Below are 113580 nucleotides of genomic sequence, written 5' to 3' on the forward strand. Positions count from 1 at the left end.
GTCAGGTCATGTACTTTCTCTTTTTTAAGCACTGCCGTATTAGTCATTCCAATCGGATCCTACTGCACACCACGTAGTCTATATGAAGCTCTGGTGATACTGGCAGCGGATGGCTTAATACGTTTAACGCTTGACCGCTTGCCATGTTCCCTCGAAAGCGCTTTCGTAGGGTAAGATGTATCTTGATCAACCACGGTGGCGCCACACCGCGTGTGCGCAGAGTTTAGAACCAGACACCATCTGTGCTGGGATCGTTCCCACAGCTACACCGCGCTGCCGAAACTGTATGTCACAAGCCAATCTCTGGAAAACCTTGTTTCAAAGCAATTGTATTTTCAGTGGTTGTACACCGCACTGTGTGCACTTGGACAGCGAGGAATGTGAAAAACTGTAAGGTGACGAGAAGAACAGCCCCGAAACATAATTACTATTAAAAGCACAAAACATTGCACAGAAAACATCCTTGAAAGTCACGCTACAAAGTGATTACAAGGCCAAAGTAGCGCGATCATTAGTGTTCCAAGCCCGTTCTTACGTAGTTAGAACATTTATTTCTAGTTTTAAGATTTTGCACTTTACTGCTTTATGAGGTGTACATAATGTTTTATGATAGAGACATACTAACGAAACGGACTGTCAACCGATCGACTGTACTGTATCTCATTGTAAATGATGGATTTCGACGATCTGTCGTCGGTTTTGCCAGTGTAACTGTAGTATAAAAAAGCATATCAAACGAATAGCTGTAACATAAATTATTCTAAAACGTATTGTAGAAAAGGGTTATAGAAAGTCCTCAGGATCGATTGAATAATAAACGACTATCAACACAATCAATGCAGATGGAAACTAACTTGCTGATAGTTCTGGTACACTCTGACTTTGTCTACAGCCCCGTGAGCTATTAAATTTTTATTCGAATACCAAGTTTCCGAATTATACCAGATGACCCAATAACCACTAAATGTAATTATTTGTCTAACCCAATCGAATGTAAGGTAATAAGGTCCATTGTATTCTGGTCATTGCTAAGCCATCTAACATTCGACTAGGCTTTAAACAGTTTTTATAGACCAAATAGATTGTGATGTGTGTGGCGTTAACCAACTGAAAGTAAGCTCGATACACGATGGAAAACTGTTCGGAATCCCTTGGAGTTTCACATCTTTTGGCAGATACTGCCCCTATGGGTTCCCCTCAAGCCAGCGAAAGTTCATCCAAATATTTAGCTCGGTAATTTCATTAAAGACTCTCGCTGCAAGAAAGCCCGTCAACACCCAAAACCAAATCCATTTTGTTTTATTCCAAACCACTACAATCCAGCGATGATTATTCCTAGATCATGCGGGGATGGACGCCCTAACAAAAAAAAAATGCAAATGGAAATTCTTTCGCGTAGTATCATGCAAAATGATCAGAATAACATTCCCGCATGGGTTGAGGAATGAAAACGAGCATGAGTTTAATCCGACCCAAGCCTCGCTTTCTCTTCTTGCGATAGATTAAGAGATGTTTATAACAAGTAGGTTCTGTTCCTTAAAATTACAAGCTGTGAATGAAGCCAGATTTTAACACAGGATCCTCAAGGTGGTGTCCGTTGCTTGTGCTAAGCGTCTCAAATGTCACTGGCCTATACCCCTGGTAAGAGCTCCAGTATCGCTGTCTAATTAAAGTAAACCTGAAAATAATCTTCACAGTCTTTTTTGGTGTCTTTCTCGTACATGGAGTGCATAAGCCTGGATAAGACGTCATTGATAAACTCAAGATTACCATATAATCTTCTGTATAATGCAGATCATTGATACTGTATCTGGCTTGTCTGGTATCAACCTTAGACCATCCTTTTTCAAAGGATTTTTTGCCGTATCGTCGCAGAACAAACTCCCTTGGCAGGAAGACTTCCACGGATATGATTCCGTCTCATCAACTCTCCCATGCAGAACACCTCTCTCCTGGAGGACAACTCTCGGATGACAACTCTCCCGGCATGCAGCATTCCCGAAAGATATCCCCAAAGCAACTTCCTCAGTATCCATGAGCTATCAAATTTGAACAATTTTAAGTATCGGTCTCCCTCCAGAGTTACCAATGAATCATGTACACATCTTGCTGTACAGCCATGAAGCTGTGGTTTCGTTATTGATTCAAAATCGTAATTGCATTATTACAACTAGTGTTTTTACTCCCAGATCATCTACACTGTGGATAACACCATTGTGATGCTAACCGAGAAAAAGGGGAAATGTTTTAGATTTTATAATGTTGCATTTAGTGTATATTTTCTGGTTTGGATTTTCGTGTTACCAACTTTCCTGCCACATCTATGACTAGGAACTTTTAATGGGTTACACTCGTTAAAGGGGTAAACTCCAAAAAGAGCGAGTGGAAATACATTAATTTGCAATCAAAATTAACGGAATAAATAAAGTTGTGTATTCAGCAATGTGCCACCCTACCAAGGCCGACTTGGTGAAATCAATATTTACACTCGATCACAGAACTGATATCTTTGATGAAAACAATTTATAAAAAATATCTACATATCTTTTTTATTACTTTTACAAACACAGTAATCAAAATTCATCAGTCATGCATATCCTGCATAAGCCTGTTCACGGTTGTGAACTGCGCACGAGCAGAAAAAGGTCATTTGAGATAAACCATGAAGGTGGCTTTCAAATTCACTGACATAGGCATTTGTGATATGAAGATTATTCAAGTATTCCTTTCAAAATATTCATTTTATCACATCCAAGCTGAAGAGTAATAAATAGAGCCTTCATAATCACTGGTATTTGACAGTAGCCTAAATGCCAAAGGAAGAGATTAAAACAGATTTTCAAACTTTATCCCTGATGTACTATTCTAGTCACCTGGTCTATACAAGCCTTTTGTTCTTAGAGTTTGAATACTCTATACCGGTAAAGATTACGCAACATCTACATTAGAAGTGCTTATCCTAATGAAAAATCACAAAGATCATTTGAGATAAGTTGATCATGAGCTAACTGTGAACTGGCTTATTGATAAAATGAGATCTCCATCGCTCAATATTTTCGAACCTAAATTAAAAAAAAAGTTATATTGATAAATGAATTGCCTTGGTCAAGGGATTGCTTCATACTATGAAGTAAAGAGGAACTCTAAACAAGCACAGCGGCATATACATAAAAGCTGCACTCTTTGTATAGATGTTAAGTATCATTGTTATCATGTTTATTATCAATATAAAGCGAGATGATACCTTTTGTTAAGGCAACAAGGGAAAAGGGATAATGAATGTGCTTTAAAATATTTTTGAAAAGAAACATTACCAGGGTAAGCAGATGGTTTTACCCCTATGAATGCACTGTATGTCATACAAAGTATTAAGTCAAGAATGTTACATTAAGATATAACACTATTCCGCCTTAGATACTGCGATATTGATGTTACTGATTTCATACAGTCATATTTACATGTATACTTCTTAGTCTATTGAATTGAGCAAATTTAAGAAATCATCATTTTCTTTCAATATTTCTTAAAGTTTTTATCGTAAATGCTATACCCTTTAAGCCATTGGGAGCGTCAGCGACATCTCTCATCTCGGAAGAAACGTACAGCTATTACCGATAACCATCTCGAACTGGGCATCTCTTAACAGCCATCTTTCTCTCTCTATTCGCTGTTATCACCCCGAGATCTTAAGTGCTGCTAAGGTCCTTGCCCATTTATCCTTCATGTTGAAAAAGCACATCCATTTTCGGGTAACAACAAAATGGATAAAACAAACCCCTTTGTGTTATTTAAGAAAGCACACTAAGAACGTGCTTTCGAACCACAAATGATTATTTGGAGAGAGTTAGCATTGTCGACAGAGGTAGTTGAGAGTAGTCGACAAAGCAAAGATATGGCTAACTTTGTTTGAAAGAGAATCAGCGTATGTAAGAGTAGAGTAATTGGTCAAGATCTGCAATTTGCAAAAGATAAATGCGCATTTAATTGGCGCTTTTTTTAAAACCAGAAATCCCAAACGATCATCCCTCAACCGGTCTTCATTTTCCGAGAAATATGAACCTAATTGGTTGAATCGCGTGCTTGAAAATGCATTCACGCACAAACCTGAATTCGTGCTTTTCTATCACGCGTGCAACCACTGTTAGAGACGGCACGTCCTAGCAGAAGAGGTAGCGTCAAGACTCCAGGCAAAATTATAGGGAAATATCTGCAGAAAACAGTCCGAAGTTTGCGGTCACGTGGACCTGATTAGCTTTGGTGTAAAGGCGCCAGGCCTCTGCTGCCCTGTTTCTTTCAAACATCATGACCCGGAGATAGGCCGGAGGTCAACGCTCTTTCAACCATCTCATGTATATTAGGCCTATATGTGGCCTGGGGAGTAGGGTGTGATCTAGAAACTAGCAAAATATTTTGACGATAATTTCATCAGTTTCCACAAAGTATTTATTATCATAATCATATGACGATCGTTTTCGTTAGTCACCCAAACCATACAGACATACGTATGCATGTTTAACCACTTAGCGTATTATCTGTTTATACTGTATATGTTTCTTTATGTGTTTGCTTCATAATTATCTATCTTAATAATATTATTTATTTGTCTGCTTAATCCTTTATCCTTTCTTTCCTTTTTTTGACTGGGATTGGTATCCTTGTTATTTCTTCATTACTTTAATCGATAATCATAATTTGTTTGAAAGTGATTAAGGGCAATGACTAACATTGATTTTTCAGGTATTGGCTGTAAGGTCATATTCGTTACCTGTGTGTGCGATAATTATGTTGTAAATATCAAACCCAGAAAAATTGCTACAGTGACCGTACAACACCTTCCAGCGTTATTTGATATACTACCTGTGTTGCAATTAGAATTCCCAGCTTCGAAACAAAATGATAAATTTTCTGTCACGGATATCTTGCAAGTGCCTGCACGAATGGGATTTACTTTTCTTTCCTGGTGTTTTTCATCCATATCAACAGTATTAACCATCTTTTTTTTCTCAATGCCATGAAAAAAATAATGCCATTAAAAAACCAAGACATTTGTAATGTTATCCAAAAGAAAATGTCTTTAATTTGAAAGATATCAATGAAAAGCTCAAAACCACTTTATGTGTGACTTTCTTTTCACCAATAGGACGGTGACATTCTATATAAGAAGATGAGAACATAATCTATCACAGTTCACATCATTGAAACCTTGATCAAACTCTTGGACATGCTCGAGCTGAAGAAGAGAATGGAAATATAAATAAGACAATCGGTGTTTTGATATGCCTGCTGCGCCCTGAATCTCTCGAAATACCTCTATCCATACCCCGCAAGCCTGGGCTTACGTCACCAACGCATTGAACCCCATTTTAAAAAGTTTATCTTCCAGTACGATCTTCCTTAACACTCTTTGTGACGTATTCGCGCCAATTTCAGCTGCTGGTATACACACTTATCCTTAACCAATATATTATGGTCTTATAAGACAGTGCACGGGCATGTTACTCCGACTTTTCTACGCATGATGCAAATGAGGGTAGAAGAATTTGACAATATTAACCACCTTTTTTTTATCTCAATGCCATATAAATGATCAAACTTGACATTTTTATTTTTCATGGTCTTTGTTCTTAAATGCAAAATGAAAAATATTGTTATACAGCTGTTTGTTTCTTCACGAAACATAATTCCCAATAATTTGTATTTCATTTACTTTGGAATTCTTTATCATTGACGTTGACAGCTGTGTTGACATGGGCAACAAGGGCATTTCTATCCTACTTTCTATCCTATAATTGTCTGATCGATTGCTTTCTACTATACCAATTGAAAACAAAATTATGGCAATGCCGGGGAAGAAAGGAATGTTTTGCTTTTTACGGTAAATATGAGAAACAATTTTCCTTATCAAAACATTTTAGCTATAAGTCAGATTGAAAGAATTTATGAAAAAATGAAATTATTTAGCATGTTTGAAAAATGATAAATATATTACCTATTGGTTTTCTCGACGTGTACTCGAAAGGAAAAACGCAATTGACTGTGGCTCACGGCAACAGTTAAGAACATTTCATTAAAAATGGGATCAAACTCAAATTTTAATCATTTTCTAACAATATTTAAAGACGAGTAAACATTTTGTTTCACTAGTATGGCTAATTAATACTGCGTATTAATATTCTCCGCAAAGAACAACAGTTATGTTTCCTGGTATTTCAGGCAGCAATTCAATCTGTTTGTTCAAACAACATGAGAACATGCTTACTATTCTTTTTTTTACAACGATAATTTTCCAACACATACTCCGTATCTATTTCTTGACTTTCCAGACGAAAGTCTTCGGATTTATGCATTTTAAAAAGTTAAAAGGTGATATTTTGGAGATGATTCTGTAATTTATTCTTCAACACAGTGGCTAAAACACCTACCACTAATTTTGGCGCGAAGTTCTAGTGAATTATGAATTTCCGATAACCCTGAGTCGTGTATTTGATTTCCTTCATATTATGGTTCACACGCATATTTCATTCCGTCACCTTTAAAAGGTAATGTTGGCTGCAAAGGCAAGATGAGTAACTTGAAACTAAGCTTTCACAGCGACTTGAGAGCAAAAATAATGTTGCCGTGCACTTTTACCGCAACACCTAAGCAAAAATGGCACTAAGTGGCTGTCGGGGATTGGTTTTAAGATGTGCAAAGAAAGTGGAAGGTGATATCAACGTGATTTTTCTGGCACTTGATGAAGTACAAGTGCATTTTGTAAAAAAAACAATATGAAATTAAAAGAGAGAAGATGGTTTGCGTTTCGGCCCCTTTGTCGTCTCAAACTGGTCTTGAGGTATATATTTCAAGAATAAATTTCAAGTGGGATATCCATTGTCGATGTTCTTGAAAGGATATAAACTTTGGATTATTATGACGAGAGAGCTCATGAACCCGACATTTTTTGGTATGGAAAGAGATTTACATTACAATGGTATACAGTCATCCCCATAAACAACATAAGGATAAAGATCCGTGGTACGATCCTTGGATCTCGTCTCTCGGATGGTGACCATAAAAGTAGATTCCCAGATCTAACAATCTGTCTTCATGATATAGATTGATAAACATCCATAGAACAAATGCCAGAACATAATAATGCTATTGGAATCCTACTGACAGTCCCTTTATATGAGACAAGGAGTATGAGCTAGACTTTCCATGTTTAGCTATACTATATAGTGTAATCGCCGGATTAGAAACCAACGAAGGAAGGATAAACCAACCAAAGAAGGATAAGATATCAGGCAGCCTTCCAACCGTCTCCGGGACACTTATCCCCCCAATCAACTCGGCGTCCTGCCGTTTCGATTGATAATAAAGGACAACTCGGATTCTCCAGACCTAGATCTTTCTTGCATCAACAAATCTTTGGTTGATGAGGAAAGGAAGTAAATGATGAAGAGGATCAAAAGTCCTCCTCCTGGCTAAGGCCATGAGAAGGAGGTAGAGTATTATCTCATTGCCATTTAATCTTCCTCGTCGTTTTCATTTTCAGCTACAGACAGAAAAACCTGTAGCCCTTCTGACAGATAGATTTCACTGAATGTCTTCGTACAAACAAGGCTCTCGCGCCCCATGGCAATCCTTCGGCTAATATTTCGTTTCGCTGATGCTGATTTTATGAAATTACTCTAACATGTTATCTATTATATATTCAATTCACACTTTTGCTTTTTGACTTAAAATTACCATTTGGTTTGTAAACGAAACACACAAACTTTATAGACTGGAAAATGGGTTTTTGCACGGAAATGTACACTGCAAACACTCCGATGTTAATTTATTCAACACCAGCCCGTAATCCACAATGTCCACACCAGAGAAGTATTGAAACAATACCAGTTTGGAATCAAACCGATGCTGTTCTAATACTAATAATACTAATTGGTGTTGTATAAACACCTATTTAGTGTTAGACTAATACCGAAACTGGTGTTGTTTAATACTTCTCTGGTGTAGACATATATAGATTCCGGGCTGGTGTTGAATCAACACCGGAGTTTTTGCAGTGTAAGTTTTAAGAATAGAAAGAAAAGTGTTCTAAAAACACGCAAGTTTGCACTGGCGTCAACTTTGAAGCCGAAGACTAATTCCCATTATTCAACAAAGATGATTTTCCTTCATAATCGCAAAACACGTTTCCTGCTTTATCATGTATATTGAAAAGGTAATGTTTGGGAAGGAAAAACTAAAGGCTTGGTCCCAGTTCACTTACAGATGCAGAGAGGATGTAAAACGGAAAAGAATCTTGCCGTCCGTTGGAAAACGTTATGTATCCGTTGTGTAGTCTTTGCATATGTGCTGGTAGCTCCTTGTTCATACGCTCTTTATCCATCAAGCATCCGTCCGCTGTCTTTTCATTGTTCGCCCATTTTGTCCATTTTCTAGAGCGGATGAAAACGGATGGAGCCACCCCAAAATCTTGATTGCCCGCGGTATCCGTTAAGAGTACTTTTTGGTCCGTCGGCCAGTGGGAGAAGGCCTTTAAATTGATTATCATCGCCGCTGAAAGACCGTAGTTTCATCCAGAGTATTCACATAATATGTGAAGATGCAATCATGCAATTCACACATTTGTTTAAATGTTCAAATATAATGGTATGACGATAATTTCACTCGGGGGGCATCTCGACAATGTGAGTGTACACAGTATGTTCACATTAAAATGGACTGTGTGAAGATGATTTCAAACTGTGTTTCACACTATGAGCACACTGTGGAACACTGCTCTTTCAGGTAGTGTTGTTACCCGGTGTTGACTACTTGGGTGTGTCGGTCAGACAAAAAAAAAGAAGACGAAAAGAAACAAAAGGTGAGAAGTATCGGAAATAAAATAATGAGTCGAATTCCTATATAACTTGATATCCTTTGTTTTGAATTGAGGATAATACAATTGATTTACCTTCAGAAAGCCTCGTCCTATCCTGATCCTGTCCCTATAACATTAACATTGTTGAAAAACGGGAGAACTCTCTCTTGTTTTTGTTTAACCATATTCGTCAGCACAACTGGTATGACTAAACTATATATATATATATATATAAAGTTTGTCACATAATCGTGACATTTAATTGTAAATCAGCATCATATGAAATGTAAGCGATACAAATGTATGATATGTTAAAACAGAGATCGTGACTTGGTGATGATTTTCACATTCACCATTTTGTTTTGGTGATGTGAATTGAAGATAAAAGGTAATCTCCTTTCATTTTACAATTTGATACAGCGATCTAATACTTCGAAGGAGGGTATATGGAACTTGTTTTCAAGCGTAGGTAAAGACAATCTCTTCACGGCTTTATTTTGTCATCCTGAGTTGCGGGCGAAACCTGTCCTCTCAGAATGCCCCTGGCGTTCGATATCATGTGTTAAACCAAATATCAATTGCGAAGAGATAACAAGTCGCGTGATTGATAAATCACGAATGTTCTATTGCTCTTGAGAGTGAGTGAGTGTCAAAACTTTTCTTCCAGGAACTGTTAAAGGTGGAGAAAAAGAGGTGAGAGAGGAAGAAAAAGACCAGAAGACAGATAGACTTTTTTTCAAATCATTTGATCACTGAATCAGTATAGGTGGGGTCACGTTTAAACAATCGCGCCACAGTCGAATTAAATACCAATAGCTAGAGTCCTTGGGCCCGTTGCAGAAAGAGTTGCGTTTAAACGCAAGTAAAAAAATCAATCGCAAGTCAAAAATGCGCGCTGTTGATTGGTTGAAAATCAAGTTGCGCGTGATTTTTTAGAGTTGCGTTTGATTGCAACTCTTTCTGCAACGGGCCCCTGGTGGGTGTTTCATAAAGCTGTTCGTAAGTTAAGAGCAACTTTAAGAACGACTGGTGATCCTTTCTTTTGGTAAATTGTATACACCATTGGCGATGGTTTAGTGCGTAAGAAAGGTTCACCAGTCATTTTTAAAGTCGCTCTTAACTTACGAACAGCTTTATGAAACGGCCCCCAGACATACTAAACAAGCTTCTGGTTTTCCACAGGATACAAGGTTTTTATCACGTAGTCTTAACTGAATACACAGTAGAATGATAACGTTTTATCCGGTAAGATAAGGATCAGAAGACACCGTAATACATGCAGACCAAGATCACAAGTGTTTTTGCTGGCACATTTGTATTTGTTTTAATCCGACCTTGATCACACACACAACATTCATTTTGTCATGGAGTGAAATATGCATACATAATCACTATCGAGATGGTAAAGCCCAAGGCACATCATTGAGTATGACTCGAAATATCAATCGAGAGAAGAGAATCGTAATAGTGACGAGGCCACACTATCTAGATTTAAATCGGAGTTATGGAGAGAAAAAAGGGGGAGGGAAAGGGGTGTGGGGTGGCAAGGACATGGATTCTAAGATAATATATTTTGAAGAAGAAACAGCAGCAGTATTTACAGTGAAAGGTTAGGAGAAGGAGAAGGAGGAATAGGAGGAAGAAGAAGAGAATTAGAACGATATAAGTAGCAACAGAACTACTACTACTACTACTAGTAGTAGTAGTAGTAGTAGTATAGTAGAAGTAGTAGTAGTAGTGCATTGTAAAAAAATATTGGGTAGAATTTTTACCACCACGAGGGTAATTGTTTCCAACCAGTTTTGGGCAGTATTTTACCCAATGCTGGAATCATATTGTCCAATAAGTTTAGAAAAATATGCAGCATTTATTTAAAATGGGCAAAACTTTCATCGCATTGGATAAGTAAAAATGCTCAAAAGAAATGCCCAATGTTGGATGGACGCAAAGTTACCCTCATGGAGCACTTTTAGCCGACATTGTTTAGAGTGTAGTAATATAATGATAATAATATAGGTATATTTACCCAGGGTAGCCACTTTAGCTCTCAAAACTGTTCTCCCAGCGTGCCCTGCTATTACTATTACCCCGGCTTTCAAGGAATTACTTCCTACCAGCATTCACATCACCTTGGTTGAGTGCAGCACAATGTGGATAAATTTCTTGCTGAAAGAAATTACGCCATGGCTGGGATTCGAACCCTCGGCCCTCTGTTTCAAAGTCAGAAAACTAATCCACTGAGCCACAACGCTCTACAAAAATAGTAGTAGTAGTTGTTGTTCTTGTTGTTGTAAAACATCAAATACCCCCTGTTTATCGTAGATTAGAGAGAAAAGATCTGACAATGTTCTTTATTTTGTTTTCTTCTTCCTCTATTTCGATAAAACATGGAACATAGTGTGGAGGAAGCAACATGGCTGAATAACACCTGCTTAATGGAATCGCCCAAGGCCGAGAGAAACAAAATCTTCATTCTAAAGATGGAAATCTGTCCAATTTTGGACATGAGGTGGACATTTGAAAATTCACAAATTACCAAGGATGTAAGTTACACCAGATTTCCATTCCCGGCAAATATTCCTGTCAAATCAATCTGATATATCTTTCCAGAATTACGGAAAACCAATATGACAAATCGTCCAGAGTTACAAATATTATATTCAAAAGATTACATGATAAATTAGCCTTGATATGTCGCATTAGAAAAATATATATGTATATTTTTGGTAATGTATACCAATTTCCTTTATTTTTTTGCAACTATTCGTACGAGTCGTCCTAAAATGCCCCAAATAATTTTAGAGACATAATTTTGCACAACTTTTGCCTTGAGATCAGAAGCGATGCTAAGAAAAATGTCTGGAAATCATATTTAAAAAGAGGTTAAGAAATCATAAAAATTGAATATAAGCTGTTAACTATTACTGCTGGCAGCATAAACGCGCATTATAATTCCGAACTGAAAGACTGATAAAATGAAAGATAAACAGCTATGGCGCCTTGTAACGAGTAGAGATAATGACATGAATTGCTACTTAAAACCCAAAACGTGTGAAGAGGTTTTTTTCTTTTCTCCAGTAAATACATGATTTGAAGGTTCACGACCCGTGGATTCGGGCGGAGATGTCAATCAGGCCCAGAGACACAGACGATTGAGAAAACAAATTTACAGATTCTTATCACAGAAATAAGGAGGTTTTTTCGACCAAAGATGGAACTGAAATCATATCACGAAGGAGGGTTAAACAGGAATATAAGAAATTTTCATGTTTAATCTGTATACTGATGACGGAGACGATGATGATAGTAAATTAGTAATCATATCAATAAATTGATAATGATGATAATAATAATATTGAAAATAATAATAGTAATTACATTAATAGTAATACTAATTCTACTACAAATATACAACTACTAAAATCAATAGCAAATAATATGAAGAAAATAAACAAAATCATTCATATTTGAAAAAAGTAATGACAATAATGATGATAATAATCAAAATAGAAATGATAATTATATTCCATAATGATAACAAAACAATTAAAAAAAGAGAAATGACAATGATTGTCAAGAACAATAACAACGATAAGGATAATAGTACTATTATAAAAACAATCATAACTAAAAGAAATATAGATAAGAATGGAAAAGATAATAATAAAATTGCTGTAACAGATTTCCTTTGATTCAGCACATACTAACCCATTAAACAACATCTTAGGAACAACAGATTTATGGAAAAGGTTTCTTTTGATGTAAAATCATGCATTTAGAAAACTGTGAATCCGAATTAAGTGTTTTTAATTTCGACTGGATATCACTTCATATTATTTTCCCATTTACATTAAATAAACCTAAATCAAAAAAAACTCCCACACACACGCACACCCTCACCCTCTCACACATACACCCGACATTGATTATTTCCACGCAATCATAATCTTGTGATATTGGAATTTCTCGTTGGATGCTTTTGTTGACAATTTTTTTTACCGCATTTGTTATTTTTGTTGATATATAGACTTCGTAGAGTATACCTAAAGAGCGACCCTTCCAAAAAAATGTTTGCAGAGAGGCATATTGTTAATAGTGGTGTGGCCACAAGCGAAAGCAAAAAAAATGTGTTAATGAATGATGATAAGATGAAAATCAGGAAATGAATGAAGGTCACACACGCTGGACATTAATTCTTTAAAAAAAGTAGCAGACATCTTAGGGCCTTGTAAGAAAATGGTTATTATACAGTTCTGCAGTTCTGGTAGTAAACTTTCCGTCATATAATGATTTCCATTTAGTTACGTTTTGGTGAAAGCCATTTTCATTTCTTGTAATTATCAAATGTTTAATTCCAAGTCGTTGACTTAAGCATTTCGTGCCTGAAATTCTAATTCGTTGACGTTTTAAACAGAAAATCGGGAATAACAAGATGGGATGTTTATTCTTAAAGCAAAGCACTATTCTTAGGAATGCGTCGATGTTTTTACATTCTTTTATTGATCGTGAAAGGAAATGATAGATTAAATAATGTTCCTTAGCCAATTTATGAAGCCGTACCATCGATAAGCGATGCAAAATTTTCTTCTTTTTTTATAAACAATCGACCGAACGTTACAACTTGACTGTATATCTTTTTGTAATTGCGGTTCATGCCGTGAATACTTCACTTTTGTAACTAAAAACACGAATATTCATCAGCGTTTCACGAAATTCATTCAAGATTTGCAGCCCAACAGCTATGAAAAAGTGAAGTACAGTCCATCTCGAGTATATTTATTTATGTTTTATTTACCGAGCTTATCGTGATGAATCTATGCCGCGAATTTTCACTGAAAATAAATGTAAATCAAGCACTAAATTGCGAAATAAAATTAATCGAGGGATTGAATTCAGTCTGTCTTTAAAAGGAACAGATAAAAAATACATTAATTTTGAAAGAGGTCTATATATAGAAACTATAAAAATTACATTATGTAAGACCTTAAATCGTCCATTTTGCGTTCGATGTTGGCTTTTTTTGCCTTCGTTGATAGAGCACAATGGCGCGTATTTATTATACACGGTAGATTGTAAATCACCGAATTAAAGTGATCGGAATACTACATTAAAACGTTGAAATGAGGATTAAAGAATAATATGTTTTACAATGAACTTCACGAGAATATAAATAATCTCACCTATTCTGATTACAGCGGGCGGTATCCTGTCTGTTAATGATAACACATTCCATAGTTCTCCCAGTAAAAGTACCAAATATAAGATATAGCTAGTTATATCCATGTCTGTCTCCTTTAAACGACCAAGTCAGGATACAAACGGTTTGTTGGCTTCGAAACAGAATTAGTAAACCAAGAAATCCAATCGTAGAAAAGTAAAACTGCTTCATAAACAGTTCAAATCTGGCATAATCACATTCTCCGTTCAATCACTTTCTAATCGATAAAAATTGAATTCTAAAAAATCAACTTCACCGTTTCCCTTATCAGTCATTATGAATAGCAAACGTTAAAAAGGATGATGACGAATGCATCGCAAACATTCTGCTACTGTCAAAAAGGTAATGAATGAGCTGGAACACTTTGAGCAAGAATTAGTCCACAAAATGCTGAGAGTTGCAAGAAATAGCTCATCAATCACCCATTCTCTGTCCGTCAAAAACTGTGCTAGCTAGAGTGTGCTCTGAAATCCTAGATTAGTTTCGCTGTTGACGATAATCTCGTTAAAAGAAAACAGCGGCTCATGAATTTCACATCTAGGACGACCCCGCAAAACAAACGTGGATAAAATCAGATTAATCCTTTACTCCTTCCAGGACAAAGAAAATCCACATTCGACGAGCGATAGAACCCAAATTAAGGATAAACTAAAACGAAGCTCGTTAGGCCAATCTGCGGAGAGATCCACGTTCTGAAGTTAAGCTCGGAGAAGTGTCGTCTGCGTGCGTTTTGGCGGGCTGGTCTGAAAACGCGCGAGAGTAATGAGCGGTTCTGCTTACGGAGGTAGATATGAACTTACTGCTCGGAAGAGGTTCACGCAATGAACAAAATGGACAGTGTGACCATGTCGGCTTTCGTTCGAACATGTTAACGCAATGATTATGGGACAAGAAATGGTGGCGCTTCAAGCTGGTGGCTTGGAAAAAACAGTGCTAATTGAAAAAAAGGCATTAACATTCAGAGGTTAATCAAAGAACATAGCGCTATGAGATCTAAAAACAAAGTGAGAAAATAAAGAAAGGGATCAGAGTAAAAAGGGAAACAATGCGGTAAGAATGATTTCAAATAACAAAAAAAGTGGAGGAAATCCCCAATTTAAAATAGTTAAGAGGGAGACAAAATGATACACCAACCCTTAAACACAAACCCACTTCTTGAAACCAAAGAAAGAGAAGGATAAGAAGAGTGAGGGAGAGAGAGGGAGAGGGAAGGGAGAGAGGAATGGGGGTGTATTTAGAAAATGAGTGGAGAGAGAAGGAGGGGAGAGCGCACACGCTAGAAAGATTGAAATTTCTATTAAAAGTGTAGTTTTATATTATATATCAAGACACACAAAAAAGGGTTACGCAAGCGCAGATCAGAACGGGACAAAAACCAGAAAGGGAAATAAAAGAGAATGAAGAATAAGATGATAGCGGACATAATGAATGATGCAATTACTACTGGCTAATTATGTTGCCACAGGTGTCCTTATCAAAAGACGAGATGTATCAACGGGCGTTGGCTAATTCTAATTAAACACCAGGGATTTTACAATCAATTCTCTAAATTGAGACACCACGAATCGTCTCCTTTACGTCTACCATTTCTTAATACAGGGTAGAAGGTCAAAGGAGTCATTGAGACCGTATAAATGACGCTCCGAGCTGAGAACGAAATATCAAGAAAGCAAATGCGAGTTGCAGATTTAATTCGTTTTATTCAGACATTAACCATACCACTGAGATGAAAATTCATAGCTTGATATAATTCACACTACCTTAGTTTAAACATTGTCAACCAATGCAACATGTCCATGATGTCACACTCACACAGCCCCTATATTGCGTATTTCCTTCTTTCCTATTTACTGTTGCATTATTTTTTAAATAAAGTTTTATAAAAAAAAAAGTAATTTCTTTCTGTATATTCTCAGGTGTCCTTTCAGTATAATTTTGCCATGCAATAGATAGTAGTTAACTTTTCTCTCTTCTATTCCTCATTCTGCAAAAGAATGCGAACGCTTGCCTTTACATTGTTCTCCTTTTTGTATAATCACGGCTGAAACACTTACGCTTCCAGACAGTCCAAATGTATTTTTGATGAGATTTCTGACACAGTGTGTTTGGGATGTCGTGTTGGATGTTTTCAATTCGCAACGAGCTTCATCAATCACCCTTTGAATTCCATTCATTGTTGGTCCGTCTCGAATCAAAGGCTTAGTGGTCACTTTATGAATGACGCATTGGTCAATGTTTTCTATCATGATATCTAAAAATGTATTCATCAATTATGTTTTTGTTTTCGGAGGCAGATCCAGGATTAAATCAAAGGAATGGTACAGACAATTTATCCGTTCTTTCAGAAAAATCATTTTGACAAGCAAAAAAAAAAAAATCAAAAACAGATTTTCACCCCCCAAAATGACATTTTTCTTTAAAAATCTGTCAAGCAGGAAAAAAAAGTACATTACAAAAGAACGATGACCAAATTTTCTTGTAATTTGAAACAATGGTGATATAGAGCCTTTTCACACGTGAATCTTGAATCATCATTGTAATGATGATTGTCATCGTTATCGTGACTGTGATTAGCGTTCGTGATTCTAATCATGTTCTAGTTTGGTTTCACACGTCATTATTTCACTGGAATCATCATTAAAATTACGATTTTTTTTTACCGTGTGAAAGGGCGGTTTGTATACTTGTTTTGAAAGGAAAAGGACTACAACTACAATTACTAATTTCTCTGCTTTTTTTCCGGCTGTGGTAGAACCAGAATTACAATGGTCTTTCTCCATACCAGCTATCCGTTTAAATGTTGGGCGGCAAACGTATCAATGAAATGTGACTAAAGACAATACAATCTGTGATAAAAGTTTTGATGTGTATATCACCAACCTACTTAATACCACAACCTTGTTCAATGTTGTCATGCCAATTATTGTAAGTGTCGTAACATTGTCACATTTCGATCAGTTTTTATCTGTTGATTACTTAATCTTACGAGACTGCATGGAATTCCCTTGGTAAAATTCATCCCCAAACGAGCTATTTTGAATAGCTGGAAAACAAAATCAGACGAACATAATGAGGTAACGATATATAAAACATCACTACGAAAGCTGTAAATTTCTAATTTCAATTAGTTTTACAATTATTTTTTCTTCAAAAATATGAATGAAAGGGTGGTGTGCAATAGAAGGAGTCAATGACGTTCCGCACTCACAGTTTATTTTAAAATCGTTATACACTTGCTTCCATTTGATATTAGAAAACAATTGACTAAATTCTCGTTCTCCAATTTGAATGAACAATTTCTTTGTCCTTTGTTTTCATTTCAAATTACAGAAAGTTAACTCCAATTATGTTGAGGCAGAAAAAATGGTGACTCATTTATGAAGGGCCACCAGTCGTTCTTAGAAACAAGCTTTGTGAAACGGGCCTATTTCGTTAAGAAAAGTGTATAGATTTTTTTTTTAACAAGTGCACAAGTTACCGATAATGCACATAGCATTTCCATTTATTTGAAAGCAGGATAAAAGAGCATTGTACACTAAATGCTCTGCTCACGGGCATAGGTGCCGCAGCCGGGGATCGAACCTCGGACTTTCTATGCAGTGGCGGATCCAGAGGGGGGCGCCCCCCTATTTTCGCCGGATTTTTTTTTTTTTTATGGTTATATTTACTGGATTGGTACAATGTAGTCAATTTCAAGGGCTAGATCTAGTCAAAACTATATTTTAACTTACGCTCATGGCCTTTGTGTTCGCACAAATGCACCTCTGTCATACTGTATTGCAATATGTAAATTCCGGAATTCCAGGGCGCGCAAGTCGATTGGTTGGAAAGTTGCACCACTTGTAATCGGGAGTTGCAGTGCAGTGACCAGTGTGAAGATGTTGGATTGGATATCATTTTTTCCCGAAATTTTGTGTTTTTTGTAACATGCGTTTGTCCGTCTTTATGGCAAATACATGTAAATTGTCAGTAACAGATCGCGAGAGAAAGTGTCAACGATGCGAATGATAAATGTCTATCCCCGAGATTATTCTTCACTAAAAGATGAAGCCCTATATCGGGCGCCACGTGCGCAGCATTATCATTCTGCCTTGGTCATGTACGTTTTCACTGAAATGTATAGGTCAGACATATTTGTATTTAATGTAAACTAACTTTTACACTTTCTGGTAGATTCAGAGGCATATTATCCAGGGCGCCCCAACTAAGTTTCGCCGAAGCAATCATTCCAACGAATTATCAAGGAGCAAAATTGTATATTCTCAATCACCAGTCGACCCCACTCCGCGTTTGCTGTGTATAGGCAGCTATATGTCAGCGTAAGGAGCGAAGATTTTATGTGACGGGGGGGGGGGGTGGGGGTTGGGGGGAGAATAAAAATACTTTCGTGCTGGGGAAAAACGTCCCGAGGACACATTGTGTATTGTTAAAAAGTTGAAATTGTGACATTAACCCCCCCCCCTTACCCCATTTTTAATGTTTGATAATCTATAGGTTTGCTGATTACAATCTTTAAAAAAAAATTGCCAGCAAAATCGAAAAAAAAAATAGTTTTAAAAATCTAGGGGGGGGCGACGACCTCCCCCGAAATATTTGAGGGAGAACACGTCCCCCGTCCCCCCCCCCCCGATCGCTGCCGATGATATGCGCGTAAACCCAAATCCATCTGACCAAGGAGGTTGGTGAAAGACAGATTTCCCCCTCCCTGATGTGTTCCTCCGCGCACCCGTCCGATTGACGTGACTTGAGGCAAGCTATACGCGTGCACGTGCTCATACTTTTTTGTACAACTCAATTCTGACGTCGGTATACTGGAAAGGATGCCGTACTGAGAGTTTTACTGTCATCAATCATCAGGCGCGTACGCAAGGGGGGGGGGGGGTTAGGGGGTTCAACCCCCCCACCTTTTTTTTTTTTTTTGCTTGTCTCCCCAGAGGTCGGTCTGGTCAAGGAGTTATCGGGCAAGCGCCTGATAACTCCTTGGGCTGGTTACGGACAGTTCCCCTACCCAATAAAGTATATGACAGCGATAATGAACAGAATCTCATGTTTCCGACGAAAAACACAGAAAATTTTCCGCTCGCTTCATTTTATTATATCTTTTATTTCCGCATGTCGCCGACATGATCACGGTATCGCCATTAACAAGGCCATACATGATTATCATGATGTATACTTATGAATACAAGTGAACCAAGACAAAGACAAAGACAAGTCGCAATCTCTGTGTTATGCAAGACAGACAAAGCTCCTTACATGTATTTTCTAGCATTTTATCATTGACCTTATTTAATTATTTGTGGTATAGTTTTACCAAGTGCTTCGTAAAAATTGATTATCTTATGTTAAAATAAATATAAATACAATTTCATCCTGGCTGGTCATAGGTTAAGATGGCAACGCGATGAGAGACTTTGAACGTAAACAATAAAAATGATGAGAATCCCCTTAAGCATTATATTACTTTGAGGTTGTGCAGAATGACTGGATTATTGATGATGATTTGAAAATAATACGAGGGAAAAGGTTGATTACCAGAAGATGATGTCGTTTTTTTCTGAGTTTGTAACAATTTACTGTGCATTTTGGGGAAAAAAGAACCAAATTTTATGCATGTTGCCATACGACTAAACAATTCTCGTTTGAAACACACAATGTAAATACACAAATGACAATAAACAGAATGGATTATTCGGAACTTATCGATTACAAGTCTCAGTTTCGTATCATTTAAATTTGACGTTTCAATCACACGATGCAAGCAAGTGAAGAGCCTTTGCCAAATGTATGTTTTGAATGACCGCTTATATGGTGTGTGACTGGAAACCAGCTCCTAAATGAGTCAGTATGTGTCTTTTATTCATGAAGTTACAGTGATTTAAGTGTGCATTTTTCTTCTAAAGGTGCTCTCAAAATACGACTTTTGGACATGATTTTTTGAAAAAGTCCTTGCCGTGGGAGGGGGGTATCCCCCTCCCACCGCTCGGTCGCTTCGCTCCCTCGCAGCTGGCGCCCCCCCTATTTCAAAATCCTGGATCCGCCCCTGCTATGTACAGCCAGGCGCCTTGGATCACTCAGCCACGGCACCTCCCTACCGTACCTCCGTATAGATCTGGAGCAGTACCACAGAAAGGGCGCCCCCATGATTTTCAAGGAAACAAAATATGACGAAGAATAGGAAATACAGAGGGAATGGTGAAAGCTTTAAGATGGGGCCAAGAGAAGTACAGAAAAAAAATGCAAGGTTGTGTAAACCCTAATGGAAATTTTGTTTTAAATAAAAACAAAATAAAGTAAAGTCGCATTGCCCCCCCCCCCCCAACCCTTCAGATTACCTTGGAAGTGCCCCTGTGTTAATTTGATTTGATTTGATTTGATTTTATTGATTGATTTGATTTTATTGATTTCCGTTTCACAACATAAGAATGATAAATATAACATGATAAGGTCGAAAATACTGCAAAACATAAAAGATATATATAACATAATCTTAGACTTAAGGAACATGATTTAACAAATAAAAAAAAAACCTAATATGACATTTGTATTTGAAAGTAAAACGGAGGGTCTTGCCGAAAAAAGCCAAGCTTGTACAAAAGGCAAGACCCTAAATAAACTTAGTTTCATTACACACAAAAAACACTGAGTCGTAATGATATGTAGAGCTTTTGTTTACAAATAAATACAAACAGCATTAAGGTGGAAGGGGGGGGGGTTAGGGGAAGAAGAGGGGAGGGATAGAGAAGTGCAGTGCACATGACGTAGAAAGAAATTATTTTAATGAGCGGCGTGGAATGAAGGAGGAACACGTCAAGTGTCTTGCTTGAATACCATATGTATCCTTGATGCACACTTACCAACTAACATAACTAATTGAATAGATAAACATGGAATAAGCATTAAATCTTAATTGAGTCACGTGAACTCAATATAATACGGTCTTTGGTTTGGGGCTGCTTTCGTTGTAGATGAAGTGCGAGCGAAATAATCAGAAAGCAACTGCGATTTGAAGGTTGGAGAAGGTTGTGTAGATTCATATAAAAATAATCATGTAAAAATAAGCAACATACATTTCATAAAAAAGGCACACACTGCAAAAACCACCAGCCCAGAATCTATGCCAACACCAGAGAAGTGTTAAACAACACCAGCATGACCAGTTTGGAATCAAACCGATGCAGTTTTAATACTAATTGGTGTTGTATATAAGCACATAACTGGTGTTGTTTATAGCACTTCTCTGATAGATTCCGGCCTGTTGTTGAATCGACTAACACCGGTGTTTTTGCAGTGCAGTTTTAAAGCATTAACTAAAAGAGCTTTGCAATTAAGATATAAGACATAATATGAGATATTGTTTGATGAACAATTATCAGCTGTAACGGCAGAGTGCAACTGATCTTCCGGGGGGGGGGAGAAAGTGACTTAAACGGTAATATATACCCTATACTGTTAGATCGTCGACGAAAATTCCTTCACTTTCTGATTTCACTGAGTGTGAAAGGGCAATGCGTCTCATGCCATTTCATTCTCATTATTTTTGTACTTTTCCACCACAGTAGCGTGGCGATTGAACTCGTATCCCATCCACTGAGAACATTCATGAGGTGCATAGCATGCAATTCAAGAGCCCCACAGTCCATTATCTAATTTGTCATAGACCATTTCGTATAGTCTCAGGTGGATTTTTCACAACCTATATCACTTAAGAAATCATCTCTCAAATTGTTCTGTCCCTAATCTCAAAGGTGGCGTTCAGAGTACTTCGCAGGGAGACCGAGAGTTGATGTTGGTATTTAGCCAACGAATTTATTGGCGTATTACTGTTTAAGTCACCCTTTTAAGTTTTTCCCTTTTTGAAATGCTTCATTTTTTCTTCCAAATTTTGTTTGTTGATAAATCATTTGGGCTTCCTCCACCACGTGTAACAACACTTCTGCTTTTCCTAAAGGCTTCACAAGTTTAGGGTGCACGGACTGCTATGTACGGTATAGAGTAAAATCAAGAAATGAAAGCATTGAAAATGAATTAATGGGACATGAGTCGTTCACACTTTAAGTTTAGAACAGGTATCTAAATATTATTTTTTCTTGCATGTTAAATGGAACTACAGGAACCGTTATTTCCAGGTCCATTTTCTTGTAGGCCTGCCAAAGTCCCAAAGAAAATCAAAATCTCAACACTTGAAGTGATTAACAGGAGGTATATACCTAAAAGGTGATACAGTGATCAAGTGAATTTCCTGTTAAACATAACCCAGTGCAGTTATGCGTTGAGACGTAGATTAAGTGGGTAGTGCAGGCGCGTACGCATGGAGGGAGGGGAGGGGTTAACATGGGTTCAAACCCCTCACCTCTGATTTTTTTAAAGCCTTTTTTTGCTTGTCAAATTTTCATCGGGTGAAAACCTTTTTTCTTCTTTTTTCCCCTTGCTTGTCAAATTTTCATTCAACTCGACCCCCCCCCCCCATTCAAAAATCCTGCTTACGGTACTAGGACAGTGTATAAGTTGAAATATATGCGGAGCTTCTATGCGAAACTTATACTTTCTTAATATAATAAAAGATATTTTTTGTTAATCAACCAGATATTTTCAATTCCTTTCCAAGGAGTTTTAACAGATTTAAGGGAGGAGTGTGGTGTCTGCATGCAGAACGAAAATCGGTCAGATAAGACTATTCTTTTTTTTTTATTACTCCAGTTGAGAATTTGAGAAATACAAAAATTATTTAACAGCAAAACCAATAAAAGGCCCAGCGGAAATTGAAGCTGTATCCCCTTTAACCAAAGGCAATGGGTCAAACCACCCTTAGGATCTCGGTCATGGCCAACTGCATAGATCTGGGGATAAATCTTACGAATAAATCATCACGTGACCTTGGGCTTTAACATTCCATTCTACTCCTTAGATGATTTTAAAATGAAATAAACCTTTCTAAAACTATTCACTTGACCAGACTCATAAATATAAAACGAAGGCTTTCCGTGATAATGTACTGTATCGTTTTCGTTGAATTATTCTTGAAGGCTGCATCTCCATAAAGTGGGAGCTATTTTTACGCCGTTTTACAGCGCCTGCCTGATAATGACAGCGCTGACAATATCGATAGGAAATTGCCAAATGAGAGTCCACTTCTTTTTTTTTCATGGGGACCCTGATGTCTCTCAATTTCAGGTGACTTTTACCATTTAACCAAATGAAGCAAACGGGGTGAACCTTTCGACTAAATTGGGTGAAAAGGATAAAAGATTTAGCACGATGAAACAGGAGTACTTTACCCTCTCTCGCGATTGATGGATAGCCTCGGATATCTTTATTGATATTATAGTTCTCCCACAAAGATAATGTTTTTTTTTCTTAGAATGTGCTTGACAAAATATTTACTCTCAAAGGGACAACTTCCATATCGGTTTATAATATATTTCGTTTTTCTTTTATCATTGAGATTTGTTAATTACATTGAAAGTATATTTTACGTACCCCCCCCCCGGCCCCACCATCCTTTCCTTTGGAGAGGAGAAATGTTCACTCTATCAAACATTAAGTTTGATATCTCAACGTAAATGATAACGAACATGGGAATAAAAATTATGTTATTAAACAGAAAAGTACAATAGGCCCACATTTCAAGACAGATTGTCATTTAAAATACAATCTTTATTATAAAGGATTTGGTCATTAGTGAATTCTGCCACAGTCACATAGGCGAAACCTATTCCTGAGTTCCATAACACAAAGACTAGCGATTGATCGTACGCTTGATTTTTACGATTGACTGTACATTGAAGTCAATGCAAATATGCAATCAATCGTCGAATTATTATTCTACAATGATTGTTAAGCTTTGTTTCACGGGCCTCATATAGCCAGGTTTACACCAAAACCAAATTCTCCCGCATGAATTCTGACCGAATTCGACCTAATTCGGATGGTTTCGGTCGATTCGAATGTTCCAGAATCGTTCCTTATCTTTTTGTTTTTGCATTAGCGGAGGGAGAATAGAATACTCCCGAGTACATGTATTCGGATGGATTCGCAGCTGATTCGGTTCCGGTGTAACGAGGCTTTAAAGGGATGCTCCGGGCTGAAAATAATACAATTTACACAGATAAAGAAAAATCAGGCGAACAAAATACTGAAAATTCGATCAAAATCAGACAAGGATTAACAAAGTTACGGCATTCTAAAGATTAATTGCTCTTTCGTATTTTGTTAAATGAAATTAGGTTAATTATCATTTTTTTCAACCAAGAATTAAAAAATTGGGATCGACAACTGATTTAATGCATTAGATATTCATTGCTGCAACTTATTTCATTATAAAGGAGACACATTGTTCACACATTTATGAAAAAGTGAAGCAATTATGATTTCATGTAATAACAAAGGAAAAAGGAAAGTGGGGATGTGACATCATCATCTCACCTACTGTTCATCATGATGTGCAAACAACTATTTATAAAAAAATATTGCTTAAGTTTAAAATTCAATAACATTGTTATCTTTCATCCGATTTTGATGAAATTTTCAGTATTTCCCCATGTGAATTTCGTTCATTTATCTAGATATAAATATTTTCAGCCTGGGGCATCCCTTTAACTGACAAATTTCCAATGACATGATTTTATACGTCGGTATATGGAAGCGTATTCGTTGATATGACCGTCATGTCTGCACTGTAACATCAGGAAAATGTTCATTAGTTTTATAACGCAGAGAAAGGAAGACGTGGTCAGAGTCTCGGTATTTCATGGATATCATCCCCAGAATTTATTTTTATTTGGGATAGGATTCATAGGAGTGTTATTACTGCTAAATTGGAAAGTTCAGTTCACAAATGATGTGCTGCGATACATTTGGGCCTAAATGCTACTGCTATTGCCACTGTCAATGTATGAAATGAAATTAAGTTAATGGATTAAATTTTGTTGAAATTCGTTTAGTCATGCAGCATAATGTATTTATAAGTTGACTTATACTTCCACACAAAATCAGTTGCACAAAATGAAACCGAATTGAAGCGAACATCATACTTTCCTTATTTTGCCATCTTGCACGAATGATCTGTGTATAAGGTCATACGCGAGATTGTGTTTCATGAATGATTATTTTTTTAATTCATTTATTCATATTTTTTTTTACTTACAATTATATTTGCAACATTTGTGCAAACCGCCTTTTTTATCACTTTACATTTCCCGACACTCCTAAGCCCCTTCCACTTACTGTTCACATAAATCTTGACGCCATAACGACGTCACTATCAGTGACGTGACACCCATAAGTTGAGATATCTCTATTTCAAAACAGTCATACATTTTCCCCGCGGTAAACTTTGATGGTATATAGGATCCGCTCTGTCACATTCATCACTGGTTTCTTTTATTCCATGACAAAGTATAAAAATGTCGGATGACCTCAACGCAACACTTTATAAAAAGGGCTAGCCTTGCTATTCATAAAGTGTGACGGACCGTTCGTAAAACCGGGGCATGGCGCTAAGGAATTTTGATTGGGGGAGGGGGGGGGGTCAAGTTATGGAACCCCTGAGGCGACATGGCATTTTTTAAAACTGTTGTATGACATACTTACTCGTTTCTTATACTTACAAAGTCATTTCCTCGACTAAATGACTCGTTCCATTGGCTTTACTTACAACACGTTCGTGGGAATATGCATACAAGTCGAGGAATCGAGTCGTGAGGAGTTGTGTTACTAAGCATGCTAAGTCGAGGGAAACATTAATTCGACTGAACGAGGAACCGAATAATAAAGTCGTTGAAACGAGTAATTAAGTCGTTGGAACTATATAGATTATGTAGTTGGAACGAGCTTAGAACAAGTTTCGAAAAAAAAAAACACACGTCATGTTACCTCATGCGTATGTCATTGGTTCCGTAGTGCAACGGCTCAGAAGTAAACATAATTTTGAACAAGATGAAGGAAATAGTGCATGGTAAAAGATTTACTCGACCAAGATCTCTATTTTCTTATGCTCCTTCCTTTGGTTTCTTATCTTTCCGCCTCTTCTTTTATTGTTTATTCTATTTGCCCATCTGAATAGTCATAGAAGGAACACCCCTGCCCCCTCTCCATCTCTCATGCCACCAAAAGGTAAAAAAAAGTGGAATGCCTCTGGCCGTCTCACCTGCATCACGCGATTCAACATAGCAGCAGTGCTGACTTTGAAAACTACTATAACTCGCACAAGATGTTCAGTGATACTTGGTTACTCTTATTTCCACGTTTTATGAACTAGACCAATACACTTACAGAGATAGGATGGTAATTCATCAAATACCCCCAATGTGGCCGAAGTTCATTGACCTAACATGACCTTTGACCTTGATCATGTGACCTGAAACTTGCACAGGGTATTCAGTGATACTTGATTACTCTTATGTCCAAGTTTCAAAAGTCAGATCAATAAACTTGCAAAGTTATGATGGTAATTCAACAGATACCCCAATTATGGCCAAAGTTCATTGACCTTTGACCTTGGTCATGTGACCTAAAATGCGCACAGGATGTTCAGTGATACTTGATAACTCTTATGTCCAAGTTTTATGAATTAGACCAAGATACTTTCAAAGTTACGATGGTAATTTCAAGAAATACCTCAAATTCGGCCACAGTTCATTGACCCTAAATGACCATTGACCTTGATCATGTGACCTGAAACTTGCACAGGATGTTCAGTGATACTTGATGTCCAAGTTTCATGAATCAGATCCAAAAACTTTTAAAGTTTTGATTGTAATTCAACAGATACCCCCAAATCGGCCAAAGTTCATTGACCCTAAATGACCTTTGACCTTGGTCATGCGACGTGAAACTCATGCAGGATCTGTGGTAATACTTGATTAATTTTATGTCCAAGTTTAATGAACTAGGTCCATATATTTTATAAGTTATGATGACATTTCAAAAACTTAACCTCAGGTTAAAATTTTCATTTTGATTCCCCTAACATGGTCTAAGTTCATTGACCCTAAATGACCTTTGACCTTGGTCATGTGACATGAAACTCTAATAGGATGTTTAATAATACTTGATTAAACTTATGGCCAAGTTTAATGAACTAGGTCCATATATTTTCTAAGTTATGATGACATTTCAAAAACTTAACCTCAGGTTAAGATTTTCATTTTGATTCCCCCAACATGGTCTAAGTTCATTGACCCTAAATGACCTTTGACCTTGGTCATGTGACGTGAAACTCTAATAGGATGTTTAATAATACTTGATTAAACTTATGGCCAAGTTTCATGAACTAGGTTTATATACTTTCTAAGTTATGATGTCATTTCAAAAACTTAACCTCAGGTTAAGATTTTCATTTTGATTCCCCCAACATGGTCTAAGTTCATTGACCCTAAATGACCTTTGACCTTGGTTATGTGACGTGAAACTCTAATAGGATGTTTAGTAATACTTGATTAAACTTATGGCCAAGTTTCATGAACTAGGTTTATATACTTTCTAAGTTATGATGTCATTTCAAAAACTTAACCTCAGGTTAAGATTTTCATTTTGATTCCCCCAACATGGTCTAAGTTCATTGACCCTAAATGACCTTTGACCTTGATCATGTGACGTAAAAATCTAATAGGATGTTTAGTAATACTTGATTAAGCTTATGGCCAAGTTTCATGAACTAGGTTCATATACTTTCTAAGTTATGATGTCATTAAAAAAAACTTAACCTCAGGTTAAGATTTGATGTTGTTGACGCCGCCGCCGCCGCCGTCGGAAAGCGGCGCCCATAGTCTCACTCTGCTATGCAGGTGAGACAAAAAACGCCATTAATGAAACAAAGACTAAACAAAGGAAGTCGAGGTATAAAAATCTGTATTAAAATAGTTAATTTCCAACAGCCCAAATTATGATTGCGCACCAATAAAGTGCAGTTCAAATGGAATAAAAATACATCGTTTTGGCTAATAATGGTGAATTATTTAATGTGAATGTTTTGATGTTGATCACCGATGGTTTTTGGTTTTAAAAAGAAACTACACAAATTACAGTTACTCGCTTGAATAGTTTGTTGCTGATTTTCATTGAATACAGATTTGATTACTTCATCAAATGCTATAGGTCCATGCCAATGACACTGATTTTAATTAAATAGAGGAAAACTCATAAAGGAATAATTTCGCCAAGATCAGATGTAAAATTAGAACGTTAAGAGAAAATCATAAATATCGCTTAATTTCGTTAAATAAAGGGCGTGCATACCCTTTCATTATATATATTTTGATGAAAAAACATGGTTTCATTCTTTTATGAGCATGCTCAATTTTCTTACTGTTAGATGCATACATGGGTATACATGGTATATATGCATGCATAGGACCACATCGAATTTTAATGCATTGACATACATGCAGTATTTCAATAACGTATCACTGGGTATGAATGTTCCCTATTATACAGTGCGTCCCAGAAAAAACGAAACCGAGATTTAGCGATGATTTATCATGACTTAATCATAAATAAAATAGACAAATGACCTATCAATGTAAAGCTTAGAATCTCCTCTTTCATCTGGTATTACTTAGATTATTTCTCATTCACGCATGAGTGAGCAAAAACAATTTGAAAAGGGGGTACCAAAAAGTCACTTGGCGGGCCGTATCTGTGTTTTAAAAAGAAAATCTCATTCTGAAAAAGTTCAATATCTGCTCTTTAATTTGATACCTCAATTACAGAAAATGGTCAAGAAATGACAAAGTTCTGGTTATTTGAAATAAGGCTTGAATTTCAATAATTTCAGAAAATTAAGAGGTTTTACAGGCTAGCGTTCAAACTAACTCGACACTCCGTTTTGTTGACGATCAGCCATGCATGAAGTCTTTTGTTACCGTGCGATAGCTTCTGTGGGAAACCGGTGAAAACAAGTTTATTTAATGAAATTAGGGAAATACAACCATTATTTCGAGGGATCATAACTTTTTTAATTCTTGTCCATTTTCTGTGATTGAGGTATCAAAGAAAGAGCAGATATTGAACTTTTTAGTCATGTGATTTTCTTTTTGAAATTCAGATACCCCCGCCAAGTGAGTTTTTGGCATCCTCTCTTCGAATTGTCTTTACTCACTCATGCGTGAATGAGGAATAATCTAAGTAATACCAGATGAAAGAGGAGTCTCTAAGCTTTACATTGATAGGTCATTTGTCTATTTTATTTATGATTAAGTTATGATAAATCATCGCTAAATCTCGGTTTCGTTTTTTCTGGGACGCACTGTATATATACACACACTTTTTTAACGAAAAATACAGCACGCTACTTGAGCACAGACTGTAGCCTATAACATGCCACGTGTACTTTAAGCATGCCTGGATTGTTTTTGGCGGAATTAATTAGCTGTCGCACTCTCTGAACTCGCTGCATGATAACTGATATGTATTTGTCTTCCCTAATAAAAAGAAGAATATCGAATAAGATGGATACGGGACAGAGCAGGGGGGAAATACAACGAAAGATCAAAAGAATTATGTGCACGGAGAAGTATTTGTATTAAAATGCTTATGGCAAACTATTGACCATGTTGACTATTTTGTAACTGAATAGCAGAAAAGACAATACGAGGAATTATTGGGGCGTATTCATAAAAATATATATTCTTGCAACCTTAAGCTACAAAAGATTAGTACACATGCTATTTCACAAGTAAGGAAGATCAATAGTTTTCTTTAGAAAATATCAAATCCAACTTTTGATTTTTGGTTCTGTTCAGGTGTCTATAATTCGTAGGCTACAAAGCATCACATGCGTGGTTCGAAGGAGGGGGGGGGCAAACGCGGCGCGTAACCCTATTCATGAATTTTGTTTCTTGTAAAAAAAATAACGGGAAAATATTCACCGCGAGAGGTGAAGAGCTTGATAGCTATAATCAAGGACAGTGCATTCAATGCAGAATTTAAATATAATGATTTTACTCCAGTTCGATAGGAAAAGAAAGGGGGCAGTGACCAGAGGTGGCGCACTAGTAATTTGATAGGGGTTGGGGTAAAACCACATATTAAATGACGTCATTCTTTCTTCAATAAAACATATGGGATAATCAAAAGCTACATAACTTCAGTCACTCTTTGATACTTGCATTTTCTCTTCACTTTTCTTTATGCTTTTTTCTATTTTTTTGTTTTGTTTTATGTCCTCTCCCCCTTCTCCCCTCCTTGGCGCCGATCCTATTGGAGTCCAATGGGTTATTAAAGGGACAGGAAAGAAATTACTTGATTTGCGATGTGATCACCGAGAGTGGATCAATGATGACATGGATTTAGTCTTAATTTTTTTCTTAATTTCTCATTTATTTCCGTGAAACAGTTGTATGCATGCCATACCATCTTCCTTGAGAAATTTCGAATAACAACACACTCCCAAAGTGAAATATCATCGACATTATTACACCAATAGAAGCTCCTTGATTACACCCATTTAGCCTACACCCGAATTTGGTCCAGTGTTATTTCGCAGTCACACCCCCACCCTGCCAAAAAAAATTCAGACTGTAGTCTAATATAGCTATTATATAATTCAAAATGACATACCATTTGTCAGTTTGGAGTCGACATAATTATCATTTGATGACATACCTTCGGTAAGTTTGGAGTCGACATTTTATTACATGAAGCATGAAAGTGCTATTAGTCAGTTTGGAGTCGACATATCATTAGATGATAATACCATCGGTCAGATTGGTGTCGACATTTTATTACATGAAGTGCTATCAGTCAGTTTGGAGTCGACATTTTATTACGTGAAGTGCTACTAGTCAGTTTTGAGTCGAAATTTTATTACATGGAGTAATATAGGTCAGGTTAGAGTAAACATATCTTCAGATGATTATACCATCGGTCAGTTTGGAGGAGACATTTTATTACATAAAATACTATTAGTCCGTTTAGAGTCGACATATTATTAGATGACGCATCGGTAGGTTTGGAGTCTATACATCATATGGCATTACATCAATTAGTTGTTTTTGTTTGTTACGTGACATTACGCCTGTTCAATTGTTCTAATTCAAACCTATTTTTGAGGCAGATGGACCTACAGTTAAGTTTGCCACCTTGGTCATGTTGCTAAAACAATTAGACCAATATTATGTCTTATACTCAATTCTCATGGTTGTCATTATCGGCAAACAACCTTTATCATTTTACACACACGCACAAATCCCATAGAATGATGTACGCCTTAGATTGATTCAGAAAGATGGTAATTAGGGCACGTAAGCGACAGAAGAAGATTTATGTTTCATGAGTGTTTCAAGAGTGGCTTAATTAAGAGCCTCAGAATTATGTGAGAAATGTTTGCTTTGCGTCGTGTTAATTAGACCGATTGTCAATGGTGTATGTCCCTGCGACATTTGAGAGTACTCAGTTTCAAGGTTTGAATTGTCAGATGAAATGAAAGTGTATCATGAATATTTTGTAGCGTGAAAGAGGTAATATAATACTAAAAATACAATAAAAGTGACTCAATTTAACATTCGAATCCACGAGTCTGGGGAATTTTTTTTGTCTTGTTTTTGTTGGCATCCCTCGACCAACGAAAGGAAGGATGCAAATTTGTGTATATATATATATATATATATATATATATATATATACATATATATATATATATATATATATATATATATATATATATATATATATATATATATATATATATACTAGCGTACCTACGGGGGACTGACCCCACCCCCCCCCCCCCCGACGAGCTTGACGCCCCCTTTTTTGGCTTGTTAATTTTTTTTCTGGTACGAAATCGTACATTTCCGGTTGAAGACCTTTATTTTATTTTTGTTTTGCTTTGTCAATTTTTGGACGGACAAATTTGCCCCCCCCCCCCGTGGAAAATCTTAGGTACGCCACAGTTATATATATATATATATATATATATATATATATATATATAAACATATATATATGTGTGTGTGTGTATTTATATTATAAAGTCAAGAACATGGGAGGCAGAAATGGAAAGGAAAATGAAAGAGAAGGAAAGAATGTGAGGGAAATAGAAATGAAGAAAGAGAGATTTTACATGTGAGTGTGTGTAAGAGAAAGAGAGTGTGAAGGTGTGTGTGTGTGTGTGAGAGAGAGGGGGGAGAGGGAGGGGGAGGAGAGAGGGAGAGATAGGGATGACGGTGGTGGGGGTGGGGAGAACGGGAGATGGAGAAAGAGATAGAAACTGGTGAGTGCATCTCTGAACCGGTGAATCAACAAATCGATTAGGAGATGCGGAAGATGGAAACAGGTGATAGCAGGTTAATAAGTTAAGCTTGGGAATAGTTGACGCAAAGAGAAAACAAAGAAGAAAAAATCCAGCACGGACATAAAACGCATACTAGATTCTAGAATATCCATGTCCAGAATAAAAGAAGCTAAAACTCGAGAAGGACACAGTTTGAACTAAAAAATACTGAAGACAATATGGCTATATAGAAAACTGATTTTATGATGTACATGCATGCGAAAAAAATAGCGTTATTAGTCAGCGCATGCTATTGGCGACCAATATTTTGTTTAATATGATATGAATTTAGTATCTTAAAGATAATATGAGAGACAAACAAATTGACAGGACAAGACGATGACATGAAAAGAGGAGAATGAAGAGGATGATGATGAAGAAGAGGATGATGATGAAGAAGAAAGAAGAAAAGAAAGGAAAGAGAAGATGATGATGAAGAAGAAGAAAAGAAAAGGAAGAGAAGATGATGATGAAAAGAATACGAAGAAGGGAAAGAAGGTGGAACACGAAGGGGGAAGGGAAAATCATGAGGCAGATAAGATGAAATTTAAGATAGGACGAATAACTTCTGGTATACACACTTGAATATTATAAAACCAAACATTAAGAGAATAACCAAAGTCATAAAAACACCGGAATCATTGAACAAAATAATTAAGTATTTGCTGAATGCAAGTTATCATAATTTTTACCCTATTGAAAAAGAGATTTCTATGTAGTCCTAAGCTACGGTCATTATCACACCCTTAGGCCCACCTATTGAATTTCACGTCTGCCAGGAATACCTCTAATGGGTGAGACAAAGCGATAAAAGGACTTTGATTTCAAATTGGATGTCATTCTATCAGAAAAGCAAGCACCAATCGGCCATTTGGGGCTTATTAGGACGAATTATTTTAGATGATTGAACGGGAGATTGATCAAATTCTCATAATTTGATAAAGCCTACGCGTTAAATGATCAATGTACACTAATATTGACAGGTAATGTGATTTTTAGTCACAAATTTTCTAAGAAAGATATAAAACTCGAGTGTTGAAGACGTTCATTGCCTTATCCTCCTGATTTCCGTGGTCATCTTTTTTGAGGAGGAGGAGGGGGGGGTGTTGCTTTCTTTGTTACTTTATCTTTATTTCTATTTGTGCTACCATAGCTCAGATCCATGTGTCATCGACAGTTCCAGCAGCTCTTGCTGCAGTGTTACATTTTTTCAATCAATGGTAAAGAGAAAGAAAATAATCACTAAAATTTATTTATTGGCAACATGAATTAATCCTTAAAATCGCAGTTTACACACGCAAATTCCCAAATGATTTCTTTATTCTTTTTTTTTTACTTCAAAGACACGCTCTATCAATTGCTATTCTGTCTACATAATTGTAATTAAAAAGGAAAACATAGCACTGAAAAATATATTTATAAACCTTGCTAATTTGAAGAACATGTGATCAAGTAAGGTCACATGGATATTCAGGATTTCAACGCACCCATCTGTTTTTGTTTCATAGATGCACATGGCAAACAAAGTGAAAGAATGGTCACATCTTTATCTTGAATTTCAGAAAAAATCATTAGGGAGTAAATCAAGATCTTTTACGAGTGACGTCAACCTCAGAGGGAGCAGGGCGTGCCGGTGGGCAAGGAATAGCCTACCGATCATTGCCGATAGGGATGCTGTACCTTGAGGTGCCTGACTATACGATGCGTCCCAGAAAAAACGAAACCGAGATTTATCGATGATTTCTCATAACTTAGTCACAAATAAAATAGACAAATGACCTACCATCGAGAAGCTTAAAATCTTTTCTTTTATCTGATATTACTTAGATTATCACTCATTCCTGCATGAGTGAGCAAAAACATTTTGAAGAGGGAATACCAAAAAGTCACTTAGCGGGCTGTATCTGGGTTTCAAAAAGAAACTCACATTTTTAAAAAGTTCAATATCTGCTCCTTAATTTGATACCTCAATTACAGAAAATAGTCAAGAAATAATGGATATTTGTTGACGATCAGCCATGCATTAAAGGCCTGGTCACACCGCCCGAGCGTTGTTGGAGCGGTCGTGGAGCGGTAGAGAGGGTCGAATTTCGCTCACAAAATTGGGGGGGGGGGGATAAAAAAAAAAACAATCGAAATCGAATATGGTGAACGGTAGCGAGCGGTGATGATTATTTCTCTCCGCTCCACGACCGCTCCAACAACGCTCAGGCGGTGTGACCAGAGGAGCGTTTCATCAACATTTTTGTCCGACAAGTTGTCAGATCTGACAACTTTCCCTGATTCTGATTGGCTGATAGGTACTGTTACTATGGTAATTGTCGGATAAAACAAGACTTGTCGGATGAAATCCTTTCATGAAATGCTCCCCAGTCCTTAAGTCTCTAACCGTGCGATCTGTGGGAAACCGGTAAAAACAAGGTAATTACATGAAATTATGAATTTACAAGCATTGTTTCCTTTAATTTTTGACCATTTTCTGTAATTAAGGTATCAAAATATGAAAGAGCAGATATTGAACTTCTAGGCATGTGATTTTCTTTTTGAAATTCAGATACCCCCCGCCATGTGAATTTTTGGTATACTTTCTTCAAATTGTCTTTGGTCACTCATGCGTGAATGAGGAATTATTTAAGTAATTCCAGTATAAAGAGAAGATTCTAAGCTTTACATTGCTAGTCATTTGTCTATTGTATTTTTGTATGTATGATTAAGTTATGATAAATTGTCGCTAAATCTCGGTTTCGTTTTTTGAGGGACGCACTGTATAGGCACATCACTGTCTTTATGCACGAACATGCATGGCGCTTGGACTGCATTGCTCTTTTATCGTTCTGTCGTTCTTCATCATGCGCTGAAGGTGGTGCTCATTCTCACATAAAGAACATTCTGTCCCAAGAAAAACCTGACAAGAAAGACCAAAAAGATGTTATTAGCAAAACTGAAGGCCATTCACCTCCGCAGAAAACCCTACTAGCAAGAAATAAAAAAGGTCATCACTCCAAAATGAACGAAATAAATGTGGGAAATTTTACGGGATACGATCGCAACCTTCCTGCACACAATATGAATCTTTCAGGTCAAAATTCAGAGAGATAATATTTAGCAATGAGTCGAAATCTAGTAATCGAGTCTAGCGCCGTCAGCGACAGACCGTACCAGCTGGTACAGATGTGGAGTCACACTTGCATTTTGTATGCTACTGAAATAAATTATTGCAACAGTGGGTAAAAAAAGTAAAATATAATATCACATCCACAGACAACGTTAAAGTTTCGCATGAAAATCTATAGTCATTTGCCAGGAAAGGAATTACGATTATATCTCTTTAACTGGGGATTGCCGATCTACACTCAGGATTACACAGAGTTGAAATCAATCCGTTTTGGTGTTTTATAAAGATGTTCGTAAGTTAAGAGCGACTTTAAGAACGACTGGTGATCCTTTCTTGTGGTGAATGGTAGACTATATACACCAAAATGTTAATTGACGATGGTTCAACTCGTAAGAAAGGTTCACCAGTCGTTCTTAAAGTCGCTCTTAACTTACGAACAGCTTTATGAAACGCCCCCCCTGATCGACGGTAGATATAGTGGTCGTATGAACTGTGGGTTTAAAGCCGAGTGTCCTTAATATTTCTTTTTTGAATATAAAACGATATAGAATAGTCTGTTAAAAGGTCCAAGTGGTCCAGAACTCTATTCACGGCCGAATTTATCTTATACGAATGAAACCAGGGGAGCCTAACTCCCACTTCCCTGAAATAATATATAACCTTCAACGTGTTACTCGAGAGTTCAAACAGGAATACAAGTAACCTTTATTGCTAGAAACTGAAATAATAACACGAAGAGTGTATTTCCGCCAAATGAATTGTAATTCACTTATGATTAAATCGAAACTATGATATTCACTTTCTTAAAAGAGGAACCACTTGAAACAAAAACATTTCCTGAATGAGAGTTTTATTTACATTCCGACGAGGACACCCTCCCCCGAAGAAAAAAATAATCATTGTTCAATGTGCATTGTCATTAATGAACTATAGCCAATATTTAACCATAATAATTACTCTTTGTGATTCAACCATCTTTAAACTAATAATACTAGGGAGTGATTCATCAGTGACGCAGTGGACCAAAAATGTTGAAGGGGCTCAAAAATTTCGACACTTTTATTACAAAAATCAAATTTTGGGATTTTGTCATGAAATTCAGAAAATAATATATTTCACCCTTATCCTTTTCTTTTTCCTTTTTTTCTTGGTCGTGAATTATTATTAGGCTATTATATTTTTTTTTTTTTGGGGGGGGGCAAGAACCCACCACCCCATCTGTACGCCAGTGGATTTAATATAAAGAAAAAAAAATCCATTGTAAGCCATGGTTATTTATACTTCAATGATCTTTCGAGGTAATTTGTTTTTGGTTTGGTGATTTTCATATTCGCTTCTCTATATCCATGTTTGTGTCCTTCGACATGTTTGAGGGGAGAAAAAAAAATCACACCGTTCAGGAAAACATACACACTCTATATATCTCCTCTCTACATGTCTTATATCGTGTTTTCGTATACAACTTTTGAAAAATTAGACTTGCAAATCTAATATCGGTCTAAGCTGACGTAAAGAAGTTATGAATATGAATTATAACATACACTCTCAGATTGTTTTACGTTTGACAGTTACTGCTGATGAAACAATTTGCACAAAATTGAATCTTGCAGGTCATCAGACAAGTCGTCATCCTATTTTAAACCAAAATGTATTATTCAATTTCATTCATTAAAATGTAAGCGAAAGTATGTATACACTGAATAGGCTTATTCAAAATGTATCCCTTATGACAAAATTCAATTCATCTTGGTCGATCTAATGAGTTTTGAATTAAATATTTGGTTTATTGACATGTTGCTCCCACTTCTTCTTTTCCTTATTTTTGATTCAATTGGTTTAGTGTGCATATCGCCAACGGTTCAGTCTGAAATGGTTAAAGCTCGATATTAGAAATCTTCAATATCCCTTGTCGGAATTCTAGTTCTATTGTATATACAGCCATGTTACCTGTAAACTGTAACAACAATTGTGGATTTTAGTATGTTTCTTGACTCCTCTTCATTCAAATATATTCATGTTTAGATGGAATTCGCCTCAGAATATGCAACCTTGTGAGGTAGTGACTAAAACCATGTCAACTAGACAATGGGACCTTCGACTCTCTCTCATCTTTGCTAAGACAATAAGTTTTAAGGAAACATTCGCACCAACGGAAGTATTTCCTTATGTTTTCACTCTCAGCCCGACAAATTTGTCAGAAAACGGTACTCTTGTGGACATTCTAACGATGCTCAAACATACGGTAACGCAATAAAATACCAAAGTTTCGATAGTTCGGCGGCGCCATCTTAAGTTTCACGGCCTGTTACCGGCTGGAAAACATTTAAGTACTTGAGTTCTACCGGCAATCAGGCAAATGTTGCAGTACATTGTGCCGTCGAATGCGCCTTTTCAGTGTCGCGATCACTTAATCGGTGATTAAGTTTCTTTAAATGTCCTTTAAGAATTTTGTGGATACCGCATGTTTATCTATCAGGTCTAAACTTTGCAATAGAACTTACCAGATCAACTTACTGAACATTCGATAGCATAGGGACATTGACACACGGATGATAAAAGCTTAAAGGGGTGGTCCAGGCTGAAAATATTTATATCTTAATACACAGAGTAGAATTCACTGAGCAAAACGCTGAAAATTTCATAAAAATCGGATAACAAATGATAAAGTTATTGAAGTTTAAAGTTTAGCATTATTTTGTGAAAACAGTCGTCATGAATATTCATTAGGTGAGCTGATGATGTCACATCTCCACTTTCCGTTTTCTTATGTTATGACATAAAATCATATTTTTTTCATTATTTCATACTTGTGTGAATAATATGTCTCCCTTATAATGAAATAAGTTGCAGCCAGCTTTTATTAAGGGGGGTTGGGGTGGTATGCGAGGGAGCGTAGCGACCGAGTCCAAGCGAGCGGAGCGAGCGAGGGGGGAGGGTGTGGAAGGGGGGGGGGGGGTCCCCCTCCCACAGTAGGGAAAATTTTTGAAAATCTGTATGTGAAAATGGCGTTTTCTTGCATCTAAAACACCACTAATTTTGGTATAGAGGTCGTTGCCAAATTAACCCCCATGAAAATTTGTAAAATTAAGTTGCATTTTCCCCACCCAATCCCCACCCAAACGACACTTAAAATATCCCCAAAGTTGCCAAATTTTGACAGAAAATCCCCAAATTGGTTTTTCATAAAACTCAATATTATTTTCATTCCCAAATATTTATTTTTCATCCCCAAAGACTTCAACAATCCCCCAATTTTTTTTTTTTAATGTGGGGATTTTGGGGATGAGAATCGGCAACGATGGCCTAGCTTGTCACTTCGGCGGTGGCCCGTGTCCTCAAAAAAGCTGATGGGGGGGGCAAGAGACTCTGTGACATTTGTTCGCCCAACCCCCAACCCCTCCCCAAAAAAAGAAATAATAATGACAATAATAATAATAGTAATAGTAAATGAAATAAATACATAGAAATAAAATAAAATAAAATTACAAGTTTAAAGAAAAAGATAAGATTAAAAAAAATGGTCCCCGGATTTTTTTTTTTTTTTGGGGGGGGAGTTGCAACCCCCCCCCTCTAGATCCGCTTCTGGCAGCAATAAATATCTAATGCACTGAATCATTTGTCAATCCATTTTTTCTAGTTCTTGGAGGAAAAAATTTGAATGAACCTAATTTCGTATAATAAAATACAAAAGAACAAGTGGAGATGTGACATCATCAGCCAACCTAATGAATATTCATGCGACTGTTTTTAAAAAAATTTAAAAAAATATTACTAAACTTTAAAATTCAATAACCTTGCTATTTGTTGTCCGATTTTGACGAAATTTTCGGCATTTCGCTCAGTGAATTCTACTCTATTTATTAAACTATAAATACTTTCAGCCTGGACCACCCCTTTAATATTGATCATGTTGACTGTAGGATGCAGATTTGGCGCTACGGCGAAGGGGGCATCCGCCTCTTATATCTCGTATTTTGAAGTAGTGATAGAGGCGGAAAAATCAAGAAATGAAAAGGGATAAACAGAGCCCAGACGGTAAACATGGTAGAGCGGAAGTTTCGGCTTCCGGTGATTTGGGTTCGATTTCCACTTGGTGCGCTATACCGCCCTTTGGTTACAAGGCATCAATCCTCATTACCACATTACCAGGTCCCTCGGAGAGGGTCTTTAGTCAATCCTCTTTTTGCTTGCTTACAAGCATTCCTGCTTTTTTAGCAATCAGGTAAAAAAGAAATCACCACTACCTACCTATCTAAAACATGTAAAAGATACTTTCCACAATCAGTCACATCGCTCTATGTTACCCCCCGTAATTCAATTGGAAAGGAAATGACTCCAACTCCATGTGCTACCTCCCTTGATTAAAAAGAACAACGAAAATAATGATTTCCATTTTTTTTACCTTGCTGACCCCCCCCCCCTCCCCAATCTCAAACCTGAATCGATGACCCTGCACCCAGCCACTGATATCATTAATAGATGAATAGATACTAATTTATTCACGAAGAAACGCCATGACACCATGCAACACGCCCAAAACAAGCCTACGTTTGGCAACTAATTGTGGTTTTGATAGCAAGGGGGGGGGGGGGACAAAGACAACATAAAAAGCCACTGCCATTATCATTACTATTATTTTTTTTACAAATGAAACAAGTGGTTTATTTATAACAACATCTAGACCTCTCTTCTTTCATTCTTTTTCTTCCTCTTAATTTTTATCATTACGTAAGATGGCGCTGGACCCTGCCACCTGCAGCATCTCCCCCGGATGCACAGTATTATATTGGGTAAATAATATTAACCGTGGACAATTACATTTTGTAGTTTTGTTGTTTTTATTTCCCGTCTCAAAACAACATAGGGTCAATTGAACATGATATACCAAAACCACATCCTCGATAACTACAGAAATTGTTTTCATTGCAGGCACATTAAACATTCTAATAAACATACTAAAGGAAAATTACAATCAATTTAAGAAAGAAGATAAAACACGATTGAAATCCATAATCAGCTTCACCAATACCAGGGGCCGCGGAACAGTTTTCAAAGTGGGAGGCTGACCATGCAAATATTCACAATCATATGGTCATTTTTACGTTTTTGTACACGGTTTTCGAAAAAATGGAGGGGGGGTGGGTGAAGCTAATTTTCTTGATGTACAAAAGAGAGAGAAAAAAACATTTGGTAAAGTGGATAACAACATATCAATGGCTCCCTATAGGGTGTGACACCCTGTACATAACTCTGGCTGCATGCTCATTATAGGATTACATCACTCAATATACTGACAACTAATTTAATTCGAGTACTAAAGCAAAAACATATTGACATATTTACATAATTATGTACACTATTGAAACATTTGACTAATGTTCACTAAATTCTTGCATGATTTTCTTCTTCAGTGATTTTTAAATGAATTTTAATTGGTGTTCTACATTTGATGATCTCTGATATAAAGCATGGGGGCGATGACCCACCAATGAAAATATAGGGGGCAGACATAACATTTTGCCCACCCAATAATTCGGAATATGAAAAAAAAATGAAAATAAGATTGTAATGTTACACAGAAATCCGCTTTTCAGATTGGAATATAATTTTTTTTAAGCTCGCGCTTCGCGCTCGCATCATTTCGTTAGCAAAACCCCATACTTTACATGATTAAATAGGTGAGTAGAAGAACAGAATGTCCCGCTTTTAAGTTCTAAACTTTAAAAGAACTCCCGCTTCGATTTGCAAACGGTTATTGGATAAATTATACATTTTGTTCTTTATTATTAAACGTTTATTAACTGTCAATTTTTTTCAGATCGAAATATCAAAATTTCAGCTCTCGCGCTTTGATCTCGCATCAATTGTTCTTTTAGATACCCATCTTAATCATTGGCACCAAAATTGCTTAGAATATCAAGCGTTTATGCGTCAGAATATAAAGAAATTTCAGCTCACTCTGTGCACTCGCATTATCTGTTTAGTGAGATATGTATCCTCCTCATGAGTCAGTCCTAAACATGTACTTGTTTGCTGTTTTCAGGTCAGTAGGCCTATACTAAAGAGATTTCAGCTCGCACTTCGTCCTTGCATTAATGTGTTGTTAAGATATGTTGTCTTTCCCATGAGCTACATATATATATATATACATACATACATATATATATATATATATATATATATATATATATCACTGTAAAAACTGCGGTGTTAAAACTGACACCAATTGGTGTTAATAGAGGACCTAGTATCCAATAATTAGTAACCAACTGGAATAAAATTATTGGAAATGGTTTTTTGACTGATTTGAGTAGGTATGGGTGTCAACATTTACCAAAAAAAAGTTAGGAAGAATACGGGTTGGGGAAAGTGTTTTTTTCAAGGTCAAAGGTCAATGACCTTTTTAAATATACTGTATCATGGTATCTCCCATATAAAATACTACAAGTTGGTGATCATGGTGTCAAAATGCACAGATTCTTACAAGAAGATCAAATAAAATAAAATCAAGTACCTACAATGCACATTCACCGATGAAATTCAAGGTCAAAGCCTTTCAAAGGTCAATGACCTTTTTTACACTATATACCATATACGGTATAGTGGTATCTCTGAGATGAAAAGGCACAGGTTGGTGATCTTGGTGTCAAAATGCAGAGGTTCTTACAGGAAGATCAAATAAAATAAAATTAAGTCCCCAGAATGCACATTAACCAAAAACATTCAAGGTCAAAGCCTTTCAAAGGTCATCGACCTTTTTAAAAATATATACAATATACGGTATAATGGTATATCTGAGATGAAAAGGCACAGGTTGGTGATCTTGGTGTCAAAATGCACAGATTTTTACACGAAGATCAAATCAAGTATCCACAATGCTTATTCACCAATGAAATTCAAGGCCAAAGCCTTTCAAAGGTCAATGACCCTTTTACATGATATACCATATACGGTACAATGGTATCTCTGAGATGAAAAGGCGCAGGTTGGTGATCTTGGTGTCAAAAATTCACAGATTCTTACAAGAAGATCAAATAAAATCAAATAAGGTACCTACAATGCTCATTTACCAATGAAATTCAAGGTCAAAGCCTTTCAAAGGTCAATGACCTTTTTACATTATATATGGTATAATGGTATCTCTGAGATGAAAAGTCGCAGGTTGGTGATTTGGTGTCAAAAAGCAATTTTTGCAAGAAGATGAAAAGGCACAAAATAATCATTAAGAATTAACCTTCACCTTTGATATCCAGAGTCAAAGGTCAAAAGTTAATAAATATTTATACATCCATGCATGATTCCCCCCCCAAAAAAGATAGTAATTCATAATTATTATATTCACATTTTATTTGTGAATTATAGAAAGAAAGATACCTATTTGTAATGAAAACTTGGATGTTTAATAATTTCACTCTGAAATAAGGATAAATAATGGCGGCCATGGAAAATATATTTAAGGGTTAGAAGTCAATCAACTATATCAATAACGTCAGGGAATTTAAGAAAATAGGTCGATAACTTGATAACTTCATTGTATATAGTGATTCTGATGGGAAAAAGACTGACCTGCATGGAAAATGAACACAAATTTAATAGTTGATTCCTTGACCAATGATGACGTCAAAATACAAGTTCGAGGTGAAATCGATATCAAATAGCACTTTTTAATATATATTGTAGTAATGCATTGCCAAAAGTGTAAAAAAAATCATGTATGATATAATCTAAAATGGTGAAGTTGTCTAAAGTAGGCATTTACATATGCATTTTATAAATCTAAATCAAGGTACTAATTTTTCTGTAGCAATAGGTCACTAACCTCAATTGCTACAATCAATACTATAAACTATAACTTAATCTGTAAATGGAAAGGATAGGCCTAACCCTAATGGCATGCATCATCTAAGAACATTTTCATATAGCCAGGGGCAATGATGAAGAATTGAAATAAGGCAATCATTAGAGCTGCAGCTTTTGTCATAGTAAATGAAGTTGTGTCTCAACTTCAGCAAAGAGTAATTAAACTTTTGAAAACCTTCTGACATTTTCAGGACTTTGATCTGGCCCATTCAATGAAAGCCTAATAACGTTCTGTCAAGGGATATCAGACCAGGGTCTATATTATTGCTGATATGTTGCATAGCTTGATTCTCAAGAACTGGACGTGGTGCTGTAGGAGTTTTGTTAGGTCAATGGATGTGTACTTTTAAGCTATTATCTCCTTTTGAATTTCATTACCATATCATATGCCTAATTTGTGCATGATAACACTCAGTTATTCTGGACCAAATAATGATCCTTGTACAAACTGACACCTTGTAGAAATAGCATCATGGGTGACGTACGGCAGAGAGCAGATATGAAGTTTTGTCCTGCAACATTAGCATCTCAAGAGATTCTGGCAGCTCGCAATTAGAGGTAATTAATAATAATACGGGAATTCATCTTTGTTGAAGTTGATATACATGCAGCTCTAATGATGGCCTTCACTTCATCATCATCATCATCATCATGCTAGCTGTGACATGAGAGTTAGACCTATCCTACCCATTTTCAGAAGATTCTTGTACAAATCTTTGCATTTTGGCACCAAGATCACTAACCTGCGGTGTTTTATCTCAGAGATACCATTATTATTATCTAATGTCAAAAAGGACATTGACCTTTGTCTTTGAATTTTAAGGGTGAATGTGCATTGTCGATACTTAATTTCATTTTATTTGATCTTCCTGTAAGAATCTGTGTATTCTGACACCAAGAACACCAACCTTCGCCGTTTTATCTTCGAGATACCAGTATATAATATGGTATATAATGTATAAAAGGTCATTGACCTTTGGCCTTAAATTTTATGGGTGAATATGCATTCTATGTCCTTAATTTTATTTTATTTGATCTTCTGATCAGAATCTGTGCATTTTGACACCATGATCACCAACCTGTGCCTTTTCATCTCAGAGATACCATTATACAGTATGATATATATAATGTAAAAAGGTCAATGACCTTTTGAAAGCTTTGACCTTGAATTTTATTGGTGAATGTCCATTCTAGGTACTCACATTCATTCTATTTTACCTTCTTGTAAGAATCTGTACATTTTGACACCATGATCACTAGCCTGTACCTTATCATCTCAGAGATACCATTATACAGTATGGTATATAATGTAAAAAGGTCATTGACCTTTGAAAGGCTTTGACCTTGAATTTCATCGGTGAATGTGCATGCTAGGTACTTAATTTTATTTTACTTGATATTCTGGTAAAAATTTGTGCATTTTGACACCATTATCACCAACCTGCGCCTTTCCATCTCAGAGATATCATTATACGGTATATATGAAAAGGTCATTGACCTTTGACCTTGAAAAAAACCACTTTCCCCAACCCGTATTCCTCCTAACTTTTTTTGGTAAATGTTGACACCCATACCTACTCAAATCAGTTGAAAAACCATTTCCAATAATTTTATTCCAGATTGGCTATATTGAGGTCTAATTTAGGGATAGTAGAGGACCACACCCTGAGGTGTTAAAATTACACCCTAGAGTATATGGTGTGTGTGTGTGTGTTTGTTTTGTGTTATCGAGCGCCTTTGGAACGTTGATGCATGATTTTGCCCCAACCCCATCTGAAAAATGGATAGACGCCCCTGATAGAGGATTGGAATGTCATTGCCCTAACAGTCATCTTTTGAATGATAAATTTTCTATTCAGGTTTGTAAACTTATCTGAACCCGGTTTTATGTAAGCATGAGTAGGCCAATCCAACATCATTAGTACGCAACTTACATTGGAGAACCAGAATTAAGCAGGAGGTGTATATCTAAATGGACTAACTCTAACAATTTGTAACAGTGACGTTTTGAACGTGTTCAAATTCCCGCCTGACGTCGCAATCAAAATATAGAAAAAGGGGGAAGAGAACCATTGGCGGCGGAAGCCAAAAATTTTAGGAGGGGACAACAAAAAAAAATTTGACAAAAGCAAAAAAAAAAGGTTCTCAACCAAAAAATTTTAGGGGGGACATAGGAAAATAAATTGACAAGCAAAAAAAAAAAAAAAAAAGGTCATCAACAACAAATTTAGGGGGGGGGGACCGTCCCCCCTCCTTAAATTTAGGGGGGGGACACGTCCCCCCGCTTCCGCGCCGCCTATGGGAAGAACGCAAACGACCCGGTGCGCGATCATGGAAAGAACGCAATCTGGCTCGAAACCGAAACGATTACGCATGTAATCACGTCAAGGCGCGCTTTCACGTTTTGCGTACAATCTTAAACAAAAAGTAAAAATATATCATCCCCAAAAATCTACGAATTGTTGGGTTATGTGAGTCAACACTTTGGTGAAATGCTACAAGGGAAATAAGAATCATTCATCGCTTAGCAATATAAATGTCGATTGTCATTGAGAACAGACTAACGCCATCGCAGTTTCAACAATGGTTCCATGGAACTCCGCCGAAATCTTTCTCGTTTTACGAAAATGCAAAAATCTACCGAAACAAAAATGGCAGGTTACGGTCGGAGATTAAACTGCTTCATAGGTAACAACTTTGAAATGAATGTAGTAAAGATTATTTGAAAGGTGAGACTTTCGGACTTGGGGGACTATAGCTTGCATATTTTGTTGCACACACACATTGCGATCTTTATGCGGGTGCGCTTGTAATTTCTAATATCTTAAAAACTGCTGGTAAAGTGTGTAAAGACTCATGTCACTTATGAGCAATACTGTGACTGTTCATGATTTACCGTCGTGCAAAATACCCGGACAAAACAACAACGTGTAGATCCTACACTTCGTAGAATAGAGGACGCGTTTTTACGCAGTTACTCAATATGTGATATCGCACCGTGATTACATGAGTAAACGTTGCGAAGTCACGCAATCTTTTTCTCGATGTACTTACAGCGGCATGTGAACGTAAAGCTAATAAGGCAAATCTTGTTCTTACGATCTATTTGTTGCTCTTTCCTTTAAAAAAATATGTTCATTTCTCGGACCCCGTACTATCTGTAGGTTTGCCGAATCAGAGTAAGAGTGGCTAAGTGGAATATATAAACCAACTTACTCAACTGCTCAAAGCAAGCGGACAATACTAGTTCTTGAAATCACAATAAAATGCCTTCATAAATCTCTACATCTATACAATACAAGTATGTAAATCATAATTTTTAAGCAATGAATGACTAAAAAGAATATCCAAAATTATTCAACTGATAAGAATGTCGACATTGTAAAGATTATCACGAAATGCCTAAAGCATTCCGTCGTTAAGATGGACATGATGGAGTTAAAGAACCGAGATTTGGAAATGAAAGTAAAGGAACTAAAATATACTAATTTAATCAAGCAAAGTAATAATAACAAAATAAAATTCTCATTCTGGAGGTATGAGATAGTTACGCTTTCGGTTAACAGACATATATTTGAACAATTTTTTTCGGAAGTATTCCTGCCCCTCTTCATCATCTTCCATCCACTGTAGATACGGTCCTTGACCTCCCATGTACAACCTTACAAGAAATGGCATCTCATCCTCTTGAATATTCTCCAGGAACACCAGAACAATATTCTCCGTCTGGGTATCGTCCCCTTGATCTATTGCCATACGGAAACATGTCAGGAACCAGTCATCAGCAATGGCAGCTTTGCTCATCAACACAAGGACTTTGAAGCTTCTAGTCAGGACATCGTCAATGGCTTCTAAGCGATGTCTTCCAATGGGAAGATCATCTTCAGTGAAGACTATTCTTCTTCTCTCGTAGTACGGAAGGATCATTTGAAGTGTTGGTTTCAAGTGATCTTGTATCCACATGAAATCATCGTCTGTCGATATGACATGGATGTCGAAATCGTAATCCTCTCGTTCATTTTCGTCCAAGATTTCTTCATAACCCAAAACAGCAAGTCTTAGCAGGAAAAGCTTGTACTTCATACTCCATCTGAAGTGATACGTGATGACAATGATGATACCGACACATAGTATCGAGAAAATTGCTGGAACGGAAATAACAAACTTCTTCAAGCAGAGATCGTCTGGATGAATGGACACCAGTTCCTCTCCCCCGAAATGTTTCTCTGATGCATATGAGCATGTTGTTTGCTTTACGTTTTGAATTTCCTCAATTCCACGCAGCAACTTAATCAACCACTTAGATCTACAAGAGCATTCAATTGGATTTTGCGACAGATCGATTGAAGATAGCGTGCTTGATATTCGGGAAAATGTTGTCTTATTGAAAACGCTTAGTTGATTTCTACCAATATCTAATGATGTTATCATAGTTGTGCTATTGAAAAAATATTCGTCAATGTAAAACAATGCATTGTCATTTATTGAAAAGATATTCAAATGTATCAGGTTGTCCAAGATATGCATTGGAAGTATTTGTAAGTTATTATCTTGCAGAAAGAGTACTGTCAAGGAGGTCAGTGAATCAAGAGATCCTGAATCCATTGCAGAAACTTGGCAATCTGTCAAATCTAGAACTTGCAGCGCGGAAAGGTCGTCAAAGACCCCTGCTGGTATCCTCTTAAGACGATTTTGTTTCAGTCCCAGATACGTTAGATTGTGAAGTCCGTTAAAGAGAGAGATATTCCTAAACGAATCCCACAGCTCTCGCATTTCAACAAACGAGGAAGTTAAATTGATAAATTTGAGGGACGGTGTATACTGGAACGTTTGGCCAGGAATAAATGCAGATGCAGAGCGATCCCAGTCGTATGGCCTTGAGGTGAATAAAAAGTTTTCAAGAAATAGTGTATCTAAGCGCATTTTGGAAATTCTAGTACGGGAAACAATCAACGTTCGTAGGTTCTGAAGTCCAATAACATATGGTAAAGATGGAAAATTAGCTAACATTGGGTTGTAAGTCAGGTCCAAGTATGCAAGGTTATACAGACCCCAAAATACTTGGTTATTTAGCATTACCAAATTGTTCTCAGACAAATCCAATTCTGTTAGATCAATGTTCCAACGAGCCCCCGAAGGGTTTAATTGCTTCATCTCTGTGGCAACAAGTGAAAGGCTGTGAAGTTCGCTCATACCATCAAAGAAAGATGGCTGTAGAACGTCTATATCAAGGCGATAAATCTTCATCTTATAAACAGCTGTGAGACTGGAAAAAATTGATGGGTATAATTTGAACCAAGCATTGTACAGGTATAGGTAAAGCCTCTTACCCCTCAATGGATCAAAGAAGTTATGGGGTAGATCACCGACCAGGACTGCATTCACAAGGTCCAGATTATCTATCTCCGACAAAGCTATACCTGTAAACAATTGTTCCCAAACATCAAACGTTAACCCTGAATACGGTAGCACAAGCTCGAATGACAAAGAACGAATGGGCAAACTGGCAATAGCAGCGGCGTCAATTTTCTTATAACTAGTCTGACATAATAAAAGAGAGTATGTTCTGCAGGACAATCTTAGACTTTCGGCTGACAATTCCTGAAGTAAGTTAAGCCGGAGATTTATTTGAGTCAGTGCTCCTTCGGGACACTTTGAAATATTTAGATATGTTAGTTTATTATCAAACAATATGAGAACTTTTATCTGAGGCAATAATCCAAGGGTTTCATTTGGAAAATACGTTAAGTTGCAAGATGACATGGACAGCGTTGATAATCGTTTGGACTCCCGAAATATATCACTATTGGGAAGCATATAAATGGGGTTTTTGTCAAGTATCAAGAAGGTAAGTTGTTCAAGGGGAAAGAAAGTCCCTAATTCTATTATGTTGATGAGATTGTTAGACAGATTGAGTGTCTCTAAAAGAGAGTACCGGACGAAGGACGTGTTCCTCAGTCTTTGGATCAGGTTTGATGTTAGGTCAAGTGAACGAAGATCCAGGATTAGATCATTGGGCACATCTCTCAACTGCCTCTGGGAGCAATCGACCACTTTATCCAGGAAATCAACAGAACAATCACAGTTCTTGAGAGAATCGTTGTTGCGAACCGCGTGACTTGGTGTGGGTATCCCACTGTTGCCACCATCTGGCCAGACATTTTTCAGGGACACCGCGAAGACGCTACAAAGCAAGACGATAGATAACTGTAAAAGCGTCATTCTGTACAGAATGATTGACGAATGAAAAGAAATACTTTGGTAATAATTTAAAGAGAAGCTATGCGTCTCCTTTGACGATTATGAGCAAAATAAATTCCTTAAATCGGAGATACACATTTTGCTGCGTAAAAACGGTCTATTTTTTTTCTTCTTCCTTAGTATACAGAGTTGTTTGTGTGTTCTGTTCAGGCTTCAACAACAGACCAATGCCGAGATCGAGTTATTTCTAAAAATGAAGGCTTATTGTTTTGATTAAAGGTCATTCCGGAAATACATAGCGTTTGAAGGATGTTATTCAGGGGAAATTCTAAAAGCCAGGCGTATGAGAGGGAATGATGTAAAGAGAAGGGGGGGTGGATAAGGGCAAAAAAGTTCATATTGATAATTTTCTTAAACCTTTAACCACTGAGCTAATACGTTAGCTCTATGCTTTCACTTTACACACCGAATATTGGTCTATACTTACTATTTTCATTATCATTTTTTTTCTACGTGTTCTCATAAGAATATAATTTTGATTATCAGAAATTAATGTATGATTGGGGTGTCCAAACTTCGCGGACATTTGAAAAACATTCCTCAAGCTAAAATTCGTTCACAAAATATTTACATCTTATACAAAACCAAGTCAAATAATAGCTACCAAATTGACAACAAGATCGTAAACTCTAAAATTATTGACGATAAAGTGAAGTTGGTCATCACGAAGGGGTTTCGCCGGTATCGTGATCTCAAAATTCTATTCCGATCGACGAATTCGCGCTGTGCTGAAATCTATTGTGAAAATCAAGCTCAAAAGGTGAGATATTATATCATATGAACGGAAAATACTATAAAATCCGTCAGTACCATGTTCAACTGACGTTTTTTTTCAATAACTACTTATAAAATGATGATATAGTGATGCTTATTGATAAGTTCAGATTTTTTAAAACAGGCGCTTACCTGCTTACGGTGACAAATTTTCCGATCTTTTGTCAATATGTTCATGAATACTGAACTCATCCTAAAGAAAATTACACGATAATTTTAGGTTGCTTTTCATGTTCTTGATGTTATATTTCAAAGATATTGAATAGGTTTTGAAATAATGGCCATCCGCGAAGTATGAACACACGCGAACTTTGGACTCCCTATGACATGCATTATTAAAATATGCCAATTAGTTTCATATACACTAAGTGAATAGCAGTCCCGGTGGAATGTGAATTTGAATCCATAATTAGACGCTAAACCGTTTTTAAAATTCACCCCTGTGTTTTCGAAAAACAGTATGGAACCTCATAAGGAAATCGTATCGCATAAACCATCCTTAAAGAGGAAGTCATCCAACAAAAAGTTTCTTTGCAAACCATTTTTTGGTCTTAATTAAGAAGAACAAGAAGAAGGGGGAAATGAGAAAGAAAATAAGGAGGAATGGAGAGAAAGTGGAAAAATATGCGAGGAAAAACAGCGGCAATCGCGATGAGCGCTATTTAACCTGAAATTATAGTGCGCAAAATTAGTTTTAAAGGTCACGGGCGCTGATTCGATCTTCAACTTGGAGGCGCCAAATTTGTCTTTATATTCGAGATCATATTTATGGAGAGTCGATTTGTATTTAATATCGGAGGACATCAAACTGACCTTAAACTTAGAGGCCCCAGTCTGAAATTAGAAATATCACTGAAGATGATTTGCTCACGACCCTCGATATTCCATTACCAAGTTAATATAGTTTCCAACACAATTAGAAAATGAATATTGCATGTCTATATACCCCCATATGAATATTTTGTCCCAACTTTCACGAGAATCAGTTGAGAAAAGATGAAGTAGCTAGAACCTCTTTATTTTTACATACATTTGTCATATAATATGTTGTTATCATGGCAACACGATTTCCGAAACGTTCAACAAATATGCCTTGCACATCTCTACCTCAAGACCAATGTGTGAGCCAAATTCCATAGGAATTGGTTGAAAACTGATGAAGTACTTAAAAATCACAAGATTTTTTTAACTATTTTATTTTTTGAAATAATGTACTGTTACTACCACTGATGGCAGAACAAATTCCAACACATACGAAAATTGTGTCTTGCGCATCCTGTTTCATGCTTTTCCTGCAAGCCAAGGAATGCTTAAAACGTTCCTACTCTATTCAGCATAAACAATCAGCTCGCTTTTCACTCTCTCGAGACTAATGAGTGGCTCAGTGGTAGAGCATTCGCCTCATGAACGGGAAGGCGTGGTTCGATCCTCGGCTGAGTCATACCAAAGACTTATAAAAATGGGACCTTCTGCCTTCTTGCTAGGCGCTTAGCATTTAGATTGGAGAAGGGTAATAAGTTATGCAGGCCGGGCCCCCTGTTAGAGCAGTTTTCCTATCTGAAGTGGCTACCCTGGGTAAATAAAACGTTATTATTATTATGTGTGAGCAAAATTCCATGAGAATTGGTTAAAACTGATGAAGTACTTCAAACCACAAGATTTTTAACCAATCTTTGCAATAATACACTCTTAGAAAAAACAAAAGATTTTACAGAATAAATATTTAAAAAAATACAGAAAGAAGTAAAAAAATCATTCTCTAAATTGGTAAAACAAAAGATTTTATACAATATTTTATATATAGAATTTTACAGAACACGTCTATTTTAAAATGGGGGGAACAGTTTTATTACAATAAATTTGTAAGATTACATACACCAAATATCTATTTTCTGTAATTTTTACACAAATTTACACAGCGCAGTAAGATTGCAGGTGTTCTTGAGAGTCGATCTGCAGTTAACAGTGATGAGTGGCCATAGCAAAACAAATTCCAACACATGCGAAAATTTAGATGTATTGCGCATCGTTATGTTTGTTCCAAATTTCATGAGAACTGGTTAAAAATTGAGAAAGTAGTTCGACGTACAAGATTGGCAACGGACCGACGCGTCGGCACGACCGACCAACAGGACGCTGATAGACAGCGGGGTATTATGTAAACCCTGGTGGGAGTTTCATAAAGCTGTTCGTAAAGTTACGAAAAACTTAACGCACGACTGGAACATGTTCTTAGGTCATAACTCAATTACATAGGGATATCACATAGCACAAAAAAGGGGTCACCAGTCGTGCGTAAAGTCATTCGTATCTTACGAATAGCTTTATGAAACACCCCCGTTTCATGATTCGCTTTAGCTTCCAAAAAAAAATATCAGCTCGCGTTTCACTCTCATTTAATACTTATTTACTGACATACGGATCATTTTATATTACAATTTGAGCTTAAAATGTCCCGTATTAAGTAATGAAATCTAAATACATGTATATGCTTTGTCCAAATATTCAGATAGCAGTTCGGGCTCGCATAATCAATGTTGTCCATAATAATCAAATGTAAAATCTTATAAACAAGTGGAACGCCTCTGTAGTCTAGTCTGCATTTCGCAATTTAATATCGCAGTGGTGACTTTGAAATCAACACTTTGTAAGATGCATATAATAGACTCAAAATAATTGATTAAAAAACTTATGTTCCATTGCATATATTTTGTGATATCCAATAACCATTTCAAGTTACAAATATATATACATATTTCACAAAAATGAACAGGATAACAATATACTAGTCAATTGATCTGAAATGGCCTTTAGTTATTTGGTAATCCAATTATCTACTTTTCAGATATCTATCAACCATGATATCCATGTTTGATAGGCCTATAATACTGACTGATAATTCAGCATATTCTGCAATCATTCAAAATCCTATCATAATGGCTATTATTTTCAAAGTTGACATCAGTTTATTGACCTCTAAATGACCTTGAACATTCACCAAATGACCTGACATTACACTCATCCATTTTCTGCCCCTTGATAACCATTATAGAAATTCGCGACATTTTCAGACTTCTGAAATTATACCTTTTTACTTCTAAACACTTCTAAAGGCCACCGCACACCTTACGACCCGACCAGAAGTATGAAGACATTTTAAAACTTAACCTTGGTTAAGATTTCAAAGTTGACGTGACGACACTGCCAGGTAGTCTAAAAAGTGCCCAGATGGTTTAATTTCTACTTTGTCTAACACTTTGTAAAATACTTTGTAAAATAACAATTTGTTTCACAACAGTTCATTTAATCGTATATACACTGCAAAAAGACCGGTGTTAATTTAACAACAGCCTGGCATTTACTGTATATCTGTCCACACCAGAAAGGTATTGAAACAACACCGGCTTGGCGTTAGTCTAGACACCAATTTGGCATTAGTGTTAAACCAATATCGATTTGATTTCAACGCTTTTCTGCATGGCATGGTACCAGGTTGGTGTTTAATCAAAACCGACGTTTCTGCAGTGTCGTGGTTTTAGACGAAATAGTTGTGGTTACACTTCGTAATACCGAAGGTTCTTTATTCCGAAGGTTTGTAATTCCGAAAACGTAAAAGGGCTCGTTAATCCGAACATTTGTGGCGTTATTCCGAAGGTTCGATAATACGAAAACGAAATAAGGTGCGATGTTCCGAAGGTTCGTTAGTCCGGAAACGAAATAAGGTTCGTTGTTCCGATGGTTCGTTAATCCGTAAACGAAATAAGGTTCGTTTGTCCGAAAACTAAATAAAGTTCGTTAATCATTACGTTTTCGGACTAACGAACTTTCGGAATTACGAACCTCATTTCGTTTTCGGATTAACGAACCTTCGGAATTACGAACCTCACTTTGTTTTCGGACTAACGAACCTTCGAAATTACGAACCTCATTTCGTTTTCGGACTTACGAATCTTCGGAATAACGAAGCTTCGCAATTAAGAATGTATGCGAATAGGTATAGCCAAATCGGAAATAACATATTATTAAATGTGACAAATGGCGATAAGACAAAGTTGAAAAATCCAGGGGCGGATCCAGCCTTCGCCAATAGGGGGGGGGGGGCGGAATATTTTTCAGTCACAAATATATATATATTCATATGAAAAAGTATGAGCGCAAAGCGCGAGCAGAAATTTTCAATATGCGTTTTGATCTGATAAAAAAGGATCTGTTAACGGCAGCTTGTTAGCCATGAAGACGTTACATATTTCAATTATTAAATAATGCGAGCGCGAAGCGCGAGCTGAAAATTTTGACATTTTTACCTAAAGAATGGAAAACGATTAGTATATAACTAAATAATTGATTTGAGTGCGAAGTGCGAGCTGGAAAATTCGAGATTTAAATCTAAAATGGGACACTCTATTCATATTTTATATATTATGAAAAGGATGAGTAATTGGAAATCTTCCTAATATTGTGAGCGCAAAGCGCGAGCAGATTTTTTTTATTTATTCTTAATATACGTTTCGATCTGACAAAAAAAGTTCTGTTCACGGCTGCTTGTTAGCCATGAATACGTTACATATTTTACATATCACATAATGCAAACGCGAACTGAAAATTTATACATTTTTACTTGAAGAATGGAAATTCTAAGCACTCTTTTGTAATCGTAAAAGTGATAACTATATTACTAAACAATTAATGCGAGCGCGAAGCGCGAGCGAAAAAGTTCTGGACACTCTATTCATGTTTTGTAAATCATGAAAAGGATGAGTAATTGGAACGTTTACTACATTAATAATGCGAGAACAAAGCGCGAGCAGACAATTTTTTTATATTGTGATCTGAAACCGGATAATGTTTTAGATAGAGAACAAGCTGCGTATCTGAATAAACGCGTTTCGTATTTCGACCTAGAATTTCGGCATTCTTAATACTTTTCTTGTCATGAAAATCAATAAAGCGAGCGCAGAGCGCGAGCTAAATATTACGATCTGAAAAAGGGTCAATTTAAAGTCTGTATTTCAAGCACTTTGTGGGAAAATTGTGAGGTGGAAATGGATAACAGTTTAAAAGGAGCTGATATGTGTCATTATTATTACTTTGAGTATTGACATATGTTTCTATTAGGACATTATGTCATCATATGAAAGTGATGATTATCTTCCTATTTCTCTTCCTAAGCATGAGAGAGTGAAATCTGTAAATATTATGGCCTGAAAACTGGGCATTATTTTAAAGCACTTTTGTAATTATGAATAAATGAATAAGATGCATGCCTTAATATCTTTCAACTATACCGGAAATCGCTGGCCGAAATTTATGAGAAAGTGTCATCAAATGGGGATTTTCAGCAGTTTGTTTTAGAATTAATATTGAGTTATACATAACTTTGCGACCGCGCAGCGCAAGCAGAAAATATTAATATTCAGACCATAAAACAGACATTTTTACAGAGCACTTTTAAAAAATCAATTTGTAAATCAAACAAAATAACGAAAGTTCAGTTTCCGAGCTGAAATAAGTTTTGTATATTGACTTTTTGATATTTTAAGCTCCATATTGAGCAAGATATGTAAATGACCTTAAATGCGATGCAAGCGCGAGCGAAATTTTTTATCCCGACATGAAAGATTTTTAAAGGAAAAGTCCACCCCAACAATAAGTTGATTTGAATAAAAATAGAAAAATCCAACAAGCATAACTCTGAAAATTTCATCGAAATCGGATCACAAAACAGATATCTGCACATCCCGGTCTGTGTGCAAATGAGGGAACTGATGACATCATTCTCATTCACTCACTATTTCTTCTGTATTTTATTATATGAAATATCCCAATTTTCTCCTCATTGTACTGTGAAACAAAGTTTTATTTCTCCCTGAACATTTGGAATTACAACATTTTATGGATCAGTCAAGTTGGTCCTTATTTTCAGATCTGTTAAAATTTAAATATTGTTTAATTCAAACAATAAAAAACAAAAGAAATAGTGAGTGAGGGATATCATCGATTCTCTCATTTGCATATGACTAAAGTGTGCATATAACAGTACTATAACTTTATGAGGTTCCTAATTCCGAAGGTTCGTTAGTCCTAAAACGTTAAAATTAATTTCGGACTAACGAACCTTCGGAACAACGAACCTTATTTCGTTTTCGGATTAACGAACCTTCGGAACAACGAAACTTAATTCGTTTTCGGACTAACGAACCTTCGGAACAACGAACCCTAGGCCTATTTCGTTTTCGGATCATCGAACTTTCGGAATAACGAACTTTTGGAATAACGCCACAAATTTTCGGATTAACAAACCCTTTATTTACGTTTTCGGATTAACGAACATCGAGGTATAGGCAATTTACGTGTTTCGGAATTACGAACCTTCGGAATTACGAAGTGTAACCGTTTAAAACACCCTCGCTCCTATGAGTGAGAGTTCATGGATGAGGTAGCAAATATCCGTGTGTCCGTCTAGGTTTGGTCATGCTGAGGGTTTTCACTCCACCGATTTTGTCATCAGACTATCATGCCCATGACATAGGCCTTCTTACATAGCTGTCCACTAATAAATGTGTAAGTTGGAAAGTCTCTGATGGACTGGGAATTTTAAAATAACTATAAATGTGCAAAAAAAGAAAGAAGGAAAAAAAAAACCCGAGACAATAAAATAAATCCTTATTCTGGCGGTATGTAACGGTTTCGCTTCCGGTTTACAGAAATGCATTTAAGCAAACTTTTCCTGAAGTATTCCTGCCCCTCTTCGTCATTATCAACCCACTGTAGATACGGACCTTGACCTCCCATGTACAACCTTACAAGGAATGGCATCTCATCCTCCTTAATATTCTCCAGGAACACCAGAACAATATTCTCTGTCTTTGAATCGTCCACTTGATCTATTGCCATACGGAAACATGTCAGGAACCAGTCATCAGCAATGGCAGATTTGCTCATCAACACAAGGACCTTGAAGCTTCTAGTCAGGACACCGTCAATGGCTTCTAAGCGATGTCTTCCAATGGGAAGATCATCTTCAGTGAAGACTATTCTTCTTCTCTCGTAGTACGGAAGGATCACTTGAAGTGTTGGTTTCAAGTGATCTTGTATCCATTTGAAATCATCGTCTGTCGATATGACATGGATGTCGAAATCGTAATCCTCTCGTTCATATTCGTCCAAGATTTCTACATAACCCAAAACAGCAAGTCTTAGCAGGAAGAGATTGTACTTAATACTCCATCTGAAGTGATACGTTATGACTATAATGATAGTGAAACTTAATACAGAGAAAATTGCAAGAACAAAGACGACAAACTTCTGTGAGCAGAGATCGTCTGGATGGATGGACAAAACTTCCTTTCCCTTGAAAGGTTTCTGAGATGCAAAGGAGCATGTTGTTTGGTTTGCGTTTTGAACTTCTATAGTTCCACTCAGAAACTTGTTTAACCATTTTGAGCTACAAGAGCATTCAATTGGATTTTGCGACAGATCAATTGAAGATAGTGTGTTTGAGATTCGGGAAAATGTTGTCTCGTTGAAAGTAGTTAGTTGATTTATCGAAAGATCTAATGAAGTTATCAACGTTTCATCAAACAAACTTTTATCAATGTAAAACAATGCATTTTCTTTTATTGAAAAGATATTCAATTTGATCAGGTTATCCAAGATGTGCATGGGAAGTATTTGTAAATTGTTATCTTGTAAAAACAGGGTTGTCAATGAGGCCAGAGAATCAAAGGTCCCCGATTCGATTGCAAAAACTTGGCAGTTCGTCAAATCCAGAATTTGTAACGCGAGAAGGTCGTCAAAAACCCCTGCCGGTAACCTAAGGAGGCGATTTTGTTTGAGTTCCAGATGCGTTAAGTTGTGAAGTCCCTTAAACAGGGATATTTTCTGAGATGAATCCCAAAGTTCCCGCATAACAACATATGAAGAAGTTAAATCGATTCGATTTAGAGATGGTGTATACTGGAATGTTTGACCTGGAATGAAAACAGATAAAGAGCGCCACCAGTCATATGCTCTAAAGTTATATACAAATATTGTGAGAAGTGGGGTACGGAGGCGCATTTCGGAAACACGCGTACGGGATATATTCAACGTTTGTAATTGTCCAGATAGATGTGCTGAAGGCACATTGAATAACATCGCATTCAGAGTAAGGTCCAATAAGGTAAGATTATTCAGACCCTTGAAGGCCAGTGGATTTAGATTCTCAATATTGTTCTCCGATAGATTTAATTCCAGAAGATCAACCTGCCAAGATGCCCCCGCAGGATTAACATGTTGTATCATAGTGCCAATAGCTCTAAGGCTGCGAAGTTCTCTCATACCATTAAAGAAAGAAGGTTCAAGAACTCCTATGTCAAATGTAATGAGATCCATCTTGTAAACAGAGTTCAGACTGGCGAAAATGTCTGGGTGTAACTTAAACGCGTTCTGCTGCAATATCAGGTAAAGGCTTTTGCCCCATAGTGGATCAAAGAAGTCACGGGGCAGATCGCTGAACATTATTGCCAACACAAGGCTCAGTTCGTCTATCTCTGATAGAGCTATACCTATGAGCAAATTCTTCCAAACTTCAAATGACAGAGCAGGACGGTGTTGCAGGAATCCAAATACCAAAGAACGAATTGGCAAATTGGCAATAGCATCAGCTTCAATTTTCTTGTAACTAGTCTCACCTAGAAAAAGTTTGTCCGTCTTACACAAAATGCTTAGACTATCGGCTGATATTTCTTGTAGTGGGTTATCACTGAGGACTATATTGTTTAATTTTCTTTCGGGGCACATCGAAATATTGATATATGTCAGTTCATTGTCGTATAAGTTAAGGCTTTTGAGCTGAGGTAAGAATCCGAGGGTGTCATTCGGAAAACAAGTTAAGTTGCAATACTGAATGGACAGACTAGACAACCTACCTGATTTCTGAAAAAGATCACTGCCGTTAAGGTTATAAATGGGGTTGCTGTCAAGTATCAAGCTGGTTAGTTGTGCTAGGGGATAGAAAGTGCCTATATCTATGAAGTTGATGAGATTGTTAGACAGATTGAGTACCTCTAAAAGAGAGTACCGGACGAATGACGTGTTCAAGAGTCGTTGAATCAAGTTTGATGTAAGGTCCAGTGAACTGAGATCCTGAATAAGATCACTGGGAACATCTTTCAACTGCCTCTGTGAGCAATCGGCCACTTTATCCAGGAAATCAACAGAACAAGCAGCACTTCTGGCGCGGCTTCCTACGGTTGTGAGGTTGTGGTGAGTGTGGTTATCCCGAATCCCCCGGTTCGGTGAGACCATCACCATGATTACAACCATGTATACCAGGAAAACGGATAAGTAGAAATTATTCTCCGACATCATGATGTATACAAAATATTGTTTTATCAAAATCTAGTCCTTGGTGGTAATATTTATCAGTTATATTTTATGTGCTTTCCTTGGCGAAAGTATAACCCACATAAGTCCTTCGAAGATACAGGACAAAGAACAAACATTTCTGTATGGCTTATCAAGAGCGCTAACACCCTTTGCGGGAACCGGTATAACAAATCAAATGTGGCAGAGGAAAAAATATAGTCGAGTGCATACTCTCTCAAGTAATGCAGAAATAGCGATGATCCTATAGATCACTGTCTCTACAGCAATTATTATGAACCAAAATGTTCATCCGTAACCTATGGAACATATCACTTGGAATATACTTAACTTCCGTAATATGTTCCAAGAAAATGTAAATGTAAACGGGATGAAGGAAGAGTGAAAGGACGTGACAAAATTAAAGAGGATAAGGGAGCAGGGACTAGGGCCGTAAGGGGCACGAAGGCCCCCTAAAAGCGGTTGAATTGTTATCATGATAATCACGTCTTCTACCTCACAGATTGACAATAGCTTTTATTTGCATTCTGCATTCAAGATCATCATTTCAACTCTATCATTTAAGGCAACTTTTATTTTGTTTAGGATTTGGAATTACCGAACCCTAGATATAAAACGGTGCTTGAAATGTCCCTTTTCGGGACAATTTAAAACGAACAAAAAGAAAATAAACATAAAAATCAGCTCCCGCATCGTGCTTGCATAGTTGCATATTATTTTGTACAGGGGCGTAACAGGGTCGATGGCCGGGGGGGGGGGGGGCGGAGGCCAAAAATTCCCGGTCATATCCCATATCATGGTGTGAGCAGACATAATGGTGTAATGAGGCGAAAATTTTGAGAAAGCTAGACATAGCGTATCGGGCACAATTTATCTTTAAATGAAAAGTTGCGAGCGAAGCGAGCGAGCAAAAATTTCGGCATTTTCAATACAAAAATCAAATTGTGATAAATTTTGACATGAAATCCAGAGAATAATGTATTTCACCCTCTTTCTATTCCTTTTTATTGGGGTATGTACGCCACTGTGAGCAGGATTCTTTTTATGATTGTGCGTAATAAGCTCTATGTGGCATTAGTGTAAAGAGTAAGAGGGGCGGAAGTCCGCGCAACATGGCACGTAAGCTAAAATGCTGCTTAATATAAGTCCAGAGCGAGCGAAGCGAACGAGAATCTAACTTTGAGATACTTTTTGACATGCAGTAAATAAAATCATATCCTACACTTTTCCTTTGCCTTTCTTTCCTCCCTTTTTTCGTTCTTGGTTGTATTTTGTGGCCATGGCCCAACCCTTCCATAATCATATATGGCAGTGTTATGCGGTTGAGGTCCGGGGCAGAGCCCCCGCAACTTAAAGTAAAGCTTATTGTAGAAAGGGTCCCTACAGGGAGCGTCATAGAGCCATCGTAGGTTATAAATGAATAGCCCTACTGCGTGAGGTCTGGGGCAAAGCCCCGGTAGCCTATTTCCATGAAATAAAGCTTACATAAGCTTGTAACACAATTTTGTATGCAGTTCATCCTTCCCGCTCTTTGTTTTTAAACCTCGGCAACCCGGTCGTATCATTAGGTTTTTTTCTTGTCCCTTTTCTTCGTTTTCCAATATTTGGCTTTTGGTTAATTCCATTCTACCTTCATTTCCCGCTTTTGTTTGCCATTATGTCATCTTTTATTTTATTTCCCTTTCTTATTAATTATGCTAATACATTACATAATGCTATTTCGGAATATGTTCTTTCTCAAATGTTTTTCTTTCGTTCCTTTTCCCGCTTTCCTTCCTTTTCCATTTAAAAAAATATTTTTTCTTCGTTTTCTTTTCACTGTTCCCATTCCCTTTCCTCGTTTCCTTTCCCTTTCTTTTTCTCTTTTTTTACCCCGTTTTTTATTGTCTCGCCTTAATAGCAGAGCGAGACTATATAGGCGCCGCTTTTTCGTCGGCGACAGCGTCAACATCAAATCTTAACCTAAGGTTAAGTTTTTGAAATGACATTACAACTTAGAAAGTATATGGACCTAGTTCATAACACTTGGACATAAGCTTAATCAAGTACCATCCTGCCTGAGTTTCAGGTCACATGACCAAGGTCAAAGGTCATAAGGGTCAATGATCTTAGGCCATGTTGGGAGAATTATTTTCAAAATCTTAACCGAAGGTTAAGTTTTTGAAACGACATAATAACTTATAAAGTATATGGACCTAGTTTATGAAACTTGGGCATAAGATTAACCAAGTATTAGTGAACATCCTGCTCGAGTTTCAGGTCACATGACCAAGGTCAAAGGTCGTTTAGGGTCAATAAACTTTGGTCAAGTTGGGGGTATTTGTTGAATCACTATCATAACTTTGAAAATTTATGGATCTAGTTCATGAAACTTGGACATTAGGTTAATCAAGTATCACTGAATATCCTGTGCGAGTTTCAAGTCACATGACCATGGTCAGTGGTCATTTAAGGTCAATGAAATTTGACCGTTTTGGGGGTATTTGTTAAATTACCATCCTAACTCTGAAAGTTTATGGATGTAGTTCATAAAACTTGGACATAAGAGTAATCAAGTATCACTGAACATCCCCTGTGAGTTTCAGGTCACAAAAACAGGTTAAAGGTCAGTTAAGGTCAATAAACTTAGGCCATGTTGGGGTAATTGTTGAATTGCCATCATAACTTTGACAGTAATTATGGATAATGTAAATGAAATGTCTTAAGTCACCGTTCAAATGTCATTAATGTTCAATGAACGTGGTATTATGTCATTATATGAATGGTGTTTTTGTGAATGATTATTTAATAGTAATTTTCAAAGTTAGCACTGCTGCTATATTAAATCGCGTAATGCAGGCGAGACTGCCAGAGGCGTTCCACTTGTTTAATTTTCCCGGTGAAATTCGCCAAGGAGGGGGGGGGGGAGGGCAGCTTGCCCCCGCCTGTTACGCCACTATTTTTCTATTTCATGCTCGCCGCGCCCAGTCGCAAAATCAGAAAATTACATATGGGGAAACCTGCACAAGTGAGGAATGGTAAAATCCTCCTTTCCTTGCACTTTAGTAGGCTTATATAGGCCTACGCCACCACAAATCGGCTCCGATCAAATGAAATCCCCTTAAAGCTGTGAATTCCTTGATCTGTTGTTGTTTGCCCCCCCCCAAAAAAAACCTTGAACTTAGGCTAGGGGCATGCGAGGGAGGAAAGGTGTAATCCGAACCTTAAAGAAACTGAAAGTCTGAACTTGCAAAGTTGCTCGATCAAGTAAGGGGAATCTACCTGCATCTAAAAAAATAAATAAAATAACACACATACCAATGTCACTTTGACATTGCTGCCAGATAAAGAAAAATTATGATGGGGGTGGGGTGTCAATGTACAAATGTGCTATTAGCTCATGTCTTGATATTGAAAGTTTTGAACAGTATTCATGCTTTAGCGAGCACTTGTCACTTTCATTACAGCATGAAAATGAGGTTGCGAAAGAATTGTCCTTCCAGTTTGTGACAGACCAAGTCATTAGAAACGTACAAAATTGTCCCCAAATTGACACACTAAAAGTTCAGAAAAATCCAAGTGTTCGAACAATGATTTATCCAAAATGTGATCCGCAGTGATAACCTAACATGATTATTGGTAATAGTACAGACATTGACCTGATCATAGCACTTTTACGAATCATGAATAAGGTTTGAAACTCAAAGATGATGGGGATTCTGGTAAGCATCCCGCTTCCCAGGGCCATATGTGGACATCATGCTCGAACAAAAAAGGCGTAAAAAGGGTTGTTTTCACGACCGGGCTTTGAACACACATACAGTGAGAAAATTGCTAAACTGAGTGTACTTTCAATTCAAACAATCAAAATACGATCATGAAGACCCCAATGACATGCCAACATACTCTTGAGATCGACGGACATTGAATATTACTTGGTTGGTTTCCATTTTGAAAGTCAATGTAAAAAATAAGGTGTTCACATTGTAATGACAGTGCCACAACATGGGGATGAAAAAAAAAACTTACACCTTTTTAGGAGCACTCTTCCTCTCTTCTTTCCTTCATCGTTTTTTCCTCACTACCCACCTTTCCCATCTCTCTGTCTTCTTGCTCTACTTTTCTTCCTCATCTGCATGCCTGAGTGTTGCCTTTCTGGGAACAGGCACTAACGTACCTACGGGGGGGGGGGCATTCTGCCCCCCCCCCTGACGAGTCACTACCCATACAAAAGACATATCCCTGCCCCCTGACGAGCTTGAAGACATTTTTTTTTGCTTGTCAATTTTTTTCGGGTACGATTGAAGACTTTTTTTTTTTGCTTGTCAAATATTTTTCGGGTACGTTTGAAGAGCTTTTTGATTGAAGACCTTGTGTTTTTTTTTTTGCTTGTCAAATTTTTCGACCGGTTCCCCCCCCCCCCCCTGTGGAAAATCCCAGGTACGCCATTGGGGGGGGGCTTCAGCCCCCACCTAATTCCAAAACCGAGTACAAAAATGTAAAAAAAGACCATCTGATCGTGATTATTTGCACAGTCAGCACCTTTCAAAGTGGTCATTTCCGCGGCCCCTGCCTTCCTTCTCTCTTCTCGATTTCATTTTGTTTTCGCGTCTTCTGTCATTCTTTTTCCTTTATACTTGTTTAGCTTCCACTGTCTTCCATAACCTACGCTTCTTGATAAACACTTGCTTGTACACACATTATTTCCTATCCACAACCTTCTTTTTTCCTAGTTTCATCTAAAATATTCAACAACTTTCACAAACATGCACAATTAACACTCGCGATAATAGATTTGGAAGTGTTTTTTTTTTTATTATCAAAATGTTATGTTTGTGGTTCAAAATTATTTTTACATGATGATTGAGAACCAATACAAATCTTAAAGTGACACCATGCCAGAATGACAGGCAAAACTGCTCCTATGCAATACAAACACTTTATACAAACTGTTTTACTGATCAGGTACAGCAAGCTTTTAATTTTTCAATCGAAGATAGGCTATGTTGATTTTTTGTAATACTATAATTGTACTATTGAACACTGTTAATTTTTTTTCAATTTTAAACAATCATGATCAGTTCAAATCAGGTTGTCTAAAACTTTATGTTGTTTAATTTTGTTTCATATGTATGTGCCTTAGTGTGAGCCTATACAGCAAAGCCATATTGGGGTTCAGTACACAATATGGCATCTTAATTTTGCAGTTCACGCTTGGGGCATTTGACACCCCACCCCAAAACAAAAGAAGTAAATACACAAAAATAAAATAATAATGAAAAACAAATAAATAAATGAATAAATGAATTAATTGATTAATCCATCATTAAGAATAAAATGCTTCCAAAAATTCCAAAACTATCACAAAATATATTTTCCTTTTTGAAAGGTCAACATTTTGATTTTTTGGGGGGCTCATTAGACCACTGAGATTAAGTGCTGGTATAATTGTTTCATAATTGTTCTCTGCTCACTGCTGTTGGCATGGGTTACAAGTCATATTATATTTCCACATCCATGCTAGTCTGCAAACTCTATCTGGAGCTATCACAACAGGTCTTGTAGATGTTTCTCATGACCAATGTTCATGTCATTCAATACATAGAAAATATCATGAGAATGTAACAAATGTGCACAATAATGTGCAACATATCCTTTTCTTGTCGAAGTACAGTGTATATCATGAAATATCAATATATAAATACAAGCCTTAATGTTAATAAAGTATAACATTGCCAAATAAATCTATGAATTGGTGTAAATCAATAAATGCATGACATACATGTAGTAGAAAGACACATTTAAAGCTAGCAATTAAAATCATGGGTTGCATTTATTCAAACAAAAATCTTTCTCTGATTGATAAACTGGACCATGTTGTATAAAATTATTCAAAGCTGCATGTGTATATTAGAAGACAACTGAAGATATAACTCTATATGATACATCATACAACATACTGTACAATACCTATGTTACAATGTTCAATGAAAGAGGTTTTCCAGAGATTCAAGGAAATTGAGATCTAAGCATCAATAGAAGCGTCCCAATGCAACAATAAAAAAAAAACTTCAAGATATACTTGATCGTGATTTTCAGGAAAAGAAAAAATATCAGGTCGATCATGATTTCCTGTATTATTAACTTGAAATGGATCCTATTATTTTGATGAAAGTGAACACGCCACATCCTGGTAGTTGGTACAAAGGATATACAGGGTGCTTCTAAAAAAGGTAATCCAAGTTTAAAGGTAAAAAATATCAAGACTACATGATTTATTCTTAAGATTTTATTTTTACATGACTAAGTAACTCATCAACTTTATATCTGACACCTTGCTTACACGTACCTCACAATATTATTGTCACATGTCACAGAGCTATGGTCCTTTGAAAGTGAAAGGTACAAAACTTACTTTTTCCAAGTTTTGGGTTTTATTGTACATGTACGTGCACAAAATCCACTTTGTTGTAAGACTTTGGGTGCATCTGGAGTTTTTCCCTGCAAATTTCAGTGAAATGTTACTGTTCAAATTATTTTTTGTGAGTGAATGGTAGACAATTGGTGTCTAGCTGCAATTTGATTGAAGTGAACACATCCTTGGCGACTTGCAGGCACACTTTTGTTCTACGTCACAATCCCACAATGGTTCGTTAAGCAACACGAGATATGCAACATCGACAGGGGAGTACTGTGGAAACTGTGCTGGTGCAAAAAGGTTGGATGAATAACGGGTCCAACATAGATTAAAGGTAGGCAGTTGTATGTCAATGCCAGTCACTCACAAAAAAATAACAGATGGGATAGCTTTCTCCAAATTTGAAGGGAAAATCGATGATGAATCCTTAACCTCACAACAAAGTTGGTTTCCTGCATGTACATTGAACCCCAAATTGGAAAAATATGGTTTTTTTACCCTTCGCCTTCAATGGACCAGAACTTTGTGACCCGGGATAATTGAGACATAAACAGGATGTCAAATGAAACTTGATGAGTTACTGAATCATGTAAAAATAAAATCAGAAGGATAAATCACATAGTCTTGATAAAGTTGACCTTTGAACTTTGGTTACCTTTTTTTACTCACACCAAGTACATAAGCACACATTCTTGTTTCACTTTCTTTCATAACGTGGTCTATAGCAACATAGCACCCCTATCTGATGATTGGTCTTCAAGTTGATATTCATGTTTAGAAATAAATTTGCAAGGCATCTGAGCAGGTCAACTTTTATAACCTATCAACTCAATATGCTAATTACATGTGAATTAAATTCAAATTGGAATCCATTCTTTTAAGAGAAAAATAATACAAATAAGATATAAAATCATTCATTCAAATTAGCTTAGAATATGCAAGTGCAAACGTGTATAATACTGTATGTAAAACAAAAGATATTCACATTCACAATTGAAGCCGTAACTGAAAATAGGACGGGGGAATTAAAGAGAAAGATAGACATGGCTTATGTATGTCGTTGCTATGACATTGATTCACTCAAGACATCTTGTACTCCGGGCTTGTACTCATCACTTATAAAACAGAATTGCCCTTTCTATTGCCCAAATCGCATTCATATCATCCTCATCTAAAAAGCATTGGGAATGTTGATTCAATTTAGGAAAATATCATATGCGCATTCATGCCATTTGAATATCAAATATTATTAAGATAAATTTTGGACAAATTTGCTGATATGACTTCAGAATGGAGGAAAAAATGGAGTACCATCCAACTTATTTCTTTTCACAAGCCACGTTTGATGCTGCAGGAATAAGAAAAAAAAAATGTTATGCATATGTGCTTCACTTTTCTTGCAGATTGCAGACATCAGATTCCTATCTACAAACTAACTGGCCAGTTACAACATGAAGCTTTAATTTGCAATGATAATCACTTTCCGTGGCCTCCGGTGGGATATTATGAGCACATTGCTTACTTTCAAAGGGTAAAGCAAAAATAAATGCTGCGATATATCTTGAAATGTGATTTGAAATTACTCGTCTGGCCCCATGTAGCTGCAACTGTGACACATACCATCACTATAAATCAGGCTTGGCAATTTACCAGGAAATTTAGGTATCCCAGCCAAGTGGGAAATGCTGAGAAGAACTTTATAAGAAGTACAGGGATGTTGTATACGGAAAATGCTAGAATATGCTTGAAAAATACCTGGGAAATACCTGAAAAAATTGAGAATCTATTATATTAGTATTTACCTTCATCTCCAACGATTTCCCATTTCAATAAAATATCATTGAGGCAGTTTTTACCAGAATTTACCAGTATTAACCATCACAAACTCCAGCCAATCCTGTCACAAATATATATATTCCAACAAACTAGTCTTACATAACTTTAATGTGGAAGGTTGTGGAAATTTGAAAAATGTACATTATATTTAAAAATTGTCACATTATGAGGGGTTTTTCACAAATTGAAGCAGTTATCGTGCCATATTTTGTAAATTTCAGGACAAAATAAGGCAAAATATTTTTTCTTGTGTTTAATATCCAAGTTTTGTGATCAAATAAAAAGAAAATATAATAGGGGTGTTAAGCCACCCACGCAACTCTTTCAGACATCTTTCCTTCTCCTTCCTTTCATTTTCTGATCTTTTGTCTCTTTCTCCTCTCCTTTTTGTGAATCATATGAAATCATATTCGCTGTAGTGCAGCCTAGCCCTAAGGCATTAAAAACACAAGAATAAAAGGAGTCATTTCATGGGACTAAATGGTCACTAAATCCACTTTGACTTGCATTTCCCTCATCACCACCACAAAAAATATGAATGAATGAGCAAAAAAAAAAAAAAAACATACAGTAATAAAAATTTCTTCTATTAAAATCAACAGTCAATACACATGTAGCTCACTAAAGATACAATTTCATCGATGGATGAAATGAATATGAAAAAGACAAATAAAAATCAGTACAAATTGCACAGATTTCTCATTTTCTGTTCTCTTATAATTGATTAGATCTCATTTTTAGATCTTCAGTGTTGTTTGCTAACTTTTCCTGAGCTGAATGACTTTTTCCAAGGTTATTTTTCACCAGAGTCCTCAAAGCATTCAAGATCCAGGATGGAAACAGATGTGTACCTTAGAGCACTCCTGGAGGAGTATCCTCAGCTGGCTTCCTGCTGCTGCCTCTTGGTCCAGTCTGCTGGTGTGAGTGTTTTCATGGAGAAGGCATGGATGATCTTCAGTTCCTCTGCTAAACATGAATTCACCAATCTGTTAAAATATTTTTTGAAAAATTACATAGTGACTAGAGATGTAGAAGATGAGAGGGGAAGAAGAATGTGGGATGGTGTTGGGAACAGGGGCCACATGCCTCTTATGAATAAGAAATGCCACCTAGCAAGAGCACCGGCAGCCCCCCCCCCCTTATTAACTCCTAAAATAAAAAAAAATAATAGTAATAATCAATAACAAAAATAATGAAGTCCCATTTAATGTAAAAAAATTGTAAATTTCCTAATTAAAAAAAAAACAGTAAATGAAATTTTGTGAAGGCCTATAGATGGTAGTCTTGCATCCTTTGATCAGTTAATTCCCTATGCCCCTATAAATAACTTTGGTAAAATTTCCCTTTGATTTTCCTTTTCTTTTTAAGTTTTCTAGTACTGTATCTTATTGCCTGAAGAGTGTGATCATGTTTAACTTTTTTATGAACACATTTCACACAAAAACCAATGTGTGAAAGTAAATTATGGCCCTGCCATAGCCTCATTCGACCTGCGCCTGCTAAGTGTATAACACGTGGAATGCCTCTGGCAGTCTCACCTGCATTACACGATTCAATAGGCCTATAGCAGCAGTGCTGACTTTGAAAACTACTATAAAATAATTATTCACAAAAAACACCATTCATATAAGGATATAATACTACGTTCACCGACATTTGACCTTGATCATGTGACCTATAATTTGTCAGTGATACTTGACTACCCCTATAATAATGATGGTTATTCAACAATACCCCCAACATAACCAATGACTTTGACCTTGGTCATGTGTCCTGAAACTCGCACACAATGTTCAGTGATACTTGGTTACTTTTATGTCCACGTTTTACGGACTAGACCAATACACTTGCAGAGAATTGATGGTAATTCAACAAATAACCCTGACATGGCGAAAGTTCATTGACCTTAAATCACCTTTGACCTTAATCATGTGACCTAAAACTCCCACAGGATGTTCAGTGATACTTGATTACTCGTGTTTAAGTTTCATGAATCAAATCCATAAACTTTTAGTTATAATAGTAATTCAACAAAATCCCAATTTGGCCAAAGTTCATTGACCCTAAATGACCTTTGACCTTGGTCATGTGATGTGAAACACAAGCAGTATGTTCAGTATTACTTGATTTACCTTATGTTCAAGTTTCATGAACTAGGTCCATATATTTTCTAAGTTATGATGACATTTCAAAAACTTAACCTTTGGTTAAGATTTGGTGTTGACGCCGTCACCGATGCAGGGTACATTGAAGGTAGATTAGGTCTTGAGATGGTGCAGTCTTTAATAATTATGAGGGGAGCGATAAAAACTCTTAGTCTTAAAAAGTTTTAAGGGGAACTGTAGGGGAGCACTGCAAAAGGGATGGAGGAAAGTACACTAAGTTAAAAACCACAACTAAGGAGACAATTATTCAACATTAATCTCAAATAACTTTTTATTGTCATTCTTGCAATGTGTGTTTTTGCAAGAATGTAATTACATGTATGTGTTATTTGCTAAATGAGGTTTTCAGTTGCTCTACCAGAAATGGATCAAGGCGAGCAGTAGCGCACTCTTGCGTAACACCAAGTCCCTGATGGTTATATAGTGACTTTAGGAGAGCATCTTTACCTGTGTCTCTGCAGCAGAGGCTTTCCTTCAAATTTTTCAGAGACGATGACAGCAGTGAACTTCAGGCCACAACCTCCAGCAGTTTCATCTATTATTTCCTGAAGAAAGAAAAGACATTTGGAAAGTACTCAATCATCACTTGCAACTCACAACTGAAACCTGTCACATCATGTATTATTGTATTTTTTTCTTGCCCTGCTAATACTTAAAACTGCCTGTATGCAGTGCAGACACAAAGACAAGCGTCATAACCATAAGATGACAGTCAGTCAAATATATTGCTGTACACAATGCGATGCATGACCAAAAAACATGTATAAAGGGGTGTTTTTTTCAGTTTTGGACACGGGCTGCACGTGCAATCGTTAAGGATATCAAAAACACAGATTTTCAAAAAAGGGATAGGCCAGATCTAGTTTGGAAAGACTGGTCAATCGCAGGGTCAAACGTATACTATTAAGTAGACTATTTAGCCCATATGACTAAACTATGAGGCACACCTCAAATATCCCGGGGGGGGTGGGCACTCGACCAAAAAAAGTAGTAGGGATGTGCCGCTGGTGAGACAAAAAACGGGGGCCTTGGAGTGGGCAAATTGTAACGGAACGGGCTTTGAAACTAAAAATGTGAAAACGGGGGTCCTTGGAACGGGTCACCTGCATGTGAGTGCATGCGTATGCATCCCTATGGAACGGGCATTTGCGCATGCAGCTAGCCCGGTGGGACGGGCGCCGGGTGCGCTAGCGCAGGGGTGATAGTCGGACAGCACTCCACGGCCGCTTTTCACCTAAATTGCGGCTCATTGTGGCAGATCAATGCGACCGGAATGGCGTAACGGAAAATATGCGAAGCTTTGGAGCAGATTTCTTTCTTCTTTTTTCACAATAAGAAGAAAATGATAAGCTTTGAAGCGGATTTCTTTTTTTTTTCTCAATAAGACAAAAATGCTATGCCTTGGAATGGAAATTTGAGTGTAAAAATGGGGGTACCCTCCATGGCACATACCCACTATGCATTAAATGTACTGAGTGCCCCCCCCCCCTCCCCCGGGTCAAATATCAGCAATCTTTAAATGGAATCCATGGTTGGAAGATTTTCAAAAGAAATCTATTGTTCGCGATGCGAAACGGTGCAAAGCTTCTCACTGAACAGGGACTTCCTTCCACCATACGTTTTCCCATCGACACAATAACAACTGACTCAGACACTTTTTCAAACGACAAAAATAGTCTTTATCTTTTCTCTTCTGTGGCTTATATCTTCCAAGTTGATGAAACATGATCAAAAACACTAAATAAAATGAAATTAATCACACTAAAAACACTATTTAACTGTCTATTAACTCCTCGTGATCGGGGTCCCCTGGAACCGTGTTGAGACTACCAATTTCCCAAAGGAATAGCCTAGAGGCTTCTGGGCTTACTCCCCATGAAGCCTGGGACGGATAGCCATACCTGGTTGCAGAGGCTAGGATTTCCCACAGTGAAACTAGCCTTAAATCACCAATTTTATGTTTTGTTCTGCACCCAAACTAACGTAAATGGGCCAAAACAATATTTACCCCCAGTTTTTGATAAAGTTCCTAATATTTATGAAAAATGAATAGTAGCAAAATTGAAAAAAAATTAAGAGCACGAGCGTTCCCTCACCCAGTCTGTTTACATCGCCATTTTGCAGCCTTTTGTTATCGATACAGATACCTCACGTGTGTAGATCTGCCAACTTAGATTTTTAAAATTACTTGCATCGGCCAATAAATATCACGAATCGTAAAATATTTGTTTAGGTCAATAAATTTCATAAAATTTACTTTATAAACATTAATTTTAATAATCCTCATTATAAAAAAATATTCATTTATCATCTCTAGGAAACTGTCTAAAAGTGGCAGAGGGGTTTTGAAGAGAAGGGAAATGAGGGGTAGATGAATAACAGGTTAATTGCCGTTTCGTATTTTTAGGAGAGGGGACTTGGATCACGACTAATAGTACTCCTCGTTATCCAAGTCCCCTCCTATGGGAAATTGGACGAACTCAACACGGGAAGGGGACTCGGATCACGAGGAGTAATTAGACAGTTAATAGTGTTTTTAATGTGATTTTCATTAATTGTAATGATTCTCATTATTGAAAATATTCATTTATCATCTCTAGGAAACTGTCTAAAAGTGGCAGAGTGGTTTTGAAGAGGAGGGAAATGAGGGGTAGATGAATATCAACGGGTTAATTGCCATTTTGTATTTTTAGGAGAGGGGACTTGGATCACGAGTAATAGTACTCCTCGTTATCCAAGTCCCCTCCTTGGGGAAATTGGACGAACTTAACACGGGAAGGGGACTCGGATCACGAGGAGTATTTAGACAGTTAAATAGTGTTTTTAATGTGATTTTCATTGATTTTAATGATTCTTATTATCGAAAATATTCATTAATCATGTCTATTAAACTGTCTAAAAGTGGCAGAGTGGTTTTGAAGAGGAGGGAAATGAGGGGTAGATGAATATCAACGGGTTAATTGCCGTTTTGTATTTTTAGGAGAGGGGACTTGGATCACGAGTAATAGTACTCCTCGTTATCCAAGTCCCCTCCTATGGGGAAATTGGACGAACTTAACACGGGAAGGGGACTTGGATCACGAGGAGTATTTAGACAGTTAAATAGTGTTTTTAATGTGATTTTCATTGATTTTAATGATTCTTATTATAGAAAATATTCATTAATCATGTCTATTAAACTGTCTAAAAGTGGCAGAGTGGTTTTGAAGAGGGAAATGAGGGGTGGATGAATATCAACGGGTTAATTGCCGTTTTGTATTTTTAGGAGAGGGGACTTGGATCACAAGTAATAGTATTCCTCGTTATCCAAGTCCCCTCCTATGGGAAATTGAACGAACTTAACACGGGAAGGGGACTCGGATCACGAGGAGTATTTAGACAGTTAAATAGTGTTTTTAATGTGATTTTCATTGATTTTAATGATTCTTTTTATAGAAAATATTCATTAATCATGTCTATTAAACTGTCTAAAAGTGGCAGAGTGGTTTTGAAGAGGAGGGAAATGAGGGGTAGATGAATATCAACGGGTTAATTGCCGTTTTGTATTTTTAGGAGAGGGGACTTGGATCACGAGGAGTAGTACATGTATATACTGTTTTAATTCAAAGTTCTTTAGACAGTTAAATAGTGTCTTTAATGTGATTTTCATTGATTTTAATGATTCTTATTATCGAAAATATTCATTAATCATCTCTAGGAAACTGTCTAAAAGTAGCAGAGTGGTTTTGAAGAGGAGGGAAATGAGGGGTAGATGAATATCAACGGGTTAATTGCCGTTTTGTATTTTTAGGAGAGGGGACTTGGAACACGAGGAGTAGTATATACTGTTTTAATTCAATTTTTTTAGACGGTTAAATAGTGTCTCTAATGTGATTTTCATTTATTTTAATGATTCTTGTTATCAAAAATATTTATTAATCATCTCTAGGAAACTGTCTAAAAGTGGCAGAGTGGTTTTGAAGAGGAGGGAAATGAGGGGTAGATGAATATCAACGGGTTAATTGCCGTTTTGTATTTTTAGGAGAGGGGACTTGGATCACGAGGAGTAGTATACTGTTTTAATTCAATTCTATTGATCTTAATGATTCATCATCGAAAATAGGAAACAAGTAACACAGTGGTTTAATTCGGATGAAGGGGGACTTGAATCACGAGGAGTAATTATAGACCGACATTCTTTTTACGTACCTTACGAAATAAAGCAATGGAGACAGTTAAGAGAGAGATATGCATTTTGATTTATTTAGTAAAAACGTGAGAGACGAAATAAAGCATAATCATGACAAACATATCATGAGATTTATTCATAGCATAATTAAAAAGTACGACGAAATAAAGCCTATATACTGAAAAGAAGTAGATGCAATTTTGATTTATTTCGTAAATTAGGGATAAACGAAATAAAGCAATGTCTGAAGAAGAGGGACGGAAGATGGCGCTGTGAAGCACATAACGTAATTTGCAACTGGTGAAAAAGACCGAGGAATTTTAACGAGATGAAGAGGATCTTAAAAAATCAAAATATATATAAGTATCTGGAAAAGATTGAAGACGAATCAGAAGCCATAAAAGAAGTACAAAACAAAGAAGGACAACAAAATATGGAAACAGAGCCCGTTGTCGACCATGCCGGGTCGCGTGCTGAAGAACTAGACACCCGCGAGGAGCCGAGCCTGAGGCGCGGTCCGGGGAGAGAGTCCGGCGCTCCGCCGGAGGATGGACATGTTGAGAAAAAACGTCGAACGAACGGGCATGACAGCGAGGCAGGTAACCCGATTGATATGAAAGAAATGCTTCTTACGATCATCACCAAAGTAGATTGTACCAATAATAAAGTTGACAAGATGAATGTGAACTTAGATCTGGCCCTTCAGAAAATTAATGAAAATAGAAAAGACATTGACAAACTGAAAGAAAAGGAACAACACACTGATTTTGAGCTGAAGGAAATGAAGGACAGAGTTAGAGAGCTTGAGAAAGAGAATGCAAGAATGAAGGGTCAATTTGTTGATCTTGCAGCCAGAGAAATGAGATGCACTGCTGTATTCTTTGGCTTTCCTGAAGGCTGTGAGAAAGGCAATTGTGAGAAGCTGATTCAGGCCTTTGGAGAGTCTCATTTGGATCTACGAGGGCAGGATTTATGCATAGAGAGGGCACACCGTTCAGGTCAGCGATCTGAAAGAGGGGCACCCCGCCCGATTATGGTGGCATTCAATAGGTATACCACAAGAAGCTCTGTACTTGCAAGTGCTCGAAAACTACTAAAAGACAAGCCATTCGTCTACGAGGGGAAGGGGAACCCCATATTCATTGATGAAATGCTGCCGAAGGAGATAAGAGACCAGCGAAAGAAGATGTCGCATACCCGACAGAAGCTGAAGAAAGAGCATGGAAAGGCCTACTTCAAGTATCCGGCTAGGCTGTTTTATCGGGACAAACAAACACAGAAGGAAGAAGAGTATAAACAAGGCTTATAAGATCATTTTGTTCACCACGCAAAGCGTCACTCCAAGCATGAAGCAAGTGGTTGGGAAAGCCGCAATCATTCTGTTTTTTTGTTTGCCGTTATATTGTAATTGTTTGTGTTTTTTAGTGGGACCATCGTCTGATTTTTTCAAACAATGGATTTAAAATTAATGACGCATAATGTAAATGGATTAGGGGATTTCAAGACAAGAAAACGATACTTCAATTTCTTATCGAAATTAAAAAAGGACATAATTTTGCTACAAGAAACACATTCCACAGAAAAGGATGAGATATGGTGGAGGAATCAAATTAGATCAGACATATTATTTAGTCATGGTACATCAATGAGCAGAGGAGTTTGTATGATTTTGAGGAGAACACCTGATATTAAACTTCTCGACTCGATTAAAGATAAAGTAGGTCGCTTTTTATGCATCAAAGTTGAAGTACGAAAGGAAATATATATCATTGTTAATGTATATGCACCCAATAATGAAAAGGAACATGTGGAATATTTTACTGATCTTTATTTGAAATTACAAGAATTTAATGATGAAGGACACAAATGCATAATAGGAGGAGACTTTAACTTTATACAGGACTTGGATATGGATAGAGAAGGTGGTAGTATGAGAACAGTGTGGAAACGTTCATGTACAACAATAGAAAAACTGAAAGAATGCTTTTGTCTTATTGATATTTGGAGAACAAGAAACCAAACAACAAAGAGGTTTACATGGAGGAGACTTAATCCATATATTCAGTCAAGACTGGACTTCTGGTTGGTCACAGACGCTCTGCGGTCTGTTGTCGTAGAAAATGATATGTACCCATGTGTCTTATCTGATCATGATTATGTAACCTTGCAACTCCATATTGAAAAACAAAAAATGGGACCCTCATATTGGAAATTTAACAACAGCTTACTAAGGAATGAGGAATTTGTTACAGCTCTCAGTGACAGCCTCCCATCTTGGGTTGATGAATGTGAACAAAAACATGATAAGAAAATGTTGTGGGATTGGCTGAAATACAGAATTAGAAAATTTACCATCCCATACTCAAAGAAGAAAAAAGGTGAAAAGGAAAAACAAAGACAAGAACTAGAGGAGGAATTGAAAAATATATGTGAAAGTAGTGAAATGGAAGGAAATGGCTTAGATGAAGAAGTTGTAGATAGAAAGAAATACATTGAAGAGGAATTACATAAATTGTATGATTATTTTGCAGAAGGGGCAATTTTGAGATCGAGATGCAATTGGTATGAGAAGGGGGAAAAAAGCAACAAATATTTTCTTTCATTGGAGAAAAGCCAGGCTGAAAATACATCTATTGATGTATTAGATACGAATGAAGGGACTTTCAGAAAACAACCAGACATTCAAAGATTTATCAAGGAATATTTCACTGATTTTTTTAAAAACAGAGATATAGTAGATGAAGAGATCTCTAACAATTATATTTGTCATAGTAATCTGGAGAAAATAACAGAATCAGAAAAGGTTTCATGTGAAGGTTTAATCTCATGTAATGAAGCAAAAGAAGAACTGGTTAAAATGGCTAAAAATAAAACACCGGGAAATGATGGCCTAACAGTGGAGTTTTATGAAACATTCTGGCCCCTGGTCTCAAAATATATGATAGACTCTTTCAATGCAGCTTACAAAGACCAGTCTATGTCAGTTTCACAAAGACAAGGGGTGATAAAATTGATCCCAAAGCCCAATAAAGAAAGATCCTTATTGAGTAACTGGAGACCAATTACTTTGATAAATGTTGATGCAAAAATCCTTTCCAAATGCTTAGCCAAAAGAATTTCTAAAGTAATAGGAAACCTGATTAACTGTCAACAGACAGCATTTATAAAAGGTAGAAACATTGGTGAAGGAATTCGATTAATATCAGACTTAATGTTTTATGCAGAAAATGAAGACTTTCAAGGCATAATTATGGCGTTAGATCTTACCAAGGCATTTGACTCATTAAGCCACTCATTTATTTTTCAATGTCTGGAAGCTTATAATTTTGGGCCTTCGATTATCCAATGGGTAAAAACTGTTTATAATGATATCAATAGCTCTGTTCTCGTAAATGGATTTACTACAGGCTATTTCAAAGTAAGTAGAGGAGTAAGACAAGGGGACCCTCTTGCGCCCTTATTATTTATTTTGGGATTAGAGGTTTATTTGAATAGAGTTAGAAATAATGACAGTATAAAGGGTTTTGAAGTGGAAGGAAAGGTAATAAAATATACTGCTTATGCAGATGACATAACATGTTTCTGTAAAGACCGTCACTCCCTACAACATGTATTTTTAGAGTTTGAGGAATTTTTTAAAATATCTGGTTTATGTATCAATAAATCAAAAACTGAAGGCATGTGGATTGGTAAGAATCGTCATCTAGGTGAAAAGGACAGTGTTATCTTATGGCCAGAGAAAGGAATTAAAGTTTTAGGCATCTTCTTTTCATATGATACAGAAGAAGCAAGGAAAAGGAATTTTGAAACCAGAGTTAAAGAGATGAGAATTGTACTAAATAAATGGAAAAACAGAGGACTTACCTTGATTGGCAAAACACAGATATTGAAAACTTTTATAATGTCTAAAGTAATTTATTTATTATCCAACATCTCATTACCCATTGCTTTTGTTAAAGAAGTTGAGAAGCTCATGTTTTCATTTTTGTGGAATGGCCCAGATAAAATCGCACGTACTACTATGTTTGCTGATTATGCAGAAGGGGGACTAAAATTCCCAAACATTCAATGTATGATCAACACTCAGCTAGTGAAATGGGTCCAGCGATATTTCTTTAGATCAAATCATAGTTGGATAACCTTGTGTGAATATTTTGTAAAGTCATATGGTGGAAAATTTATATTTGTCAGTAATTATGCAATGGAGAAACTACCAAAAACTAAGGATATCCCTCCATTTTATATTGCTTTATTAAAAGCGTGGTTAAAGACGGATATCTATTTGGACTTGGTTACTAATGATACAAGCCAGGTTAGCATACTGAGACAAGGTGTATGGAATAACAAATGCATATTGATAAATAACAAGTCAATGTACTGCAGTGCCCTTCATGAAGCAGGGCTATCTAATATTTATCAATTATTTAACAGTGATGGAAATTTTTTACATTTTGAGTATTGGAATGGAAAAGGTGTTAAAAATAATTATTTTCTACAATACATGGCAATAATCGAGTCAGTGAAGAAAGAATGGAAATGTGAATTCCATCCCCTAATATTACAAATGTTTTGGGATAAAAATAATGAATATCAGTTACAACAAGAAAAAGTGACTTCTGCATTATGTAATTTGAAATCCAAAGCAATCTACAAGAACCTTTTATCTGGGTTGATAACCAGACCAGTTAGTGAACAATTATTTTCTACAACCTTTAATATTCAAGATGATGACTGGTCTCAAATCTACACCCTTCCGTTCAAGTGCACAATAGAAGCAAAAATGAGAGTTTTTCAATTCAGATTAATTCATAATATACTGTATACTAATCATAGATTGTTTAAGATGAAAGTGGTCGACTCAGAAACTTGCACGTTCTGTCACTCAAATTTAGAGACACCTGTTCATTTGTTTTATGACTGTGATGTTATTTATAATCTTCGACGGGAATTTATCTATAAGATTGGCAAGAGCTTTAATACTAAGTTTGAAGATTTTACTAAGAAAAGAATGATATTTGGATTCATTATGGACTGGAAAGGCCCCCACAAAATGCTACTAAACCATTTGGTACTAATGTTCAAAAGATATGTTTACGTAGAAAAGTGTAAAAACACACAACCATGTATAAGAGGGCTAATATCTTTTATTTCTAATATTAAACTGATTGAACTTAACATTGCAAAACAGAGGCATATTGAAGGATTGCACTATAAAAAATGGACCCCTGTTGAAAAAATCTTTTGATTATACCATTGATATACAGATAATGTGAATTGTTACCCACTTTTCATGTACAACTGTGATGTATGTTTTTGTATCGTTTTGTTTGTGAGTGTATCCTATACCATTGTAAATGTGATTGATATCATGATTATTGTTGTACATACCGATTGTTTGATCAATAAAAAGTTTAAAAGAAAAAAAAAAAAATGTCTGAAGAAGAGGGATATACTAGGGGCCGATTTATTTAGTAAAAATGTAAACGAAATAAAGCAAATTTCATAGTGTGGGAAACATAAGATGAATATAATCTTGATTTACATATGAAAAGCACTAATTTACAAAAATAAAGCAATGGAGATTGAAAAGATGATTCAATCCTGATTTATTTAGTAAATTAGGAATCAACAAAATACAGCAACTGAGACTGTTCGAGGGATATACTTGGGGCCGATTTATTTAGTAAAAATGTAAACGAAATAAAGCAAATTTCATAGTGTGGGAAACATAAAAAGATGAAATAATCATGATTTATTTATATGAAAAGTACTAATTTACTAACTAAAGCAATAGAGATTGAAAAGAAGTATATAGATGCAATTCGATCTGATTTATAACGCCAATAAAGTGAAGATAGACCAAAGATTGTAGAGCTCGCGTACGCGGCGCTCTACAATCTTTGGTGGAGACTGAAAAGAGACAAGTCACACACACCTACGATGGAGGTTGGTAGAAACAGGTATAGTCAGTTCCCCCATGTCTGCGCGGTCTCCCAAGTCTGCGCACCCGCGTATCTGCGCGATTCTAATTAAAGAAGATACGCAACGAGCACGAACTTTACAAATACAATACATAGGCAGGTATTCATTAAAAAATCTGACTCAAAATGGTGGAAAAATAATGAATTCAGGGCATTTCATGTGACAGCCTCATAAATGCAGCCTTTGTCATCAAAATCCCCGAAACGTGTGCAAAGTGAATGAGTGCGCAGACATGGGGTACCATTGTTTTTTTCAATCTGAAAATGACTGCCCGCAGTTTTTTCAAGAAAATCCTATATATTCTTTTATTTTTTAATGAGAAATTTGGTACACTGACTTACTCTTAATAATATAAGGAACATTATCAACTCAAAGATTTTGTGTAATAAGAAAAAAATCATGTTAAATCTGAACTCAAATTGTTAGGTGCACAGACTTGGGGCCCACCATTCATAGGACATGTTTTAAGTTGTGAAAAATTGTCCGTGGATCCGAGTCACCGGGGACTTGGATCACGATAATGCCAGAAAAACTCCTTTAGTGGGTGTTAGGAATTTGGCCATGCGTGTGTACAGCAAATACATTTGACTCCCCCCCCCCCCCCCCCCCCGAGGTCATCGCACAGTAGGCCCTATACTATAGCCTAGGCTGAGCACAAAAACCACCAAGCGTCACAGGATGTGCAAATTCCAACAAATAAGTCTATATCTGGGACAGCAGTATTTTTTTCACTATCGAAACTACCCGTAAATGCCGTACTAGATCCACTGAATTCCAGGCATAAGTTAACGTTTAATAGACCATATAATTTTTCAAAATTTTATCAATTCGATTCTCTTACCACATGAGAAGCCTGCAATTCACCACACAGCTTCTTTTCCAACAGTTCAGCTGTGATCTCCATCTTGTAGTTGTAAAAATGTATGATTCAGTAAAGATCTGATATTTGCACTTGATTTTTTGTAATATTTAAAAGTGAATTCGAGCTCCAACAATTTTTACAACTTTTTTTCTTTCCTTGATTGGCAACCAGTCAGGATTGACTATTTTTGCCACAGCTTTTGTTTTGTTCATTTTCAGTAGCTTATATATTTTTTTTCCTTTTCCATCTCTCTCTTTTATTTTTTTTCTTTTTTCTTCCTTTTCTTTTCTGTTTTTTTTTGTCGTTTTTTTCTTCTTTTTCATTTTTTATTTTTTCATGTTATTTTTTTTCGTTTCTTTTTGTCTTCTCATTTCTTTTTTTAATTTCTTTTCCTTCTTTTCTTATGTTTCCTTTCCTTTTTTTTCTAGTTTTTTGTATTCTTTTTCTTTTCTCTTTTTTTCCTTTTTATTTCTTTTTCTTTCCTTCCTTTTTTTGTATTCATTCTGATTCTTGCAGCAACGAACTTATATTCGTTCCAAGTCACTTCGATTTATTATTTGTTCGAATTTTTTTGCAAGCACTGTTAATTTTTTTTTTCTGGGGTTATTTACCATAGTACCTTTGGGCAATACCCCATCTATCTGTCTGTCTGTCTATCTATCTATCTATCTATCTATCTGTCTGTCTTATACCTTCCACCTCTTTAACTTCATTTCAATATCTTATATATCAAATGATTGATATTCTTTTTGACTAGAATTGGGGGAGATTGAAAAAAAAATCAAACTTAAAACAAGCCTTGTGGAATCAAACAACTATCAATCGATCTCCAATTCTATCACTCTTTCACCTCTCTTAATTCTAACATTCTCCCTTTCTTCATGTCATCTACATGCTGCTACGCTTATTTATGTCTTGCCCGTCACCTTTTTCTGTGATGGAAAATGAGATTATTAAGTTATTATTGCATAAAATCCAGTACCTATGATTTTACATGTAAGTCAATATATTTTTATAAGAATTTTTTTTGCTCATAATAAACTGTGAGAGCAAGTTTCATGCATGTTCCTATTTCAGAAACTAGATTTTCCCTATATTCACCTGAAATTGATGTTTTTTAAAGATTTATAGTAAATGTATACCTACTGTAATTCAGATTCTTGCTTTTTTAATCCTCTCTCCACAATTGAGTAGTTATCCCTGAAAAGATTTGGCAGCTTACAGCAGGGAGCAAGAAAAGAATAAATGGACGCAACATTTGTATGAAATAAAACATATACAAGAGAAATATTCTAGAGTCAATATATATATAGATATATTTTAATAATAATAGTAGAAGTATACTCTCAGAAGGAAACAAAGCAAGATATTTAAAAAAGAATCCACTTTGACAGAACATAACCGATTGTTATAGCTATATGAGCCTCAAATCAAGTAATAAACAATCTTCAAAGTGAAAATTATGATTAACATATTCCAAGCATATATCCATTACCTAAAAAGATGCAATAATCTTAGAACTATCATCTTAATAAAATTGATCCATTGAAGTCACCAAATCTCAATGCCCCTAATATAAGAGATAAATGGTATTACAAATATTGCTTTGAATAATCATTCAGTTGGCACGATTACTTCTAAATTAGATTTTATATGATTCCAGAGAGATACCGTTATTTCAATCCATATTGAGCAATCTGGTGGATTTTTGATAAATGCATATATAATATTAAAATTAGGAAAGAGAGCGATAAGTAGAAATGCCTAGGAATACTGGGTTCTAAGCTCAAAGAATACAAGACTTTGAACTATAGAGGTCTTGAAAAAAGCAATCAGGTAATATACTCAGAAAGTAATACAGTGAATATATTAAAAGGAAAGTCACATTTTACAAACTAGAGGGCACTGTTTCAGTATGCATTGTAACAGAGATTCACTGTGCCTTCAGATCTAGTAAACAGTCATGTTTCTAATGACTGTGATTTCCATTGTGATAATGAAAGTATTGTGTTAGGTTTATAAAACCTATAAATGATTAGAATTAATTTAGAGCTACCTTTAATTACATATTTTCCTTCTTTACTTTTAGGTTTAAACAATACATAGCCTGCATCTTTACCATGAATGCATTTTTTTTACCAATAGAATGAAGTCTCAGATATGATTTTTGAAAAGTTTTAATGTAATTTATCCTGAAAATTAAATAATATCATAATACCTCGGTCACATTTGCTCTACTGCGGCCATGCGACAAGTCGAAAACAGCTGTTTTAACATTTTTTTTACCAGCAGAATATATATGGTTTGAATAAAAATGAATATAACGGCTCGACTAGCCGTACTGCCGGCTTAGAGCAAATGTGACCGAGGTATTACTCTATAAAAAAGGTGTTGATACTGTAACATCAATGTACTGATCATACCCTCTTTTAAAACTATTCAAACAGAAGCAACTTTTTAAAATAAAGGTATTAAGGGGTCATATGCAGTCCAAACGAATAGGAGAATGATTACCTTTCTGTTACTGTTCTACCTTACCAAAATAAACTTTTTTTTCTTTTAATTCTTATTTTCGCTTCCTATTGAATTTATACATTCCAATCAATCCTCACTTACTATTCGCCATATGATTTTAAATGCTTCGGTAATGATATCTTAACCAAGCTTTCTTAATATCTGTATAAAGCAGAAATGCATACTTTACAGAAACATTACATATAAGGTTTAAAAAGCAGAATAAGGCACTAAGTTCTTAAAGATCACATCAAATGTCAAGTTGGAACTTATTAAGTGACTCTCTGTCCCAAAAGGTCCAAATCAAAACAAAGGTTTGATTTATTTAAAACTTGGTTCTGCATTCAGCTCAACAGCATGATCCATAACAATAATAGTGTCTTATTCGGTCGGGTTTTTTTTAAGGACTTGAATGCTACAACTGAAAGCAATTTCGGTGTATATGCTGTAAAAGCGGATGACCATTCTGGACCTTGGTCAGTAACAATTTACAATTTGAAACTCCAATTTCAATCTTTTTACCATTTCTATTGAAATCGTCACAGTCAACCAAACTATAAGAAGCTGACTTTGCATATAATAGAATATACATGCATGTGTACGTCACATTTTTCCTACAGTTAAGAAAAGCAGAGGTCAAATGGAACATAATGTCTGATTATTACTATTTCAATAAAAACTCGCCAAACCTGACGCCATAATCCAATTTCTGCCTGACACTACTCCTTTCTAAGTCAATGATAGGTTGTTTATTTCTTCAGTATGCTTCATACAATTCAGGAATATAAATGTGGTATAATGTAGTCTGTAATTGTCCAATGAAAGATTCTTTTGCAACGTGAGTGACGCGCCCAGTTTGCAAATGATATGATGGCCAATAACATTCAGAGTATTCTATCTATAGACATGAAGTTACATATTTACATTTGCTATTCAATGTTTGGAATTATATTCATGATGATTTTGAGCATGAACAAAAAAAAAACAATAGATATACAAGAAAGCAAAATATAAATTAGATCCAAATTAACCTCTTTTTTTTACATTTATACAAGACCTTTACACCCCTTAAAATTTACAGTTCACTTTATCTACAGTACACAAATATAGTATAGCTTACAGAATTAGAATTTTTCATATAAATAACTTTCATAAATGTGATAATTCATTAAACTAGCATTTTCTGAAAGCTTATCCAATGTAAACTTGCCAGGAAAATGGAGTAATACATACACTAAATTAATGATTTGTTAAAAGTGATGTTCCCATGATATACACAATGCCTATTTTGCAAATTTTTAAAGTTGGACCCTGATTCACGAAACATACCATCGATTATAACTGCCATTTAAGGTAAGGAATCCCGAATTTCATTTGCTGTTAACCATTAAAGGGATGGTTTGGGCTGAAAGTATTTATAGCTTAATAAATAGAGTAGAATTCACTGAGCAAAATGCCGAAAAAATTTCATCCAAATCGGATAACAAATAGCAAAGTTATTGTATTTTAAAGTTTAGCAATATTTTGTGAAAACAGTCATCATGAATATTCATTAGGCGGGCTGATGATGTCACATCCCCACTTGATCTTTTGTATCTTATTATATGAAATTAGGTTTATTCAAATTTTTTCCTCCAAGAACTAAAAAAATTGGATTGACAACTGCAGAGCATTAGATATTTATTGTTGCAACTTATTTTATTTTAAGGGAGACATATTATTCACATAAGTATGAAATACTGAAAAATTGTGATTTTTAGGTAATATCATAAGCAAACGGAAAGGGGGGATGTGACATCATCAGCCCACCTAATGAATATTCATGACAACTGTTTTCACAAAATATTGCTAAACTTGAAACTTCAATAACTTTACTATTTGTTATCCGATTTGATGAAATTTTCAGCATTTTGCTCTGTGAATTCTACCCTATGTATTAAGATATAAATATTTTCAGCCCGGACCATCCCTTTAATGCTTCATTGTATGTTTTGTGTGATAGGGTCCAAACCTATCATGAAACACCTGATTTCTTTAAAGGGAATTTTCATCCCAACAAAAAGTGGATTCAAATAAAAAGAGATAATTCAAACAAGCGTAAGGCTGAAATTTTCATAGAATATTTCAATTTCTTATAGATTTGACAATGAAGAGCATCTTTTTCAAATCACACTGTGTTTCAACACTGGAAATCCCAAATTAAAGGTGGAGTTAAAGGGGAAGTTCACCCTGAAGAAAAGTTTGTTGTAAAAATAGCAGAAAAAATAAAAAAAAATATTGGTGAAGGTTTGAGGAAAATCCGTCAATGATTAAGAAAGTTATTAGAATTCAAAGTTTTGAATTTGTGACGTCATATGCGAGCAGCATTCCTACAAAGCGAATGGTAAAAAATATATGAAATGTCATTTTCTCAGAAAATTGAAAATGGTTTTTACTGTGCCTTTTTTATATCAATAGACAAATCATTTCACACCCGATCATAAATAGAAAACAAAATAAAGTTATCAGGAACCGTACAAAATTTGAAATTCATTGATTTTTTACCATTCGCTATGTAGGAATGCTGCTCGCATATGACGTCACAAATCCAAAACTTTGAATTCTAATAAATTTCTTAATCTTTAACGGATTTTCCTCAAACCTTCACCAATATTTTTTATTATTTTTTCTGCTATTTTTACAACAAACTTTTCTTCAGGGTGAACTTCCCCTTTAACACTAGTTTCACATAATGAGCAATAATTCATCTAATTCATATTTCCCTTATTTGCATACTGACCATTATGCACACTACATCTTGTGAACTTGAGCAAAACTTAAAAATGTCATAACTTTTATATTTCATATCAGATTTTGATAAAATTTTCAGCGAACTAGTTTGTTTTTCCTTTTATCTTTTCAAATTTACAGCAATATATTGTCGGGGTGGACTTGCCAAGTAATCATTTTTGCGATTCGTTTTCAAAGTTGAACTGTGCCTCCTCACAAAAGCTTGGTGACTTGCCTTATTGAAAAAAGCTGGACAATTTATGAAGTTATTACAATGTATCATCTTTTCTTCCAATCATGGTCGAATGCTTATGTAGCCTTAAGTAAAATTTAACAACCTTTACCTTTAATTACTTTTTAAAAACACACACACCTAATTATTCAAATTGAAGGAAAATGTGACCCCTTCTCTGTCCACTACCTTCTCAAGCAATTAAGGAAGAATACAAAACGAAACAGGTCATGATTGCACTTGAAATTTCATGGAATATATGAAACTTTGGGCAGAACGTTCATGTGTGTAGTCCTATATATTCATTTATATATAAAATGCTGAAATAATTTTTTCCCTGGGGTACATAAATAACTATGGTGCCCATGGGGGATATGCATGCCACCCAAATCTGGTTATCTTATTGATCCCAACTCCATTTCAAGAAAAATGCAGATAATATAGTACATTAATGAAGTCCTTAATGCATGCAATATCACTTACTTCCTCATCTCAATGAAACAAAACAATGAAACATAGAAAAAATCTCTAAATAGCATGTCAGTAGGAAATTATCCATATACAAGCACATACAATTAGCCTTACACATCCAGAGCCCTTTACATAATCTCCTCATTAGCATCATAGCAACAGAAAAATTGAGAAAAAATCTTACAAGCTAACTGCAATACCTTTCCTCAGATGACCTTTGACCTTACCATGTGACCTCATCAATACCATAACAAGAAGGTTCCCCCATGGCATCAATATCTCTTTATTCCACATAGGGGTAATTGCAGAATTTTGGGGGCTATTTCTTTCATTTCACGGGCTGCTTTTTAGGGGTAACAAGCAGTTAAGCAGTAAAAGCAAAGATCATTATTCTGCCATAGAAAGCATAATGATTTTTTGAATAATCTTGGATATTGTTTGTGACAGATCTTGGGGCGACTCTAGAAAGACAGTCGCCCTAAAGCATGCATTTAAGGGAAATTTTAGGGGCGATTTGGGCTGCCATGAGGGCAAAATCTGGAACATGTTCTTAGATCATAAATCAATTATATAGAGATATATCACATAGCACAAGAAAGGATCACCAGTCGTGCGTAAAGTCGATCATATCATACGAACAGCTTTATGAAACACCCACCAGGTCCCCGTTGCATAAAAATACCACTATGGTAACTTTGCCATGCAATGGTAACTTGTATGGAATCCTTGATTTTGATTGGCTGTTGATCAGCGTTACCATGGTAGTTACCATTGGATGGTAAAGTTATCATAATAGTAACTTTTATGCAACTGGGCCCAGGGGGCCGTTTCATAAAGCTGTTCATAAGTTAAGAATGACTGGTGATCTTTTATTCTGGTAAATGATACCATTAAATGTTCATTGGTGATTATTTTGTGCGTAAGAAAGGTTCACCAGTCATTCTTAAAGTCATTCGTATCTTAAAAACAGCTTTATGAAACACCCAACGGGTGTATTGACGACCAAAGTTTGTTAATTGTTATACAAGCAACTAATACAAAGTTTACAATCCTGCGATAGTCTTGCAGGTAAACCAGAACATTTCTGATAGTTGGATGGATGCTATTAGGTTTCCTTAGCCTGATCTTCACCTCCATTGGATGAGACAGGAAATCATGAAATATATATGAGCTGTAAGAAGTGTTAAACTATGCTTTTAAAACTCAAAACCATATTTCTACTACATGAAAAGCAATGAACAACCTATACAGCTTGTCATTCTCATTATATTTTACCAATTTATAGGGATAATATTTTTAAATGGAATGCAATATTCAAATAGCTTAATGTTGCTTTGTCTGAAAGGAATCATAACACACAATACATTTAATGACCCCCTTCACCATACACATAATTACATCTTATTTATTTTACATATACAACACCGGAGAAGTTCACAATTACCTCATTTTTACTTGCAACAAACGATATCACTGATATCTATGCTATATCTACTACCACCTGAATACATTTATGCCTATCTTGAAAGGTAAGGTATTGACACCATGCAGATAATCATTTTCAATGCAAAGAGACAATAGAAGTATTTTTGTAAAAATCGTCGAAACCCAGCAAATTGTTTCCCCAAGCATCTAGTGAAAGAAGATCCTGTCTAATATTTGTAGTATTTTTTAAAAATCTATTTTGGTGCTGTGCTGATGTAGAAGTCTGTTCAATGCCTACACCCAAAGATCAAAATCTAACAGGAAATCTGCAAGAGACTGTATTAGACTGAGAGTCACTCTTTATTGACACATGACTTGGTCAAATGATAATCATATATTTATTCATGCGTTCAGTCATTGCAGATAGACAGACATTGGCACAGGGGTAAAACACCAAGTGCACTTTACAGCATCAGATTGGAAGAAAAATTTAAAAACGAGGCTTAAATTATCCAAAGTACATGTACGATAGTTCCAGGATATGTTGGCCTATTCGAGGAAAGATAAGTGACACCCAACTTTATTAAACTTCGGTTTCATTTTAAAACATTTGACAGATTCTACAGTCTTTTAAACATTAAGTTCCAAAAAGCAAACTAAATAGGCTATAGTAACTAAGTTGGAAACATTAATCTAATAAAGCATACCAGAAAGAAGATCTCTTCCCTTGCAAATGGAAATATGGAAATATTTTCGCCGAAATTAACAATTCAAAAGGTCCAGAATTCACAAATGGGGATTAATTTCAAGAATTTGGAATTGCAGATCTGATTTTAAAAATATGTTTGACTTTTGGCACTACAACCAGTAAAGTCCATAAACTAGTTGGCAATTTTGCAAAAGGCCATTTGCTTTACACCTGTTGGTATGGTTGTCCTTGTAAATAAGCCTGAAGTTTATTTCTTCAACTTATTTTTAAAAACGTAGGATTCAACCATAATAAGAAGTGCAAATTCAAGCACACTTTATCCAAAATGTGCAATAGTGTACAGCTGTATGCACACAATAAAGTACACGTAACTTGCAAAATCTGCATAACCCAAGAACTTCATGTTACTCATGACATTCTACAAGTGATAGCCAGGCTGTCAAAGGCTTATGAAGAAATGGAGTACTCAATGTAGTTTACAATCCCAAATCCTCAAAGACACTCTACGAGATTTGAATGAAGCTGGAAATAGGATTGAGTAGCTTTCTACAAGTTTGGTGAAATTCAGCAAGCGATAATCACACTATTGCAAGGTAATGAAGACAGAAGAGTAGTCAGTGTGGTGGTAAATTGCCAATTCGTCTACTGCCAACTCGTCCACTCACCACATGGTTTACTTTCATTTAATCTAATGCAATTCTGTCCATCAACATTTCGTCTAACAACCATTTGGTACAATCATCACTTTGTCTAATCACCATTTCATCTCATAACCAGTTGGTCATTTCCTTTTCATTCTTTTTGCAGACTTTGACACTTAGCCCAATTAGACCATATGGCATATGGAGTAAATGGCTAATGAACCAACTGGTTATTAGACAGAATGGCACTAGACTAAGTGAAACTAGACCATGTGGTGAGTGGATGAACTGATGATAGACCAAATGATAATAGACGAGATGCCAATTGGAAGAATTGCATTAGACAAAATAATTGGAAATAAACCAGTGTGGTTGGTTGGTGCCCGCTTTGTTCATGTTGATCAGTGTTAATAAGTCCTAGTCCAGAGGTGGAGCTGGAGGTGTGGGCCCAGGATCCTACAATGATGGATTGGTAAAGAGATAGGAAAACAGAAAGGGAGAGAGATGAGGAGAGGAACAGAGAGAGAGAGGGGGAGACAAAAGAGAGAAAGAATAAGAAAGAGTGGGTGGGAGAGAGAGGAAGAAACAGACAGATGATGATGACAAATATAATGAAAAGAGAATACAACTATTTAAAAACTTATTCATATTGTGAACACTTCAAAAATTAATCATACAACTTACTGCATCTAAATGTCCATCCTTTTCCACATTTCTTAATTATAGTCCAGAAAAGGTAACTGAAGGTAATAAAAAATTTGCTAATTAAAACGATATTGGAATGAAACATCCATACACACATTACATGTACATGTAAGTCCTCATATAAGAACAATGACAGTTAATTTACAACAGATTTATTATTCCTAAAAGGCCAAGACACCCTTTAAACAAGTGGAATTAAATAAATAAACATTAAATCAAAATATGCAAGGAAATGAAACTTCTTTAAGTCTGGCTAACATGTTCTTTCACATACAGTATTAAGCAATTATCTCACTTCTCACTATTTTAATGGTACTACATGTTTATAAAATATAAGTTTTTTGTAAAGCATTTTATTTTGTAGTACAAAGCAACAGTCAATAGGAGTTTCTATCAAATTGCAGCACAGTATTTTTATTCAGTGGCTGCGCAATATAAACCCATCGTATTATTATTGCAATTATCATTTTGTAAAAACAAGTGCAAATTTTAAATGTATCAACAGGTCTTATTAGTAATGACTCATCTTATCATTATCATATTAATCATTTTGGGAAAACAAGTGAACAATTTAAATGTAATAACACACCTTTTTCACACCTAACTTTGATGAAAATTTGAGTTTTATGCTTGCTTGATTTATACCTCTATTCATTCTAATCCTCTTGACATTGGGGTGGACTTGGCCTTAAAATGGACACTCCCTGACAAATTGTAAAGAAATTGAGATGTTCTCTTACTTGGTTGAGTGGTCTTGGTTTCTGGTCTCCTTCTGTCCTGTTTCGTCCAGGTCTCATGAGAAAGAGAGCTAAGGCAAGAACTAGCCAACCAATCATGAAGAGGAACATGGTATAGTCCCCATCGGAGTTAGGTTGAGGACCAGGAACTGTAAAACAATAAAAATTGAAATAAGCATCGACAATTAAACATACATGTAATCTCCATGTAATATTCATCACCATTCATTAAATTACCCGAAAATATTTCCATTAAAAACAGCATTTACTCAATCATTCCACAATTTGTAGTTCAATGATTGCCTCAGCTTAAACTAATTTAAGGCTACCAAAGCCAAAGCCTTGAAGGGAGACCTGTCTTTTCCAGATTTATTGAAGGAAAAATCAGATAATTTTGAAAATAAATACAACCTCCAAGACCAAGGTGACCAGATTTCACAAAATGAAATACGGGCCAATTGACAAACAAGATCAACAAAGAAGGCTACACAGCGTTAGACTTGTGAAGAAATATAAAGAACTGGAAGGGAGGGTGAACGGAAGAATGAAGAAGAGAAAGTAAGGATGAAAGAAAAGAGATGAATTGAGAAGAAAGAAAAATTGGTGGGGAAAATGAAGAAAGAAAAATTGATGGGGAAAATAGGGAAAAGAAATAAATTAAGGAAAGTAAGAATAAAAGAAGGATAAAAGAAAGAATAAAAGAGAGAAAAAAAGGTTTCCGTTATTCTTTGAATTGAATATAATATAATAAGAAAGGAAGGGAAGATGATCGAATGTGTGAAAGACAAAATAAAGGAGAGAAAGAAAACAATAGAAAGTTAGAAAAAAGGAGGAGGAAAGAAAGATAGATGGAACAAACAAGTGGAATGCCTCTGGCCGTCTCACCTGCATCACGCGGTTCAATATAGCAGCAGTGCTGACTTTGCATACTACTCTAACTCGCACAAGATGTTCAGTGATACATGGTTACTCTTATGTCCTCTTTTTATGAACTAGACCAATAAACTTACAGAGATATGATGGTTATTCAACAAAAAACCCCAACATGGCCAAAGTTCATTGACCTTACATGACCTTTGACCTTGATCATGTGACCTGAAACTGGAACAGGATGTTCAGTGATACTTGATTACTCTTATGTACAAGTTTCATGAATCAGATCCATAAACTTTCAAAGTTATGATGGTAATTCAACAGATACACCCAATTCGGCTAAAGTTCATTGACCTTTGACCTTGGACATGTGACCTGAAACACGCACAGGATGTTCAGTGATACTTGGTTACTCTAATGTCCAAGTTTAACGAACTAGACCAATAAACTTTCAAAGTTATGATGGTAATTCAACAGATACCCCCGATTCGGCCAAAGTTCATTGACCCTAAATGACCTTTGACCTTAATCATGAGACCTGAAACTTGCACAAAATGTTCAGTGATGCTTGATTACTATTATGTCCAAGTTTCATGAATCAGATCCATAAACTTTCAAAGTTATGATGGGAATTCAACAGATATCCCCAATTCGGCCAAAGTTCATTGACCCTAAATGACCTTTGACCTTGATCATGTGACCTGAAACTTGCACAAAATGTTCAGTGATGCTTGATTACTATTATGTCCAAGTTTCATGAATCAGATCCATAAACTTTCAAAGTTATGATGGGAATTCAACAGATATCCCCAATTCGTCCAAAGTTCATTGACCCTAAATGACCTTTGACCTTGGTCATGTGACGTGAAACTCATGCAGGATGTTCATTGATACTTGATTAACCTTATGTCCAAGTTTCATGAACTAGGTCCATATATTTTCTAAGTTATGATGACATTTCAAAAACTTAACCTCAGGTTAAGATTTCGATGTTGATTCCTCCAACATGGTCTAAGTTCATTGACCCTAAATGACCTTTGACCTTGGTCATGTGACATGAAACTATAATAGGATGTTCAGTAATACTTGATTAACCTTATGGCCAAGTTTTATTAACTAGGTCCATATACTTTCTAAGTTATGATGTCATTTCAAAAACTTAACCTCAGGTTAAGATTTGATGTTGACGCCGCCGCCGCCGCCGCCGTCGCCGTCGCCGTCGCCGTCGGAAAAGCGGCGCCTATAGTCTCACTTTGCTTCGCAGGTGAGACAAAAAGGGGAAGGATAGAAGGATGAAGAAAGAAGTAGTACTAGTAGCATGCCACTGACAGGCAGGAGGCCAGTGCGTTTGCAATGTATTTGGGTTAGCAAGAAAATCACCGCAGAACTTGCAAAAGTTTTATCGATTTTAATATCGTTGTCTCTGCTTCATCATCTGTTGGTTATTTGATGAAAATTTGTCACTTTTAAATGTATTAGAGTCTAACTACATTTTGTTCAATATTCTGAAATACGGGACAAATAGGCGTCTTGGGAAGGGTTTGTCGGAACGCCCGGACAAAGGAGCCAAATACGGGACGATCCCGGGAAATACAGGACGTCTGGTCACCCTGTCCAAGACCAGCACCATGAGGAGGCATAGAAAACATTAAAAAGAGGGGGGGGGGGGGAGTAGTGAAGAAAAATAAAATAATCTTTTGAATACACAAGGTAAATGCATAAGAAATGAAGGTTTAAAATAACACAAGTTTCTGAAGCTTTGTCACTTTGCTCCGTCAGGATCCCAAAATTATTACGGAATTTGCTACGGTTTTAACATTGGTAACCATTGCTACATAATGCCTGAGAATTAATCAAGAAATTTGTAAATTTTACCTCAGTCTTTAAAACTTAAAAACAGAAGAAGAAAGATTGATCAAGATTTTGATCATCTCTGCCATTCAATTTATCAAAATATTTTTTTTTTAAAACAAATTTATGAAAAATCAGAAAATCAAATTTAAAGTTCACTATCAGTGCCATTTTTGTCCCAAGCCTTACAAGATCTTTATTGCTAGGAAGAAATACATGGTAGGACAGACCAAGACGATTATAGTTTTTCACAAAACCAAAAATCAGAGGAAATATTGCAATTACATGTAAGAGTTACATGCTTGTAATTTTGGTAAGAGCGGTTTAGACTTTCCCTGCACAAAATTGCCATAGGAAATACAATGACCAAAATAGTTTGGTAAAAGTCAGATTAAACATGTTTACTTGTACATGTATGAATTCAATTTTGACATTTTCTGTTACCCATGATTTTAAGAATAGATCCAAATCAGCAGCCCCAATACCACCACTGAAGTCCTCTACTACGCTTAAATCTGGCCAGGTTCCTATACCATAAAACATATTTAGCAGTGGGTGAGTGTACATTTAGTCTTGTAAACTAGGCATGCTTGTATTACATAACACTTTAATATTCATGACTCACGACATTGACTGATTCATACCGCAAATATCATGTTGCCAAGTACTTATATAGTAAAGCAAGCACCTTTTTTCTCAAAGACACTTCAGTTTCTCTCTACAAATGAAATTTATTGAAATTTAAATTGTCAACACAGGTTAATTCCAAGACTAGCTATTTAAATATCACACGCTCAATGTTTGCTCCCACTTTAACCCTATCTAGGCCGGGGTATGTTGGGAGTTCATATGGCCGGGGGGGGGGGGCCTGGGAGGCCCCCCCCAAGATCTCGGCGGTCGACCGCGCGATTGCGCTGAAAATAGTCACTCGGGTTGCCTGGGACATAATCTACAAGATTGTATAGTAATTTTATTTCATGCGAATCGCTATTAAGTGATTATGCTAATTTATGCGTAATTAGTATGCGAAATCATACTTTTTCCTCTAACTCCCTAAATAAAGCTCCAAATGTACTAATTTTTGGTATAGAAACTCTTTGTGGTGTTCTTCGCAAGTGTACATGAAAAAAAATTGCGATATCAAATCATTTTCTTATGTATTTTATTGTTTTTTGCAATTTCTTGGGGACTCTTCTGTGATCATAAAAAGCATAAAATAAATACATTTAGACCAGCAAAACTAAAACTAATCATAGTTTTATGAATTTTGGTTGAAAACACAATTTGCATTGACTTTGTACACGAAATCACGTTTTTGAACAATTTTCGGTCTGACATGCACTTACATAATGTTGCGTAATTTCGGAACCACGTACCCGGGTGACGCAAAGTTGGTCTCAAAAGTTGCGCAAGACTTGAAAGTAAAAAGTCAGCGAGCGGCGCGGTCAAAAAAATTTGCGCACCGAAAATATTGCGCGATTCATTCGCAGGCCCCTCGGCCTAGATAGGGTTAAAGGTCAAGTCCACCCCAGAAAATGTTAATTTCAATAAATAGAGAAAAATCAAACTAGCATAACACTAAAAATTTCATACAACTGTTTAATGAAATTAAGCAAAATATCAAAATGTCAGAACTTTCTTATATTACATTCAATTTTAATGAAATTTTCAATGTTATGCTTGTTGGAATTTTCTCTTTTTATTCAAATCGATTTTTTGTTGGGGTGGACTTGTCCTTTAATAATTATCACTGTAATAATAATCAGATCTTAGATAAACCATGTAGCTATTAGCTCCATGGATCAACTATACTTACAGTCTAAGTCACACTGTGAGTCACTGCAGGTATTTTGCTCCCTCAGCTGTCAGATAAAAAAAACAAATAGTTCTTTTTATAACAGATCAATTTTTCTACCATATGTTGTTTTATACATGAACAGCATACATATATGCAATGTGTCTGCATGCTATATTTTTATTATGTTCAAGCTGCTCTTTCGAAACCTACATGTATGCAGAAAATCAATGGCTGATCGGGGGGGGGGGGGGGACATCCAGTCCATGCTCCCCCCCCCCTTCCCCTTTAGAGACAAGAAAAATATTTTCAGGGGATTGTGGATACATTTGGAAAGTGATGACCTTTTTGAGGGGTTATCAAATTTTTCCTGTTAAAATCCCCCCGCTGAAGAAAACAGAATACAAGTACAGTATAATACATCTATACATGTAGGTGTGTTGGTTTGATTTCATTGCTAGTTCTTTATGAAATACAAACATGACCAAATCAAGTATTTTAATTTTAAAAACTTACAGTTGGTCTATAAAAAAAGAGATTTTTGTCTACAATATAAGAACAAACACAAAAATATGATACGAATACGAAAATATGAATACTTTACATGTATATATCTTACATCTACATACCTGATAATTACAAAGAAAAAAGCTGTATACATGTACATCTGGATTATTTTTTTGTTTCATTTGTGATAAACTTTTAACAGAGATTTTCATAGCTGAGGAGATATCCCATAAAATGGGAAGACACAATGTTACAATCATAAATCCTTAATACAACATACTGTAAACACAGGCCTACATGTACATGTACATGTACATTACACCAAATTGAGGGAAAATGATGTTATTTGGCTCAACCCAAGATGAATCCTATCCTATCATCAAAAGGAAATATTTACTTTGCATAGCCAGACCTACATGTATCGAGAATAGACACACAATGATCGGTCATATTGGTATTTAGAGCACTAGCACCATAGGATGACATTTACATGTACTTAATACATGTAACTGGTAAATCTGGGGATTTGGTGGATTCACGATATGATGCGCCACCTATCGGTTGCAGTGAATAGGCCAAATTTCTAACTTTGGGGTTGACATGGCGCGCTGGGGCAGGCAGCGCACAATGCTAATGTACTGTGATGCCTGATGCGATGCTTCAAAAATCAAAAACGATTTGGCAAAAAACGGTCTAAATTTCGCAAAGAAATATGCGGCAAATTTCTCTACCATCTCCTGGACCCGAGTAAACAGCATATGCAAGCCGGTCGAGCCGCGTCGGCCAGCGCAGCATAATTATTGCATGCATGCACAGTACGCAACAGATGTCAAATATTTTCCATTAGGCACTGCGAATATTATTTCAGACTTGGGTGATCAATAATTAATACTATACATAAAGAAGGTTGACTCATAAATGTACATGCAAACTCAACAGCAGTGTGCTTTTTATTTTAAGTACATGATCTAGTACACAAAAGTGATGAGCATTTTTAATGTTCTCAATTTGGCTTTGAGATGTATTTTCTTTAATCTCCAATCTCCGAATAACTCCTTTTTGGGGAAATTATCTATTTACATGTACTATCTAGGGAAAATTCTGAGTTTTCTGACAGTCGATGTAAATATGATAAGGCTAAATATGCAAATCAATGCAAATAAACTGGAGGAAAGAAGACTACTTTTTCACATGTTTGTACATGGATATTATTGGTTACCGTGGTATACATGTAAGAAATTCTACTGACACAAAACACTAATGATTGGATTTCAAAAAACTCAATTAGCAAAAAGCCTTGATACACTGTGCACTGAAGTGCTTATGAATTATTAAAATGGATCTGCTTAATACATGGAAGGCATAATATTATCTACAGTGTGTCCCAGAAAAAAGGAAACCGGAATTTCAGTGTAATCTTTTGCAATCATAATCATAAATTTGCTTCATGAGATGTACATGTACATAATTCTATATAAAGATTTTGTGAAATTAATTAAGAGATTTTTTCTTGTAAATAGTGTAAATATGTTCACTAAAAATGATCGCAATATCTGCAACAGTAATAAGTAGAATTAGTAGTGAATTTGATGTATAATATTGAGATTTAGTTAAATTATTGTTTAAACTATGATAATGACATTATTTGGGGCTAACCTCAATTAGCATCTTGCTATTGCTGTACATGTATGTTACATGTAGCTCCAATTACCAAATGTTTTTTTTTATATGTGATGTACTACTCCATGTAATTTTACCTGACAGTGATGTATTGGGTAATAAATTCAATTCAATTCAATTTAACATCAATGAAAGGATATGTTCCCCCCCCCTTTCATTTAAAGCCCATCTCAATGTTCATAATTTAGAAATCAAGCATGTTTTCATCCAACTTTTTCTGGGCCATGCGGCATTCATATTTTACGCTTTTCATCTCATGTGGAAGAGGAAAAGATAGATATTCAGATTATGATTTTTTTTATGAAAAGATAGCAGTAAAAGCCAGAAAACTCACTCAAAATCGTAATTTGCTCATGCAAATAAAAATTTGGTAACACCAATTTCCATCGTTCTAAGTCAAGCGTGCATACTGAATGTCAAAATTTATCTCAAATGAAAACAGAGAAGTGAACCTTTCCATTCATATACATTTCATGAAGCAAATTTCTGATTATGATCAAGGAATAATTTTGCTTTACAGATTTGAAAAGAATTTTTAGTCATAAGAGAAAAGCTCTCAACAACTGTTCATTGTAAGTAGACGTAGATGTAGACGTGTATACAAAAGACTATACAATGTAACTACATGTATGCATAGCAGTCTTTCAAAAATGTGGAGCAAATTGTGATGCGATACCAGGAAAATTATTCCGTGATTATGATGGCAAAAAATTACATTGAATTCCGGTTTCCTGGTAGGAAATGAATGCTACTACTCCTAAAAGACAAAATGGTCTGTTGATGGATGCATTTAAGAAAGATTTAATTTGAATATTTATGTTTTTTCACAATATGATTTCATGAAAGACCGTGCATACTGTACAGTTGATGTACATGTATGTGCACTTTGCTTTAAATGAAAAAAAAATTATGACCCCCCCCAGTCAATTTTTTCTTCCAAGGGTTAATTTTCACAAATGATTACCTAAATCTGTAACATTGGTTAAGCTTTAACATTCAGTAAATTGGGAATTTTGGGGGCTCTTTTTTAGTTTTTAATGGCTTTTTTTTACCATTTTGGGGGATGAATCACCCCAAGCCCCTGTGATTATTTTTCCCTGGACACCCCCCCCCCCCCCATGAGTGTATGATAAAACCAGCTACAGGGGCTAAAAATGAAGAAAGAGGCCTCAAAAGAAGAATGATGAACAAACATATGAAACCAAATCAGGAGTAAGATGCCTTGCTGAGCAGAAGTGAGTTTAATAATATAAGTGTACATGTAACAATATAGTCAACTACACATGTACAAATACTTGTCCATTAAAATTTTACAATACGGCCAGGCAGTCATATCGATAATGCATGTAGGATTGCCACTCATGCATACACAAACCCAAGCACAGGGATACTCAGAATCCACCAATAGCTTGGTGACGAATAAACTGTTCAATATTAAAGCTAATTATTCAAGATACACACTCAAATTTTACCCAGAAGGGATTCACAATAATAGATAGTACCGTAGGATTTGGTATGTCACACACTAAATGCATCTGATTTTTCTCTATAGATTTGTTCAAATTAACGCACTGATGTGGTCATGGGGTAGAAATGACCTTTCACAACAGTGCTACACCAGTGTAATGGTTTTCAGAGACATATAAAAGCACCAATATGTAGTATGATAATGGTACATGACATACATACATGTAACTCATAAAATTTGAATTTAATTCATTGTCAAAACTTTAAAAGTAAATGCTAGTTTTGGTAACGATATCAAAATGAGTTCGTGCAGAATCCAATGAAATGACCACCAAAGTGTCTGTTTGTGTATAAATAAAGAATATGTGCCAAAGGATTCTGGAAGAAATTGTGTAATTGCTGAGAAATTAGCAAATAAGCACAGGATTCGGGTCAAGCGTCGGGCACGACATTCAACGCAATAATACACTGTCCCACGTGTGCTTATCTGTGTTGGTGATCTTCAGTGTGAATATTTTTCAGCGTAGATTTCAAGATTTCACAAAGTTCAGTTTATGTGACTGTACCAGATCTAGATCCTCGATGATATACTGACAATTAAGCCTGGTTTTACAGACTTTCTCATGAAAACAGTGTTTACTGCAACTACATGTACTGGCATTTCTCTTTAGGTCAATTCCAGCCAAATGTTGCATTTTTCCATTTTCAAAAATTTCTTTTCTGAGCAATTTTGTTTATACTGTTTATAAGTATACAGTTTAAGGTTTACAAAAACACACCTTTATTTACTATACCCTTATTCATTCATAAAATACGCAATGTGCACTCTGTTGCACTTTGGTACTAAGATTTCATAGAAAGTGTACAACTTTCACCCATCCCTGGCACCTGGCAAGCAAAGGGTGCTGATGAAAAATTCCACTGTCCATGTGACCTCCAAGCAACAATTTACCATTAGCTGTGTTGTTTTACACGCTGCAGTGAAACTGTGAGGCACAAAATACATTTCAAGGTGCGTATGTTTGATGTCCCATAAGTCACAATTTTGAGCATTAAGTTTCCCTCATATGCTGCCATAGACTCCTGCAGACAAGTATTGGACTTTTTTATCTACCACAGTACATGCTTGCATCAACAAATCAAGCTGCATCTGTATTGGACTTGAAATAGCTATACTGGGGGGACATAGATTTAAGTCCCATAAGTCACATGGCCCATAAGTCACATATACAGTCCGTAAACCATGCCACCTTAAAGCTGTCCATGACAGCAAAGAGAGAGACAAGAATGCTTAAAAGCTGGAGAACAGTATGCTGACTGTCAGAAAAAACAGTCTGAATATCATAGGCAGTGCATTGAACAAAAAAAAGTTTGCATTGTGTGCCCAGTCCAGAAAGAAGGAGAAAACTGAATATGATCGCTAACATGCAAAGCTGAGTGCAGGTAAATTGGGTTTGTTTCACCCTAGTTTTTATTCATTTTTTAGGTCCAGATCACTCTCTTGGTTTTCTTGTCCCCTTGGAGTACATGCATCCACTGTTTTACATATGATGTGAACTTGGTATATACATGTAGTTCCATGGAAACTATTAAAACCTATGTCAATGTCCCATCAGTCACAAATTTTGTAGTTGAGCGACCCTCTGGATCCTGTCAAAATAAGAGCACCAGTCCTCAGATGCATTTAAGGCTACCATGAGCAGAGCTATTAAAGCCCCTGTAAATGCCAAAAAATTGTTCAGAAGCTTGCAATCAAGTTTTCTCAGAATCATTCCTACCGCCTGAGAATAGAAAGGAACATGCGCATTTAAGGAGGACCGAAGTGTGATGTCACAATGTCATGAACATCGAATCGGCCGGTTCTAAACCTAGTCGCAGCTGCATGATCGTCTTACACATTTGTGTTTGCAAAAATGGTGATGTGTGTTGTCCCTGGTTGTTACCATCATTCTGAGAGTCGTAAAAGGGCACTGGTTCATAAAGCTTTTCGTAACTTAAGAGCAACTTTAAGAACGACCGATGATCCTTGTGAAAAATGTCATCATAAATTGGCAATGTTTTAGCATATAAGAAAGGATCACTAGTCATTCTTAAAGTTGCTCCTAACTTACAAAAGCTTTATGAAACGGCCCCCTGGTTATTTTGTTTAGAACCAGGCCGCCATCACACCATGACAACTGACATCATCACTTTGGTACTCTATAAATGATGATGTCCTTTAAAACAGACATTCAGAATTTCTAAGAAAGAGATGACATATCAGCCTGAAGTCTATAGTTAATGAATCTTGATGTTCCCTTTGTCAAATCGTGTCCCATGGGATTCCAAATTGGCAATTTTTGGTAGCCATCTTGGATTTTTCATGAAAATCAATTATTTTCATATTTTTTGCACAGACAATAGTAAAATCTTCCATGTAAATGAATACACTTTTTACTATACAAGTACATGTATACATGTACAGTTTAGATAGTAGAAATCGATTGCAACCGTTTTCTAGACAGTCCAGTTAATAATATTTTTTTAAAGAATTTATGCAAAAATTTTAATATTTTTTTGTCAAAAATTTGCCTGTGCACTGATATCCATCTGTTTTATCATAAACATCAACAACTAATGAAAAATATCAGCATTTGACACAAAAGAGAATATATTAACAAGAATATTGATATACTTCATGACAGCATTAATGTCTTAATTTTCTTACATGTATACACTGTAAAGGTCATTTTCTTAATACCATACTGTACGAGACAGATAGAGAAAAGCAACATTTATTTGCCCCATCTGTAACAAATATGTCCTATCATTATGTCCCATCAGTCACAATGGAAAGTGTGTACATTCTTTCTAATTGTTCATTTTTCATCTGTTTGCTAAATATTTATGATTGTAATTGTTTATTGATTATTTTGTACTTATTTGATTACAGTTCTTAAAACTTGATGACAAGTTAGGAAGCTTTTTTTTGGTTAATGTTCCCTTTATATAAATGAAGTGCATGATAAGATGTTTCTGCCCTTTGTTGAATTTATTTCTGACACAATGGCATGAATTATTAAAGGCATCATCTTATTAGGGAATATTTATTCATGCTGAAATTAAGTTTGACTCAAAAAGTCATCGAGAGGAAATGTAAATTCCATGAAATTAGATAGGGTCCCATCAGTCACGTTCACTTGTCCCATAAGTCACACACGATTGCACACAACTACTGAAACAAATGAAATGAATCAAGTCCAATTCAAGTACTGTTAGTGAGCACTATCACTGGTTAATCTCCAAGTCCAAATTTAAAAACATTGTCATAAAACTGAGATAGATATGGCACTTTGAACAAAAGAGCTCAATTTGTGTGGTCCATCAACGTCCCATAAGTCACAATGACATTTCTGATGATATAGCACCCTATGCAAACAAGCTGAAAGCATGCATTATTGTATATAGTAAGTTTCAATATTCTTCTTACAGTTTAATAAAGTAAATCCATGTTTGTGCAGCTACTATTTCAGATATGCACCTCAGTTATGTGGAAAAAAGTATCAAATGTCCCATAAGTCACAATGGAATTGACCTTTAAGGAAATTAAGACTGGGAGCCCAATTTTAGTAGTGATTTTATAACAGCTTTGTGAACACCGCCAAAAGACCTAGGTGATGATGATAGGAAAAACTTGAGAAGAAAATGTGACTTACCATGTTTATTAATCTCCTCATTGCACCTTCATGTGACCAAACACACTCACAAGGGTCATATCCCCCTTCTGCCATCTTTCACTCTTTCTGTGACGAAAAGTTTGAAATGAATACAGCAAAAGATATTGAAAAATTTGGAAAATTATTAATAATCAAGTGGAATGCCTCTGGCGGTCTCACCTGCATCACGCAACTCAATACATAGCTGCAGTGCTGAATTTGTAAACAACTATAAAAAAAAAATTATTCACAAAAAACAGCATGAAATATAATGATACAATACTATGTTCAATGACATTTGACCTTGATCATGTGACCTAAAACTTGTCAGTGATACTTGATTACCCCTATATCCACATTTTATACACTATGTCTATAAACTTTTAAAGTTATGACAACAATAGAACTACTAATTACATGTACCTCTAAAATTGCCAAAGTTCGATGACTTAAAATGACCTTTGACCTTGGTCATGTGACCTGAAACTCGAATGGGGATCTTCAAAGATACTTGAGTACATGTACTCTTATTTCCAAGTTTCATGAATCAGATCCATAAACTTTCAAAGTTGTGATTCAACAGATACCCCCCCCCCCGACATGGCCAAAGTTCATTGACCTTTGACCTTGGTACATGTAATGTGACCTGAAATGCGCACAGGATGATCAGTGATATTTGATTATTCATATGTCAAAGTTTTATAAACTAGACCAATAAATTTTCAAAGTTATGATGGTAATTCAACAAATACTCCCTATTTGGCCAAAGTTCATTGATCCTAAATGACCTTGACCTTAATCGTGTGACCTGAAATTTGCATAAGATGTTCAGTGATACTTGATTACTCTTATGTCTAAGTTTCATGAATCAAATTCATAAACTTTCAAAGATATGATGGTAATTCAACAGATGCCTCCAATTTGGCCAAAGTTCATTGACCCTTGGTCATGTGACATGAAACTCAAGCAGGACGTCAGTAATACTTGATTAACCTTAGGTCCAAGTTTCATGAACTAGGTCCATATATTTTCTAAGTTATGACATTTCAAAAACTTAACCTACGGTTACGATTTTGATGCTGATTCCCCAAACATGGTCTACGTTCATTGACCCTGATAATGACCTTTGTCCTTGGTCATGTGACCTGAAACTAAAGCAGGATGTTCAGTAATACTTGATTGACCTTATGGCCAAGTTTCATGAACTAGGTCCATGTACTTTCTAAGTTATGCTGTCATTTCAAAAACTTAACCTTCGGTTAAGATTTGGTGTTGACGCCGCTGCAGCTGCTGTCTGAAAAGCGGCGCCTATAGTCTCACTCTGCTTCGCAGGTGAGATAAAAAAACAAATCAATGCTTGATGAAATACTCATTCTCTAGGATATATATATATATATATATGGGGATAAAGGGTTTTCTTTTTGGGAGGGGGGTGATGGCCGAGATCAATTCCAGAGCGTGATCAGTTCATCACAGACGGAAATTTTGAAGGCTTGTAACAATTTAAAGACATCAGGAGTACCTTGTAAAAAGTTTTATTAATTTTGGGAGGAACAAAAGCTAATATACATGTACATGTAGAGATGATTTACTGGTACACTGTACATTCAGGAATATGATTAGTTGCACAATCAAGTACCCTTTTTACACACTCTAAAATATCCTTAACCCCGTACTATAGGCGGTGCTAAATTGCCATTTAGCCCCACCTACAATACATAGTACGGGTTAAGCTTAGCCCACTTTCTTTTTTTCACAGCATTTTTGCAAAGTGGGCTAACCCCACCTTTAGTCAGGATTATTTGGCCCTGCAAAAAAGCAGGGTTATCCCAGCAATTGCGGTGCTAGGAGCGATAGTACTGGGTTAAGATCGCTAGTGTAAAACGAAAGAGGGCTAAGCGCTCCGATTCATGCGCCGTAAAACAGACAGCCCTGTTGCCCAATCAGAGGTAAGCCGGTAAACAATTTCGAGTGAAGTACTTGTACTACGAATGATCGACAAATGTATTCAAAGCGCGCGATTTTGGATATGACCCGAATGACCCCTCAGTGCGCTCATGAATTTTCATGAGCTACCACTAGTCCGGGGTTGGCGAGTTTCGTGTGTAAAAAGCAAGCATTCCTTATCCGGAGTTAGCAATAACAATTTGGCATGTGTGAAAAGGAAAAAAATAGTACGGGGTTAAGGATAGTACGGGGTTAAGGATAGTACGGGGTTAGCGATAGTCCGGGGCTAAGAAAATCCTGTGTAAAAAGGGTAAAGTTGTAGCAACTTGATTTCTCTGCTACATGTAGACCTATATGATTGCTTTAAACACAGTTCTTGTCAAAATCAAAAGTAAAGTATTTCCTATTAAATGCACATTGTCTTCTTTTCAAATTACATGTATAGAATACTAGTAGGTATCAATCTACAGGTACATGTAGTTGATCAATGATCATGTTGATACATGTACAGTGTATGTTCATGATTTAGCCGTTAATTTCCAATAACAAATACATGCTTTTTAAGTCCATTAATTGATAAAAATTTTCTGCCTCAGTAATCAAATAAAAAAAAGATTCACAGGTTGCTGATCCTTCATGCTTGTTTTGTGGATCAAGTACACTGTATGGCCAAAACACTCTTCAGAGGCTCTCTTCACCATAACACCCCTCTGTCATGTATTTAGGCCCTGAACGGACCCAAAATTGAAATTGGTAAATCATATACCAATCGAAAACATATTAAACTCCTAAACATTTCAGTGCAAGCTTTATATTTAGTATTCATTTTCACTGTTTACCAGATGAGCAATTTGCTTAAAAATATCTCCAATTACTGGGCTTTGAAAGAAGGCATTCTTGTACTTTTCACTGGCCTCAAGACCATGACATCATGTTTTGTGTTAGAAGCATTGTGAATCCATAGGTTTGTAAATGGAAATACTGGATGATTTTTCTGCTCATCAGATTATGCATAAGATTTTCTTCTTTTCTATTACATATAGATTTTCCTGCAAGCTTAAATTGATTAAATCTGAGTAACAATTTTTCCTGACATTAATAGCAATTTCGGCCCAATAATGGCCAAACCAAGATCACAAAAAAACTTTGTGAAGGGTTGTATAGCGTAGGTTTCCTTCCATTTGAGTACTGAATAACTGTCAGTGCCATTTTTCGCTGAAAATTGAAAAAAAAATCAAATTCATAATCTGGAAATCTTTTTTACATACAAACCTATGGAAGCACAAGCCTCCAGAGAATGAGACGCCACATAATTCAGGCTATTTATACCGTACATGTAGTTTGATACAGCTTGTTGTCGAAAACCATTAATTTTAGTTTTCTTTAACATAAAGAAACTCCGCTGTCAGTGTCAAGTGGTGAATATGCATATTTTAGCTTTGCATGTACATGTACTACATGTTGTCCTACAATGTATGCACTGATGCACATGTATTCATGATTTCATGCAGGGTTGGCAAATTTAAATCGTGATTTAAATGCTACAATTTTTTTTTATATTTAACACTCAGCTGCTCATCCCTCCTAAAAATTGTAATCAAATACCCAGGGTCTCTAAAATCAAAAGCTACATTAGTATAACAAATTGTTGAAACAATAAAACTGTCAGTCGCCAGGTCCCAAGAAAGTGGCTTCTTTCATCCAAGTGATATTCATGACTTGAGATGTTTTGCATATTTAATGACCTTGATGCGGACTGAAACACCTCTTTTCATTCGGCCATTGCTGCTCTAATTGTGCATCGAATTTCAAGACTTTGGTATCATTGCAAAGAAGAAGAATCATTCTTTTAGGTCATGTGTTTGAATTTATTCAAAGACTTTATAATATAGGTTCAAATTTTGATCTACAATATGCTACAAAATAATAATTTTCACCTGACAAAAGCTGCTATTTTCACACTTTATTTTTGGTTGAGCCCAAATGATTTTTAGATCATGATCAAGCTGAATATGTATCCTTTTAACTGGTGTAGGTTTCAAAATAAGAATTTGTTTAATCGGGTCAAGATCACACTTTTCATTAGCCAAGTACATAAAGCAGCTTGAAAACAAGAATATCGCACTCTGATTGGTCAAAGAGACCACACACTGGCAAGTTCCAACGGTCCCAGTGCCTGGGTTCATGGGAAGGTCACACTTCCTGTGTGGTAACCTCCTCAAACTACCCGCGCCTGTTGTTCTGTGAACCTTAAATCCAGCCAATCAGAACACTGGATTTCATGCAAGTACAAAATTTCAGAAATCTCGTCTTGTACCTTGGTGGGAAAAGTGTGATCTTGACCCGATTAAAAGGTGTCGCATATCAAGAGTGGCATTGTGAGAAAGTACAGAAGTTCAGCTTTATGTAGACCAAAAGCTTCAGTCTCTGTATTTTGGTTGTTCCGCTGAACTGCGTTGGCTCCACTCACCATACATAGACTGAAAAGCTGCGGGGTCCGTGGCTACAGACAACGTATAGTGAACTAGCGTTTTATAGATCGCGATTTAAAACTGTTTTTTGAGTGAAAATTATAATATAATGACATACATTATCAGGGAAATACAAACAATTTAAGTAATTGCATACCTTGGACCAGAGATATAAAAAAAAATCCACTGGATTGAGAAATCTGTCATCTAAGCCATTTTCTCCTGACCTGACGGTTTATCTTGCAAGTTGCCATCTTGAATGACGTCATTATCGTTAATGTCTCGATATATCGCGATTATAACTATTATCGTTTGTCTTCGTGAGTGTATCGTATCGTATTATTGCCTTGTAGGTGTGCTGGTGGAATGCAATATCGATATCACATTCGTACATTGTTGACGCCCTCTCCGTTCGTTTGTAAATATTTCATAGTTTGGCTGCCATTTTGACCTGTTTTCCTGGGTCGTACTCAACTAAACATCGGTAAAGTATCATTTTCATGCATTTTCATCTATATCGTTTAAATAATCTGAAAATTGAAGAATCAAATATTTTGCATGTGTAGTTTTCACATCCTTAGATTGTAACTTCGATGTGAAATATTACACCAAAGTTTGGACTCTGGTCGGACAAAGGTGCTGGTGTTATAACGAATGGGAGCCCACACGGACACTTTACCGTCGGTAAATGGGGATTACAGTAAAATGTCAGAAATTGTTGAATAAATCCCCAGAAACGACGGTTATTCCTGTCTAAGCTTTATGGTGATATTATCATTGAGGCTCAAAATAAAATTTTGCACAATTTGCAAAAGAAAACAGAGGAAGAAAATTCAGTTTTGAGGCATATTTTCAGGCCAGAAATTTACTTATTTATCAAAATATTGTATACAAAATAAATGACCAATATGAAAGAATAACATTTACTCTATCTGCTGGTGCAATAATATTTCATTTAACTTGAGGTTAAAACAAGTAAATTCTTAGAGAAAGAAAATCTGACGAATCACAAGATTTTGCAAGGAGGATTCAGCCACGAGATGATTTGGATGAATCTGGCCTTTTGGCTCATTAGCATAGGGACCTGCGGTCTGACTGAAAATACATAAGGAATTGGTGAAACAATCAAATAACTGTACATCAAAAAAATAGCACACTTGTATTTTTATACCATACATGTACAAAGTAAAAAATTCCCAATTTTTTGTCACATTACCAGTACTTAATACATGTACGGTGTGCCACTTGGGCCTCTTTGAACATGTTGAATTGATTACCAATGGCAATACCAGCCCAGATTTACTGAACAAAGTTTGCTTTCAGCCAGTCAAGTGCACCAGCTGAGCAATCGCCGTAAGGAAGTTTTTATATTCCCCATGATAATGAACATGATCATACCCAATAATGCATTTCGCAATACCACCCAGGGGCAGATCCAGGATTTTCAAAAGGGGGGGGGGGGCAAATTTCAAAAGGGGGGGCAAACTTTGTCTTTGACAAGCCAACCCCCCCCCAAAAAAAAAAAAAAAAAGCTTTTCAACCACAAATTAAGGATATTTTGTACTCGAAAGAATTTGACAAGCAGGCAAAAAAAGGTCTTCAAAAAGTTCAATTTCACCTCGGTTTCAATGGCATTTTTACATTACAATTTTTCTTCTCAATGGGGGGGGGGGCAACCTGCCCTGATCCGCGCCTGAAACCACTTATTCAAATGAAGCCCGTGACTCCCACCCTGGCCTGGGGCCCAGCTGCTTTCAGTGTTTGTAAACATGCATGATCGATGCAACACTCACCGACACTGCATCGCACAAACAGACAGACACCCGCATTGACAACACGCACAGTCACAGACAGTCAAAACAAAGTTAAATAACGCCGTTATTTCCTTTCACTTTACCTTTTTTATATTTAATTCCCGATTAAATACTCATATCTGGTTGTCCTTATATCTTACCTAGATTTTACTGCTTAGTAAGAATTTTTTCACCTCATTTAGTTGGTTGAAAATTGGACAATCCACAGAGTCGCAGACATCACCCTTCGCTCCTCGATCCTTTCTGAGCGAGCTGAAGCTGTCGTCGATTACAAATTCATGTCCTACTTACGGTGTCATCTAGACGTCTTTTGCGGAAAGAAAACATTATGGTCTACACGCGGGGGATTTCACGTTTTTACTTAGTTTTATATAAAAAAGGAAAATCGATGAGAATTCATTCAAAATGCACAAATATGATGATGGTCTGGAACGTGAATTCTAGAGTAGCTTTCTAGAAAAAATTGAAATCCCGAAGGCTATTGATATTTTACAAAACAAGTGGAACGCCTGGCAGTCTCGCCTGCATTACGTGATTCAATATAGCAGCAGTTCTGACTTTGAAAACAGCTATTAAATAATTATTCACAAAAGAAAACACTCATATGATAATAAAACACTATGTCCATTGACCCAACATGACCTTTGATCATGACCATGTGACCTATTAAAGACAACAATCGTTCCGGGAATCATTCGTACTTGATTACCGTCTATATGTTTCATGAACTACATAAACTTTTTAAGGTGATGCCAATTCAAATACCCCCAACACGACCCAAGTTCATTGACCCTAAATGACCTTCGATTTTGACCATGTGACCAGGGGGGGGGGGGGCGTTTCATCAATAATTTTCGTCAGACAAAATGTCAGATCTCTGGCTTTCCTGGATTCTGATTGGTTGAGAAGCACTGTTACTATAGTAACTGTCGGATAAAACAGGACTTGTCGGATAAAACGTCCGACAAGTCCTTTCATGCAACGCTCCCCAGAAACAAGAACAAAATATTCAGGGATACATGCTTATGTCCTAAGTTTCATGAACTAGATCTATAAACTTTAAAGTATGAAATTCTACAAAAAACCCCAACATTATCAAAGTTCGTTGACCTTAAATGACTTTTGACCTACTTCATGTGACCTGAAACTCGTACAGGGTGTTCAGTGATACTTAATTGCTCTTAGATCCATTAAATGTCATAGTTATGATGACAATGAAATACCATGATGGTCAAAGTTCGTTGACCCTAAGTGACCTTTGTCATGTGACCTGAAACTCAGGCAGGATCTTTAGTGATTCACTATTACCCTTATGTCCAAGTTCATGAACTAATTAAAAGTTATGTCGACATTCAAAAACTTACCTTTGGTTATGATTTCGATATTGATTCGACATGGTCTAAGTTCATTGACCCTAAATGACCTTTGACCTTAGTCATGTGATTTGAAACTCAGGCAGGATGTTCAGTAATTAATAATTGATTATACCCTTATGTCCAAATTTTATAAACTAGGTTCATATACTTTTCTGATGACATCAAAGGTTTCAGCTCGCTCTCCGCGCTCGCATTGTTTATCATAGTGAGAATGATACGATCATGATTTCAAAAACTTGCTTATAATGTCCCACAACCCCGTGTATAAAACTGAAATCCACAGAGTAGAGTAAGCGGACTTCGAAAATAGCCAAGTGGTGTCGCTCCTGATTGAGTTTACATTTACTCCACTGGACCACTGGAATATATTGTATTTGCCATCTTTTGTTATTATTATTATTTTTATTATTTCTAGAAATCCGTTGATGTCCCCTATTGCTGTTATGTCAAGAATGGTGAAAGGTCTAGAGAATTCTATTCAGAATTGTATTATCTTTCTCCCATTTGGCTCACTATAGAAGACACCTATTATATTTATCAAAACAATATTTCGGTAGTAATCCATCCCGTAATCCATATAGATAGGTATATATATTTACTATTTGTAGCAATCACTGGTATTTTATCCACCTCTATTGTAGCATTCGAGATCCGTGCATCAATATAATGCAACTCATTACGCTGTAGTGCCTCCGATCCATAGAGATATATAAACGCGTATCTCTATGCTCCGATCCGACCAGTTGCTCGATAAATTTGTGGTCGCTGATTTTAGGTCATTCAGCTCACCAACTTGATTTTGTACACGTAGCTTAAAGCTATTTCCGATAAAAAGTAGTACACGGTTAGCTGTAGTACAGTGTGTCCCACAAAAACCCGTTTTTACAGATAGATTTCACAATAAAAATGTTTTTACTATAAATTTGATACTCATAGCAAGAGTTGTATCTCATCTTGAAACCAACAGCTTTGAAAAATCGTTCATACACTCATGGGCACTCATGGCAGAAAGTTGCAAACAATCCCGCAAACGATAGGTATTGAGCAGGGGCCATGCACGGAAGCGGGGGGGGGGGGGGGGGGCGGGGCTTCAGCCCCGGCACTTTTTTTTTTAACCAAAACCGCGTACAAAAATGTAAAGAAAATGACCATATTATGATTGTGATTTTTTGCATGATCAGCCCCCCCCCCACACACACACTTTGAAAACCGTTTCATTATGAAAGATTTCTGCCTAAATGAGACAGAAAATCGTGTACAACTCTTGAACGCACACACAGGTCACGGAGTGACCCTGAGTGCAAACAGCTGACTGTGTTACAACGTAGGGGTGATACATTTTCGCAATAGGTGTGATCAAACTCACTGGAGGGACTTTAATTCACTTATAACAAAGAAATGTGTACTACAGTACTCCTGTTGAATGCTCTGATGAAAATTATATGAGTTTCACATTCATTTGAACGGGAGGACAAGATTATTGTATATATCGAGTGCATTATCCATAAATCATACTACCATTGCGACCCCTGCCCGGCCGATGGTTCAGGCATGACGATCCTGAGTGACGTCACCGATAGAGACCTCAAATGCCAGGACAGCCTATTCGACAACTAACTTCATCTAGTAAAAAACACGTATTGAAGATATCCAATGGGAAAATGGCTTTCATTTTCATTAAATATACATTCCGTTGATCAATAAATCTTTAACCCCGTCGTTAACTGCCCATTCATTCTCGAGCAATGGGGAATGAATACAGAGTGTCTCAAAGTTTGTGTGAAAAAAGGTGCATTTTCCATAGAACTTCTGCCAAAAAGCAATGCGTAAGGGAAAGATTAGCCCCAAAACACGAATAGATGAGTTAATCAAATGGAATGAATCATGAAAATCAGTGAAATATAGTTTCTCCTGTACTCATTACTGAATACCCCGACTTGATACGATTAATTTTTCCCCCTCTCCATCAACTTTTAAGAAAAAGGGTGCATATTTTCATAAAAATATCATGTGTTATATCGACGGACGCCCGTGCGTACGAGCAGGAGGAAGCCAAATGTCTCGTATTTTTCATAATGGCGGCCCCGGTTGAGATATTGAGACAGAAACGATTTGCCCCCAAACTCACATGTGAATCCACTCTCATTTGAGGGATCACTTGGAGCTAGGATCTTAACCCTCATTTTACTCCCGCATGCAGAGTCAAATTTTTGTCGGTATTTCCTAACGCCTCATTTTCGAAACGAAATTTCATGACTTTATTTTTATCTGATCCTTCATAGTCTTCACTCGGCACACATCTCAAAACTTTTTACATTTCTTTTAATTCAAATCATTTGTTCTCTTACAATTTAACAAAATATCAATTTTCAATATGATCATTTATCATTAAAGAGTGTAAAACACATTAAAAAAATGTTAGTAGAAGAAGGCGTAATTCCCTAAAAGCAAAGAGCTTACTTAATGTGGCGGGATATGCCTGTAACACAAATACAATACAAATACAAAGCGCGTGGCTATTAGAGGAAAGGGCTGAAAACTAATGAAAGACGTAAGGAAATGGATCAAGAGAGGGAGAAATGAGCAGGAGAGCGGGCATGAATTACTTAGCAAGAGAGTACAACAAACGTTGAGTGTGAAAAAAGGCAGAAACAACGATTGCACATAATACAGTGCGTATGAAAAAAAGTTTACACTTTGAAAAAGCCCTAGAAATTACAAATATATACAACATGTTGTCATGTCGGTATTTTTTCACATATAATCTTGGGTTTG

General features: G+C 36.2%; 4 protein-coding genes across 5 annotated transcripts; all 4 read right to left on the reverse strand.

Annotated features, from left to right (window-relative positions):
* Positions 1 to 45555: 45555 nt before the first annotated feature.
* On the reverse strand, positions 45556 to 49803 carry LOC121408209 (toll-like receptor 3). Its single transcript, XM_041599594.1, has one exon. The coding sequence runs from the start codon at positions 49535 to 49537 to the stop codon at positions 46841 to 46843; it is 2697 nt and encodes an 898-aa protein (XP_041455528.1). The 5' UTR covers positions 49538 to 49803; the 3' UTR covers positions 45556 to 46840.
* A 6898-nt stretch (positions 49804 to 56701) lies between these two features.
* LOC121409488 (toll-like receptor 3) lies at positions 56702 to 60365 on the reverse strand. Its single transcript, XM_041601407.1, has one exon. The coding sequence runs from the start codon at positions 59699 to 59701 to the stop codon at positions 57014 to 57016; it is 2688 nt and encodes an 895-aa protein (XP_041457341.1). The 5' UTR covers positions 59702 to 60365; the 3' UTR covers positions 56702 to 57013.
* Positions 60366 to 64489: 4124 nt separating this feature from the next.
* Positions 64490 to 81295, reverse strand: LOC121408210 (bolA-like protein 2). The gene is made up of 3 exons (XM_041599595.1): positions 81106 to 81295; positions 70562 to 70659; positions 64490 to 68935 (listed from the first exon to the last, which is right to left on the reverse strand). Exons 1-3 carry the CDS (start codon positions 81166 to 81168, stop codon positions 68827 to 68829), a joined length of 270 nt encoding a protein of 89 aa, XP_041455529.1. The 5' UTR covers positions 81169 to 81295; the 3' UTR covers positions 64490 to 68826.
* A 7494-nt stretch (positions 81296 to 88789) lies between these two features.
* LOC121408211 (small integral membrane protein 14-like) lies at positions 88790 to 109704 on the reverse strand. Of its 2 annotated transcripts, none has more exons than XM_041599597.1 (5): positions 109603 to 109704; positions 103198 to 103284; positions 95870 to 95915; positions 91333 to 91478; positions 88790 to 90343 (listed from the first exon to the last, which is right to left on the reverse strand). In XM_041599597.1, exons 2-5 carry the CDS (start codon positions 103270 to 103272, stop codon positions 90305 to 90307), a joined length of 306 nt encoding a protein of 101 aa, XP_041455531.1. In that variant the 5' UTR covers positions 103273 to 103284; positions 109603 to 109704; the 3' UTR covers positions 88790 to 90304. The 2 variants fall into 2 exon arrangements, with proteins under 2 accessions (XP_041455531.1, XP_041455530.1); XM_041599596.1 differs by having other exon boundaries at positions 109570 to 109700.
* Between the last annotated feature and the right edge of the window lie 3876 nt (positions 109705 to 113580).

The sequence above is a fragment of the Lytechinus variegatus genome, chromosome 2 (assembly GCF_018143015.1).
Source record: "Lytechinus variegatus isolate NC3 chromosome 2, Lvar_3.0, whole genome shotgun sequence".
NCBI lineage: Eukaryota > Metazoa > Echinodermata > Echinoidea > Temnopleuroida > Toxopneustidae > Lytechinus > Lytechinus variegatus.

Excerpts from the sequence above, each read along its gene's own strand:
- LOC121408210 (XM_041599595.1), bottom strand. The coding sequence starts at position 81,168 with ATGGAGATCACAGCTGAACTGTTGGAAAAGAAGCTGTGTGGTGAATTG. Across the intron at positions 70,660-81,105 it reads AATTGCAGGCTTCTCATGTG|GAAATAATAGATGAAACTGC; the intron begins GTAAGAGAATCG and ends TTCTTTCTTCAG. Across the intron at positions 68,936-70,561 it reads CCTCTGCTGCAGAGACACAG|ATTGGTGAATTCATGTTTAG; the intron begins GTAAAGATGCTC and ends ATATTTTAACAG.
- LOC121408211 (XM_041599597.1), bottom strand. The coding sequence starts at position 103,272 with ATGGCAGAAGGGGGATATGACCCTTGTGAGTGTGTTTGGTCACATGAA. Across the intron at positions 91,479-95,869 it reads CTCACAGTGTGACTTAGACT|TTCCTGGTCCTCAACCTAAC; the intron begins GTAAGTATAGTT and ends ATTGTTTTACAG. Across the intron at positions 90,344-91,332 it reads AACCAAGACCACTCAACCAA|GATCCTGGGCCCACACCTCC; the intron begins GTAAGAGAACAT and ends CCATCATTGTAG.
- LOC121408209 (XM_041599594.1), bottom strand. The coding sequence starts at position 49,537 with ATGACGCTTTTACAGTTATCTATCGTCTTGCTTTGTAGCGTCTTCGCG.
- LOC121409488 (XM_041601407.1), bottom strand. The coding sequence starts at position 59,701 with ATGATGTCGGAGAATAATTTCTACTTATCCGTTTTCCTGGTATACATG.